Raw genomic sequence first — 137,623 nt, 5'->3', positions numbered from 1 at the left:
GTATACACTCCTGAGATCTAGCTTAGTGAAGAAGCGTACCCCATGCATTGACTCAATCACTGAAGGAATGAGGGGGAGAGGATAACTAAATCTAATTGTCTCCTTGTTCAGTGATCGATAATCAATGCACGGGCGCAGACCGCCGTCTTTCTTCTTCACAAAGAAGAAACTTGAGGAGGCGGGTGAAGTGGAGGGACGTATATACCCCTGGCCCAGGGACTCGGAGACGTATGTTTCCATAGCCTCTGTTTCAGCCTGCGACAGGGGGCTACTCCTGGGAGGTACAACGTCTACCCGAAGGTCTATCGCGCAATCCCCCGCCCAATGAGGTGGTAATTTAGTTGCACGCGTCTTGGAAAATGTGTGCGCCCAATCGAGGTATTCGGGGGGAATGCGCACGGTGGAGGTACCGTCTGGACTTTCCACCGTGGTTGCACCAACGGAAACATCTAGACACCTATCCTGACACTCTCGCGACCACCCCGTGAGAGCCCTCTGCGGCCATGAGAAGGTGGGGTTGTAGAGTGCTAGCCAAGGGATACCTAATACCACAGGGAAAGCAGGAGATCATGGTGACTGGTATAGTGGCTTCTGTAACAAACCCGGACCCTAATGGTCGACTATCGAGTGCTCTGATGGGAAGTGGAATGGATAGGGTAACCAATTAAATGCCTTGACGGCGTGCGAATGCCCTGTCCATAAAGTTCCCAGCTGCGCCTTAATCGACTAGCGCCTTACACTGGGGAACTACCATGTGATCGGGAAAGTGGATAGGTAGGGTACAGTGCACAGTAGAGGGCTCTGAACAAGTGTGGGTGTTCGATACCTGGAGTGATACGTGAGTGCCCTGCCTGCCGCCTCCCGGCCCAAAAGAACATTGACTACGACGTGTGGTGTACTGTCCCTTCGTGCCGCCAGACTGGCACTGTCGCTGTCCTCCTCCGCTCTCTCGGCCGGCGGCTCCACCCAGCTCCATCGGCTCGGGATCCGAGTCGTCTGGGGTGGAAACGGGAAGACCCCTACCAGGACGTCCTCTGGCTGCCAGCAGGTTGTCCAAACGAATGGCCATGTCCACCAGTTTGTTGAAGGACAACATGATGTGCCGGCAGGCTAGCTCCCGTCGGACGTCCTCCCGCAGACGGCACCGGAAATGGTCGATCAGGGCCCGCTCGTTCCACCCGGACCCCACTGCCAGCGTCCGAAACTCCCAACGCGAAGTCCTGCGCGGTCCTCGTCCCCTGCCTCAGGGCTTTCCCACAGAGGCAGGAAACGAGGACGGACACTTTCTCCCGCTCCGATAGCGCCGGCCTGATGCTGGAGAAATACAGCTCCATTTGGAGGAGGAATCCCTGGCACAGCGCGCCGTCCCATCAAACGCCCGTGGTCGGGATACCCCCCCACCCCATCCTTTTTACGCTGCTGCTACTCTGTTAAGTATTTATGCATAGTCACTTTAACTCTACCCACATGTACATATTACCTCAACTACCTCAACTAGCCGGTGCCCCCGCACATTGACTCTGCAACGGTACCCCCCTGTATATATAGCCTCCCTACTGTCACTTTATTTTACTTCTGCTCTTTTTTTCTCAACACTTTTTTTTGTTGTTGTTTTATTCTTACTTTTTTTTGTTTAAAATAAATGCACTGTTGGTTAAGGGCTGTAAGTAAGCATTTCACTGTAATGTCTGCACCTGTTGTATTCGGCGCATGTGACCAATAAAATTTGATTTGATTTGATTTGATTTGGATCCTACTGAGTGCTGGGGTGTAGGTGACTGGATCCAGTTGACCAGCTGGTCTCGACAGATCGGGTCCTCTCCTCTTCAGGCGTTGGACGACCTGAAGAACCCGATCCATCGCTTCCCCCAAGCTGGCCAGCATCGTGGAATGCTCCTGAACTCTTCTCCCGCTGACTCCATAGCGGGTGGGTGATTCTGTGATGAGTGTGATGGAAAGGAGTCAGGCGCAGGAGGGTAATCACCGAATACAGAGTTTATTCCTTCGTAGACACACAAATGCGCTCAAATAGCGATCAACAAAACAGGCACAGGGGAAACTATCATCCCTGGCAAATACACTGTAACGGATATCCAATAATACATAGGCACAGAGGAAAATCTACCCTGGCAACAAATAGTTACGAGTAGCTCCACCGAGCTACACTACTCTCACAAATAACAATCACCCACAAGGACAAGGGGGCAGAGGGAACACTTATCCACTGACTAATTAGGGGATAGGAACCAGGTGTGTGTGATTGACAAGACAAGACAATTGTGATGATGATTGGGGCGGCAGTGGTTAGTAAGCCGGTGACGACGAACACCGAAGCCTGCCCGAACAAGGCGGGGAGGCAGCCTCGGCCAAAGTCGTGACAGTGTCTTGTCTGGTGTCACTCTTCATCACCTATTCTTCTGTTGCTGTCTCTGTCTCTGTGTCTTGTCTGGTGTGTCTCTCTCCATCATATTCTACTCTTCTATTGCTGTCTCTGTGTCTTGTCTGGTGTGTCTCTTTAGTTATGCAAATCCAAAATGGTCAAGGGGATACTGGGGTAGCTTAACTTGTTTTGGGTCTGTGTCTGGGTCATCTAAATCATCAGCCCCGGGCTGCTGCTGTTCTAAGTGCTCCATTGTCCTGCTGTTCTCATCTGTCCGCCTCCTTGGCATGTCTGAAAGGTAGCAAGGTAGAGGTGCAACATGCCATTAGTTATTTTTAAAGGGTGACTGCACTTACTGATTTGGCCTCGTTTTAGATTTGGTTAATTAAGAAATGCTAGTGGCCATCATTGAATTTGAACGTGAGTTGGTTTTGGGGTGTGTTTTGATGTGGGTCTCACGCGTGTGTGTTCACAGGTGGGAAGGGTTAGCCAAATTATTTAGCCAATTAGCTTCAGCCAGCTGGTGTGCGACCTGACTTTGACTTTGGATAGCCTATCTCTGGGGCTAGTTAGGGACAGTCAGTAAATTACACAATGTAAATGAGAGAATATTTTCATGATGCACACCTTTTAGTTTTCTCATTAAATGCTTTCCATATTTGTATATGAATTTCTACAATTTATAGTTGTTTGGAGGTTTTTAAGTTATTTAAATGTGGATCTATTGGATTCTTTACATATTGTCCCATGTACATTGTGTAATTTACCGATGCTCCCTATCTAGCCCTATAGAGATATCCAAAGTCAACCCAAGTTTACCACAGGCATTACGATCGGGTCGCGTGCAGCTGCACTCCGAATTGATGATTACTTGTGTGCTACCAGCTGTGGGTATGTGGGCAGGATTGAAAGAAACCCAACCTTCATTTACATTGTGATGCAGTCACTACCACAAGTCTCACAAAACTCAGTTTTGCACGAGACTGACTTCATGACCAAAATTATTCTATTTACACTTTCTAGTCAATTATTACAGTAGAATAAATATGTCTGTCTCATATTGATGCCACATTGACTGTTTTCTAAATGAGAAGTAGTTTTTTAGGGGCAGTTGCTATTTGATGTTAGTTTAAAGTTACGACCAGGGCAACTCAACTGTAAAGACAAATTCAAGTGTAGGCATAACAGCGCAACACAACTCCAAACATGACAGATAAGAAGCTACATAGTCCCTAGGCCAGGGATGGGCAACTCCTGTACTCGGGGGGCCAGAGTGGTGTCACACTTTTTCCCAATCCCTCGCAAACACAGCTGATTAAACTAATTGCATTCTAAACTGAAGCTCATGATTAGTTGGTTATTGGAGTCAGGTTTGTTTGCTGGGGGCAAAAGTGTGACACCAATCACGCCCCAGGGGACTGGAGTTGCCCATCCCTGCCCTAGGCTATATGAATATAAAGAGACATGAGCCCCCAAAAAATTGCATGTAGAATTAAATAAATTATAAGACCTCTATGATTCATTTCATTTTGTCAGTTCTACCAGCTAATGTGAGATTTTTTAGATTACATAACAGGACATAACTTAAGGTCCTACAGTGCCTTCAGAAAGTATTCACACACCTTTCCTTTTCCACATTTTGTTGTGTAACAGCCTGAATTTAAAATAGATTAAATTGAGATTTTGTGTCACTGATCTACACAGAATACCCCATAATGTCAAAGTGGAATTTTGTTTGTTGAACATTTTAGAAATTAATAAAAATGAGATATCTGAAATGTCTTGAGTTAATATGTATTCAACCCCTTTGTTATGGCAAGCCTAAATAAGTTCATGAGTAGAATGTGCTTAACAAATCGCATAATAAGTTGCATGGACTCATTCCGTGTTCACTAACAGTGGTTAACATGATTTTTGAATAACTACCCCATCTCTGTTCCCCACACATACACTTATCTGTAAGGTCCCTCCATCGAGTAGTGAATTTCAAGCACAGATTCAACCATAAAGACCAGGGAGGTTTTTCAATGCCTCGCAAAGAAGGGCACCAATTGGTAGACATACCTTTGGGCATGGTGAAGTTATTAATTAGGCTTTGGATGGTGTATCAATACACCCAGTCACTACAAAGATACAGGCGTCCTTCCTAACTTAGTTGCCGTAGAGGAAGGAAACTGCTCAGTGATTGTCCAACAAGGGTTCTTCTAAGATCCTAAAAGTTCCTCAAAGAACCTTAGGGTTCTTGGCTCTGAAAAATGCCCCCAAAAGGTTATTCCAAGAACCTCAAAGGTGGTGGGGTTCATCAAGGAACCTCCTTAGTTGGTGGGGGTTCTTGCAGGAACCTAACTGCCCAACTGAAAGATTTGGATTTGAATTTGAGATGACAGCAGGTGCAGGCACTTAACTGAAAAATTGAAAGATTTCCTCAATCTAAGGTAAGGTTTCTCCCTTGTATGATCTACATTCATATTGTTTTATGATTATACCAACTATGTTTTAATATTTGTACAAATGGCAGTGTTGTTTGACACTTTCTCCCTTTTAAAATTATTTCTAAAACAGAAAATGGACACAATTCAATGGATATCAATCAACAGAGGTAAGAATATGTTAAAGGATATAGCTACATTGAGTGCAGATTACTGAACTGATCACTTTTGTGTGTGTCTGAGTCTGCAGGTATACTGACCAGGGGGCACACAAAGGTATGTACAATTGGTATTGGTATGTTGTGCAGATCAAATTTATTATTAATTTTGGTTTCTCTAAAACCTTATAGGACTCACAGCAGCCTCCCTTACCTCTTCAATGAAAATCCCAGAGGCCTCTACATTATGGACAAGGTATTTGTCAATAAACCATTATCAAAAGTGAACAGTTTTATTTCATTCACATTTACCACAAAAGCCAAGGTATGAATACTGCCATGTGTTTTTTTAAATCATCAATATAATTAAAAAAATTTGGATTCACACACTTCACCCTCCCTACATCTCTGATCAATATAACAGGAAACCTGTTCGATCACCATGCACTGCAAAATCATTCTGGCTATGGATACGGAGAACATCAACACATTAACACGACAGAGGATATACCTATTGGACTTGGGGCTTGGCTGGGAGTTTACCTCATCTTTGGATATTTAAATTCTGCTTTGCCACTAAAATCATAATAAACACTGACAACTGAAATATTGTGTTATTGTTGTTATTGTTAGGCGTATTATTATTAATAATAGGTGAGGGGGAGTTCAACAATATGCCCAAAAAGGTTATTCAAAAGGTTATTTGAGGATCCATTAAAAGGGGTTATTTGAAGAATCATTTTAAAGGGTTCTTCGAAGAACATAGAGGTTCCCCCAAAGTTTCAATTTGAAGAACCCCTAAAGGATACTCCAGGAACCTTTTCTTTTTAGAGTGTGAGGCCAATGGTGACTTTAAAACAGTTACAGAGTTTAATGGCTGTGATAGGAGAAAACTGTGGATGGATCAACAACATTGTAGTTACTCCACTATATTCCTTACTGTTATTGTGAAATAAAGATGTTATCTAAAAGACTGAATGGATTAATCTCTTTCATATAGATGTTTTAAAACTACCAATTTCTTGTTTATCACTGTCTAATATATATTTCTCGCAAGACTGCAGGTAACAAATGGAGTAAAGTTCAAACTAAGATGCCTCCAGTGTTTGTAATTGCATTCCTCCTTCTCCCCTTTCAATCCAGCATCCCAAAGGTTTCTCATGTAGTGTGTGACTCAGGAGTTGTGATGGTGAAAAATGATGTATTTGGGACGGCAGATAGCCTAGCGGTTAAGAGCGTTGAACCAGTAACCGCAAGGTCGTTGGTTCAAATCCACGAGATGACTAGGTGGAAAATCTGCCGATATGCCCTTGAGCAAGGCACTTAACCCTAATTGCTCTGGATAAGAGCGTCTGCTAAATTACGTATAGTATTTGTTTTTATATTCAAATATCAATCAAATATTTTTTAATGTGAGTACAATCAAGTTCTTTCTAAACGTTTATTGAGTATATTCAAATGTAGTGGTCAGCCTGCTGTATACCATGAGAATTGGGTAGTTTTGACCCATTCTCCTAAGATGTTTGGTGTGCTGTCATGATAATATGTCATATCAGCTTTAAAAGGGTTAATTAAGTCTTTGGGGTGTAATATGTTGGAAAAAGTGGTATTAGAGAGTCTGACATGAAATCTCAACCCTAACCCTATCCTGAGTTCTGTGTAATCAGCAATTCCCAGTGAGATTTGTTCCGTTTCAAGCCATTCAGCTATGGGTTTTAGTACCCTATTATAATAATACAAGTCATATCGTCTTAAAAAGGGTCAATTAACAATCTTTGTGGAGTAACATGTTGGGAAAAGAGGTATTGGAGAGTCTGACATGAAATGTCAACGCTAACCTAAGGGTTTTAGTACCCTAATGTTCGACCAATGCACCTTCCTACCATCAAGGTGCAGGACACGGTCTTTGCCAATGAGAACCAAGAAGGGCCTAGCTTTGTTCCTGCCTCCAGAAGGCTACTGAGTGAGAAGGGCTGCATTCTGTTCTACTAGGCCCATTTGCACCACCAACTCCCCTGATGTTCTTCCATCATATCCTACCCCCAATTCAGTGAGGTGCACTGCTGCAGGTTTCTGTCCTCCAGAAGATCCTACATACAGCTCATTAGATCAGAACAGGATGGATCAATAGTGATTCATATTACTGGTTTGCATCCCAACATACTGCATGTTTTCACAGTCCTTTAAGTAACGAGAATAAAGACAATGACCATACAATTAGAAGTCAAATAAATATGCATGTGTGGGCACCTATGCCTACTGCTTCCAGAATTTCATCTGCCAGAAAAATATACCAACATTTACAGTACATTTGATTCCATCTGGACTTTGGATGCAAGGAGAGACAATTTTAAACATACAGTATGGCTCAGTTGATACGATCAATACTAAGAATTACATTTAAAAAATAAAGATTTGGTTAATATACTCTAAAAAGTAAAGGTTCCTGGGGGATCCTTTAGGGGTTCTTCAAATTGAAACTGTGGGGGAACCCCTATAAGTTCTTAGAATAACTATTTAAAAGGGTTCTTCAAAGAACCCCTTTCAATGGATCCTCAAATAACCTTTTGAAGAACCTTTTAGGGTTAATTTTTGAACTACTCCCCACTCCCATATTATTATTATTAGTAGTAATACGCTTAACAATAACAACAATAACACAATATTTTAGTTTCCTGTTATATTCATCAGAGGTGTAGGGAGGGTGAAGTCTGTGAATCCAATTTTTTTTTAATTATACAGATGATTAACAAAACATGCACACGACAGTATTCATACCTTAGCTTTTGTGATGAATGTGGATGAATACAACTATTTTGATAATGGTTTTCATACACATACCTTGTCCATAATGTAGAGGCCTATGGGATTATCCTTGAAGAGGTAAGGGAGGGGGATTGTACATGTGATCTGCATAACATACCAATACCAATTGACATACCTTTGTATGCCTCCTCATCTGTAAACCTGCAGACACAGACACAAAAGTGAGCAGTTCAGTCATCTGCACCCAATACAGCTAGCCTTCAACATATTCTTATGCACTCTAAAAAGTAAAAGGTTCCTGGAGGATCCTTTGGAGGTTCTTCAAATTGAAACAGTGGGGGAACCCCTGTAAGTTCTTCGAATGAACTCTTTAAAAGGGTTCTTCAAATAACCCCTTTTAATGGATCCTCAAATAACCTTTTGGGGTTAATTTTTGAACTACGCCCCCCCTCCCCTATTAATAATATTATTAATAATACGCTTAACAATAACAACAATAGCACAATATTTTAGTTGTTAGTGTTTATTATGTTTTTAGTGGCAAAGCAGAATAAAAAAATCTAAATATGAGGTAAACTCCCAGCAGAGCCCCAAGTCCAATGGGTATATCCTCTGGCATGTTGATGTTCATGTGTTGATGTTCTCCATATCCATAGCTAGAATGATTTTGCAGTGCATGGTGATCGAGCAGGTTTCCTGTTATATTCATCAGAGGTGTAGGGAGGGTGAAGTCTGTGAATCCAAAAAATTGTAGTTGTACAGATGATTAACAAAACATGCACACAACAGTATTCATACCTTGGTTTTTGTGGTAAATGTGAATGAAAAAAAACTGTTTTAATAATGGTTTTCATACACATACCTTATCCATAATGTAGAGGCCTATGGGATATTCCTTGTAGAGGTAAGGGAGGAGGATGGTAAATCTGATCTGCATAACATACCAATACCAATTGACATACCTTTGTATGCCTCCTCATCTGTATACCTGCAGACACAGACACAACAGTGAGAAGTTCAGTCATCTTCACCCAACACAGCTAGCCTTCAACATATTCTTATAGCCTACAGTACATATTATTACCTCTTTGTTGGTTGATATCCATTGAATTGTGTCCATTTTCTGTTTTAGAAAGATTTGCACAAATATGAAAAGATGGATAGTGTCATCAGAAAACAATATCAATTTAGATCATACAAGGGACCAACCTTACCTTAAATTGGGGAGATCTTTACATTTTTCAGTTAAGTGCCTGCACCTGCTGTCCTTTCAAATTCAAATCCAAATGTTTCAGTTGGGCAGTTAGGTTCCTGCAAGAACCCCCACCAACTATGGGGTTCTTTGAAGAACCTTTTGGGTGCAATTTTCAGTGCCAAGAACCCTAAGGTTCTTCGAAGAACTTTGAGGATCTTAGAACCCTTGTTGAACCCCTAATTTTTAAAGTGTAGTTTTTATTTGGATTTATGATGGGGTAAGACAGTTGTACTAAGGACAGTAATCAAAAAAAATATATACAGTTGAAGTCGGAAGTTTACATACACTTAGGTTGGAGTCATTAAAACTCGTTTTTCAACCACTCCACAAATTTCTTGTTAACAAACTATAGTTTTGGCAAGTCGGTTAGGACATCTACTTTGTGCATGACACAATACATTTTTCCAACAATTGTTTACAGACAGATTATTTCACTTATAATTCACTGTATCACAATTCCAGTGGGTCAGAAGTTTACATACACTAAGTTGACTGTGCCTTTAAACAGCTTGGAAAATTCCAGAAAATGATGTCATGGCTTTAGAAGCTTCTTGACATCATTTGAGTCAATTGGAGGTGTATCTGTGGATGTATTTCAAGGCCTACCTTCAAACTCAGTGCCTCTTTGCTTGACATCATGGGAAAATCAAAATAAATCAGCCAAGACCTCAGAAAAATTATTGTAGACCTCCTCAAGTCTGGTTCATTCTTGGGAGCAATTTCCAAACGCCTGAAGGTACCAGGTTCATCTGTACAAACAATAGTACGCAAGTATAAACACCATGGGACCAGGCAGCCATCATACCGCTCAGGAAGGAGACGCGTTCTGTCTCCTAGAGATGAATGTACTTTGGTGCGAAAAGTGCAAATCAATCCCAGAACAACAGCAAAGGACCTTGTGAAGATGCTGGAGGAAACAGGTACAAAAGTATCTATATCCACAGTAAAACAAGTCCTATATCGACATAACCTGAAAGGCCGCTCAGCAAGGAAGAAGCCACTGCTCCAAAACCTCCATAAAAAAGCCAGACTACGGTTTGCAACTGCACATGGGGACAAAGATCGTATTTTTTTGAGAAATGTTCTCTGGTCTGATGAAACAAAAATAGAACTGTTTGGCCATAATGACCATCATTATGTTTGGAAGAAAAAGGGGGCTGCTTGCAAACCGAAGAACACCATCCCAACCGTGATGCACGGGGGTGGCAGCATTATGCTGTAGGTGTGCTTTGCTGCAGGAGGGACTGGTGCACTTCACAAAATAGATGGCATCATGAGGAAGGAAAATTATGTAGATATATTGAAGCAACATCTCAAGACATCAGTCAGGAAGTTAAAGCTTGGTCGCAAATGGGTCTTCTAAATGGACAATGACCCCAAGCATACTTCCAAAGTTGTGGCAAAATGGCTTAAGGACAACAAAGTCAAGGTATTGAAGTGGCCATCACAAAGCCCTGACCTCAATCCTATAGAACATTTGTGGGCTGAACTGAAAAAGCGTGTGCGAGCAAGTAGGCCTACAAACCTGACTCAGTTACACCAGCTCTGTCAGGAGGAATGGGCCAAAATTCACCCAACTTATTGTGGGAAGCTTGTGGAAGGCTACCCGAAACATTTGACCGAAGTTAAACAATTTAAAGGCAATGCTACCAAATACTAATTGAGTATATGTAAACTTCTGACCCACTGGGAATGTGATGAAATAAATAAAAGCTGAAATAAATCATTCTCTCTACTATTATTCTGACATTTCACATTCTTAAAATAAAGTGGTGATCCTAACTGACCTAAGACAGGGAATTTTTACTCTGATTAAATGTTAGGAAATGTGAAAAACTGAGTTTAAATGTATTTGGCTAAGGTGTATGTAAACTTCTGACTTCAACTGTATCATAATTAGGGGTAAACATAGAATCAATACATTAGTCTCAATTCAAACTGATCCCAAAAGTTGTGTGATATCCACTACTGGACTTATCACCAGCATCGCCTGTGCCAGAGTATCAGTTGGCTGGGATTGCAACATGTATACAGTTAACATACATTGAAAGGGGGAATCTCTAGGTCAGAAGGAGGATCTTGTATTCAATGCGGTGGGAGACAGGGTACCAGTGGAGTTCATGGAGGATGGGATGATGATGGCAGCAGGTAGCCTAGTGGTTAGGTCATTGGGCCAGTAAACAAAAGGTCACTAGTTCTAATCCCCGAGCCCACAAGGTGAAAAATCTGTCCACGTGCCCTTGAGCAAGACACTTATCCCTAATTGCTCCAAGGTCGCTGTTGATAATGGCAGTCCCTGGCTGTGACCCCACTGTCTCAGGGAGAGTTGGGTTATGCAAAAAAAATGTTTTACAATTCACACATGCATATTAATACACATTTGTATATGTGTGAAATAGGACAAATATAAGCACCCACCAAAATTATTATTATGTGCTGTCAGTATTTAGTGTGGGTGCAGAGATTTGGAGCTTATGGAGGCAGCTTGAGTTGATGCCGGAGAGTAATGCGTTGCAGTAGTCGGGAGGAGATGAGATTAATTCATTAAACTGTCTTTTCTTTCTAAAGTATGTCAGATGGTCCAGCACCATCCTCAGAATGCTTTCATTTTTGGTGTAATTCTCATTTCTAGATAAGGCTTAAAATACAGTCTTGCTATGTCACGATTGCACAAAACACAGGGCCCTAATTATAAACAACATCCATGGCAGATTGTCAGTGTGCTGCTGTAAAACTGAGGTTTTAGGTTTGTGATTTCTTCAGCCACATCTTGTCCGACTCACGTGTCACCGACTGGGTGCACTCGATGCACGCTATCCACAGCTGCTTGGCCAGGTCGTCCGACAGACGCTGCACTTGCCAAAGTAGTTTAAAATAAGGTTCATATTGTGCGTGTTCTTGCTGTCTATGCGGTACTGCTTGTACATGAGGTCATTCCATGAGCACTTCAGGTTCATCAGCTTGTGGTGGCCCTCCAGCAGCTCGGCTTGCTCTATCATTATGGAGTGTCTGCCACCATCTGAGGCATTACACAGGAAGGGAGGAGGAATATAAATACACAAAAACATTGTTACTGTACAGTAGGGCTCTCCAACCCTGTTCCAGGAGAGCTACCCTTCTGTAGGTTTTCACTCCAATCCCAGTGTTAATTTACCTGATTTAGCTTATCAACCAGCTAATAATCAGGTGAGATGAATTATGGTTGGAGCGAAAACCTACAGGACGGTAGCTCTCCAGGAACAGGGTTGGAGAGCCTTGCCGTACAGTGTCACATCAAATGCAATGCAAGCCAACAATAATAGTTCCCAATCAAGTGGCATCTTAGGTTGCAGCTGAGCATAACTGAAAATATATTCTACAGGTTCTCCACAGCTGAGGCAAGCTGACTGTGTTGCATCCCAGCATATTTTACGTCCTTCAGGATTCAATGATGTTGATGCTTTGCCTCCAGTCCTTGCTGATGTCTGCCAGGGAGTTCTGGATGTCCATCATGTCCCCCAGGGCATAGTGGAACTGACTGAGGCCTGTTCGTGCCCCGTCTAACTGGGAGTGGATGGCAGCCTGGAGAGTGGGGCCAACAATTGTAAATGGTTTAGATAGGGCTTTACAGCAAGCAGACTCCTTCAGTATACATACACAAACACGAGAGAGAGCGAGCGCGAGAGAGAACGACTTCCAGCAGTGGACATAACTTTATTCAAAATGTCTGGAAAATGACCTTAACGTTTCTGTCACTCTCCTGTCCATCTCCCTGATGTGTTGTTTTAGCAGGCCGGTGTTCCAGTCCATGAGTAAGTGTCTGGGCTGTTCCCCGTCTGCGCCCCTCTACTGGGACACTCAGGACCTCAGCCTCACATCTACAGGGAGAAGGAGAGGGCCACTGAATAAGCAATTCAACTCAACAGGCTTTTTAAAAGTATTATTATATTATTTAGGAAATGCTCCATTATTAAATTAAATACAAAAATTGCTCTATAAAGTAATCCAACAATGTGTACGTCGCCATCTTGTCTATTTCAAATCTTCTCTCATTGATGAGACAGGCAAGTGTCATTCAAAGCAACGCTTGATTTCTGAGACACGCTCATGACATGCAGGGTGGACACCTACATGTCTCGCTCAATGAGAGAAGATTTGAAATAGACAAGATGGCGGCATACACATTGTTGGATTACTTCATAGAGCAAAACAAATTACACTCCATCTCCACTGCCAGACAGTTTTCAATGAGATATGGTCTCGCCTCCCTCAGCCTTTCTGAAGATATTTGCTGTCTGGTAGTCCAGTCTGATGAGACTGAGCAGTGGTGGTGAGGCCTTATCGTGGACATAGGAACTATTCCAAGAGATCCTGGAGTTCTTGGAGTATGCCATCTGTCCAAGAAATAGCTGCAAGATTAAGAAAGCATTTAAAAGTGACAGATTTAGGTATTATGCACTAATTAAAAGCAAACAAAATAATCTACCATACAGCTGATATGCAAACAAATTAAAGAAAATGTGTTATGCACTACAAATTAAGTACTTTATAACTACAAATGTATTTATCTTGAGTTTTTTCATGAAGCAGCATCAGACAACTGTTGATATTGGAGAAACTACATAAAAAAACAGTATTTGAAAGTGAAAGTGCGAGGTAGCATTATTACATCCTTAGTAAAAAATTATTGTAGGCCCATATGCATGGTATACAGTATAGGCTATGCACAGCACTGGGAGAAAACTGCTCTTAAAGTGGCTGGTGATAGTAAAGCACTCATCCAATTCCACTTTTATTACATATACTGTATGATCATGAGTTGTTCCTGACTGCTGATGAACTCACAAATCAGTGTGTATGAGCACCCTACCCAACTATTATAATCTAAGTTTGTCAAGACAATTTGTAAAGACAGTAAATGTGATATAGTACATCCCAACTTTCTTGGGAACATTGGTCCAGTCGGTGGTGGTATTGCAAGGATCTGTAACTAAAACAAGACAAACACATTTTAATATATGTTCCAGAATTGAACCATATTAAAATCTCAAATTTAACTATTTTACTAGTGTGCATCCAGATTGTGTCGTAATTGGCTGAAAGTGAGTCTGTTCAAATGTACACTAGAGGACCAAAGTACTGCTGGCTCTCATTTTGGTGGTCCTCTGTAGCTCAATTGGTAGAGCATGGCGCTTGTAACGCCAGGGTAGTGGGTTCCTTCCCCGGGACCACCCATACGTAAAAATGTATGCACACATGACTGTATGTCGCTTTGGATAAAAGCATCTGCTAAATGGCATATTATTATTTTCTCTGTCTAATCAGGGAAATGAGACACCAGGTTTGTGGACTCAGGCCAATCAGTGAGCTTTACACCCAGGCAGATTTAATAGCTGGACTATGAGTTGTTCCTGGATCCGGCCCATCTCTAAAGCCTTGTTCACGAGGCAGACCTTAATGCTCAAATTATTTTTGTTTTTCAAATCCATTTTGGAATACTGATTGTCCAAACTGCAAGTTACAAGCGACCAAATCGGATTTTGTGTGTTCAGAAAGCAGTAATTTGTTGAAATGGCTACGCTAGTTGTCATAGTAACGACGGGTGTGCGCACAGTGTTGGGGTGGGGAGGAGGATTATTTAAGATAATGTTTGAAGAGGTAGGGTTTCAGATGCCCCCCCACCCCCCAAAGCCCGAGACAATAAGAAGACACAGTGGCAGAATACATTTATCAACTTTGTTTTATCACAAAACCGGATAGCAACCTCTATCCAGTGATTTCCACAAAGCACATTGCATGTACAGTAACAGACAGTTACATGACCTACAGCATGGTCAAGCAAGTTAATGTTTCCGACATTTTCTGACCCCTAAACAACTATTGATTTAGAACCACAGAGAGTTACCGCAAGTCGCAAAAAAACAGGAGCTGCCTCCACTATTCCAGACTCTAATAGTCTAATACAGTTACAACTAAAAGATAGCAAAAACACTTTAGTCCAATCAACATAAGCTAAATATGATGTGGCTGTCCATGCTTCTGATTTCTGTGTGCGCGTTCGTGCAAGTAGAAAAACATGTTGACTCACCCTACATGTAGAGAAACGCCGATGCCATCCTTGCTCTCATGTTGACGAAGCGGTCTATCATTCTGTCATACAATACACGCTTTAATTTTTTGTTGTCCTAGACTACCTGGCTTAAATGCATTTTTTTGGGAAGCCTGGCTTCCCTTGGCACCCATGAATACACGCCACTGCATGATTGAATGGTCTCTTGGGTCTCCAATAAAAGTGTAACATTTGCTATATGTAATTTAAGTTCAATTAAATAAATCAATGTGTGTTTAGTACAGGGGTGAAAGTATAATTCATTTCTTCCCGGTACGGGACCAACATTTTTTATGGGCCTAATCATAGAATTACATATATAATCCCTATTAATTCAATAGGATCTCTGTGGGCCTAGTCTTAAATATTTGTCATTTAACTTTTAAAATGTATTACCGTTTATTGTGGCATAAACACAAGCAGTCATGTTTTCATCTGTTGTCAAACAATCACTTCAAATGGCTCCTTTATCAGGCTACCCGCGCACGTTCATCCACTCGCAATATATCTCCAGCCTCCAAACAGTGGTGAATGGAAATAGACATCTGTTACACAAAACACCAAAAAGTGTAATGCTATTTGGCGATTGTCATTAGGCCAGAATGTATGCGTCCACTGCTGTCCCGCCACTCATCTCTACCTCAGCTCTCGTCGAACCACATCGCATTTTGGTGCGTAGGTATATTATCCGTTTTCAAGTCCATTCGCTCATTTTTCATGCCTCTGACCAGCGGTAATGATTACAAAAATAGTGCAATTGCCTACAGTTTTCTTTACATTCTGTTTTAATGAGGCTAGTGTGATAGGCTCATGTTTTACCGGTATGTACCCCCACCTTTTAATTTGTTGGGAGCCATACCGGACCGTACCGCCTTACTTTCACCCCTGGTTTAGGGGTGGCATATCTTTACCGTATGACTGCGGACGATTACCTGTTATTTTCATCTGTGTGTCAATCTGTTTGTAAAAACAACATTCATACAAAAAAACATAAAATAATCACAAACAACAAGTTATATGTTGTGGAAGACAGATATTTATGAAATAAATGTTTTACTTCTGTGACAAACCTTTTGTTTTGATGTTACTATGCATTTTCTAATTAGTGGTAGATTCAAATTAGGAAAACGATTTAGAATGTATAGTGTACACATTGTAGAATATGATTGGTTTGAAGAATGGAGTGAGAGGAAATTAAACCAATTACAGTGGCCAGTAGGAGGGATTTCCGCTCCGATAATCACAGTTAGCGGAAGCTATTCTTGTGAAGCTAACCGCCTCATCTTGCGCTATTGAGAAGCTAGCTTTCTAGTTAGCAAACTTCATCGTTTTGCAGGTTTAGTGTCGTCCTGAAAACGGTAAAGAAGCGATACACAAAGACATTCAGAGTTAGCTAAAGAAGAAAGAAAAGGCTGTACAGAAGAGCAGGTCAATGCCGCACAATTTCCAACCTGGAGACCTGGTCTTCGCCAAAATGAAGGGGTACCCCCACTGGCCAGCCAGGGTAAGCTAGTAGCAGCCGGAGTGAAGGGGGGTGTGCGGAGGGGACGCTGGAGTTTCGCTGTGCATCCTTGGCAATGACTGACATAGCTAATATTATATAGCCAGCTAGCCTTGCCTCGTGCTTGGAACTATATAACTGTTTTTTTGTCCTAGCAATCTATTTGCAAGATGTTTGAGGGACCATTTATGGAAAAGTATAACCAGGCTACTTTGTGAATGGCGTTCATGTTTGTCTTATGTGCACGTATTTTGTCCAACCAGGCAGCGCTAAGTAGCTACAGTACCTGTACTTTACTTTTGGTGTGTGTTGATTGAAGATGAAGCCTTCTTGATTTACAACTTTGCAGACTTGCTGCCCAATAAAAAAAATCCTAGTTATAGTAAATTAACCAGGTGAGTTTTTGGTACAGTAAACACACATTTTATTTTCTGGAAATGCATCTTTGATGTGACGTGTTCACTTCTGGCCAGGATTTTTTGGCAGTGATTAGACAATTCTACAGATTCTACCAATCAAGGTGTCTGTCGGATGTGAGGGGTCCAGACAATGCCACAATATTATTGCCTACTTATTTCCAGCCTTCCTTTCCTCAGTTGCCCAACCTGACTTGAGGATCAGACTAGAAAGCGCAGTGAATATATTATCTCCTGTACCTAATTTGGATGTCTCTCACAATGTGTTTTTGGTTGTGTGGGTCTCATTCTCCTAGATTGAGGATGTGGCAGACGGAGCAGTGAAACCCCCTCCAAATAAAATCCCCATCTTCTTCTTTGGGACCCATGAAACGTAAGTGCTGTGTCTCTTTGATTTAGAATAGCAGGAGGGGAATCTCTTTGGTTGGACTTGGTATACTACATCATCATCATCAAGGTCCTTTATTGCAGGGGTTGTCAAGCTTTTTGGGGCCGGGGGCCCCTTTTGTGATCGCAAATTAATCAGGGACTCCCTTATAATCAGAACATAGCTTGAGTGAGATAAAAATAGCATACAAGGAGTTCTACTATGACTTTGGCAGTGCATTTGCCTGGCTACCCAGACCCCTTGCTCTGGCCAAACGCTACGCCACCCCCACTGACTATAGTTTCTTCTCCGCAATGAAGAATGTAGCGAACGACAGAGCAACGGAATAATTTAGTGTGAGTCGTCAGGCTAGCAGTGCATGGCCGTATGAACCAAGTATCGAGCCCTGGGAAGGGACATTTTAAAGGCCCATCTCTTGACATCGGAGAGAATATCCTGCAGTTCTACACATTTTCTCATGGGGCAGAGATTTTTTGTTGTTGCAGCTTTAAAGCTAATATCGTGCAATTATACATGTTTTACCATGAGGCAGAGAGAACTTTGCAGTTTGAAAGCTTAAATTACAGTGCATTTATGTTAAAAATGTATATTTGTTGGGGGGGGATACAAGAAGTATTGAGTTGAAAAATGTATAGCTAGTGGAGTACTGTGAATATCAATATCCCTGTGAGCCTCCCAGGCCCATGTTGCCCAGGGTTAAGAACATAAATTGTAGATGAATAACATTGTATTGTATTACACCCTCTAAACTTTTCCCACCAATTCCTTGGGCAAAATCTGTTTAATCTGTTAGTAATATTAATTTAAAAAAATATTGAGGTCTGGCCGCGGACCTCCTGCAGTATCTCGGGTCTGCGGAGCCCACTTTGAGAACCCCTGCTTTATTGGATCAGTCGTTTTTTATATTTAGACGATGCAAACGGGAATGTTGTTGATTTGCATTTCTTTTCCAGTTGGTTCTGTTATTGTTGTTGTCCCCAGCTACCTAATGTGTTGTATGTTGTTTTTACTTGAAGTATCATAACTCATATTTCTGTGGAATGTATCCTCCATGTTTGTTGATGCACTGTATTTTCTTTAACTTATTTTAATCTTTTGAAACTCATTCATGTGTTTTTCATTACTGGTTTATGTCTGAAGTGATCTAGGTCAATTTGTGTGTGTAAAGTTCAGTCTTTTGTTTTGATCATACAGTGCTTATTCTGCAAAATGGCATATACACTATTCTTAAACCACCACTAGGTGGCAAAAGATCCCTGTCAGTATTGTAGATCATGGCATTTACATAATGCAGAAACCCAGTGTGTCATTTACCCTGAAAGCAGGGCGTTTGGCTGTGCTAAGTATCAGCTTTTTAATTCAGTGACTATTAGAATTACAGTCTCGTAAATACCATCACAATATATAGCATTGTCTTATCAAATCATGCTCTCTCTTCCTCAGCGCATTCCTTGCACCAAAGGACCTTTTTGCATATGAGAAGTACAGTGAGCGCTATGGGAAGCCTAATAAAAGGAAGGGCTTCAATGAGGGCTTGTGTGAAATCCAGAACAACCCTCACGCCTCATACAGTGCTCCTGCAGTAAGTACATCATATCCTCAGAAGTCCCACCCAATACCGTTTCTGTAATACTGACCAACTGCAACGGAGTGCTGTTATCAATGGTTTCTTTTTTTTCTGTGCACTTCGGATCCATTTAGATCAGAGACTCATTCCCTAAAAGGGATGTGATTGCCAAAGTTACAGTACTATACAGCTCCCTGTTGATGGTATTATCTGCTCGGTCAGCACTCTATCACATCTGTGTTTATCAACAAACACTTATGTTTGGGCATTATCTCTTCCTTGACTCCCCAGCCTGCCAGCTCGTCTGACAGTGAAGCCAATGACGGTGCAGCAGGAAGTGAGGCAGGAAGCGAGGAAGCAGTGGTGCCCAGGAAAGCATATTCAGGAAGTGAAGTAGATTCTGACTCTGGAAGTGAGGATCGAGGAGGAGGAGGAGGGGTGAAGAGGAAGGCCCCTGCTGCCAAGGTGATTGCGAAATTATAATTTCAGTGTTTTTGGATGTTAATTCCAACCAGACAACTGCTTTTGCTTAGATGTGTCTCTGTTATAATATTAAATCTCTGTTCTATCTCGCATTCAGCGGCCCCCTGTGAAGAAGGCCCGGGGTTCGTCCAGTGACAGGGATGGAGAGGAGAGTGGCTCACCCTCTGAGCCAGACCCATCCCCTTCTGACTCAGACTCTGGAAAGAACAGTGACCAGGTCAGTTGACACATACAAACATTATATTATACACTATGTTATACACTAGCATGATAACTTGGTGTTAATTTGATGGTTTCTTGTTTGTTTTCTCCTGTAGGACTTCACCCCAGAGAAGAAAGCAGCAGCAGGACGTGGCGGCGTTGGGAAGAAGGTTGGAGGTGGCAAAGGGAAGAAGGTGAGGGAAGGATGCCCTTCAGGTGTCAAACAGCCCTGGGAAGCTGAATAACTAAAGCACCGTTTGTGGTTTCACAGTGACTGCTGGCTCTCTCTCTCTCATTATGGTTTTCTCTCTCTCTGGGATGCTGTAGAAGGTGTCGTCAGACTCAGACTCTGACTCTGGGTCTCAGTCGGACAAGAAGAAAGGGGGCAGTGATTCAGAGGATGAGAAGCCACGGCCTGCTCTGTCTGGATCAGAATCCCAGTCTGGCTCCAAATCCGACTCTGACTCAGAGCCACAGCCACCTCCACGGAAGGCCCCTCAAGCGCGCAAGAAAGGTGAGGGCCATTCTGTCTGGTATCCCACACAGTGAATGATAACTGTATTTGTCACTGCATAATCCTGTTCTCCGCCATTTGTCCCACTCAGAGAAGCCTCCACCAAAGCCTCGGGGTGGACGGAAACCCAAAGCTGCCCCGGTCAGAGCACCGGCGTCTTCCTCTGACAGTGACAGGTCAGCACGGCTCTAGTCTATTCCACATTGGTTGTGCTCTAATACATTATAAATGACTTTTATGAATAAATAAGTACATTATGAATGGTCTCCTGTACTACAGCGACAGTGAGCCGGACCGCGTTAGCGACTGGAAAAAGAGAGATGAGGAGCGTCGGAAAGAGCTGGAGGAACGCCGGAAGAAGGAGCAGGCAGAGGAGATCCTCAAGTATCGGGAGAGGGAGAAGGAAGAAGATGAGCAGAGAAAGAAGGACAAGGAGAAGGGAAAGAGCAGTGGTGAAAGCAGCTCAGATGAGGGCGTAGATGATCACCCACTGAAGAAGTCCAAGAAACCCCCACCGCCCCCCATCCCCGCCCCCTCTGACTCTGACTCTGGACCTGAGGTAACTGGCATGGAAGACTGTAAAGAGGGGACATTTGCTTGTTTTTGTTTTAGTATCATCTAGAATAGATTTGTTAAATTGTATTTTTCCCCCATTCAGGTGAAAGCATCTGCAAAGCGTTCAGACAACCAGAAGAAAGGGAGAACAAAGAAAGAGAGGGATCATGGTAAAGGCAAAAAGGAGAAAGAAGTGAAGGAAAAGCGAGCCCAGCGGTCAGAGGAGAGGCCCAGAGTGAGGTAAATTGCACATGGCTGAACAAGACAAAAGACCAGAGCACAGATCTCATTAGATGTTATCTTCATTAAATATAAATGCACACAGATCACTGAGCTCTCTCCCTCAGATCCAAGCCTGACAAGCCCAAACGCAAACCAGAGAGACCTCCCGAGAGGAAAGTAGAAAAGAAAAAAGGTCAGAGCTCAACGTTACTCCCAGTTCACCAATCCACTGTTTGTCCATTTGGAAAGCCTGCATATGGAAAACTAATTTGCATAATCTCACATTGTGTGACAAATGGTTGGTCAGATACAGTGCCAGGTAATATCAACTTTTTCGGGTCCTCACTCCTTGTCTTTTTGTGTCTGTACACAGAGCCAACCCCAGACGAAAAGCTGCAGAAGCTCCACACTGACATCAAGTTTGCACTGAAAGTGGACAACCCAGTGAGTAACCATATAAGGGGCTCCATTCATTGTCAACAGAAAAGTTATTATCACATAGTTGGGATTTTACAAGCAGCATGAGGAACCACATTTTTTTTATTTGACCAATTAAGGGTTCCTTGCACATAGAATACTGCAATCATGTTGTCTGTTCTGCAGGACATAGAGCGCTGTTTACAGGCCCTGGCGGAGCTCGAGGCTGTGCCGGTCACCAGCCACATCCTGCAGAAGAACTCTGATGTTATTGCCACGCTTAAAAAGGTGCCTTTCCCTCTGAACCTCTTAATGAAAGTGAACCTTTTGCATACTGAACAAAAATATAAACGCAACATGCAACAATTTCAAAGATTTCACTGTGAGAGTTCATATAAGGAAATCAGTCAATTTAAATAAATTCATTAGGCCCTAATCTATGGATTTCACATGACTGGGAATACAGATATGCATCTGTTGGTCACAGATACCTTTAATAAAATGGGCCTCACAATCAGGATCTCGTCACGGTATCTCTGTGCATTCAAATTGCCATCGATAAAATGCAATTGTGTTCGTTGTCCGTAGCATATGCCTGCCCATACCATTACCCCACTGCCACTATGGGGCACTCTGTTCACAACGTTGACATCAGCAAACCGCTCGCCCACACAACGCCATACACGTGGTCTGTGGTTGTGAGGCCGGTTGGACGTACTGCCAAATTTTCTAAAACGATGTTGAAGTTGGCTTATGGTAGAGAAATGAACATTAAATTCTCTGGCAACAGCTCTGGTGGACATTCCTGCAGTCAGCATGCCAATTGTACGCTCCCTCAACTTGAGACATCTGTGGTGTTGTGTGACAACTGCACATTTTAGTGGCCTTTTATTGTCCCCAGCACAAGGTGCACCTGTGTAATGATCATGCTGTTTAATCAGCTTCTTGATATGCCACACCTGTCAGGTGGATGGATTATCTTGGCAATGAAGAAATACTCATTAACAGGGATGTAAGCAAATTTGTGCACACAATTTGAGATCTTTCTGGGATCTTTTATTTCAGGTCATGAAACATGGGACCAACACTACATGTTGCGTTTTATAGTTTTGTTCAGTGTAGATCCGCTGTGTATATCTCATCATCCCTTGTTTTATGGCCCCTTTGAACGCCACTGACGTTGTTCTGATTTGATGTTTGTCTTACTGTAGATCCGTCGATACAAAGCAAGCAGTGCCGTTATGGAAAAGGCCAGCCAGGTCTACAACAAATTAAAGGGGCAGTTTGTGGTCAAGTCTGAAATGCCAAGTAAACCCAAAGCTGAGGGAAAGGAGCAGGAAGAGAATGGGAAGGAGACACAAAACAAAGGTAATTCTCTCAGCCCAAACTTTTACCAACACTACTGATGGACTTAGTTACCGTTATCACATTTTCCTTATATTACCCCTCTTAAAGGAGAAGTTCACTATGGCTTTAATTCATAGACTTTTATTTTTCAATGTTTGTAACTAAAATAAAGGCCCTGCATTTGTAGCCAATCAATTTATTTAGCATAACTTGTCATCAGATGTAACGCCTGTGAATGGGGAATCAGAAGTCCAGAAAAAGGAATGCACTGAGCTGGAGGATACCCCAAAGTCACCGGTCCAGGAAGAGAATGATGAGCATGTGGCTTCAAGCCCCAACAGGTAAACGGTCTCCTCCTATGTCACATAATTGTGTACTTCCTTTATTTCTGCTAATATTTGTTCAAAGTATCCATGGTAATATATTGCTCTACTCATTGGTACTGTGCTACCATCACAACGGTATATGTGGCTCTAGTTCTGAAGTCTTGTCTCTTCTCCATGATAGGCCCAGTCCTGATAGTCCTTCTGAGCAGCAGACGCACACTGATGAAACACACCACGCTCTCTCTGCAGAGACAGAACTGACAGCGATAGAGAGCTGAAGAAAATGGAATACAATTGTTTACCACAGCTAAAAGGAAAGCTCACTAGTCTTGTCCCAGATACATGGCGCTGTGCTGACCCCTTTGTTGTTCGCCATTGTATTTTGCCTTTTATAGGACACCTTGGCCAGTCCCCAATTCCTCCCCCTCAAGCTACCTTGCTTTATTTTTCTCCCACATGAACTCTAACTTTGGTCTTTCATATTGTATTTATATTGAGAGATTCAATTTTTAGCACTTCTAACAGGAAATCGAAGGGGGAGAGTCTTGTCATGAATGTTCTGCTTTGAAATAACTGTACTGTCACGTGAGTCAAGGCATCTGTTGGCTTTGCTTTGAGATTGATATTGGAGCCTATAGAAAACCTAGAAAAGGCTAATGTCTGTTGGACAAGTATGAGTCTGGTACTTTTTGTGAGTGAGTTTTTTTTATCTGGTAATTTCCTATTAATCCAGTCACACCATATAAATATTAAGCCATTGAACGGAACCACATCACGTTTTCCAACTAAATTCCACTAACCTTTTTTATAAGTATGTTTTCTGATATTGCATCTGCTTTTGACTTACTGAATGCTGTGGAATTATTCGCCCTGTCATCTGGTCTTTCCCTCAATACCATCTGCTTTCAATAATTTGCATATTGAACAGGATAATATACATTGTGTACAGACTGAATGATATGATCTTGATCCAAGTTGTCCAGATCCCATGTAGCTGGAGCCCATTTGACATTTGCTTGTCATACATACTATGTAAGTGTTTTTAGTGCTATGTAAAATAATTTGTATCATTTAGTTGAGTTAAATCAAAATCTCAACATTGTGGTCCTAATCTGAACACTTCTGTTATTGAAGGCTCATTGTCATCACATGGTACTTCAAGGAAGTCCTATATTCCCATAAAAGTGTAGTTGGATTGGGGTGTGACTGGTGTAATAAATGTATACATACATTACAAGTTGTACAAGTTGTAATTTACAAACCTTGTAACCAATCTAGGGAAGCAGAATAGCTGCACACAGGGCCTATGCATGTGGTCAGCGGTGTTACATTTATACATTTATGCAAGTTACATCGCAGATTAATTGCCATCCTTTTACATGAAAATGTTAATTCAGTCAGTCATTAATGCTCATTGGGTTTGCTGTGGCAAAGAAAAATACAACTAAAAGGCTATCTACTGTGCACAATGTTGTGGACATTGACACTCACAGACATGGTGATTAATTGCATTCTGTATAGAGAATAAAACTGGAAAATGATCATGCATTCACAATGCAAACCGCGTACTAGGCATATCTTTAATTGCATTGATTCTCATAATGAGAATCCCACATATTAATACACCCAGTCAGCTGACGTTAGACGCCATTTTGTCAGCCATTTCCTATACGGATCCATTGCCAGTGTCTTTGCACAGTTATAGGACGCCCCATCTGGCTTCGCCTTCTCTGCCCGGGATTAGTAAACAATTACGAATCCCGCAAAAACGGTATCCGGGTGGATGAGAGACTGTCTAGCGGGCCGGTTAGCACCCAAAAGACCTCAACAGGCACTTTGTCCCCGAGGACAGAAGCGACAGAAGTCAGCAAGCAGCCATGGCTCTGAAGATTGTTAAAGGGAGCATCGATCGGATGTTCGATAAAAACCTTCAAGATTTAGTACGTGGAATTAGGAATCACAAGGAAGATGAGGTAAAACAATTAGCTGTGTTTTCGGAAATGTCCACTGTCAGTAAGTCAATGTTCGTAACATATCTCATTGCAAAAATATTCTAGTTAGCCAGCTACAGTAACTCACCTATTTGATAGCCATTCCAACCATATGCTAGCTGTCTGCTATCCACATAGATAACTAAGGAGTCTTGTCATGAAGTTAATCAGGACTGAGTAGGTAACCTAGATAGAAGCACTAGCTAATGTCAACTAGGTGGTAGCCATTTAGTCTACTCGATAACTGTCAATGTGTCATTGCTCGATAATAATCGTAATTTGGCTAGCTTTCAGGTGATTACTTTGACAGATATCTTTGGTGCAACCGTTCAAACTTTAGCTAGCTAGCCGCAAAGCTAATTAGCTAGCAAGTGACAGCTAAGAAGCTAACTAGCAGTAGCTAAGTGTATCCACCTCTGCTGATGTGATCAGGATGATGCGCGGAATAATAGTCTTCCTTCTTCAGCACTATTTTTCTCATTTATTTGCTAACTGACAGTATCTAGAAAAATATATAGTGAGTTCATTTTGTGTATATTCATCTCCTATTGCATTAATAAAAACAGAGACATGCAAACAAAGTCTAGACGATTTTATTTTGTAGGCCTCGCTCTACAGCGTCAGTCAGGTGACAACGTTGCATAGGTAGACGAAAGGACGCTTCATCCACAGCCTTCTGATAACCTGGACTGAAAAACAGAGGCCCTTTTATCCAAACTTCTACACTTCCTCCACCTTTTAATGAATTCTGTTTGTACACTTATAGAAAATAGGTGAAGTGATACTCCTGAAGAGACATACAGCAGATCATCAGATGCTAGGCTTATGCAAGTTCACTAAAGATTTCATAATCATGCTTTATTAATATGGTTGTAGAATATACTAGCTATGTATACTGAGTTAGCAACATCAGAGGGCATCCAATGTGGTGTGGAAAACATGAATATTTAGTATTGCCATAACAGGGTACAGCTTCATAACGGTTGATTATATTTCTCTGTGGTATATGACAGCTGTTATGGTAGGAAATGCTCCTGTCTTCATGGGTGTCGCACCAGTGTTTTCAGGATGATGCCAGTGATGCTGTGTTCTGCTAATTAGATCATCAAAGAATCAGCATCATCACAGAGGGGTGTGTGACATTGGGTTGGCCAATATTCTGTCCAATAGAGGGCACTGTTGTTTGGATGAGATATGGAGGAGGAAGTTGCTCCAGAATGAATTCCTTAGTTTTAAACCGATTTTAAATTTGGGAAATTATGTCACTTAGCAGAGACCATTATGCTGTTAGGTTGGATGTATTGCCACCATTCCAAAAAATGTATGCCAGTCAGTAACTAGCACATATAGGGAGTCTTTTATTGCTAAACTCTCTTGAGCAGCAGAGCGAGCCGGACCAGGCCTACTAAGAAATGTTGAATTGGGAATGGGATTTAGGCCTAAGTGTGAAATCGTGAGTTGACCTGTTCTACCATTTTAAGTCTTGGGTTATTTTATACACACCTTGATTGATAGCTGCTGCTGGTTTCCACAGAGCTGTGGTGGCCACTGAATAATAATTTCCCCTGTCAGTTATCTGGCAAAATAAAGTAAATGTTTTGTCATGTGCTTTTCCATTGCTTAGCTAGACCTACAAAGCATGATAGCTTTGACCGTATTTGACCATGGTCTTTTGATTCAGGTCCATATTGGGTCCCTTTTGTGTAACCTAACCCTGCTTACCTAGTGAAGGTGTTGGTTACCCAGCCAACAGTGGACAGCTCACTGAAGTATTAATGACTTGCGTGTGTTTGTGTGTGTTCTCTCCAGAGCTGCCCCTTGTTTGTCATGGACTCTATTTGCTTAATGCATATGTGCTGACGGATATAATACAGCTACACCTATTATACTTAGTCACTTCCTCATTTAAAAGGGAAGCAAATCTAAAAAGGTGTGAAGGCACACAATGCAATTGACATTAAATCCCAGATGGTAGAAGACAATAATATGTAACACTAACAGTGATGGTAGGTATTGTATTTGCTTATTCCTTTCCTGGAGGGAAAAACAGTGTCTGAGAAGGTCCCTCCACTGTCTCCCTGTACCTCCTGGAGAATCTGTTGTTCTGGCATAATGTAAGCCTTGGCTGTAGAACAACTATTCCAATTATTTCAATGGGATCTGAATTGGTAATTGAGTCAGAATGTGATAGAAAAGCACTCTGGTGATTCAGAGCATGGTCCTGTGTCTCCATCTCTGCCCTGCAGCCTGATTGCAAGTATAATGTGCAGAGTGCAAGCCCCCCTCCCTCTCCCCCATCACCGTGCTGTCTCATGACTGCAGACAGATGACCAGCACACTTGTATTATAGAGCTCTGTGTGTGTGTGTGTGTTCCACGTTTCTGTTTCACCAATGTTTTACTCTGCTCAATCAGAAAGTCTAACCAGGCTAAACAGTCTGTGTAGCAGATAAATGTAGCGGAAAACCTTGAATTAAAAGGTTACTCACTACTTATTCTTTAACTCCAAGTTCAGAATAAAACCCATTCAACCGTAGACTGAAAACCCTAACAAGCCTAAAACATTTCTGATCAGAAGCTTTGTTTGATTACCCTTTATTTTATAGATGTATAAAATGAATGACATTTCAAATGCCCTTAAGACTCCTCCCCTTACCTTAGACTATATGTTAACTGGTTCACGAGGTCAACCAGGAGATGAAAGTAAACTATCATGTGGAGGTTGTCATTGCTCTGTCTGATATTCCTCTGTCTCTCCTCAGGCTAAGTACATCTCCATCTGCATTGATGAGATCAAGCAGGAGCTCAAGCAGGACAACATTGCTGTCAAGGCCAATGCTGTGTGCAAGCTCACCTACGTAAGACCACAGACCAGCACCCCTCACTAAAACAGCCCTCACTGAAATTGCCCTCACTGAAACTGCCCATACTGAAACTACCCTCACAGTGAACAACACAGAGATGCACAAACAGTGATGCACAAACAAAAACACTTAAGTTATATATCCTAGGCCTACTATGTATACTTTTACACTAGATAGCAGCTACTTTGAACACTGCTGTACTCAGTAAAAGCTCTTTGATAATGCATTTAGGTCTCACTGCCACAGGGACAGCATAGTGGATGTTCAATGCCCTGACTCCATTTGTCTCTCCCCTGGTGTGTTAACAGTTACAGATGCTGGGCTATGACGTCAGCTGGGCTGCATTCAACATCGTGGAAGTCATGAGCTCCTCCAAATTCACATACAAGGTGAAAAAACTTGAATAATGTGCTTTATAATGTTGGTATTTGAGAATGTTCTATTGAAGATATAATTTGCCTTAGGTCAGAGGTTTAACATAGTGCTCTCTCCTACAGAGAATTGGTTACCTGGCAGCCTCCCAGTGCTTTCATGAGAGCACTGATGTCATCATGCTGACAACCAATCAGATCCGAAAGGTCAGTGTTGCTTTTTTCCTTCACACTTTTGGCCTGCCTGTCTCTGTTGATTTAAAGACCTGCTCTGATACCTGCTATTTCCTTTCTCTCCCTCTTTCTATCTTTTCCATATATTTTTTTCTCTCAGGATCTGAGCAGTCCTAACCAGTATGACACTGGCGTGGCTCTCACTGGTCTCTCCTGCTTCGTGACCCCTGACCTGGCTCGGGACCTGGCCAATGACATCATGACTCTGGTGAGTCACATTCTCAGCCACAAGAGTTCTTTCTGCACGTTTTTGTCTGTTTCATGCTTCTCTGACCTATCTCTGTCTGCCCTGCAGATGTCCCACACAAAGCCGTACATCAGGAAGAAGGCAGTCCTGATCATGTACAAGGTGTTCCTGAAGTATCCAGAGTCTCTGCGCCCTGCTTTCCCCAGGCTGAAGGAGAAACTGGAAGACCCTGACCCTGGTGAGCTAGACTACCTAGTACCTACCTGCTTCTCTGTTGGTTGGGGCCAGACAGATTTTTTGAGTGTCTTAACTGATGGAAGCTATTTTAAATAATTTGAATGCATTTTACCTCATTCGTATCCTAATGTCCTTAAGCATGGATTTTGTTGATCTAATCTCAACACTCTCCCTGTGTGATGCCTCTGTCCTGTAGGGGTCCAGTCAGCGGCTGTTAATGTCATCTGTGAGCTGGCCAGGAGAAACCCTAAGAACTACCTGTCTCTGGCTCCGCTCTTCTTCAAGCTCATGACCTCCTCCACCAACAACTGGGTCCTGATCAAGATTATCAAACTGGTGAGTGAACAGGGAGAGAGCTGTGGGAATCAATGTGTGTCAGTAACTGTGGAAGTAACAAATTATTGCCAAGTATCACATCATGGAGAGGTGTTGCTCCATTTTAGAGTGTGTGTGTGTGTGTTTCAGTTTGGTGCCCTCACACCCCTGGAGCCTCGCTTGGGGAAGAAGCTGATTGAGCCCCTAACAAACCTCATCCACAGGTAAAAAAAACACTCACAGAGATCCAACCAAGGGGGTTTTGTTCAATCCCTATAACGAAAAGTTGTCTGATGAAAGTAATGACCTTCTGTCTATCCCTACTGCTTTTCTTACCCTTTCTTCCTCTCTTACAGTACCTCTGCTATGTCACTTCTATATGAATGTGTCAACACTGTAATAGCAGGTCAGTATTCGTCTTCTCACTTGTTCTTTTTGTAGGTACATTTTCATTTAGTCTGTGTGCAGGGTGTAGGCATCTCTCTTTGTGAAGCTTGTGTATAAACTGAAGATGTGGGCAGTGGGAACATGCCCAGTTATTTCTGGCTCATAAACACTCATAATAAAAAGACAATATTCTCTTTGCCATGTCTATAATCTTCAGTGTGGGCAGTTGTTTTTTTGTATGCCTGTGACGTGCTACAGAGGAGGTTGTGTAGACTGTGGTTTGTTTTATGTTAAGTGAAAAGCATCACTGTGCTTTTAAGATTTGAAGCTGGTGATAAATTGTTTTTGACAAGTATGTAGAGTTGTTGTCACAGCAGGATCTGATTGTCGTTGTCTGTTGCAGTGTTGATTTCCCTGTCCTCTGGGATGCCAAATCACAGTGCTAGTATTCAGGTAAGTTTCAGCCTTCATTTTCACGTCTTCTCTTGTAGCTGATGATGTTAACCCTTTCCACTCCAATTTGATGAGAATGCATGTTTAAACCATGAATCTTTTTTAAATTCTTTGTTTTTACCATACAAGTCTTTTTCAAAAGATGAACACCAACAGATCAGACAGGCTAGTGCAACTGAATAAATTGTGTCTGATTTTTATAGCTCCTAAAATGTCTATATAAATGTATTTAATGTACAATGACATCAGCTGGGATCTACGGTCACTTTTGCCCCAATACAGTTGCTGAGCCCAAATGATAATGCTAACACTGGACCTGAACTGATAGTAATGTCACTTTCCCCTCTCTTCCTCCCTTCTTTCTCTCTATCCTCAGCTCTGTGTTCAGAAACTGCGAATCCTGATTGAAGACTCGGACCAGAACTGTGAGCCCTCTGTCAATGCCTGCAGTGTGTCATTCTCTCATTGTCTGCGTGTTTCTGAGTAGCCACCCATCTAGCTTACGACAACCTAGATCCCAAACTCTGGATAACTCGACATTTTGATCATGGTCCCACATTGGGGGCTGTTTTTACATTTCACTGCACATAGTTGCAGTTGTGACTGTATCAAAAGGTAGGGTTTTGTCTTCACATCCATTTATACATCTCTACTTCATCAGGCAATTTAGTTTTTAAATTGTCAGTATATTTGATAAGTAATTCATCGGTCTAACAGGTTACAGCTAACAGTAAGTTAAACCATCTACGATCATTATGTTGATGCAGCTGGTGATTCGAGTTATCTGGGCCCCTTAGTAGGTTGTGTGTAGATTAGATATACGTGGGCAGCTAGGTTTTGTTTTTAATTTGAGTTCTCTTGACCGTTTCGCAAGTTGGCCTCAACTTCAACAGGCTCTTGCCCTCCCTTGCTCACATTTGACACCACTTTAGTCTCAAACATCATAGTGTTTACAGGGCTTCTCCTGACCTGCTCTGATGAAACCGAACCTGTATCTGCAGCGACAGTACTTCACCTCAAGGTCACATTCACACATATTGATCCATAAACCTGATATGCAGCTATCTGTGTCTGAGGTATCAACAGCCCAGATAATAATTGGATGTTATCGAATGCCTGATTCAGCAAAAAAAAATAGTGTTTCTGTTATCGGGTTATTGCACTATGGCTACATCTACCTAGGACTCAAGTTGGTGGCAAAAAACGAAACGTCCATGTGTATATGTTGTCTCGTGTGAGTGTCTGTTCTCCATCGTTTTGTGTTTGTCTTTGTCTTTGTATTTTCCTTTCCTTTGTTTTAATGTAATGTTTTGTAGAGAAAGAATCATATACATCTGTGAAAATATCAGGAAGTCAGTCAGACAGCATGTTATGTATACTATACTGTGTAGACAGTCATATTATAAAGGCGTTCAGAATAGTGATAACGGCCTACAGTAATGAGTCTAATGTAATCGGTGAGGTTTCAGCAGGTGAGAGGGGCTAGTGAAGACAGCCAAAGAGACATAGATTGTTCAAGATATTTTGGGTGACCAATAGACCTCTTGTGCCCTAAGACAGGGAGGTAGGCTATAGCCATAAGATAATGTATACTGTGGAATGTAAAGGCATGCTGTATGGCTCGTAGTACAGTCTCCATAGTGCAGAACCTCTAGTCTAGTGCGTAGGGAAGTAGAGTAGAAGGCCCAGTGTATAGTGCCCTGGCCACTGAGTGTGTTGTCTCTGTTCATAGTGAAGTACCTGGGCCTGCTGGCCATGTCCAAGATACTGAAGACTCATCCCAAGTCTGTCCAGTCCCACAAGGACCTCATCTTGCAGTGTCTGGACGACAAGGACGAGTCCATCCGCCTGAGGGCTCTAGACCTGCTCTACGGCATGGTGCGGATAACTGTCATAGCACGTTGTCATCGAAAACACACTTACCCTAACCCCATGTCTTCACCACACCTCAGTAACCGAAAAGGTTGCTGGTTTGAATACCCGAGCTGACAAGTTGAACAAAATCTGTCTGTGCCCTTGAGCAAGGCACTAAACCCTAATTTGCTCCAGGGGCGCCAACCTATTAAGTCTGACCCTGTAAAACAATACATTTCACTGCACCTCTCCGGTCAATACAACATTTTTCGATCTACTCAAGGGGAAATGCCTTTAGCTTAAGAACCTCCCTGATTCTATTGATAGCCTAATGCCTCCCAGAGGGGTATACTACCTACCTGGTTTGAGGAGTTAGCGAGGTAACTTTGGACAACTCTGAGTTCAACTCGGGATAACCGCTAACATAAAATTGGCTCACCTTTTAGCTACAGTGCTATGAAAAAGTATTTGCCCCCTTTCTAATTTTCTCTACTTTTGCATATTTGTGATACTGAATTATCAGATCTTCAACCAAAACCTAATATTAGATAAAGGGAACATAAGTGAACAAATAACACAACAATTACATATTTATTTCATTTATTTCATAAACAAAGTTATGCAACACCCAATTCCCCTGTGTGAAAAAGTAATTGCCCCCTTACACTCAATAACTGGTTGTGCCACCTTTAGCTGCAATGACTCCAACCAAATGCTTCCTGTAGTTGTTGATCAGTCTCTCAAGTCGCTGTGGAGGAATTTTGGCCCACTCTTCCATGCAGAACTGCTTTAACTCAGTGACGTGTGGGTTTTCAAGCATGAACTGCTCGTTTCAAGTCCTGCCACAACATCTCAATTGGGAGTAGCTCTGGACTTTGACTAGGCAATTCGAAAATGTCCAATTTGTTGCTTTTTAGCAATTTTCATGTAGACTTGATTGTGTGTTTTGGATCATTGTCTTGCTGCATGACCCAGCTGCGCTTCAGCTTCAGCTCACAGACGGATGGTCTGACATTCTCCTGTAGAATTCTCTGATACAGAGCAGAATTCATGGTTCCTTCTATTAAGGCAAGTCGTCCAGGTCCTGAGGCAGCAAAGCATCCCCAAACCATCACACCACCACCACCATGCTTGACCTTTGGAATGATGTTCTTACTGTGGAATGTAGTGTTTGGTTTTCGCCAGGCATAATGGGACCCATCTCGTCCAGAAAGTTGACTAAAGTTTGCCAAAAAGCACCTGGATGATCATCAAGACTCTTGGAAGAACGTTCTATGGACCGATGATTCAAAAGTATAACTTTTTGGACGACATGGTTCCAGAAATGTCTGGCGAAAACCAAACTCTGCATTCCACAGTAAGAACATCATACCAAAGGTCAAGCATGGTGGTGATGGTTTGGGGATGCTTTGCTGCCTCAGGACCTGGACGACTTGCCTTAATAGAAGGAACCATGAATTCTGCTCTGTATCAGAGAATTCTACAGGAGAATGTCAGACCATCCGTCTGTGAGCTGAAGCTGACGCGCAGCTGGGTCATGCAGCAAGACAATGATCCAAAACACACAATCAAGTCTACATGAAAATTGCTAAAAAGCAACAAATTGGAAGTTTTGGAATGGCCTAGTCAAAGTCCAGACCTAATCCCAATTGAGATGTTGTGGCAGGACTTGAAACGAGCAGTTCATGCTTGAAAACCCACACGTCACTGAGTTAAAGCAGTTCTGCATGGAAGAGTGGGCCAAAATTCCTCCACAGCGACGTGAGAGACTGATCAACAACTACAGGAAGCATTTGGTTGGAGTCATTGCAGCTAAAGGTGGCACAACCAGTTATTGAGTGTAAGGGGGCAATTACTTTTCACACAGGAGAATTGGGTGTTGCATAACTTTGTTTATGAAATAAATATGTAATTGTTGTTATTTGTTCACTTATGTTCCCTTTATCTGATATTAGGTTTTGGTTGAAGATCTGGTAACATTCAGTATCACAAATATGCAAAAGTAGAGAAAATTAGAAAGGGGGCAAATACTTTTTCATAGCACTGTAGGTGAATTTCTATGGCAACGAATGCTTTAGAACTAACCTGCTCCGGTGAAGGCTAACTCAGGTCTAACTCAATTTATCCTGAATAAATCTAGTTAGTCTGAGCCGTAAATTGAGGATCAGTGAAATCAGATTCTCTCGCAAACATCATCATCTTGCCCTTCATTTGAGGAAGATGACCGATTTAAAAAAAAAAAAAAAAAAAAATTGGTAAAAAATATATATTTTATTTTTGTTAAATTGTCATATTAAAATACCTATCACATTACATATTTAGTAATGACAGGATGTATTTGAAAGTACACGCAGAGTAAAACGTCTGACATTCAAAAATTATTTGGATAGGAATGGGTAAAAAGGTGCTGTGTGCATTGATAAGCACAAAGATGGTATTAACTATATGTAATAAAAGAAAGACGTTACTTCTAAAAGCCTATTTCACATCATAGCCTGCTCTTATTTCATGTAATGTGGCACTGACTCGCCCGTGGATTAATGTTTCAGCATTGTCACAATGAAGAGTTTGGGGTTCAACTAGCCACGTGCGACATGTACACACAGTTACAAGCCTGCTAGAGTTAGCGGTTAACGGTTCACCAAACCCACGGTTCGGTACGTATTGCGGTTTTGGGGTCACGGTTAAATTAATTACATTAAATGCCATTCACAATGTAGAGCATTCACAATGTTCCTGGCATTATCTGTTGTGCCAGGATTGTTATGTTGGGCCTCAAGTTTCCACTGATGCTGCGTTTGTAACCATGTGGGTGGTGGGAATTTACCAGTTGTGAAATCGTAAATACCAATGCATTCATGTGATTTGAACTTGTTGAGAAATGCTGATTGACTGATGGCCAACAAGCTGCGTCAATCATAAACTAAAAGGACAGCTATCATGCTTGTCAGTGGTCGAAAAAGTACCCATTTGTCATACTTCAGTAGAAGTAAATATACCTTAATAGAAAATGACTCGAGTAAAAGTGAGTCACCCAGTAAAATACCACTTGAGTAAAAGTCTAAAAGTATTTGGTTTTAAATATACTTAAGTATCAAAAGTAAAAGTATAAATCATTTCACATTCCTTATATTAAGCAAACCAGATGGCACAATTTTCTTGTATTTTATTTATTTACGGATAGCCAGGGGCACACTCCAACACTCAGACATAATTTACAAACAAAGCATTTATTTTTTGTGAGTCCGCCAGATCAATAGGGATGTTCTCGTGATAAGTGTGTGAATTTGGACCATTTTCCTGTCCTGCTTAAGCATTCGAAATGTTATTAGAATTTTTTTTTTTTTGTGGTACTTTTACCCCTTTTTCTCCCTAATTTCATGATATCCAATTGGTCATGTCCCATCGCTGCAAATCCCCTACGGACTCGGGAGAGGTGAAGGTCGAGAGCCAATTCATAGAAAATGTAAACTTTTTGTCTTGCTTATGAGAGCGGGTAATACCTGCTTGCTGAAGTGGGTGCAAGACTGCAAGACGGAAGTTCGTAACGTGGCTCGGGCACTTTCACGATGTGCTGAAACCCCCTATTCTCAACCACCGAGAATGGGCGCATATCCGACTGTAAAAAATATAGAAAGCCTACTTATCGCGCTTGTAATTTCTTTGGCCTGGTCAGAATCAGCTGCCAAGGGCTGCTTTAATGCAGAGGGGGGACGATGTTGTGTTTCTTTTGAGTTTCCGTCTTGCTCAGGTATACTAGGGTGATGTCGGCGTAAATGTGTAACATATTTGAGATTTCTGCAGGCTGCTGCATAGGCTATTCTCATTGAGTGTGGCGACATACTGTTAACGTTTGATCCCAGACTCTGTCCATCGCCGTTGTAATCTAATATTCCCAAACTGGAGACGAGGATTGAGGATCCTCCAATTCTGGTTTATCGACCCGTAACACTCGCCATAGTTCAGAACTAGTTTCCGGCTGCGCCTCACAAAAGGACAGTTTTGAAATGTGCCAATTAAGATTTAAATGTCGTTTACAACGTGCGCATAGGCTCCAGTTGTTTTTAACAGAATAGCCTGAAATATTTTTTCAGATCAGATTTACTCGAGGCATAGGCCTACAATGCGGTGTAGGCATAGCCTATAGACCTAGTGTTTTTATTTATTTAATTTAATTTTTATGTATTCATTCGGGTTCACATTGCGGACTGAATCGAGGTCCCTGCACTGAACGGTTTGGTACGAATATGTGTACCGTTACACCCCTAGTTAGCGGCAGGCGGACAAGCAATATCCACCGTCATAGTATGTACTGGTCACAGTACAGTTTCTGATGCCCCCATGGCTCTGTTTCTCATTGACTATTTGTGTCCTCCCAGGTGTCCAAGAAGAACTTGATGGAGATAGTGAAGAAGCTGATGCTGCACGTGGACAAGGCTGAGGGAACCACTTACCGAGATGAGCTGCTCACCAAGATCATCGACATCTGCAGCCAGAGCAATTACCAGTACATCACTAACTTTGAATGGTCAGTACAACTTACTGGCGGGGCCTATAATTGTCTCGGATTCTTTTAGATGCGTACTTTCATTACACACTTTTAAACTCATACTTTCTGTGATCATGAGTCTCTCTGTGTGTCTCAAGTAGCGTTGAAAGACTGAGTCAATTCGTTGAAGTAATGTGTCTTGGTGTATTGTACTCTATAGGCTGATCTGCTCTTACTTATATGTATTTTTGTAAGTTATTTGTAAATAGTTCACAAAGGTTTTTTTGGGATGACCTACCATTTAGGGGCCTACCTTCCACTCACCTCATCTCACCTGTTCTGAGGTACATCGGTCTGACTGTCTCTGTCCTGTGTCCATCTCTCAGGTACATCAGTATCCTGGTGGAGCTGACCCGTCTGGAGGGCACGCGGCACGGCCACCTCATTGCCTCCCAGATGCTGGACGTGGCCATTCGGGTCAAGGCCATCCGAGCCTTTGCTGTGGCCCAGATGGCTACTCTGCTGGACAACGCCCACCTGCTTACCGGCAACACACAGCGCAACGGCATCTGTGAGGTGCTCTATGCTGCCGCCTGGATCTGTGGAGAGTTCTCAGAGTATGTATTCATATTTATTCCTTTTCTGCAAGAGTACACACACACACACCACACTTTTTTGCGAGACTGTTTTCCACTAAATCAAACTAGCTAACATCAGGCCAGTTCAGCCCTATATTGTTGGCTTATCTCTCATCCAGTACCATCCTCCATCTTCCCCCAGACACCTGGAGGATCCCATGGCGACCCTGGAGGCCATGCTGCGGCCCAAGGTGGCCACCCTGCCGGGCCACATCCAGGCCGTGTACGTGCAGAACGCTGCCAAGCTGTTTGCCACGGTGCTGCGCGGCCAGGAGGGGGTGCCAGCGGACAGCACGGTGGCCCAGGAGACCAGCCAGCTGCTCATCGACAGGCTGCCTCTGTTTGTCCAGAGTTCCAACCTGGAGGTGCAAGAGAGGGTGAGTCACACAGGGCCTCACACAGCTAACCTTAGTTAACCTCTGGGGGCTATTGGCCGTTTGAAAGGAAAATACCCTTTTCACTATGCATCTCTCTTTGACCGCCCCCCTCACTCCCCACCCTCTCCCCTCCCCAGGCTTCATGCATCTTGCAGTTGGTGAAGTATATCCAGAAGCTGCAGCAGAAGGACGTGGAGGTGGCTGAGGAGGTGACGGCTCTGTTTGCTGGGGAGCTCAACCCTGTGGCCCCCAAGGCACAGAAGAAAGTGCCTGTTCCTGAAGGGTCAGTCTGCCTGCTGCTCTCTTCTACTCACAGTGCTGTTAAATGAAGCTTATAGTGATACACAACATTACATCTTTTTTTTTATAGGACTACTTTATACAGCCCATTACACAATTTTAGATATTGCAAAGTAGCTTTGTTTTTTTACAGTCTGTCTTGCAGACTACTGAATGTCAGTCTATGATGAGTCATATATAAAGTGCATACACAACATCAACAGAGACTTAGTGATAATAATAAAGCACTAAACACATCCCTATTGAACAGTACAGCTGGTGAGAATGTGTTATCTTTGTTTTGCCTCCAGTCTGGACCTGGATGCGTGGATCAACGAGCCTCCGTCTGGGAGTGAGTCTGAAGATGAGGGCAGGAAGTCCAAGGGCAAAGCTGTGTTTGCCAAGGAGGAGTCCAGACACACCAAGCCACGCTACACTGAGGTGGACGAGAAGGAACTGGCCAAGGTAAGAGGGAAATGTAGAAGACGACAATCACTGCTGTATACATATTGATATACAAGCTCATCAATTCTTTCATCAGTTGATCTTTTGCTGGTGTTAAATGTTTGGTGATGCTAAAACAATCAGACACCGAAGAGGTACACTGGTACACACCACTCAACCATAATATAAACACACTATAATTTTCATATGACTGAATTGATGCTGTTTCTCTCTCCAGAGGAGAGAGGTAAGGAAGGCAGAGCAGGCCAACAACCCCTTCTACATCAAGGCCTCCCCCTCCTCTCAGAAGGTACGCAGAGCATCATTACCCAATCAGCAGCTAGTCTTATGTATTATCCTGACTCTTGCAGAAATGTAATTAATTACACATTTGAATATACTTCCATCTAAATATGATAATTTTAATGGACTAGGAGCCTTTGTGGTATATGCCATTCACATCCCTGTGTTATAGTTCCTGTGTGTAAGACGTGTGTGTGTGTGTGTGTGTGTGCAGGTGTACCAGGATGGTGTTGGTGTGGAACACATTCCAGTGGTGCAGATTGACCTCAGTGTGCCTCTTAAGGTCCCAGGTCAGTTCCTCTGGCCACTAGATTATAAACTACCGATTTCAATGTACAGTGTCTGTCAGTGGTCCTGTAGACAGGACTCTGTATCCAAACCTAACCCATCTCCCTCTTTCTCTCTTCGCCTCTGTGTCATAACTTAACCCCTCTACTGTACCACTTTCTCTCTCATCTCTCTCTGTAACAAAACTTAACCACTCTTTCTCCTTCCTTCTCTCTCGCTTTCTCTCTTCCTTTCTCCCTCCCGTTTGGTTTAGGGATGCCAATGTCAGATCAGTATGTGAAGCTGGAAGAGGAGCGTCGGGAGAAAAACAAGGCAGACAAGAAGAAGAAGGACAAGAAGCAGAGGAGGGAGAAGGGCGAGAAGGGCCGCCGGAGGAGGGGGGACTCTGTCCCAGAGAGCGAGGAGGACATCACCCCTGCACACATGGTGGACATCGTCACTGAGGAGATGCCAGAGGTAGGGGCTTACACATGGTGTTCAGAGTAGAGGTCTTCGCGGATCCAAAAGTTGACCTGTTCCGAAATGGACCTTGGGCCTTCCTACCCGGACTCGAAAAGCATAAATTAATTTGTTTAATATAGAGACCCGTTCCGTATAGATCTGGTCAGACCCGGTCCGATCCGAGTGATGGAAGCAGCAGAAAAGTAGTTTTTTAAAGCTACTTTATTAACCAAAGCTGATAAAGCGGGAGAGGAGGGAGAGCGAGGTGCCGCTTTAGCAGGTGGGGGAGTGAGCGACTGACACGGGGAGCAGGGAGGGAGAGACAAGAGACAGAAACCAACCAACATGCCCACTCGCACTATAGTAGACTAATAGCTGCCATAGCTAGGTTATTTATCATCAAATATGAGTACATAGTACCTGTCTTGACTGATCAAACCGGAAGAAGCTAGTTATGCTAGCTAACGTTAGCTAGTTATGCTAGCTAACGTTAGCTAGCTAGGCTAATTGAGACTGCAGTGCATGCGCTTTCTCATTCTACAGTTACAAATAACAACTCCATTCAGAATATTAAGTAGCAGCCTACCTGTTAGCTCTTGGTTGTTGTAGCCTATCCTTCTCCTTTCTCTTTTAATTCCATCCTTTTAATTCCATCTTCCAATGATTATTTATCTCCTAACTTCTGCCACACACGGAGGCTCTATGACTGTAGCCTATTGCCACTTTGATGACTTATAATTGGCCAGCAACAACAACAAGCTACATGCTCCACTCTGGTGAAAAGTAAAGGGCAGCAGCATAAATTATAACATTTCTCTCTCTCTACTGCAGCAGTCACGTTCGGATCTGTACGGGCCCTTCTGGACAAGTCAGTTAAGATTACACCTACAGAGACCCGTGACAATCATATAAGATCTGACCCAGACCCGTGATATTATTTAGAATTCCGGATCGGGTCTCGGATATTCGGATACAGGTGGATCCGTGAAGACCTCTAGTTCAGAGCGTTTCATATAGGAATGTAAGGTAAAAGAGAGCCCAAAACCTCATGAAAGGGGCTCAGGTCAAGAAGCCATAATACGTTTGTGGTTATATTGAGTGGTAATTCACATTAATTTCATATTAAATGCAAGGATATTATTTTGCACTGTCACTAACTCTACTCTCTTCCTGTCTCAGAATGCCTTACCCAGTGATGACGACGACAAAGATCCCAACGATCCCCACAAAGCTCTGAACATCGACCTGGACAAGTGAGTTCACTCATCACTGACCTCTCTGTATTACAGATGTCCGCTAATGGATTAGTATGAAACAGCAGGCTATATAACCAGGCTGTGCTATTATATACTCTGTGGGGGTGTATAATATCTCCCTGGCACCACTGATGAGAGATTGGTGCTAGTGCTGCCCTGGCCCTCTCCATCCTCACACACTCCCGCTCACTGTGCTGTGCTCTGCTCTGTGGTTATCACCCTCTGTCTCTCTCTCTCTCATGCGCACACACACCTCTCTGTCCCCTTGCCCGGGCAGTTTGCTGGCAGCATCTCGCAGGTGAGTACATTCTCAGTGTCAGGAGAGGCCCCGTCTGGGCCTGCATACTAAACTGACTGATCTGCTGTTCTCTCTCTCTCTCTCTCGCCTGCCCCCTCCCACTAACAGCATTACTCTCTCTCTTCATCTGATTATTTCTCTCTCTCTCCGTTTGGGCATGACGTGACTTTACAGTTTGAAGTTTGATCCCAGTGTTCAACAACACTATTTTCTCCCACTCACCCCTACTCCATTTGAAACCTTCTACAAGCTCACTTCAGAATATCAGCATTCCCTCCATACAAAACTCTGTTATTGTGGCAGGAGCTGAAGAAATGCGCTCTTCTCACCAAATAAACAGATTGATGTGATGAGAGTTTATAGATAGTTAATAGATTTCTCAGTGGAGCTACTGATTTTCTGAAGTCATAACTCAATCACCAGTACTACTCCTGGATGACTACTGTGCTGCTCTTTTTATTTCAAATCCTCACCCAATTCATTGGTCTTCTTCAACATAATGTTAATCGCTAGTTATTGGATAAACCTGTTAATGGGGGTGTCCCTCCTGACCCACCAACTGTGCCTGAGGAATGGCTTTGAAGGTTTGTGTTTGAGATGTCGTGCACCTGAGTGGAGTGGATGACTTTGTCTCAACTAGCTTCCTTTCCTAATCTCCTTTCTGTCACTGGCATTGATAAGTGAAAGGACTGGATAGGTGTCCACCATGCTGCTTTTAACCTGTCCTTTCCAGCCAGATTAGTGGTCATGGAGGAAAGGAGACAAGGAAAGGAGACTAGTTAAGACTATTGAGATGCAGCCAATGGCTCTGGTTTGACCAGAATCCCCATGCACACCCAGGGCTGTGGTTTTATCAGTGTGTCTCCTTCTCTCTGTGCTCTCAGGCCCCTGGCAGACAGCGAGAAGAAGCTGCCGGTCAGGTCACACCGTCCCGACGAGGTCCTCAAGAGCCCCATGGAGGACGGGCAGGGGGTGGAGGTTGCTCCAGAGCCCAAGAAGAAGACCGGAAAGGAGAAGAAGGAGAAGAAGAAGACAAAGGATAAGGACAGGAAGGTTCGGCTCCATCTTTATTTATTTAAAAAATATTTTATATATTTTTGACATCTGTTTCCCTAGTATTTGAGACATTATTGACTTGAGGATTGTGTTTTTTGTCATTGTAGAAGAGTAAAGAGGAGAAGAAGAAGAAAAAACACAAACAAGAGGAAGGGGAGGATCTTATGGGCGCTGGGTCAGAGGAGCCTATCCAACCAGAAGAGACCAAGGGGGTGGCAGCCCCGCCTCCTGCCTCCACACCAGAGGTATGATGTCACAAAGGGAGGGACTACCTTTTATACAGGGACAATATATTTTTGGGCGACCCGACCAAATTCACATAGAAAGCAAGTCTAAGAAGAGTTAGATCTGTTCTATGTACACTATTTCTATGCTTCCCGTTTGTAAGTTTCACTTTTGCGTCTTTTACTTTCGGTTTTGTACACCAGCATCATACAGCTGAAAATACAATACTTTTGCAGAAAGAAACAAGGTCATAAAAATCAAACACATTCATCAGTAATAAGGCCCTCAATCAGCTTTCTGAATTGCCCTAGAGGCACCAAAACATCAAATTTAAGAAAATGTTGGAGATTGTTCCACAAATAAGGTGCAAGAAAACTAAAAGCTGATTTACCTAAGAAGCTGAGAATAAAAATGGGCTTCTTCTATAGAACTAGGTCATGCCTCTCGCTAAATAGTAGAAAGCAGGTTATTCAGTCGACGTTCCTAACGGTCATAGACTGTGGCGACATCATCTATATGAATGCAGCTGCCATTTCATTAATGCCATTAGATGTAACAGCACTTACAGTTGACCGGGGCAGCTCTAGCAGGGCAGAAATTTGACGAAATAACTTGTTGGAAAGGTGGCATCCTATGACGGTGCCACGTTGAAAGTCACTGAGCTCTTCATTGAGGCCATTCTACAGCCAATGTTTGTCTATGGAGATTGCATGGCGGTGTGCTCGATTTTATACACCTGTCAGCAATGGGTGTGGCTGAGTTAGCCGAAGGGGTGTCCACATACTTTTGTATATATAGTGTACTTATAAGCAGGGACACTATCAATATGGGCACCATCCAAAGTACATATGCTTAAATCATCAGTTACTTTTATGCATTCTATAGAACAACATACAGTGCCTTCAGAAAGTATTCATACCCCTTGACTTATTCCACATTTTGTTACATCCTGAATTCAAAATGGATTAAATAGATTTTCTTTCTCACCCATCTACACACAATACCCCATAATGACAAAGTGAACACGTTTTTAGAAATGTTTGCAAATGTATTGAAAATGAAATACAGAAATATCTAATTTACATAAGTATTCACACCCCTGTCAATAATTTGTAGAAACACCTTTGGCAGCGATTACAGCTTAGAGCCTTTTTGCGTAAATCTCTAAGAGCTTTGCACAACTGGATTGTACAACATTTGGCCATTTATTATTTTCAAAATTCTTAAAACTCTGTCAAATTGGTTGTTGATCACTGCTAGACAACCATTTTCAGGTCTTGCCATAGATTTTCAAGTAGATTTAAGTCAAAACTGTAACTTGGCCACTCGGGAACATTCACTGTCTTCTTGGTAAGCAACTCCAGTGTAGATTAGGCCTTGTGTTTTAGGTTATTGTCCTGCTGAAGGGTGAATTCATCTCCCAGTGTCTGGTGGAAAGCAGACTGAACCAGGTTTTCCTCTAGGATTTTGCCTGTGCTTAGCTCCATTCTGTTAATTTTTTTATCCTGAAAACTCCCCAGTCCTTAACGATTACAAGCTTACCCATAACAGGAGGCAGCCACCACTATGCTTTAAAAAATGGAGTGGTACTCAGTAATGTGTTGTATTGGATTTGCCGGAAACATAACACTTTGTATTCAGGACAAAAAGTTAATTGCTTTGCCACATTTTTTGCAGTATTACTTTAGTGCCTTGTTGCAAACAGGATGCATGTTTTGCAATATTTATATTCTCCTTTTCACTCTTGTCAATTCTGTTAGCATTGTAGAGTAATTACAATGTTGTTGATACAGTTGAAGTCGGAAGTTTACATACACCTTAGCCAAATACATTTAAACTCAGTTTTTCACAATTCCTGACATTTAATCCTAGTAAAAATTCCCTGTTTTAGGTCAGTTAGGATCACCACTTTATTTTAAGAATGTGAAATGTAATTGTAGAGAATTATTTATTTCAGCTTTTATTTCTTTCATCACATTCCCAGTGGGTCAGAAGTTTACATACACTCAATTATTATTTGGTAGCATTGCCTTTAAATTGTTGGGTCAAACGTTTCGGGTAGCCTTCCACAAGCTTCCGACAATAAGTTGGGTGAATTTTGGCCCGTTCCTCCTGACAGAGCTGGTGTAACTGAGTCAGGTTTGTAGGCCTCCTTGCTCGCACACGCTTTTTCAGTTCTGCCCACAAATGTTCTATAGGATTGAGGTCAGGGCTTTGTGATGGCCACTCCAATACCTTGACTTTGTTGTCCTTAAGCCATTTTGCCACAACTTTGGAAGTATGCTTGGGGTCATTGTCCATTTGGAAGACCCATTTGCGACCAAGCTTTAACTTCCTGACTGATGTCTTGAGATGTTGCTTCAATATATCCACATCATTTTCCTTCCTCATGATGCCATCTATTTTGTGAAGTGCACCAGTCCCTCCTGCAGCAAAGCACCCCCACAGCAGGATGCTACCACACCCGTGCTTCACGGTTGGGATGGTGTTCTTCGGCTTGCAAGTACCCCCTTTTTCCTCCAAACATAACGATGGTCATTATGGCCAAACAGTTCTATTTTTGTTTCATCAGGACATTTCTCCAAAAAGTATGATCTTTTTCCCCATGTGCAGTTGCAAACCGTAGTCTGGCTTTTATATGGCGGTTTTGGAGCAGTGGCTTCTTCCTTGCTGAGCGGCCTTTCAGGTTATGTCGATATAGGACTGATTTTACTGTGGATATAGATACTTTTGTACCTGTTTCCTCCAGCATCTTCACAAGGTCCTTTGCTTTTGTTCTGGGATTGATTTGCACTTTTCGCACCAAAGTACGTTAATCTCTAGGAGACAGAACGAGTCTCCTTCCTGAGCGGTATGATGGCTGCGTGGTCCCATGGTGTTTATACTTGCGTACTATTGTTTGTACAGATGAACGTGGTATCTTCAGGCGTTTGGAAATTGCTCCCAAGGATGAACCAGACTTGTGGAGGTCTACACATTTTTTTTCTGAGGTCTTGGCTGATTTCTTTTGATTTTCCCATGATGTCAAGCAAAGAGGCACTGAGTTTGAAGGTAGGACTTGAAATACATCCACAGGTACACCTCCAATTGACTCAAATGATGTCAATTAGCCTATCAGAAGCTTCTAAAGCCATGACATTTTCTGTAATTTTCCAAGCTGTTTAAAGGCACAGTCAACTTAGTGTATGTACACTTTTGACCCACTGTAATTGTGATACAGTAAATTATGTGAAATAATCTGTCTGTAAACAATTGTTGGAAAAATTACTTGTCATGCACAAAGTAGATGTCCTAACCGACTTGCCAAAACGATAGTTTGTTAACAAGAAATTTGTGGAGTGGTTGAAAAACGAGTTTTAATGACTCCAACCTAAGTGTATGTAAACTTCCGACTTCAACTGTACATCCTCAGTTTTGTCTTATCACAGCCATTAAACTCTGTAATTGTTTTAAATCCTTGAGAGGTTTCCTTCCTCTACTATTTTATTTTTATTTTTTATCTACCAATAGCAACCCTTCTTTGCGAGGCATTGGAAAACCTCCCTGGTCTTTGTGGTTGAATCTGTGTTTGAAATTCACTGCTCGAATGAGGGACCTTACAGATCATTGTATGTGTGGGGTACAGAGATGAGGTAGTCATTCAAAAATCATGTTAAACACTATAAAATATATATTGAGTATTAAAACATACAATCTACCTGCTTTGAAGCTGCTCAACTTTTACATTACGTTCAGTCATCTAGCAGACTCTCATCCAGAGCGACCCACAGGAGCAACCAGGGTCAAGCGCCTCGCCCAAGGGCACGACGACAGATCTTTTTCTGTAATACAATGAAGGCAGACTGTAGGTCAGATAGAGCCTGGTCAACCGTGGTGGCAATAGCATACACAACAGTATCATTGGCATGGTGCAGGTTAATTTTTGTCAATATTGTTAATGTAAACAATAAAAAGTACAGGACCCAGAATCGACCCCTGCAGGACACCTTTCGTTATGCTCAGAAAACCTGATTTAACACCATCAGTAGATACACATTGAGTTTTATCTGTCAAGTAATTTTGAAACCATTTACATGCAGCCTGGTGTAGGCCAATTGAGGAAAGCAGTGAGTGATCAACAGTATCGAAGGCCTTTGACCGGGAGAGGGCAGCACAATGTTGCCTTTTATCCATACAGTTAACCACATCATTTATAACTAGGGATGCAGCAGAGATAGTGCTATGACCTGGTCTAAAACCCGACTGATGTACATTTAGAATACATTTCAAAGATAAGAAAGATCTTAGCTGAGAATGAATAAAGGATTCTAATATTTTAGCTAGGCAAGAAAGTTTAGGAATAGGCCGATCATTAATTATTTAGTTCGTAAGGATAACCACCTTTGAAGGGGGAGTACATGGGCCACCTTCCAAACCTTGGGGATAGTACCACATATAATCGTCAGGTAAAAAATATGGGTTAATGATTCCACATTTGGGGGGCAGAGAGATCAAATAAAATAAAATTGTATTGGTCACATGCGCCAAATACAACAGGTGCAGACATTACAGTGAAATGCTTACTTACAGCCCTTAACCAACAGTGCATTTATTTTTAACAAAAAAAGTAAAAATAAAACAACAAAAAGTGTTGAGAAAAAAAAAAGAGCAGAAGTAAAATAAAGTAACAGTAGGGAGGCTATATATACAGGGGGGTGCCGTTGCAGAGTCAATGTGCGGGGGCACCGGCTAGTTGAGGTAGTTGAGGTAATATGTACATGTGGGTAGAGTTAAAGTGACTATGCATAAATAATTAACAGAGTAGCAGCAGCGTAAAAAGGATGGGGTGGGGGGGCAGTGCAAATAGTCCGGGTAGCTATGATTAGCTGTTCAGGAGTCTTATGGCTTGGGGGTAGAAGCTGTTGAGAAGTCTTTTGGACCTAGACTTGGCACTCCGGTACCGCTTGCCGTGCGGTAGCAGAGAGAACAGTCTATGACTAGGGTGGCTGTAGTCTTTGACAATTTTGAGGGCCTTCCTCTGACACCGCCTGGTATAGAGGTCCTGGATGGCAGGAAGCTTGGCCCCAGTGATGTACTGGGCCGTACGCACTACCCTCTGTAGTGCCTTGCGGTCGGAGGCCAAGCAGTTGCCATACCAGGCGGTGATGCAACCAGTCAGGATGCTCTCGATGGTGCAGCTGTATAACTTTTTGAGGATCTGAGGACCCATGCCAAATATTTTCAGTCTCCTGAGGGGGAATAAGCTTTGTCGTGCCCTCTTCACGACTGTCTTGGTGTGTTTGGACCATGATAGTTTGTTGGTGATGTGGACACCAAGGAACTTGAAGTTCTCAACCTGTTCCACTACAGCCCCGTCGATGAGAATGGGGGCGTGCTCAGTCCTCTTTTTTTTCCTGTAGTCCACAATCATCTCCTTTGTCTTGGTCACGTTGAGGGAGAGGTTGTTGTCCTGGCACCACACGGCCAGGTCTCTGACCTCCTCCCTATAGGCTGTCTCATCGTTGTCGGTGATCAGGCCTACCACTGTTGTGTCGTCGGCAAACTTAATGATGGTGTTGGAGTCGTGCCTGGCCATGCAGTCATGGGTGAACAGAGAGTGCAGGAGGGGACTGAGCACGCACCCCTGAGGGGCCCCCGTGTTGAGGATCAGTGTGGCAGATGTGTTGTTACCTACCCTTACCACCTGGGGGCGGCCCGTCAGGAAGTCCAGGATCCAGTTGCAGAGGGAGGTGTTTAGTCCCAGGATCCTTAGCTTAGTGATGAGCTTTGAGGGCGCTATGGTGTTGAATGCCGAGTTGTAGTCAATGAATAGCATTCTCACGTAGATGCAGCAAAAATCAGCCCCAGTATTTTTTCTTTAACATCAATCTTAAGCAAGGCATCTAGCACATCACAGGTAGTAAATTGTTGAAATGAAAACAAAGATTCACTAGAAGTTGACGGGTTATCCGTCAAGTCAGCTAGAGGCTGGCAGAGGGAAGAGCAGTTGATTGACTGACCAGGTTCAATTAAACCACAGTTTCTCTCAAATAAAAAGCTTGTCAAGATAAAATGATGATTAAAAGCATCACTTATCCCATTGTTCTCAGTTATGATGCCAGAGTCCGACAGAACTTGCTTAGGCAGGGAAGAAAATGAATTTGTACGCTTCAGTGCATTTACTGTTTTCCAAAATGTAGAAGGATTACTAGCAGGCTCAGAGATGGAGCTTTAATAATTAGCTTGATTTAGCTTTCTTAATCAATATAGTACATCTGTTTCTCAGTTGTCTGAAAGATTGCCAGTCCACTACAGAGTCAGTTTTCCTTGTTTTGGCCCAGGCCTGATTTCTCATCTGAATGAGCTCTGATCGCCCTGAAGAAAACCAAGGGTTAGATCTATCTTTGACTCTGAATTGTTTAAAAGGGGTGTGTTTATCGGCCAGAGGAATGAATATGGAGGATACATTTTCTAGAGTGAACTCTGGGATAGGAATACAGGAGGTAGTGGCTTAATCAGAGTAGAACATTTAATGTAAAAACCCTTGAGGATAACATTAGAATGAGTATTTTGCTGTCCGGTATCTCTAATACATACTATGGGAAAATGATCACTGAGATCATATTTAAATATGCCTCTAGACAAATATTTATGGGGGTTATTAGTAAGAATTAAATAAATCAATGAGGAGTTAATCAATGCACAATTACATTCTGTGTAGGGTATTTTGTCAATCCTGTTATTCATCTACATCTATTGTAGAATGAGGACTGACACTAAATAATTTGAAACTAAACTAAGAATTTGATTTGAATTAAAGAGGTCAGATAATTAGTCAAGCAAACACATTTCTTTGATCATTTTCATTCATCAAACATTGTCATTGCTGCTTTCAAGCCCCCTCCCATCCTATCAGCAATAAAGATTAAATCAAGTATCGGTATGTGTGCTAAGATTTCAGTGCGCGTAGTCTCTCTTGAAATACTTGATTTATTCATGAAAAGAACAGTGTAATCTCTGTATCCATTTTCATGAAGAGGTAGCGCTAAAATGTTTAACCTGTCTGCCCCCAACCCCCTCGCCCCTCCCTCCCTCCCTCCCTGTTCTAGGCTTCGGATCTGGATTTCTGGCTCTCAAATGCTCCAGTGCCCTCTAACCCTCAGGTTGAGTTCCTCTCTCTCTCTTAGTCATTCCTTGTCCTTGTTGTCATTTGTGTTCTAACATCACCTCTTCATGCATCCTCTGCTCTCGTCTGATCCTCCTCACCATGCGTGGTTCTTTCTTTCCTTTCTTTCTTCCATTCACTCTTCTCTTCTTTCACACTTACATTACTTCCTCTCTTTCACAGGTCACATAACCCTACTCATTCTTGGGCTGTGGTTTTCTGTTCTTTGTAATTGTGTTTCTTAGTGTTGGTTCTCTCTGTTTTTGTTTTCCTCACTGTGTGTCTGTTTCCTGTCAGTGGTGGTCACAGTTGTTGTCAAGTTCAGGGGCCTCAGAGTGTCTGGAATCTTGCTGACAGTTCCTGTTGATCAAGTCAAACCACAGCAACAGTAGCACAGCTCTTCGTGTGTATGACTACATATAGACAGTGTTTTTGACTACTGACTGAGTGTTTGTGACTACATACCCTGTGCGTGTGACTGCACATGGACGTGTGTGTGTGCAGACGACCTCTCTAGCCCAGAGCAGCTGTTAGACCAGGCGGGAGACTAAAGAGAACAGTACAGTATTCAGTTTGAGCTCAGACTAGGTCATAAAGTTACTTTAAAGTCTCTGTGACCCCACACTCTCTGTCCTGTGTTCAGCCCCTGCTGTATGTGACTGTTTAAAGCAGAATCTGATCATTGGCCTGTACGTTTATTTGGGGGCTCTGCATGTTGAGAAAATGTATAAGGAACATCACACCAACCGTCTGCCCTCAGGAAATAGGCTGTACGTCTATCAGTCACCCAAACGTCCTGTTTGAACATGTTTCTGTTCTTCTGTTTTTTTTGTGTGTGTTTTGAGTCTATCGTTCCTCTAAAGCACAGATATCTATCTATCTATCTCTTGCTGATTTTGTATCTTTGCCCACTGACAAAGGCAAAGGTTTATTTGAACAGTGAGCGACAGAATAACAACAAAAAAATCCAGAAAAACGCATGTCAAAAATGTTATAAATTAATTAGCATTTTAATGAAGGAAATAAGTATTTGACCCCTCTGCAAAATATGACTTAGTACTTGGTGGCAAAACCCTTGTTGCCAATCACAGAGGTCAGACGTTTCTTGTAGTTGGCCACCAGGTTTGCACACATCTCAGGAGGGATTTTGTCCCACTCCTCTTTGCAGATCTTCTCCAAGTCATTAAGGTTTCGAGGCTGACGTTTGGCAACTCAAACCTTCAGCTCCCTCCACAGATTTTCTATGGGATTAAGGTCTGGAGACTGGCTAGGCCACTCCAGGACCTTAATGTGCTTCTTCTTGAGCCACTCCTTTGTTGTCTTGGCCGTGTGTTTTGGGTCATTGTCATGCTGGAATACCCATCCACGACCCATTTTCAATGCCCTGGCTGAGGGAAGGAGGTTCTCACACAAGATTTGATGGTACATGGCCCCGTCCATCGTTCTTTGATGCGATGAAGTTGTCCTGTCCCCTTAGCAGAAAAACACCCCCAAAGCATAATGTTTCCACCTCCGTGTTTGACGGTGGGGATGGTGTTCTTGAGGTCATAGGCAGCATTCCTCCTCCTCCAAACACGGCGAGTTGAGTTGATGCCAAAGAGCTTCATTTTGGTCTCATCTGACCACAACACTTTCACCCAGTTCTCCTCTGAATCATTCAGATGTTCATTGGCAAACTTCAGACGGGCATGTATATGTGCTTTCTTGAGCAGGGGGACCTTGCGGGCGCTGCAGGATTTCAGTCCTTCACGGCGTAGTGTGTTACCAATTGTTTTCTTGGTGACTATGGTCCCAGCTGCCTTGAGATCATTGACAAGATCATCCCGTGTAGTTCTGGGCTGATTCCTCACCGTTCTCATGATCATTGCAACTCCACAAGGTGAGATCTTGCATGGAGCCCCAGGCTGAGGGAGATTGACAGTTATTTTGTGTTTCTTCCATTTGCGAATAATCGCACCAACTGTTGTCACCTTCTCACCAAGCTGCTTGGCGATGGTCTTGTAGCCCATTCCAGCCTTGTGTAGGTCTAAAATCTTGTCCCAGACATCCTTGGAGAGCTCTTTGGTCTTGGCCATGGTGGAGAGTTTGGAATCTGATTGATTGATTGCTTCTGTGGACAGGTGTCTTTTATACAGGTAACGAGCTGAGATTGGGAGCACACTTAATCTCAGCTCGTTACCTGTATAAAAGACACCTGGGAGCCGGGAAATCTTTCTGATTGAGAGGGGGTCAAATACTTATTTCCCTAATTAAAATGCAAATCAATTTCTAACATTTTTGACATGCGTTTTTCAGTTTTTTGTTGTTGTTATTCTGTCTCTCACTGTTCAAATAAACCTACCATGCAATTATAGACTGATCATTTCTTTGTCAGTGGGCAAACGTACAAAATCAGCAGGGGATCAAATACTTTTTTCCCTCACTGTATGTGTGTATATATATATATATATATATATATACAGTGGGGAGAACAAGTATTTGATACACTGCCGATTTTGTAGGTTTTCCTACTTACAAAGCATGTAGAGGTCTGTAATTTTTATCATAGGTACACTTCAACTGTGAGAGACGGAATCTAAAACAAAAATCCAGAAAATCACATTGTATGATTTTTAAGTAATTAATTTGCATTTTATTGCATGACATAAGTATTTGATCACCTACCAACCAGTAAGAATTCCGGCTCTCACAGACCTGTTAGTTTTTCTTTAAGAAGCCCTCCTGTTCTCCACTCATTACCTGTATTAACTGCACCTGTTTGAACTCGTTACCTGTATAAAAGACACCTGTCCACACACTCAATCAAACAGACTCCGACCTCTCCACAATGGCCAAGACCAGAGAGCTGTGTAAGGACATCAGGGATAAAATTGTAGACCTGCACAAGGCTGGGATGGGCTACTGGACAATAGGCAAGCAGCTTGGTGAGAAGGCAACAACTGTTGGCGCAATTATTAGAAAATGGAAGAAGTTCAAGATGATGGTCAATCATCCTCGGTCTGGGGCTCCATGCAAGATCTCACCACGTGGGGCATCAATGATCATGAGGAAGGTGAGGGATCAGCCCAGAACTACACGGCAGGACCTGGTCAATGACCTGAAGAGAGCTGGGACCACAGTCTCAAAGAAAACCATTAGTAACACACTACGCCGTCATGGATTAAAATCCTGCAGCGCATGCAAGGTCCCCCTGCTCAAGCCAGCGCATGTCCAGGCCTGTCTGAAGTTTGCCAATGACCATCTGGATGATCCAGAGGAGGAATGGGAGAAGGTTATGTGGTCTGATGAGATAAAAATATAGCTTTTTGGTCTAAACTCCACTCGCCGTGTTTGGAGGAAGAAGAAGGAGGAGTACAACCCCAAGAACACCATCCCTACCGTGAAGCATGGAGGTGGAAACATCATTCTTTGGGGATGCTTTTCTGCAAAGGGGACAGGACGACTGCACCGTATTGAGGGGAGGATGGATGGGGCCATGTATCGTGAGATCTTGGCCAACAACCTCCTTCCCTCAGTAAGAGCATTGAAGATGGGTCGTGGCTGGGTCTTCCAGCATGACAACGACCCGAAACACACAGCCAGGGCAACTAAGGAGTGGCTCCGTAAGAAGCATCTCAAGGTCCTGGAGTGGCCTAGCCAGTCTCCAGACCTGAACCCAATAGAAAATCTTTGGAGGGAGCTGAAAGTCCGTATTGCCCAGCGACAGCCCCGAAACCTGAAGGATCTGGAGAAGGTCTGTATGGAGGAGTGGGCCAAAATCCCTGCTGCAGTGTGTGCAAACCTGGTCAAGACCTACAGGAAATGTATGATCTCTGTAATTGCAAAGAAAGGTTTCTGTACCAAATATTAAGTTCTGCTTTTCTGATGTATCAAATACTTATGTCATGCAATAAAATGCAAATTAATTACTTAAAAATCATACAATGTGATTTTCTGGATTTTTGTTTTAGATTCCGTCTCTCACAGTTTAAGTGTACCTATGATAAAAATGACAGACCTCTACATGCTTTGTAAGTAGGAAAACCTGCAAAATCGGCAGTGTATCAAATACTCCCCACTGTACATACACACACACACACACACACAGGACCAGTCAAAAGTTTGGACACACCTACTCATTCCAGGGTTTTTCTTTTCTTTTTACTATTTTCTACATTGTAGAATAATAGTGGACATGTGTGTATATGTTGTACGAGATCTTCAGTTTCTTGGCAATTTCTCACATGGAATAGCCTTCATTTCTCAGAACAAGAATAGACTGACGAGTTTCTGGCCATTTTGAGCCTGTAATCGAATCCACGATTGCTGATGCTCCAGATACTCAACTTGTCTCAAGAAGGCCAGTTTTATTGCTTCTTTAATCAGCACAACCGTTTTCAGCTGTGCTAACATAATTGCAAAAGGGTTTTCTAATGGTCAATTATGCCTTTTCAAATGATACACTTGGATTAGCAAACACAATGTGCCATTGGAACACAGGAATGATGGTTGCTGATAATGGGCCTCTGTACGCCTATGTAGATATGCCATTAAAAATCAGCCATTTCCAGCTACAATAGCCATTTCCAACATCAACAATGTCTACATTGTATTTCTGATCAATTTGATGTTATTTTAATGGTCAAAAAAATTGCTTTTCTTTCAAAAACAAGGACATTTCTAAGTGACCCCAAACTTTTGAACAGGAGTATGTATATATGTGTGTATGTATATACAGTTTGAAGTCGAAAGTTAACATACACTTAGGTTGGAGTCATTAAAACTCGTTTTTCAACCACTCCACAAATTTCTTGTTAACAAACTATCGTTTTGGCAAGTCGGTTAGGACATCTACTTTATGCATGACACAAGTAAGTTTTCCAACAATTGTTTACAGACAGATTATTTCACTTATAATTCACTGTATCACAATTCCAGTGGGTCAGAAGTTTACATACACTAAGTTGACTGTGCCTTTTAAACAGCTTGGAAATTCCAGAAAATGATGTCATGGCTTTAGAAGCTTCTGATAGGCTAATTGACATAATTTGAGTCCATTGGAGGTGTACCTGTGGATGTATTTCAAGGCCTACCTTCAAACTCAGTGCCTCTTTGCTTGACATCATGGTAAAATTAAAAAAAATCAGCCAAGTCCTCAGAAAAACAATTGTAGACCTCCACAAGTCTGGTTCATCCTTGGGAGCAATTTCCAAATGCCTGAAGGTACCACATTCATCTGTACAAACAATAGTACGCAAGTATAAACACCATGGGACCACGCAGCCATCATACCCCTCAGGAAGGAGACTCATTCGGTCTCCTAGAGATGAATGTACTTTGGTGCGAAAAGTGCAAATCAATCCCAGAACAACAGCAAAGGACCTTGTGAAGATGCTGGAGGAAACTGGTACAAAAGTATCTATATCCACAGCAAAACGAGTCCTATATCGACATAACCTGAAAGGCCGCTCAGCAAGGAAGAAGCCACTGCTCTAAAACCGCCATAAAAAAGCCAGACTACGGTTTGGCGTAGTCTGGCTTTTTGGAGAAGTGTCCTCTGGTCTGATGAAACAAAAATAGAACTGTTTGGCCATAATGACCATCGCTATGTTTGGAGGAAAAAGGGGGACCTTGCAAGCCGAAGAACACCATCCCAACCGTGAAGCACAGGGTTGGCAGCATCATGCTGTGGGGGTGCTTTGCTGCAGGAGGGACTGGTGCACTTCACAAAATAGATGGCATCATGAGGAAGGGAAAACTATGTGGATATATTGAAGCAACATCTCAAGACATCAGTCAGGAAGTTAAAGCTTGGTTGCAAATGGGTCTTCCAAATGGACCATAACCCCAAGCATACTTCCAAAGTTGTGGCAAAATGGCTTAAGGACAACAAAGTCAAGGTATTGGAGTGGCCATCACAAAGCCCTGACCTCAATCCTATAGAACATTTGTGGGCTCAACTGAAAAAGCGTGTGCGAGCAAGGAGGCCTACAAACCTGACTCAGTTACACCAGCTCTGTCAGGAGGAATGGGCCAAAATTCACCCAACTTATTGTGGGAAGCTTGTGGAAGGCTACCCGACACGTTTGACCCAAGTTAAACAATTTAAAGGCAATGCTACCAAATACTAATTGAGTGTATGTAAACTTCTGACCCACTGGGAATGTGATGAAAGAAATAAAAGCTGAAATAAATCATTCTCTCTACTATTATTCTGACATTTCACATTCTTAAAATAAAGTCGTGATCCTAACTGCCCTAAGACAGGGAATTTTTACTAGGATTAAATGTCAGGAATTGTGAAAAACTGAGTTTAAATGTATTTGGCTAAGGTGTATGTAAACTTCCGACTTCAACTGTATATGTATATATGGTCCATTGGAACAATGTCAGCATTAAAGAACTTCTTAACAACAAACAAATTACTACAACTTACCCAAGCTGCTACTACTACCTGTACTTGTATATGATCAATAAATGACAATGCGTGTTGTATATAAATTATCCTCCTAAATATGTCCAAACTAACTTTATTGGTGTGTGTTGACAGGCAGCAGCAGAAGCAGAGGATCCCACTGCCTCCACCCCTAAGATGGTATCTGGTGTGGCTGCCGTGGCACCAGACTCTGAGCCTGAAGAGGCCAAAGACACTGAGCCGGAGGAGACTGTGAGTCACTCCACTCTACTGATGATGCCATAATCACAAGACAGAAATCTTAGCTGTTACTAAGGATTCTACATTACAGACCACTACAACAGGATACTGTATTTTTGACAGATCTTGTCTGAGCACTTCCCCATTGGACATTTTCACTCCCTCTTTCTGAATCGACTGCCCTTCACTTCATCCCCTGCTTGTTTCCCTCTTAGAAGTCCTCCAAGCACAAGAAGAAGAAGAAGCAGAAAAAGGAGGAGAAGAAAAAGAAGCACCATCATCATCATAATCATAGCGATGGGGCCGGAGACGAGTCTGTGCAGAACGGCACTGTGGAGGAGGAGGAGCCTCTGCCGGTCAGTAACCAATCACCTTTCACGCTGTCAATTCTCTGACCAATCCCTGTCCATTATGTAAAATCCCTGTCCACTGGATGTTTAATTCATAGATAAGCTCTCGTTTTCATTGTATGGTTTTGGTCTGTTGACACATCCCCACCTTCACCCTTTGATTGGCACAGTCAAGTGTGCATTGTGTATACGCTGGCTGTCTCAAATAGCATATACATAATCCACACGTCGGTCTGGTTGCCTTGTTTGCATATTGAGTGACGGGCAATAACTGACCAGACGCTTCTCTTGTTACAGCCCATGTCCAATTACGCCCTGCTGGCTGAGAACTCCTACATCAAGATGGTGAGCGTGATTGAGAGAGAAGCTTGGCTGAACTAAATAAAAATACTATTGTATATTATATGTGGATGGCTGATGATATGGGAACTGGGAAGGGTCATTTTAACATAAAATATAAATACTATATGTGGACCTCCTTTTCTCTCTTTCAAGATGAAGCAGGATGCTGATAAGGTATTGGCTGAGGTTCTGTGAACTGCAGGCTATGGGTTTTACAGGATAATATTATATATGTGCTGTATGGTTGTGACTTAGACTGTGCCCCCTGGCTTAATTACCCTGTGATAACCAAGCTGTTATGCAGAGACATGCATATATTGGAAAACGTGTTATTCAGAACACCGTAAGCCAGGGGCATCCTCTTGTGTTTGACGTTATGGTTCTTTACTATCCTATTAGTGCTTCCAGATTGCTTATGAAAAATCACATGGGATTCATGTTGGGATTGGAATGGTTGAATCGATTTGCTGGTTTGCTGTGGTTTTGCATGCAAGTCAATCTGCCGGGCTCCTTGTGTGAAGACTGCTGGCTACGGAGTGGATCAACCTCTGCTTTATCTCTCCCTTCATCCCTCTCCTCCAGGTGTGTGACATCCAGGGGAACCTGCAGGACGGTAGCCAGGTGGTGGTCTCTATCATCTTTGAGAATAAGTGCGACAGCTTTATCAAGTCAATGGAGTTCAATGTGCTGGACTCTCTCAACTCCAAGCTGCAGCGGCCTGATGGAGCTGGCCCACATGACGGCCTCAACGTGCCCTTCCAACTACCCCCCGGTGAGGAGAGAGCGGGATGGAGACTATTATTGAGAACTACATTCACTTCCAAATATTAAAATTCCTGTTTTACATCCAGACTAATCTGTTTGATCTCCTCTTGTTCCTCAGGGATCTCAAACGAGGCACGCTTCATCTTCTCAGTGCAGAGCATCGTGATGCCCCAGAAACTGAAGGGAACCCTCACATTCATAGTCAAGGTGAGTTAGTCTAGCCCACGCTTTGTGGTGGGCTAGACATCGCCCCCACTAGCCCTCTTTGTGAGTCTGTCTGCGACTTTGTCTCTGGATACAGTCTCTTTTACTGCTCAAGGTTTGGCTGATTTATTTCTCATCCGTAAAAGCGTATTATTAATCTTCTGCTGTTATAATGTTCTCTCACAGACTGATGATTCCTCCACTCATGAGAAACTGGACTTTAAACTGCACTTTACCTGCACCTCATACCTGATCACCACTCCCTGCTACAGGTCAGTGCAACTAGCTGCCCTCAAAGAACCTCATTCTGCTGTTCAATAATAATGAATGTTACCTAACTGTATATTTGGAGCGATTGGCTTAGTGTGTTGTGCCCTGATCTGAACTCATGATTAAACTGCTATGTGATGTGTAGTAAATGTGATTGTTGCTGTTGTTGTTTGCAGTGATGCTTATTCTAAGCTGTTGGAGTCAGGGGACCTGAAGGGGAGCTCTCTGAAGCTGGAGGGAGTTAATCAGCCCTTCCACCATCTACTGGCCAGGATCTGCTTCCACCACCACTTCTCTGGTGGGTACACTGGGACTGGAGGAAACCGGTGGAAGGCAAAAGGGAGAGAGAGAGGGTGGGGGATAGGATAGGATAGGGACTGGGATACAGGGGAAAGGTTGAGGCATGGGAGAGGTATTCAGGGGAGAATGGACCCAACCATTTTTGGGGGTGTTTTTTCTAGTTTGCCTCGTGCACAAATATATCTCTTTGAGTAAACATGTCCACTTTAAGAGGATAATGTGGTAGATAAAGACCTTCGATGTTGAGATTACATCTGTTCACAGATTAGTGTCAGTAATTCAAAGTGTTTGCAAATGGACTGAATGGTATAACAAGCTTATGGTTGTGTTCTTGTCTCTTTACCAGTTGTGGAGAGGATCGATTCCTGTGCCTCTATGTACAGCAGGTCAGTCCAGGGTCACCACGTGTGTCTGCTCGTCAAAACTGTGAGTAGCTCTACTCCTCAGTCACGTGTCCAGAGATCCACATGTTCAGACAACTCAAATGAGATAGAAGGCTGTGAGTCATCATTGTAACCTTTGCCCTCTGTCTGTCTGTGTCCCTGTCCGTCTCAGGCTGATCAGACCGTGTCCATCGACGCTAAATGTGACGAGCCGGGCCTGCTTGGGAATGTGCTGGATGAGATCAAGCTCACCTTCTCTCAGTGCTGATTGTGTCTGACAGCCACTTGGTGCCCCCCTACCCCCTGTTCAACCCCTCGCTCGCTGAAACACACACTTGTATAATCCCATTACAAACACTGCGGCTGGCACTCCTAGTTTCACCCTATTTATTAATCGTCAGATTCACAACTCTCCTTCTTTCACTTCCCCACTCCCCCATTCACTGATTTTCTCTATGCACACTCCCTCAGTGCACTTATAGTTCCACTTCCTCGTTTCAAATCTCTTTTCCTCTTCCAGCCTCTCCACTGTCAGAATGCTGGTTTCCCCTGCTCCCCCCTCCCTCCCTCTGACTGAACCTGTACCAATTCTCTCTCTCACTCTCACTCACTCATCTGCATTACAGTCTGTGACGGTCATGTAATGTAATCTGACAACTAGACTTTTTTTGTTGTTGGTTGAATTGTGTTTTTACTTTTTCAAGTTGTTTCTTTGTTTGTTGCTGTTTTTGTTGATTTCTGATGTCCGTCTGACCCCCCCCCCCCCCCCCCCCGCATTAAACATCAGTGTGTTACTACTACTCTCTATAGTCCTTGTAGAATGCGTGACTCCCTCTGACTGGCCCTAGTTGGAAACATCATGTAAACTCCTCCCTCCATCCTGACCTGACCTCCTGAGACCCACCTCCAACCTCCCCCTGGTGTCCATGCTCCAGCTGTGCTAAGCTTCAGTTTGACCCGTGTCGCTGTAACATATCAATCCCTGTAAGAATTTAAAATGCCTGAGCTGGAAAGTTACACTAAGAGTGAATTGGAATCAGCTCAAAGTGTAGCCATACTGGAAAATAATGTTTCTGCATCTGTCTTGCTCTCAGTCTCCTATTCTAGACATGGGTAGAATGGTATCTTTTTACAATTGTCTGATTTATCGCTTTGCTTATGCTGTAACGGTTGAAGGATATTTTACTGCTCATCTGCTGTGCTGATCTAGACCTCTCTTTCTTGCCTCAGGCATGTCTACCACAGTATATGTAGTGAGTGACCGAATAATATAGAACCTCTCATTGCTCTGCCTCGGTTTCTCTTTATTCACTTGTGACCAATTAAGTGAAGGCTAGCTATCACATATTGCAGCTAGAGCCTCTCACGTAGCTTTGCTATAATAGCAGGCTTCGCATATCAATTTGTTGTAGGTCTCCCATATGTGTTGATATACTTAGTTTGGGATCACCTATGGGAATGGAAGGCTATTGTAGTTGTCATACAGGCACATTTTATTCTGGGAGATCAATGGTACTTGGTTTCATATTTTATTTTCAATCAGTATTAGTCAAGGTGGCTTCTTGTTTGCTACTCCCTCCTGTCTTGAGAAAGCAAAACATTCAGTCAGTCTTTCAAATCATCCAAACCTCTTGCGCCTCTGCCACTTTTACTCTTACAATACATCATATATGTCACTGATATACAGTCATAAACCGATCTTACTCCAGTGTTATATTCTCTCAGAACTGCCTTGCCACATCCTGTGCATTGACAATATGACGAACATTAATGTTCATCATTTCAAATGGCTTCTTCCTTTCATGACTTGCTCAGAGGTTATAAGTTTGCTGTGTAGTTACTCTCAACATGTCTCACTGCCTGGTCCAGCACGACGTAGTAGCAACTGATCCCATCGTTTTTTGTTTGTATCCCGACTAACCCTCATTCATGTCTTGCAAGCGTAGATGATGTTGGTCTCCTGTTGGACAATGGGTCTCCTGTCCCTTGTTGGTCTCCTGTTGGACAATGGGTCTTCTGTCCCATGTTGGTCTCCTGTTGGACAATGGGTCTTCTGTCCCATGTTGGTATGAGCACAGAGTAAATAACTGTTTTCCAGAATGTTATCCAAAGAAAATATCGTTCCTGAAAAATTATTTGATTTGCATTACAGAATGGAAATGAAACAATTACTTGTAAATCATACATTGTACTAATTATGAACATTTCTGTGCAGAGCATTTCATTAAAATGTGTATCTTGCATGAGTAGGAATGTATACTTTTATTATTTTCCCTATCCAAGGACACACTCGCACACAAACTCCCTTGTCATTCCTTGATTGTCTTTATTTTCTATTATAGTTTTTTTTAATGAAGTGAAAGTAAGTTGACTTCATCATTCTACAGTTTGATGGTGTTGTATTTTTAAGTCCATACAATTAAAAAATGATATCTTTGAATGTTTTAAATTATTTAACATTGGGGAAGGGGGCTCTATTTGGTGTCATGGCGCTGAGAGGAAGAGGCTCCAATCAGTAGAGAGGAAAGGTCTTGTAATGCTATTCAGAGAAGATACCCACTTTGTCTTAATTCTTTCTCTGGTAAATTGTAGTGATTGTCTTGCTGAGTTTGGCTTGTGACATTAAAATATACTCTCATTGCTCTTTGTTTGAAGGGCCTGTCCAACTCCTTCATTCGCAATTCTCTAGCTGTAATATGTTTTAAGAGGGGACTACATGAGCAAGACGATATTAGTCGTCTGGCATATCAACATTCCCTTTAAAGAACGGATAAGTCTACCCAAATTGAAATAAAGGCTGAGCTGCTTTCACATCATTTTTAAAAATATATTTCCTTTATTGACTGATTCATTAGAATTCCTGTTTTGTGTAGGTGTATTTGTATATTCAGTGAAACAGCATGTACTTTTCTTTGTGTGCAAGTCCGATTAAATTATGGATGTATACTGAACAAAAATATAAATGCTAAGATTTTACAAGTTACAGTTCATAGAAGGAAATCTGTCAATTGAAATAAATTGATTAGGACATAATCTGTGGATTTCACGACTGGGCAAGGGCGCAGCCATGGGTGTGCATAGGCCCACCCTCTAGGAAGCCAGGCCCACCCACTGGGGAGCTAGGCCCAGCCAATCATAATGAGTTTCCCCCACATAAAAGGGCTTTATTACAGACAGAAATACTCCTCAGCACCCCCCTCCCTCTCCTCAGATGATCCCACAGGTGAAGAAGCCGGATGTGGAGGTCCTGGGCTGGCGTGGTTACACGTGGTCTGCGTTTGTGAGGCCGGTTGGACATACTGCAAAATTCTCTAAAATGATGTTGGTAGAGAAATTAACATTCAATTCTCTGGTGGACATTCCTGCAGTCAGCATGCCAATTGCACGCACCCTCAAAACTTGAGACATCTGTGGCATTGTGTTGTGTGACAAAACTGCACATTTTAGAGTGGCCTTTTATTGTCCCCAGCACAAGGTACACCTGTGTAATGATCATGCTGTTTAATCCGTTTTTTGATATGCCACACCTGTCAAGTGTATGGATTATTTTGGCAAAGGAGAAATGCTCACTAACATGGATGTAAACAAATTTGTGCACAACATTTTAGAGAAATAAGCTTTTTGTGCGTATGGAACATTTCTGGGATCTTTTAGTTCAGCTCATGAAACATGGGACCAACACTTTACATGTTGCGTTTTTATTTTTCTTCAGTATAAATTGGAGGCTCTGTGTCCTAACTTCAATTCCCAGAAAGCTTTGCTAGCACTGCTCAGGGCTTCAAGCTTTGTGGGACCAGCTTGAGCGACTTTAGTTGCGACACGGTGAAGCAGCTGCTGTAGTGAATTAAGACTGAGGAGGGGAGATATTTCCCTACTCTGTCGGACAGTCGTTCGTTTGTTTGTGATTTCTGGTTTACTTTGACTATTAAAATTTCCGTCGCTCAAATCTGTCTTCGAGTCAATGAGGACAAGTCCCGTTGGCTGCCAGGGGTAGATCAACAACAGATTCGCGAGAAGTGCTAGCAAGCTAGGTTTGGGTTGGTTGGTTGTAATCGAGAGATTTACGGGTTTGTTCGATCACAGTGGAAGAGAACCGAACGCAAACGTAATAACAGCGGAGAATTGTAGAGTTTTTGTGAGGGGGAAACGAGTGAACAATCAAAAGGTTTCTGGGAGGGTGGTTAAAGTAGCTAGCTAGCTAGCTAGCTAGCTACCTTTTATCTAAAAAGCTCTAGATAGGTATTTTAAACAGATCGTCGCGGAATATGGCTCAGCATGGACATCATCATGTAGCCAGTTCCCAAAAAGCACTCATGCTAGAAATGAAAAGTCTTCAAGAGGAGCCAGTTGAAGGGTTCAGGATAACTTTAGTGGACGAATCGGACTTGTACAACTGGGAAGTTGCAATATTTGGACCCCCAAATACTCACTACGAGGGAGGTTATTTTAAGGTGAGTATTCTGAATATTTAACAAGATAGCTAGCCAGCCATCAAATCACTCACTGTCGCAGTGTTTTTTTCTCCTCGTAGCACGAATGTGCTTGGGTCTCCAGACTGATTATATATGTGCCTGGTCAGTGTTCACTCTTGTCCAAAACTAGAAATTCATGTCTACAGTATTACTTCTGTAAATGTTATGGCGGTAACAATTGTGCTATATTTTGTCACTATTGTTTGTGACGTACCTAACTATTGAAAACTGTCTGACAACCTCGAACCTGGCCTAGTTTCCTGACTTGAGTTGACCAGTTGAACACAGGTGGCTGGTGGCACCTTAATTGGGGAGGATGGGCTCATAGTAATGGCTGGAATGGAATCAATGGAATGGTATCTAACACATGGATTCCATGTGATTCCATTCACACCATTCCGGACATTTGAGCCGTCCTACCCTCAGCAGCCTCCTGTGCAGCTGAACTACATCTGACAACCATGTTCAGATGTTAACAGATAATTTTTGAGGAAATAAAATTGCCAAATGATCTCACTGTAGCCAGTGAGCCAGTCAGGCAGAATTAACTGCATTGTTCGTTTTGTGTCAAGTCTGAATGTTGCCATTGCTTTTTTGTTCATAGATTGGTCCTGTTTGTCAATGTATGTCCATATTTTAACCCTAAAGACCTCCCAATAACGTGACAAGATTTCTTTCTGATTGGAATTTCGTCAATCATTGCCCAGCACATGTTGTTACAATGTATCGCAATGTATTACATCCAAAGCCACATTGTTACTTTCCATGGTTGTTTGAAATGTATCTCAAATCAAATCAATTTTTATGTCACATGCGCCGAATACAACAGGTGTAGACATTACAGTGAAACGCTTACTTAAAAGCCCATAACCAACGACGCAGTTTTAAGAAAAATAAGTGTTAAGTAAAAAATAGATGTAAAAAAATAAAAAAACAAATAATTAAAGAGCAGCAGTAAAATAACATTAGTGAGGCTATATACAGGGGGTACCGGTACAGAGTCATTGTGCGGGGGCACAGGTTAGTTGAGATAATTGAGGTAATATTTACATGTAGGTAGAGTTAAAGTGACTTGGTAACACACGTTATTGATATACAGCTGCTGATAATGATAAAGACTAATTAAGCAGACCTCATTTATAATGTATTGTAGGTTCCTATCACAGGAGGTTGGTGGCACCTTAATTGGGCAGGACGGGCTCCTGGTAATGCTGGAGTGGAATGGTATCAAATGCATCAAACACATGGTTTCCAAGTTGGACAATGCTCGCCGCTGCTATCGCTTAGCTATGAAAACAAAAGGAACTGGGTTAAGTTTGATGCATTATACGAACCAGTGGAGGCTGCTGAGGGGAGGACGGCTCATAATAATGCCTGGAATAGATAAAGACCAATTAAACAGACCTAATTCATAATATATTGTAGATTCATTGTTATGAGCCGTCCTCCCCTCAGCAGCCTCCACTGGTCCCTATAATGCATCAAACTTAACCCCGTTCCTTTTGTTTTCATAGCTAAGCAATAGCAGCGGAGAGCATTGTCCAACTTGACTCTAAGCACCCAGTATTATAGCCTAGTGTCAGTATCTATCTATATTGTTTGTCATTGATATTTGGGTTGTAAACACTCAATGTTTATCTTTTTTCTTCTGGTTTTGACTAGGTAGTATACAGCTACGACGAGAAGTGACTTTTTTTGTAGCAGGTTAGGAGAACTTAGGCAGCAGGCTAGGAGAATTAGGTTAAGGATAACATTTTTACATTTTAGTCATTTAGCAGACGCTCTTATCCAGAGCGACTTAGAGTTAGTGAATACATATTTTTTTATACTGGCCCCCAGTGGGAATCGAACCCACAACCCTGGCGTTGCAAACGCCATGCTCTATCAACTGAGCTACATCCCTGCCGGCCATTCCCTCCCCTACCCTGGACGACGCTGGGCCAATTGTGCGCCGCCCATGAGTCTCCCGGTCGCGGCCGGCTGCGACAGAGCCTGGATTCGAACCAGGATCTCTAGTGGCACAGTTAGCACTGCGATGCAGTGCCTTAGACCACTGCGCCACTCAGGAGTACGGGATAAAATGGTGAGGGTTAGCTAAAATACCAAAAAAATACCAACCACGGTATTTTTTTACCATGTCGTGATATGACTCAGATGAAACATCATAAAGACATTCCTGCTCATGCCATAATTTAACTGAGGATTTTTTCAGACCAGTTGTAAACCAAGGTTTCCAGAATTGAAAGATGTAAGAAAAGTCTGGTAAGCAGACTCCACATCGGCCTGATTATAAACATTTTCCCATGAAATATCATCAATCAACATCTTAACGTGCTCACAATTACTTTTGTTAAATATCCTACCTTTAATGTCACTAATCATTCCCATCTGTTCATTTCCAGCTGCCAAAGAGAAGTGAAAAATATTGGAAAGTGGTCAGAAATGTCAGTAGAAAGTATACCTGTATTAGCCACATTATTCAAAGAATTTGTAAAAATATTATCAATAAGGATGGCAGATGAACTGGTCACTCTTGTGGGCTTATAGATGAGGGGATACAGATAGCTGGAGTATAAAGAATTCAAAAAGGCAGATGTCAGTGAGTGCTTCTCACATTTAAATAAGTTTATGTTGTAATCACCCAATAGAAAACACATTTTATCTTCATTAATTAAAAAAATTCTAGGTTGATGCAAGGATATCAATGAAACTACCAATGTCAGAATCGGGTGGCCTACTAATTGTCTGCTAATTGGTTGATGTCATTGGAAACACTTAGAGGAAGCTATCTTTTTATTCAGAAACCTGCTTCCAGTCTTTTCTGAGCGGTGCAGTAGGCTAAGCTTGCACTGTGCTAGCTAGGAACATGTGTATTGTGGGTGCTGTGTACGGGATTCAATTGTTGGGCCAGGAATGCAATGCTTGGCTGTGAAATACACAGCAGACCTGTGACTCATTGGTTTGTTGGAAAAGTTCAAGGAAACCAGTTTCCACGTTCTGACTAAGAGCCTCCTTATCTACACAGGTTAGACAAACCCTCTGTGACATGTTGCTTTTACTTATTTATTGAAAAGAGTGAGTCAAACAATGACGTATGCCTATTCAATCCCAGAGCAGCACATTTTGCGTCAGGGTGCAACTCCTCTGTGTCACCAGACCAAACAAAATATGAATGATAGATGGGCAAACAACACTAAATTACAATACAGTAATAATATTTCCAAATAGGCTACTCAACACTTGACATTGTTAGGGGGGAACTCCTCTCATTCATTGCCAATGTGTAGCTCTGTCTTCATTTATATATTTGCCATGGCCAAACACTCTTTGCTGGATCACACAACTACCCTGTGGGAAGGAAACTCTAGACCACCTTTACTCCACGCACAGAGACTCGTACAAAGCTCTCCCTCACCCTCCTTTTGGCAAATCTGACCATAATTCTATCCTCCTGATCCCTGCTTACAAGCTAAAACTAAAGCAGGAAGTACCAGTGACTCGCTCAATATGGAAGTGGTCAGGTAGCTTAGTGGGTAAGAGCGTTGTGCCAGTAACCGAAAGGTCGCTGGTTCTAGTCCCCGAGCCGACTAGGTGAAAAATCTGTCTGTGCCCTTAAGCAAGGCACTTAACCCTAATTGCTCCTGTAAGTCGCTCTGGATAAGAGCGTCTGCTAAATGAATAAAATGTCAGATGATGCAGATGCTAAGCTACAGGACTGTTTTACTAGCACAGACTGGAATATGTTCCGGGATTCATCCGATGGCATTGAGGAGTATACCACATCAGTCACCGGATTCATCAATAAGTGCGTTGATGACGTCGTCCCCACAGTGACCGTACGTACATACCCCAACCAGAAGCCATGGATTACAGGCAATATCCGCACCGAGCTAAAGGGTAGAGCTGCCACTTTTAAGGTGCTCATCACTAAGCTAAGGACCCTGGGACTAAACACCTCCCTCTGCAACTGGATCCTGGACTTCCTGATGGGCCGCCCCCAGGTGGTAAGGGTAGGCAACATCTGCCACGTTGATCCTCAACACGGGGGCCCCTTGGGTGCGTGCTTAGTCCCCTCCTGTACTCCCTGTTCAACCACAACTGCGTGGCCAAGCACGACTCCAACACCATTGTTTTCCGACGACACAACGGTGGTAGGCCTGATCACCGACAACAATGAGACAGCCTATAGGGAAGAGGTTAGAGACCTGACAGTGTGGTGCCAGGACAACAACCTCTCCCTCAACGTGATCAAGCCAAAGGAGATGATTGTAGACTACAGGAAAAGGAGGGCCGAGCACGCCCCCATTCACATCGACGGGTCTGTTGTCGAGCAGGTCTAGAGCTTCAAGTTCCTTGGTGTCCATATCACCAACAAACTATCATGGTCCTGTCTCCCGAGTGGCACAGCGGTCTAAGACACTGCATCGCAGTGCTTGAGACATCACTACAGCCCCGGGTTCGATCACAGGCTGTGTCACAGCCGGCCGTGACCAGGAGACCCATGAGGCGGTGCACAATTGGCCCAGTATCGTCCGGGTTACGGGAGGGTTTGGCCGGCCTTGATTTCCTTGTCCCATCGCGCTCTAATGACTCCTTGTGGTGGGCCGGGCGCCTGCAAGCTGACTTCGGTCGCGTGTTGGACAGTGTTTCCTCCAACACATTGGTGCCGCTGGCTTCCGGGTTAAGCGAGCAGTGTGTCGAGAAGCAGTGCGGCTTGGCAGTGTCTACCAATTGGTAGACTGTAACTACCAATTGGATGTCACGAAATTGGGGAGCAAAACGATCATGGTCCAAACACACCAAGACAGTCGTGAAGAGGGCACGACAATGCCTATTCCCCCTCAGGAGACTGAAAATATTTGGCATGGGTCCTCAGATCCTCAAAAAGTTATACAGCTGCACCATCGAGAGCATCCTGATGTGTTGCATCACTGCCTGGTATGGCAACTGCTCGGCATCCAACTGCAAGGCGCTAGAGAGGGTAGTGCGTACGGCCCAGTACATCACTGGGGCCAAGCTTTCTGCCATCCAGGACCTCTATACCAGGCGGTGTCAGAGGAAGGCCCTAAAAATTGTCAAAGACTCCAGCCACCCTAGTCATAGACTGTTCTCTCTGCTATCGCACGGCAAGCGGTACCAGAGCGCCAAGTCTAGGTCCAAAAGGCTCCTTAACAGCTTCTACCCCCAAGCCATAAGACTGCTGAACAGTTAATCAAATGGCTACCCAGACTATTTGCATTGAACCCCCCCTCGCTGTTTTATTATCTGTGCATAGTCCCTTTCCCTCTACCAACATATTACCTCAATTACCTCGGCTAATCTGTACCCCCGCACATTGACTCGGTACCCCCTGTATATAGCCTTGTTATTGTTAACTTTTTTTTATATATATTTTTTACTTTTGTTTATTTAGTAAATATTTTCTTAACTCTTATTTTTCTTAACTGCATTGTTGGTTAAGGGCTTGTAAGTAAGCATTTCACGGTCAGGTCTACAGCTGTTGTATTCGGCGCATGTGACAAATAAAATTAGATTTGTTTTCAGCAGTGCTAGGGCCTGCAGCCTGATGCCTAGTGACACGGTGGCAGCAGCACTGCAGCCTGGTCTGGGGTGACCCTGGGACACGGACGAGGAGCCAAGTCACCTGGCCAGAGAATTTGTCCTGGCAGGGCCAGAGGGCAGAATGACCGCTGCCTGGGCTGGAAGCTCAGGGCTCAGGGGAGATCTGCTCTCTCCATCAAGACCCAGTATTTTATACATAATCACTTTGTCACCTCCCTCCCTCCCTCTTCATATTCTCTCTTCTTCTTGGGGACTACATTGTCCTCCCCAACCCTTCATTAACACACCAGCAATCCTATTAGCTTAGCTGTCCCTGGCAACCTTCCACTACGACACCCAGCCAGCCAGCCCTTCACTCTCATAGTCAACAACACATCCCTCAAGCAGAGTAGGCCAAAGACAGCCCCCTTATTTCTTTTAACAACAGAGCTTTTCAGCTTTGAGATGTGCATTATGTTTTGCTTGGAGTTCAAAGGCTGTCATGACGAGGAATAGCTCTAGCTCAGCTACTTCCTTTTGAGTGACATCATACATACACTTCCTCAACCATGAGGTCATCTACATGTTGAAGCGTGAGATTTCCGCCACGAGTTACACTAGCTAGAAAATATCTTAGAAGTAAGCGAAGCTTAAGCCTATGCCACGACAGTGTTAAGAGCCTGGGGTCAGTGGAATGTCAGCACTGATGAGGGTGACGGGAACCACACTTGGTATGGTTGAGAAATGCAAACCCTGCTTCACAAAGTGGAGAGCACACTAGTTTCGTTCAACGTAACATGACGTGATGTAATGTAACATTGACAGTCAATTGAGACACTCCGTATTCAGAACCTGGCTGTTAATGTGGTGCCGGTCTCCTGGCCTCAGGCTGGTGACTGGAGGGGAGGAGGAGGAGGCCTGCACAGGGCTGGGCTGTCCTTCCTGGGCTGCTGGAGTCATGTTTCCCCCTCTGGCTGCCTGGCTCTGTCACACAGAAATAAGAGCTGGGAGTAGGAGCGAGAAAAATAGATAAAGGGAGAGCGAGGCAGTGCCATTCCTGGCCCCGCTCGGGCTGGGCCCCTGGGGGCCCTGTGAAAAGCGAGAATGCCATGAAGTGAATGGGGGCCCATTTAGAGGTAGAGTCAGACAGTACACCTTCCAACAGTCAGCCTAATCATGATCGTGTGCTTACACGTCCCTAGCCTGGGCTGATGTCCTACTAAGAGAACTGGGCGCCATTGATAGGCAGCCTGTTTCAGCTTTTGCTTTTTTCAGAAATAGGCCAACATTGGGCTAGTTTAGCGTATTTCCAGAGATTGCTGGACTGAATCAGGTTGCAAATCCAATGTTTCCCCTACATGGATAAATCACTAATTTTGCCTACTTCCATGGGAATTAGGCCTACCAGTAATGCTTTGAATCAGAAAAGGTTGAATAATGCTTGGTGCCTTGGTCCACAGTAAATTTAGTTCACTCTTTTCTCAGTGAGCCTAATAGTAGAATATTTGTGCAGCACAGCTGCATTGTCTTTTTCCAATACTAAAGGTCTGGGTTTTGGCAGGCCCTCCTCATTGTGTCAAGTTTGTTGGCAGCCTCTAATTAGGCAAATTGTGTTTGAAGTGGACCGCCGTTCAGTCTTGACAGTGGTTCTGGTGTAGTGTACTGGGCCTGTACTTCTTTCTCCTCCTCCCCTCCCCCGCACTGAAAAGGTTCTGTTAATGAGGCAGGACCCTGGTGGGTCTGGGCAGGATAATCTACAGCACCTCTCTCACATTCTAGTCTACAACACGTGCATATATGTATGTGTGCGGCGCACTGCTGTTCTCAAGGACACATTCCTCTTTTCATTCACACTCTGTAGAGCAGCCAGGAGAGAGGGAATGAGAGAGAGAATCCAAGGGAGAATAGAGAGAAAGAGAGCGCCTGGGGACTGGTAGAAGGGGGTCGGCAGACAGGGGAAGGTGGTGCGTTGGGAGAAGAACATAATGATTAGTTCTGTTAGGGTTTAGGCTGTTTTAGCTGACCTGGTTTACTTTGCCTTGATTCCAGCCTCCCTCCACAAGGTGTGTTTGTTCTCCCTGACTGGCTTCGCCACACAAGTGTTCAGGTCATCATCCAAGAAAGAGATTTTAAAAGAGTAGAATATGTATCTGGCTTATTCTTCATTGCCATAAATTGTTTCACCTTTTAACCACGTAAACTCTTAACGATGCAGTCTGGGATCTTAAGCATTTACAAATGGAATTCGTAACGTATCATCATACGAATTGCACACAAAAAATAAGGATGTGTGTGTCATACAAAATGGATGACGGAGTGTGTCATCCGAAACGGGGACCCATTTTGGCTCATCAGCACTACTTTCAAAACTACTGGCTGAAATGATACCAAAGCTGTGGAGCATCACTTTAACTCTGTTCAGATCCTATTACAAGGAGAGTGTTGCAAGAGAGCAGGGGATAGCATGTTCAAACAAACATGGGCTCGGTAGGTTACTAGGTAGATGCTGAGCCTAGAAGTTCTGTCTAGAAATCCTGTTTTCCCTGTTCTAGCTGCTTCTCCTTCTGCCTGGCTGACTAAAGCAGCAACACATCCTCCCAGTTCTGTACCTGTTACTGGGTGATACTTAAAAGCAGCTGCCGCTTGTTTCCACAGGGCTCTCAGGAGAGCCTCACTTCAAAGAGACATGGAGCTGAGCAGCCAGGAGAGGGGAGGAGAGGCTGGGTGTGCACTGAGGAGCTATGGGTTAGGGTGTGTCGCTGTGTGGCATGGCTATGTGATATGAGAGACAGTTGAGGCTTGCAGGCATGCAGGGGATATTTATAGAAGAGAGAGGGAGTGTGCGTGTGTAGAGTTAAGAATTAGGGAGGGAAATGGAGCTAATGTCCGTATTCTGAGCCTCCTCTTGTTTGTTTGGCTCCTCCTTGAGATGCTCTTAATGAGGTAGGCAGTAGGCACAGTGCAGCAGCGGGCATGAGCAAGGCCAGCTTTTTAAGCCCAGTCACATTCCACTGCGCTCTCTCTCTCTCGCTCTGTCTCTTGGTCTGTGTGTGTGTCGCTCCGTCACTGGGCTTGGTGTCAGTTTTGCATGCAATTCAGTGGTTTCAGCTCTCTCTGCTGCCATGGAAAGTTTCCCCCCTCCCTCCCTGCCTGTGAGTGCAGCCTGCCTGCCATGGGCTGTGTGAGTGGCATGCAGGGTGGCAGTGCCAAGTCAGTGCTCTCTGGAGGACAGACCCTCCTTTCCACCGCTCCCTTTCCTGTTTTCCTTATCTTTCGCTCTTTCAAACTAAGCCTGGATCAGCCATTTTCTATGTTTTATTTAACTCATGCAAATAAATAAAGCCCTTTAGTTATGTTGGTTTGGTGTGTCTTTGTGCTATTTTGGGCAGAGTATGACCAAAGACAGTACAGTATGAAGATGGGGTAAAACTGCTTATCCAATAACAATCACACTTCTAGGTGACGTAATGGCGACGTTGGCTAGCTAAGCTCGTACAGAAACATGTCATCGGGTCTAACCGTTGTCTCGCACCAAACTGCGTATGTGCAGGCTGTTAAATCAAAGGCACTGCTAAAGTTATTTTTGACCAATAAAAAATTGTCACTTTCACGAGGTTGGTGTAATAACATGTTCAACTACTTAAGACATTGGCTCGAATCTAGGTTGTGCCTTTTTAGATTTCAATAAAATGAACAACTAAGGAATCATTTTTCACTTCTCACACTGGTCTGGTCTGCTTGGTCTGTTTCGCCAGCATTCCAAGAAGTCTTGCGATGTTGCGCCTCTGGGTTTAGAAGCTCTGTGGTATGAGGTTTTATTATTATTATTATTATTATTATTATTATTATTATTGAGATCCATGTTGTGGCTCTATGTGGGCAGAGAAAGTGTTAAAGGCCCTCTATAAGCCACGTGGTGAAATGCAATACCTTCTTTTAATAAGCTGATTGCTTGAATATTGCACTCCGCTCACCTTACGGAGCTTAAATATCCCTCTGCGTTACACCTGGTCCTCACTGACTACTATGCTAGCTGGAGCTCGTATGTAAGCTACAAGGCTGTTGTTGCCTGTCTCTCTCGCTGTCTGTATGTGGAGTGTTGGCGTCCAGTCATTCTGGACCCGAGCCAGTTTGGAGGCATGGCCCCAGACTTGAAAAGCAATCAGGGTTCTATTATGCCTGTCAGGTTTTCCACTCTGGGCTTGTTGTTGTATGGAACTGGTAGATATGGCAACGTCTTCCTGTTCAATTTACTAGTCACTACTGCCTTGTACAATGCACTCAGCATTAGGCCTAAATAACAGTGTAATGTTAGGGAAGGCATTGCCTCGTGTGGAGTTTGTGCACAACCCCCCCACCCCCCACCCCTAGTACATGTTTCCTCCCTCCCCAACACACACAGACACACACCCAGCCCCCACCCGCTTCCCCTCGTGGCAGTTGGCTCAGCATGGTGTGCGCCAGCTGACCGTGCCGAATCAGCAAATGTGGGAGAGTGTGGGCAGGGTGTGGCAGAGGGGGGATCAGCAGGATCTGTGAGTGGTGTGTGTTTCTGCCTTTTGTCATTAGTTTATGTGTGTGAGAGGTAAAGAACGACCCCCACTGGCGAACCCTGAGCCTCGGAGGAATGGGAGGGGTACCATGCTCTACTCGGCACTGGGATTTATGGTGTGTGTGTGTGTGTCAAAACCACGATCTGTATTTAATGTTGTGTTGGCTAGATGATCCTTACTACTTACTACAGCGCAGACACAGTATCACCACATATCAGCTTTGGATTACATTTATAATAGAGGTTAGAATATCCTCAGCTTTTCAGCTTGTCTGTCTGTTTGCTGTTAAACACCAAGCTCTGGAGTCAATTAACCAGGAGATTCCATATCCGTCAGTCGGTCCGTGGTAAAAGAGATGGAGAACTCTAACTAGGCCTATTCACCCGTTTTTATTAAGCTGGTTATCATTGTGAGAGAGCTGTTCTCAACGACATAAGTGAGAGTAGGTAGAAAGGTAGCCTCCACTCCAATGTCTATGGCATGACAACATAGGGGAGTTGGCTAAAGCACGTACTGGTCTGGTACCAAGCTAAGACGGGCCTAAATAAAGTAGTCATGACTAGGCATTTGACCAGAGGTATATTCTTTTACACCAAGAGGCCTCTGCCTCTTGCATCACTAATTGGTGTGCACTTCTTCCTCTTCTCTCAGGCTCGGATCAAGTTCCCCATCGACTATCCCTACTCTCCTCCGGCCTTCCGCTTCCTCACCAAGATGTGGCACCCTAACATCTATGAGGTAAGAGGCAGAACAACACTGTCATTGTTACTCAATCACCTCTTTTGTTTAGGCTTTTCCCCTACATAATAGTCCAATGTCCCTTTTGTCTCTTGATAGCTTTAATTTGTCATCTTCTATTAGAATGTTTTCAGACTCTGCTGCTATCATATGATTTAGCGATGGCCTAGGTAGTGCGTTTTTCTAGATGGTTAATGTATTGTTGGTAACTGACGTGCGTGTTTCTGTAGAACGGGGACGTATGTATCTCCATCCTGCACCCCCCTGTGGACGACCCCCAGAGTGGAGAACTGGCTTCTGAGAGATGGAACCCCACACAGAACGTCAGGTACCCCATACACACCACCTCTTTCTCTCCCTCACACCATGATCATTCTCTCACTACACCCCTTTTCCTCATCTTTGAAATGTGGTTGACTGTTAGTATAAATGTGGAATTTATCAATCACTTATTTTTTTTACACGCATTGATTTCATTCCATTTACTTGTTTCCGTTGTCTCCTATTTATTTTCTTTCTATTTCTCGCTCACTCACATATATTACTACACACAGACACACTGTCACAGACATAGCAGGATATATAATTACTACATTGGATCTCCTCGGCAGCGCGGCAACTACAGTCAATTAAAAATAGCCTCACGTGTCTTTGCCCAGAGAGACACTACGGGTGTGAAAAAGTTGGAGTGGAGCGAGAATGCTGTGTACACAGTCATATCACACGTTTTGACTACCTTCGTCTCCGCTATGTTGAGTTCTGAGGTGACATTTTCCTAAGCTACAACACAGCACACCATTTTATCAGTGGACCTGTCTTCTCTAGTTTATTAGCCAGGTTTAGACTTCCCCTGAGCACGACAACAAACTAAGGATGCGACAAATGTGCAATTGTTCTTATTGTTTAAACTGACATTCTTTTTAACGTTTAAGCAATAAGAAAAAATCATAAAATGACAAATTCACAATTCAAATATTATACTGCTTATGACCGCTAGGGTGCAATGCAGTTCAATCTACCACAGTCTGGCTACTTACTAGATGGCGCTCATCTCACTGCTGTCTCCCACTCAGCAATGATTGTAGTTAATGCTATTTTAGGTTCTCTGGGGCCCTCTCCTCCATGACCTCAGTAGACGGGACTTAATGTTCCACTTCTCATCAATGTGATGGCTCGTTGCAGTGATGTATGACAACGTGTTCATAGATGTCCAACAATCTGTTGTTAACGCCATGTATGGTGTTTGAGAGCTCACGCTTTGTACTTGCGGAGCAAGGCCATCATCATCCAGGCCGTCACCGCTTTTTGACACGGCGTCTTGTTCTAGATATGCAGTCACGGCAGTGAAGCCGACATCCTCTACCATTGACAATGGCTGCATATCAACTGTAATCAGCGGTGTGATTTTCTCACTCTGTCCCTTTTCATATGGTTAAGCATTGCACATGTACTGCCACTGCAGCTCAACTCACCTCCTTCTCATTTTAACTTCTCAGTATTGTCATACAATACTTTGCTGCTGTCACTTCCCTGTCTCACTCTGCCATTTTTCCAACGACGTTGACGTGCGGAGCACTTTATATCTGTGGTAAATCATTTGAAAGATGCTTATCTCCTCCTAATGTTACAGCATTGTTGCATTAGGTATTTGTTACATTTAAATGTGTCACTTTATGATGATGATCAGGACCTGTTAGTAGTAGTTATGTGATAACTGCCCTGTGTGAAAACGTTTTTCGGTTAGGGATTTTGTCTAAACGTTAACGATCCCAATGTCATTTATCCGTTTAAACGTTCACACCCCTACAACAAACAATAGTGTCTGTTGTGTCCATCCATCCCAGTGTGTCAGATTAGCTGCTGTCAGAACTGTCTGAGATCAATCAGCCACCGCAGGAGCAAATTGACTTAGCTGATTGGTTGCCTTGCCTCTAATAACCCTGGTGTTGACTCCTTTCCATCTCTCCCTCGCTCTTTCTGTTCCTTCACTGTCTCTCTCCCTCTCCCTCTCGCCCCCCCCTCTCTCTCTTCCTCTTAGGACGATCCTGCTGAGTGTGATCTCTCTGCTCAACGAGCCCAACACCTTCTCCCCAGCCAACGTGGACGCCTCCGTCATGTACCGCAAGTGGAGAGACAGCAAGGGCAAGGACAGAGAGTACGCAGAGATCATCAGGTGGGTGCTCGCGCACACACACACACACACAGGGACAGTGTGCACAGATGGATCATATGGTCCACACAAAGAGCAAGGCCAGGCACAGAGAGAGCGACATGATCATTATGTAGGCACACACATGCGCAGACACATATTAAGGGTGAGAACAGAGATTATACTCAATCCATCAGATACACACTTTACCACCTCCACAGTTAACTGATGTCCCTGTTATCCAGCTCTCACCATGTCTCTTCCCTGTCTCTTAACAGGAAGCAGGTCCACGCCACCAAAGCAGACGCTGAGCGCGACGGCGTGAAGGTGCCCACTACCCTGGCAGAGTATTGTGTCCGCACACGCGCCCCGCCCCCCGACGAGGGCTCCAACCTCTTCTACGACGATTACTATGACGACGAGGACCTGGAGGACGAAGACGAGAATGATGACGAGGACTGCTGCTACGACGAAGACGACTCGGGAACCGAGGAGTCCTGACGACCCACCATCGCCTCACTACCCCTTCCTCTCCCCCATCACCACACCCCCCTTAAACTGAACTCATACTCCACCCCCCCCCACAGTGCAGCCACACCTGCACGTTAAACCCAGATGCGTTTCGAAAGAAAGCTACAGATTTAGTTTGTCCATTTGTTTCTGGTGTTTTTATTTTCCTTTCTGCGGAGTGTTACAGAGCTAATGTTAGCTCTACAAATGATTCCCATGGTTTGCTCTTCATGGCGGCTCTCAATTACCGCTTGCTTTTTAACGTTTTGGGTAAGGGCTGTCTCCTGTAGAGTGTGTGTATCCAGACAGAGGCAGTGTGGAGAGAGAGAGAGGCGTGAGCTAGTAGTGTTCATCTGAGCTTAGTGACCTCTCACCTAGTTGACAGCCGTGTGAAGCCCGCCTTCCTGTCACACGAGGCTAACAGAATAAGGGGACCCCTGACATTTCACTCTTGGGTCTGGGGTTGCTCATAACTGTCTGCCACGGTCTACCTAGCTCTAGAGCCACGTTTTACTGTATGAATTGGTGGCTTGTAATGATAAGGGCGAATTGCAGACAGTTGATGTTCTGATGCTGATGTACTCTTTTGGAGACCTATGCAGTCTCTCATACATTTTACATTTTAGTCATTTAGCAGACGCTCTTATCCAGAGCGACTTAGTTAGTGCGTTCATCTTAAGATAGCTAGGTGGCACCACCACATCTCAGTCATAGTAAGTACATTTTTCTCCAATAAAGTAGCTATCAGCAAAGTCGGTGTTAGTTCACGAACGTCAATTATTTTGTAATATATATTTTTTGGGGTGAGGAGTATGGGCAGGGACTCTGCTGTCCTAGCTTCAGGGGGAAGCTGGTTCCAGCGTCGGGGTGCCAGGACAGAGAAGAGCTTTGACTGGCCCTCCTGTAGGGGTGGGAGGGCCAAGAAACCAGAGGTGGCGTAACTGAGTACTCTGGTTGAGGTGTAGGGTTTGAGCATAGCCTGAAGGTAGGGAGGGGCAGTTCCTCTTGCTGCTCCGTAGGAAAGTACAGAAAGGCAGTGGTCTCAGCTGGGTTTTTTTTTTACCCATGGCCTGAACAACTGTGTTAAATACAGAGCTCCTAACTCTGATCACTACCTCATGCTTTTTCATAAGTCCAACACCACATGCTTGCAGTCCTCATGTAATTCCTCACCAGCCACATCCACTGCTCATTTAAAGATGGAAGTGAGGGATAATTGTCTCAATGTGTGTCTATATGCATGTTTGGGTGGTGGGTCATTATGTCATTCAAATGTAGTGCAGGAATGCTTCGCAATTGAGAAAATGTTTGCATTAACTCAACGTCAGTTTGAGTTAGACAACTCCCTATGCCAAGTCTGTGAAATAGTGATGTCTCGCACATCAGCCATTTTGAATTAGCTGATTTGTTTAAACTCCTCAGTCACTTGACCAAACATATGTCTGTAGAGGTGTAACACAAGTGGCTTCATCACACAGGATTTGACACACTAAATACAAACTATTTAACAGTATTTACACAACCCCATGTTTCTGTTGCTTCAGTAGTGTGTAAATGCTCATTCATCGTTACGCATTGACTATTTGATGGGAAGTGTGAGAGATGAGAAGGGCATTTCCCATCGAATGCTAGGGACGTGGATAGGGAGGGTTGAGTATTAGGTCATACAGCTATCCCACTAGCATGATGGTGTCCGGCTCGGTACAGGGCTGTAGGAAAACACTTTCGATTCCCATACTCCATTATAACTAAGTTGAGAATGGGCTTCTTTTGATGCAGTATGTTACTTCAGAATTAATAAGGTGTGAGCAAACATTTTTTTTCTTTACATGTACTTAGTGCTCAGATTCTTGACCTTTTGTTTTAAACACCATGTCATGCGGATATTCATTTGACTTAGTAGTACATTTACCACCATTTTAATTTTTTCCAATACAGAAATATTCAGGTATTTTTCCAATTGATGAAAATGGGTGATTACTGGAAACTCATGTACTCTTTGTCGTGTTAACATCTTGAGTATTAAGCATGTATACATCAATTCTTAACTGTTTTACATTCTCCATATGGCTGTTGCGTCACTTGAATAACCCCCGTTTTGTTTTAAGGAAGTGGGATTTAATTTTGTGAATCTGCCGTTTTTATAATCTACTGTATATTCCCTCCCAATGTGCAACCTTCCTTCCTTCCCATCCATACAGACTTTCTTTTTGGTGATGCCATCACCGAGGGACCCCCGGTGTTACTAAGGAAAACAAAACCACAAACTTTCCCCCAACCTATCACCTCTACTTCAAAGACTGTATACAATCTGGATATTTTGACGATCACTTGATGTATTTCTTTCCTTGTTTGTATTTTTTTTATGGGTTGTAAATCAATTTAAAGCCTAAATAAAGATCTTTCTTAGACGTTTGAGCTGTTTCTTATAGCAGGAGTGAATGGATATATTCTAATAGATATTATAATAGACTGTTTATGGTCTAATATTTTCATTGACTAATTATAATTGAATACGATTCTTAACTCACTATTATTCATTAAATTCATTTCTGTTTTGTGTTCTTTTTATAGATACTGTGGGGATGTATGACTGAAGGATAACTATGAGGTAAGACTGTTCTTCCTCTACTCACACTTCTTATCTGGAGTGTTGAATGTAGATTAAGTGAAAATAAGTCACTGTTAATGTAACAAGGAAAGTTGATGATGAGATCTGTACTCTGTAGTCACCCTAACACCCAGTTGGGGTGGTGGCGACCTAAAGGATTTCCTGATGCTTTCCTTGGCTAAAAGGAGCACATACTGAATAGTACTGTTATAGCGTCTTTATTTATTCCATTCTCTGTTTGTGTTCTCTTCTAGACACTGTGGGAACGTATGACTTGGGGCTAACTCTGAGGTAAGACTGTTATTCCTCTACTTACTCTTCTTATCCTGAGTGTTGAATGTAGAGAATGAATCCACTTAACTTTAGATTAACACCACAGTCTAAGGGTCTTGATCCAAATGGTTTTAGCCCTTTTTTGAGGACAGAGGTCAGATGTCGAGGATAGTTTATGATGATTTGTACCCTGCAGTCACCCTAAGAGCTGGGGTGGTGGCGACCTAAAGGATTTCCTGATGCGTTCCTCGACTAAATCATTACCAAAAACACATACTGTACGTTTGCTTCTTTATTTATTCTGTTCTCTGTTATGTGTTCGCTTACAGACACTTGGGAATGTACAGTTGAAGTCGGAAGTTTACATACACCTTAGCCAAATACATTTTAAACTCAGTTTTTCACAATTCCTGACTTTTAATCCTAGTAAACATTCCCTGTCTTAGGTCAATTAGGATCACCACTTAATTTTAAGAATGTGAAATGTCAGAATAATAGTAGAGAATGATTTATTTCAGCTTTTATTTCTTTCTTCACATTCCCAGTGGGTCAGAAGTTTACATACTCAATTAGTATTTGGTAGCATTGCCTTTAAATTGTTTAACTTGGGTCAAACGTTTCGGGTAGCCTTCCACAAGCTTCCGACAATAATTTGGGTGAATTTTGGCCCATTCCTCCTGACAGAGCTGGTGTAACTGAGTCAGGTTTGTAGGCCTCCTTGCTCGCACACGCTTTTTCATTTGAGCCCACAAATGTTCTATAGGATTGAGGTCAGGGCTTTGTGATGGCCACTCCAATACCTTGACTTTGTGGTCCTTAAGCCATTTTGCCACAACTTTGGAAGTATGCTTGGGGTCATTGTCCATTTGGAAGACCCATTTGCAACCAAGCTTTAACTTCCTGACTGATGTCTTGAGATGTTGCTTCAATATATCCACGTAATTTCCCTTCCTCATGATGCCATCTATTTTGTGAAGTGCACCAGTCCCTCCTTGCAGCAAAGCACCCCCACAGCATGATGCTGCCACCCCCGTGCTTCCTCCAAACATAACGATGGTCATTATGGCTAAACAGTTCTATTTTTGTTTCATCAGACCAGAGGACATTTCTCCAAAAAGTACGATCTTTGTCCCCATGTGCAGTTGCAAACCGTAGTCTGGCTTTTTTAATGGCGGTTTTGGAGCAGTGGCTTCTTCCTTGCTGAGCGGCCTTTCAGGTTATGTCAATATAGGACTCGTTTTACTGTGGATATAGATACTTTTGTACCTGTTTCCTCCAGCATCTTCACAAGGTCCTTTGCTTTTGTTCTGGGATTGATTTGCATTTTTCGCACCAAAGTATGTTCATCTCTAGGAGACAGAACGCGTCTCCTTCCTGAGTGGTATGACGGCTGCGTGGTCCCATGGTGTTTATATTTGCGTACTATTGTTTGTACAGATGAACGTGGTACCTTCAGGCGTTTGGAAATTGCTCCCAAGGATGAACCAGACTCTACAATTCTTTTTCTGAGGTCTTGGCTGATTTTCTTTTGATTTTTCCATGATGTCAAGCAAAGAGGCACTGAGTTTGAAGGTAGGCCTTGAAATACATCCACAGGTACATCTCCAATTGACTCAAATTATGTCAATTAGCCTATCAGAAGTTTCTAAAGCCATGACATCATTTTCTGGAATTTTCCAAGCTGTTTAAAGGCACAGTCAACTTAGTGTATGTAAACTTCTGACCCACTGGAATTGTGATACAGTGAAATAATCTGTCTGTAAACAATTGTTGGAAAAAGAAAACCTGTCATGCACAAAGTAGATGTCCTAACCGACTTGCCAAAACTATAGTTTGTTAACAAGACATTTGTGGAGTGGTTGAAAAACGAGTTTTAATGATTCCAACCTAAAGTGTATGTAAACTTCCGACTTCAACTGTATCACTCAGGGATATCGCTGAGGTAAGACTGTTGTGTACTATTCTCATCCTGAGTGTTGGTCAAAAGAAGCCACTTAACTTTAGATTAACCACAACACACTCAGGTTGTTGACCTTTTGGCCCTACTGGTTCTGGCACCCTTGTGATGTTAGGGGGTCAGGCGACAAGGAAAGTTGTTGATGAGATCTGTACCCTGCAGTCACCCTGAAAGATGGGGTGGTGGCGACCTAAAGGATTTCCTGATGCTCTCTTAGCTAAGCTATTTAAACATGTCATTATGCTGAAAATGGTTGAAAGATAAACTAACATGGTTATTCAAATAATAGCCTTGTGAGAAGAGATTTATATTGGCCTGTAAAGGACTCTTATGTATTTTTTTACCTCTAGGGGGCAACATTACATTACCTTTCACTAGAGTCTAGAGTAGATAATAGTGGGGCTGTTGTTATCAGCTATAGTGTCGGTTTACACATGGTTTCAATCTGCTGACCAACTGAAACCGCATTAGATTCAACAGTAAATGTTACACATACAGACAACTGAACTTTCCACCACAGTTCCATCATAACTGTTAGCAGGTGGTTCTCTTTCACTTACAAAATGGCTCCTCTTGCAGTAGTGTGGGCAACAACACCAAAATAATGTGTACACCACCCTTAACAAATAGCACACAGTAAAGTGAAACATCAAACAGTTTCAGTTTGATTATCTGATGGTGTTCTATGTCATTGCCCAGGCTACCTCACCTGTTGGGCATCGAGGGAGAAGACCCCATCCTTGTCTGATAAGAGAGGACATGGGCCAACTGCTCCATTTTATATCTTCAGAACACACACCAAGAGGGAGAGTCACATGACTCACAGAAACACTTCTAGCATTTTGAGGATTAGGAACAGATCAAAATTTACTGGGTGGGGGGTGGGGGGGGGGGGGGGGGGGGTTATAAAAAAGTAATGCACTCCCCTCCCAAAGTATATATATTTTTTCTCACATGAACCTTCCCTTGTACTGTAAAATAAATTCAACCCCCTCCCCCCTCATAGAGTTAACTAAAAATAATGTTTACGATCACAAATAATAACTGTAGCGACCCTGTGTTTTATAAACGTGGATATCTACTTCGCTATTGTAGCACAGTCGATGCCATGCAGGGCTACGTTTCTGAAGGTTGAGGGTTCGCCGACCACCACAGAGGAGCTCGCTGTCCCTGCCTGTTTCATTACTTCATGATCAGAGCTGTTGTCAGACAATGATCAGCTTGGGGTTTTTCAACATTTTGATGCCGTATTTATAATTGTATAAAAGATAGGTAATTTATGGAACTGTATGTTGTCTGTATGCCTCTGGGACCAATTCTTAAGCCCGAAGGATAGCTGCTTTAACATTGTCCTAATCTGAACGCGTACACGTTCTGAACTTTTCCCACAAGAACACTTTGGAGGAGCAGTGACCAAATTCACTATATGGCCAAAAGTTTAGGCCTAGCTCGCAGTCGGTGTTCCAATTCATCCCAAAGGTGTTCGATGGGGTTGAGGTCAGGGCTCTGTGCAGGCCAGTCAAGTTGTTCCACACTGATCTCGACAAACCATTTCTGTATGGACCTCGCTTTGTGCACGGGGGCATTGTCATGCTGAAACAGGAAAGGGCCTTCCCAAAACTGTTGCCACAAAAGTTGGAAGCACAGAATTTTCTAGAATATCATTGTATGCTGTAGCGTTAAGATTTCCCTTCACTGGAACTAAGGGGCCTAGCCCAAACCATGAAAAACAGCCCCAGACCATTATTCCACATCCACCAAACTTTACAGTGGGCACTATGCATTCGGGCAGGTAGCGTTCTCCTGGCATCTGCCAAACCCAGATTCGACCATCGGATTGCCAGATGGTGAAGCGTGATTCATCACTGCTCCAGAGTCCAATGGCGGCGAGCTTTACACCACTCCAGCCGAAGCTTGGCATTGTGCATGGTGATCTTAGGCTTGTGTGCGGCTGCTCGGCCGTGGAAACCAATTCCATGAAGCTCCCGACGAGCAGTTCTTGTGCTGAGGTTGCTTCCAGAGGCAGTTTGGAACTCGGTAGTGAGAGTTTTTACGCGCTACGCGCTTCAGCACTCGGCGGTCCAGTTCTGTGAGCTTGTCTGGCCTACTACTTCGCGGCTGAGCCGTTGTTGCTCCTAGAAGTTTCCACTTCACAATAACAGCACTTACAGTTGACCAAGGCAGTTCTAGCAGGGCAGACATTTCACGAACTGAGTTGTTGGAAAGGTGGTATCCTATCACGGTGCCACGTTGAAAGTCACTGAGCTCTTCAACACGGGCCATTCTACTGCCAAAGTTTGTCTATGGCGATTGCATGGCTGTGTGCTCAATTGTATACACCTGTCAGCAACAGGTGTGGCTGAAATAGCCAAATCCACTAATTTGAAGGGGTGTCCACATACTTCTGGCCATGTAGTGTATCTCGCAGCCATTTTAGGGATGTAGCAATCCGCTCAAACAGAGTAAAATATACATCCACCTCCTTTTTGTTGAAAGGTGGTATAAACCGGCTGTTCTTACCAAGATCAAACTCTGTTGAGGATGAAGGATGGCCTGACTTTATTCTGAGTACTTCCAGATATATCTCCCTTTGTCGTGCTTCCAGCTCCATCTCTTTCAATTGAATGGCATGTGCACATTCTTGTTCTAGTCTGGCTGCATGTTCTCTTTCCCTTTCCTTGTGCTTAAACTCTGATTTCTGTTCCAATCTCTCCTCACATTCTCTTTCCTTTGTTCCCATTTTGCCTTTAGTGCTACGTCTCCCAGTTGCATGTCTATGGTGTGCACTCTACCACCCGTAGGACCCTTTTCATCATCCTCCCTCACCGGAAGAGTTTCCCCCTCCACCAAAGCAGTATAGACTAACTCTTTGACTACTGCTTTCGAATCGGCATGTGCAACTTTGATGTCATAATGCTTTGCAATGACGAGCAGATTCACCTTTGTACATTTATCTAGCATCTCCCATGTAGGGTTTTCCACAAATGCTTCGAACTTTATGCAACTTTCAAAATTATTCCACCAATCTTATAACCCTTCAGAGTGGATGTCAGTGACCGGAATTCTACCACAAAAGTGTATTTTGAATACTCAAATATCTGGGCACAGCAGAGCTTCAGAGTAGGTGATTAGACCGACTACCATACTCATGGGAAACAAGATTCCGGACGAGCCCCCATTTTTTGTTATATTCCCCAGCAAGAAAACATTTTTTTGCTGTTGCTCAAACAGAAAGGGGAACTAACAGAGTCACTGACAACAACCAAAATGAAACGGGTGGGGTTTTAGGATGGGTTCGGAAAGACACTCGTGGGTTTCCACTGAAAGTTGACTAGCAACAACAACTTGGACATAAGACACCCACCATGAGTGCACACCAAATTTGCCCAAGAAGAGACAAACAAAATAAAAACCCACACCAAACTTAAACACAGGAAGCAAACCAAAAAGTGGAGCAAAACAAAAACAGGGAAGATCAGATAAAGGATTGTTTGTCTAGAAATCAAGTAGGGAGTGCCAGCTAAAGGTGTTAACCCTCCTTCTCTCAAGACAACTGGAGCACTGGGCCAGCTACTCTTAAATAGCACCTAGGCCAGCACAGGTGAAACACCTTCCCTCTAATGAGATGACCAAACAGCACAGGTGTAATACAGAATGACTAACGAGGTGACACCGATCAGTGCGCCCTGTGTGCTAACGTCCCACCCCCGCCGGCCAAATAGGTAGGTCCCGCCAGCCAGATAGGTTGGTCCGGCCGGCCACATAGGTAGGTCCATAAAGGTAGGTCCAGATAGCTAGGTCCTGTTGGCCAGCCAGATAGCTAGGTCCGGCCAGCCATGTGGGTAGGTCAGGCCGGCCAGATAGGTCAGGCCGGCCACATAGGTAGGTACAGCCGGCCGGCCACATAGTTTTGCCCAGCCAGATATCCATCCCTACCTTGCTGAGCGGCCTTTCAGGTTATGTCGATATAGGACTCATTTTACTGTGGATATAGATACTTGTGTACCTGTTTCCACCAGCATCTTCACAGGGTCCTTTGCTGTTGTTCTGGGATTGATTTGCACTTTTCACACAAAAGTACGTTCATTTCTAGGAGACCGAACGAGTCTCCTTCCTGAGCGGTATGACGGCTGAGTGGTCCCATGGTGTTTATACTTGCGTACTATTGTTTGTACAGATGAACGTGGTACCTTCAGGCGTTTGGAAATTGCTCCCAAGGTGGATCCAGGCTTGTGGAGGTCTACAATGTTTTTTCTGAGGTCTTGGCTGATTTCTTTTGATTTCCCCATGATGTCAAGCAAAGAGGCACTGAGTTTGAAGGTAGGTCTTGAAATACATCCACAGGTACACCTCCAATTGACTCAAATGATGTCAATTAGCCTATCAGAAGCTTCTAAAGCCATGACATCATTTTCTGGAATTTTCCAAGCTGTTTAAAGGCATAGTCAACTTAGTGTATGTAAACTTCTGACCCACTGGAATTGTGATGCAGTGAATTATAAGTGAAATAATCTGTCTGTAAACAATTGTTGGAAAAATGTATTGTGTCATGCACAAAGTAGATGTCCTAACCAACTTGCCAAAACTATAGTTTGTTAACAAGAAATTTGTTGAGTGGTTGAAAAACGAGTTTGAATGACGCCAACCTAAGTGTATGTAAACTTCCGACTTCAAATGTGTGTGTGTGTGTGTGTGTGTGTATATATATATATATATATATATACACAAACAATAGTACGCAAGTATAAAGACCATGGGACCACGCAGCCGTCATACCGCTCAGGAAGGAGACTCGTTCTGTCTCCTAGAGATGAACATACTTTGGTGCGAAAAGTGCAAATCAATCCCAGAACAACACCTTGTGAAGATGCTGGAGGAAACGGATACAAAAGTATCTATATCCACAGTAAAACAAGTCCTATATCGACATAACCTGAATGGCCGCTCAGCAAGGAAGAAGCCACTGCTCCAAAACCGCCATAAAAAAGCCAGACTACGGTTTGCAACTGCACATGGGGACAAAGATCGTACTTTTTGGAGAAATGTCCTCTGGTCTGATGAAACAAAAATAGAACTGTTTGGCCATAATGACCATCGTTATGTTTGGAGGAAAAAGGGGAATGCTTGCAAGCTGAAGAACACCATTCCAACCGGGAAGCACAGGGGTGGCAGCACCATGCTGTGGGGTTGCTTTGCTGCAGGAGGGACTGGTGCACTTCACAAAATAGATGGCATCATGAGGAAGGGAAATTATGTGGATATATTGAAGCAACATCTCAAGACATCAGTCAGGAAGTTAAAGCTTGGTCGCAAATGGGTCTTCCAAATGGACAATGACCCCAAGCATACTTCCAAAGTTGTGGAAAAATGGCTTAAGGACAACAAAGTCAAGGTATTGGAGTGGCCATCACAAAGCCCTGACCTCAATCTTATAGAAAATGTGTGGGCAGAACTGAAAAAGTGTGTGCGAGCAAGGAGGCCTACAAACCTGACTCAGTTACACCAGCTCTGTCAGGAGGAATGGGCCAAAATTCACCCAACTTATTGTGGAAAGCTTGTGGAAGGCTACCTGAAACGTTTGACCCAAGTTAAACAATTTAAAGGCAATGCTACCAAATACTAATTGAGTGTATGTAAACTTCTGACCCACTGGGAATGTGATGAAAGAAATAAAAGTTGAAATAAATCGTTCTCTACTATTATTCTGACATTTCACATTCTTAAAATAAAGTGGTGATCCTAACTGACCTAAGACAGGGAATTTTTACTGGGATTAAATGTCAGGAATTGTGAAAAACTGAGTTTAAATGTATTTGGCTAAGGTGTACGTAAACTGACTTCAACTGTGTGTATATATGTGTATATATACTCTTTTTCCTCTACATTTTGTTTTAGTTCAATGAAAAGGTCTCCATCTTCGCAATCAACAGTAGCCAGGCGTATGTGCGCGCAAGGGGTGAGAGAATGGTGCTGAAGCGCAAATTGTAGGCTATGATAGACAGCCTCTCCTGGACAATTTGGCCCAATACAAATGTATTTATCGGCTTTTCATTATTTTTATCGGCCAAATGCCAGTGATTACCAGCTAAGGGAAACCCTGGCGCATTTTCCCATCAGTTGTATTTTCATCAAATTGACTTGTCGAAGATAAATCCCTGCGGGAATACGTAGTGCTCATAAAAATACATTTTGAGGTTATTAAATTCCCATGTACCGAATATAAAATACAAGTTAAATGGGTTTCCCATCACATTTAAACTCTAAGCCTACTGATGGGTTTTCCACTAAAAATGTTGCTTTGGTGTTGCGAATGTGCCCATTCTGGTATTGGCAGGTGCGCTCTAACCAACAGCTTGCATATACAGTGCTACAACATGAAGAGATTATTATGGATAAAAGTGTGAGATTATTTTTTATTTGTCAAATGGCAGCCAAGCATCGATCATCATGTCACCAGAATATTTATTGAAAGGACCATCAACCTCATCACTGTGCACTGTCACCACCGTGTTAAATTCATCATAATTTATTTCATCTGTAGCCTAAAACTGCATACTTTCCTATAATGTGGTGATCTTTTTTGATCAGACGTGTAGGCTACTTTACTCACATAAAGAGGTTGGATGGGAACCTGGTTTATGTCAAGTCATTTTGAGGATGCTGGGTTTATATTTTGGATGAACGTGCGCATGCCTACAGGATACTTTTTAAGTAGCCTAATCAGATTAAAACGTTGTGACTGGTTGTGTTTATGCCACATATAAAAGGTAATACATTAAAAAAATAATTTAATGATAAATATTTAGGCTATATTGAAGGATTTCTAGGTGCGCAAGGAATAGCCGCTCAGATTGGAAAGGAGGCAGAGCTTGTGTTAAGCTTTCCTGAATAACTGGGCCTGCCGGGAGCATACGTGGCCACATTAATATAGGACAAGTTTGGAGAATGGTGGTCTGCAATCATAGCATCCTATTTCCCAAGCTAGAGGCTCTGGGGTTGGGCAGTACTACTCTTGAATGGGGTAAGTCCTACTTGTCGGGAAGGGAACAAGTGGTTGAGGTAAATGGTTTGCCCTCAGAGGCTAAACCCGTAAGCTGTGGCGTGCCACAGGGGAGCGTGCTAGGGCCTCTGTTATTCCTGCTGTGCATAAATTATATGAAGTATGCTTGCTCATGTCATGTCACCTGTTTCTTTATGTGATGACCAAACCACACTAGCAAGTATACTGCGTGCAGAGCTCACTAACATCAATGCATGGCTCAAAGACAACAAGCTATCTCTGCACCTCGGCAATTCTGTTCGGGCCCAAAATGAAACTAAGCAAGTCCTCAGACATCAGGGTACAGCTAGCAGGGTATGTGTGGCAATTAAGTAACTAGGTAAGGTCACTGCCACAAACAAGTTATTGGCTAAGAAGTCTAAGATGTTGAACAAATATAGCAAATGTTCTCATCTAATGGCATTTTGAAAATGTTAGCACCTCCTGGTTCGAATGCTTAACTAATCTACTAAAAAGCAAGCTTCAGGTAGCCCAGAACAAGTTGATTCGGGTTGTGTTGAGTCTGAGCCCACATACTCATATTGGTAGGAGACAATTTCAGGAGCTCAACTGGCTACCCGCTGAATCAAGGGTCACAGACCAAGCTTAGTCTGGTACATAGGATCCAGCTCCTAGGTATTTGTCTGACTACTTTCCCCATGTTAGAGATTCACACAACCGCAACAGTAGAGCTAGGATAGCTAACGTGTGTGTGTGTGTATAGATTCAGAAGCCTGACAGGGAAAGGTACTTTTTTATATTCAGGAGCTTCTGAGTGCAAAAGTCTGCCTCTGTCTGTTAAAACTATTCCCACTCTGAGTAGCTTTAAAAGGAAGGTGAAATCCTGGTTAATGGATAGTGTGCCTCTGAGCAATCCCTCCTATCCCATTGATGATGACCAAATAGCATTCCTTTGTATATAGTATGTATATGTTGTTTTTATATGACTAAATAACCAAATTGACTTCCATTTTAGCTTCTGTTCTTTTTTACCTTCCACATATGCCAAACTTGCCAAATGCTATCATGAAAGAGGACTACAATGGAAATAAGTCGTATACTTTTTTTGTTTATCCTCAATGATTCTTAATCAAGTGCATAACTTTGTATGTGTACCTTGTTTTAAATTATGAAATAAACCAAACTTATCATAACAGTGTCACATTCTTCTCAAGTCCTCCCTATTCTGCAGTGACACACTCCACCCTGCATTGTCCCCCGCTCACCCACCCACACCTGACTAGAGGACTCTCAGACCATGAGAAACAAGATTCTCTGGTCTGATGAAACCAAGATTGAACTCTTTGGCCTGAATGCCAAGCGTCACGTCTGGAGGAAACCTGGTACCATCCCTACGGTGAAGCATGGTGGTGGCAGCATCATGCTGTGGGGATGTTTTTTCAGCGGAAGGGACTGGGAGACTAGTCAGGATCGAGGGGAAAGTTGAACGGCGCAAAGTACAGAGAGATCCTTGATGAAATAATGCTCCGGAACGCTCAGGACCTCAGACTGGGGCGAAAGCTTACCTTCCAACAGGACAACGACCCTAAGCACACAGCCAACACAATGCAGGAGGGGCTTCGGGACAAGTTTTTGAATGGCCTTGGGTGGCCCAGCCAGATTCCGGACTTGAACCCGATCTAACATCTCTGGAGAGACCTGAAAATAGCTGTGCAGCGACGCTCCCCATCCAACCTGACAGAGCTTGAGAGGATCTGCAGAGAAGAATGGGAGAAACTCCCCAAATACAGGTGTGCCAAGCTTGTAGCGTCATACCCAGGAAAACTCGAGGCTGTAATCGCTGCCAAAGGTGCTTCAACAAGGTACTGAGTAAAGGGTCTATGTGATATTTCAGTTTTGGGTTTTTAATAAATTTGCAAAAAAATCGAAAAACCAGTTTTTGCTTTGTCATTATGGGGTATTGTGTGTAGATTCATGAGGAAAAAAACTATTGAATCCATTTTAGAATAAAGCTGTAACGTAACAATGTGGGAAAAGTCAAGGGGTCTGAATACTTTCCGAATGCACTGTATATGATATAGGCTACTGCACATTTCGCATGACAGAAAAATATAAAAGCACATAGATGTAGCTAGCTATATGCTCTCTTTGGTAAATAAATGAAACTAGCTTCAGTAGGCTAATCTTTTTGAGTGTGAACTGTATTACTGTACTGTATTATATTATGCTGTATTATATAGACTGGAATTACGCACATCGTTCAAACCATGATAAAGCAGAAGTGAATGTGATTTTGGTGCAACACATGCGGCCTACCAATGTACAAGTATAGGCTAATATATATATGGGCTAGCGAGTTTGATTTACATTTTGAAATATACTAGGGCCTATAATTAGTAGGCTGACGCATATATAGGCTACTTTTCATAGTATTTCCCGTAATGTTATTAGCCTACCTCCTCTTTCTCTCTATTGTTGCTTCATTCCTTCCTTGCTTTCAACTGTTAAATGAAATAAGTTTAGTTGTCTTATCTTCATCATTCTAATGACATCCTTGATTAATATAGGACTAGAATTAGATGCAGAAGGCTTTCACTTCTCTTCACGAAGCCTACCGCCATCTCGCGTTCGCTCTTCTTTCAAACTACCCGTGAGTTCTATTGGCTGCTGTATTTAACATTCATCAAAAAAGAGCTTGCGTCCCTCTTCGAATAGTCTATTGCTATAGGAAATGCAAAAAAAGTCATGTCCAGCAAGCTATTCTAGTTTATCTTTCTCTGCATGGGACTCCAAGAGCTAAGGTTTTTTAAGGAGAGGCTAGAGGAGCGTAGTTGCGTGCGTATTGCGCAAGAGATAGTGACTATAAATTAGAAGCATATTATGCATAATCCATCATTAATTAGCTAAATATAAGGGTAATACTGCATTGAATGTATTACCTGAAAGAGGTAGGCTAGGACATCTATATATAGGGCTATATCTAGAACAGGATTATCTATTTTGGATGCAATTTGAATGAAGTTGATGGAGAGAGAGAGAGACTGCAAGAGAGTGCTTGGGTGCACTGATTTAAAGCAACAATACGAGTGATATGCTGTTTTAAAACTCTGCTGCTGCAATAATGAAATTAAAATCTTAACAATTAAACAAGGTGACCCCTGAAAGCCAGATGGAGATGGGTAAATTAGACGGCATTCGCTCTTTATATTACTGTAACATAGGTTATGCTGCAGCAAATGTAGGCCTACCTGTCACAAGAAAAAAAGTTACCATGATGAGATGATAGGTCTATATGCATTGTGAACTGCACACCATACTGAGATGGGCTGTTTTTCCCCACCCTGAGCGTTGATTCATCAGGCAGAGGCCGTAGAGAAGCCAGATTTAGACATCGCATGTAATTTAACAGTTCCATTTCACGCCAGCTGTTCATATAAATAATTTATTATAATTGACTGGTTTCTCACAGTTATTTATCCTGGGAAAAGGACGTTGTTTTGGGCGGTTAATCACGGTAAATCTCGGTATCTGGGTTCCCGCCATTCAACCCTACACCTGACCTGCCCTCTGCCCTGTATGTGACTGAGTGGTGGACGGAGGAGGTCTGGTTCTTGTGAGTCACATGTTCCCCCTTCCATAGGCTGACTGCTACAGAGCTCCATATGAGAGGCCTTGAACTGAACCGTCACAGATTGGAGAGGTGAAAAGTGCTCCTCCCAGTGTGTGTGTGTGTGAATTATATACAGTACCAGTCAAAAGTTTGGACACACCTACTCAGTCCATCATTACTTTAAGACATGAAGGTCAGTCAATCTGGAAAAAAACAAAAACCATCAAGCGCTATGATGAAACTGGCTCTCATGAGGACCGCCACAGGAATGGAAGACCAGAGTTACCTCTGCTGCAGAGGATAAGTTCATTAGAGTTACCAGCCTGTGATATTGCAGCCCAAATAAATGCTTCACAGAGTTCAAGTAACAGACACATCTCAACATCAACTTTTCAGAGGAGACTGTGTAAATCAGGCCTTCATGGTCGAATTGCTGCAAAGAAACCACTACTAAAGGACACCAATAAGAAGAGACCTGCTTGTGCCAAGAAACACGAGCAATGGACATTAGACCGGTGGACATTTGTCCTTTGGTCTGGAGTCCAAATTTGAGATTTTTGGTTCCAACCGCTGTGTCTTTGTGAGACGCGGTGTGGGTGAACGGATGATCTCTGCATGTATATTTCCCACCGTAAAGCATGGAGGAGGAGGTGTTATGGTTTGGGGGTGCTTTGCTGGTGACACTGTCTGTGATTTATTTAAAATTCAAGGCACACTTAACCAGCATGGCTACCACAGCCTTCTGCAGCGATACGCCATCCCATCTGGTTTGGGCTTAGTGGGACTATCATTTGTTTTTCAACAGGACAATGACCCAAAACACACCTCCAGGCTGTGTAAGGGCTATTTTACCAAGAAGGAGAGTGATGGAGTGCTGCATCAGATGACCTGGCCTCCACAATCCCCCGACCTCAACCCAATTGAGATGGTTTGAGATGAGTCGGACCGCAGCGTGAAGGAAAAGCGGCCAACAAGTGCTCAGCATATGTGGGAACTCCTTCAAGACTGTTGGAAAAGCACTCCAGGTGAAGCTGGTTGAGAGAATGCCAAGAGTGTGCAAAGCTGTCAAGGCAAAGGATGGCTATTCGAAGAATGTCATATAAAATATATTTTGATTTGTTTAACACTTTTTTGTTTACTACATGATTCCATATGTGTTATTTCATAGTTTTGATGTCTTCACTATTATTCTACAATGTAAAAATATAGAAGAACCCTTGAATGAGTAGTTGTGTCCAAACTTTTGACTGGTAGTGTGAGTCTATGGTGTGTGTGTGTGTGCCTGTGTATTGTGGGGGGAGCAGGGGGGAAACTTCTTGGCTTACTGTTTGTCAGGATATGTGAGGCTTGGTCTCCAAGGCAACTAAGGGGGATGGGGGAAGATGGAGAGAGACGGATGGTAACAACAATGGATTTTTTTTTTAATGTGCTGTGGACATGTAATGCCTCTGACTCCCCAGCCATTGTGTCCGTATGTGAGGGGGAATGGAGCCCCCCTCCTCCATGCAGCACACAAACTGCTGGAACAACAAATGCTGTGCTGCGGCCTCCTGGCATGTTAGCTCTCCCACTGAGCCTTTGTACACTTCTGTTGGGTCAGAGGGTTTTATCTGTTATTTCTGCTCTCCCCCGCTCTGCTTTCGTCTCACTTCCTGTTCTTCCAGGGGTCCAACAGACTTGTTTGCGGCTGTGACACAGAGAATTAAAGGACTTGGTCTCAGGACATACAGTCATGGTTTGACTCCCTATGGTCTGAAGGATAATTGGCCATTTTCCAGCGCTCTGATTTACATGTCCTCCCTGGGAAGAACAAGGAAGGTGCACCATTGAAATTGTTTCTGTGTCATTCACAGGTATGACCGAGGGCATGAGCTTGTTTCCTCTGGTTTAATTGGAAGACTTCAGTGTTTTTTAAATTCTCAAATGGATAGTGTGATGCTGGCTGTGGCCATTAATGAGCACAGAACAGCCACACTTTTCTCTCTGTATCTGTTATCTGTCTCTAGGTCCCTGTCTCAGCCTAGATCTGAAGAACCCTTGTAGGCTGTCTATGGCCTTAATTTGGAAATGAATTGGCTTACCTACTAATATAAAGTATGTGTGTGTGTACACCACTGTACCAAATAGACTCAGGGAGTGTAGCTAATATTACAGCCTTGCTAGCCCTGCACTGGTGGATCTAAACTGCTGTCTCAGACTGCTGTAGACAAGACTGTGACCCTCTCAATTACCTTAATCAGGGTGTTTTACCAACAGTGACTGGGTAAGAGGTTAAACGGTAATCTGCAATCCATAATAAATGGTATTGGTTATGTCGTGAGAAAATGACACTAGCAGTGGACTGTTATGGGTTGACCTGGTTGCAAAGTGTACAATTGAGTATTTATTAGGATCTCCATTAGCTCTTCCTGGGGTCCAAACAGGGTTAAAACAGTTACAACAAAACACAACGGCCTACATCATAAATAGAACAAAACATCATACAAGATATTATTACTTTATTACACATACAAAATACAAAATCCACAATACCTAACATTACAGTGTGTGTGTGTGTTTCCGCGTTGTGTCAGGAGGTGTTGTTTTATAAGATTTTACTGCTCGCTTGAGTTACTTGATGTGGAAGAGTTCCATGTAGTCATGGCTCTATGTAGTACTGTGCATTTTACAGAGTCTGTTCTGGACTTGATGACAGTGAAGAGACCCCTGGCGTCATGTCTTGTGGGGTATGTATGGGTGTCTGAGATGTGTGTTAGCTGTTTGAACAGACAGTTCGGTACTTTCAACACGTCAATACCTCTCACAAATTTCTAGTTTTATTAGTCGTATGTACGGGATACACATGGTATACGCCGTCCAATGAAATGCTTACTTGCAGGTTCCTTCTCGACAATGCAACAACAATAAGAAATAAGAAAAGATAAGAATACGAACATAAAGTAAATGTCTCAGTAGAATATAACTAGATGATAACTTTACATGAAGTAAAGTTGTGGGGCTTGCTTTAGCTTTTTTAAAGTATTTTTGTGGTAGTGGTCGATGTAAAAATTTTTTGTACTTGACTATTTAACCTTTTCACATGTACAGTAGGGAGAACAAGTATTTGATACACTGCCGATTTTGCAGGTTTTCCTACTTACAAAGCATGTAGAGGTCTGTAATTTGTATCATAGGTACACTTCAACTGTAAAACAAAAATCCAGAAAATCACATTGTATGATTTTTAAGTAATTAATTTGCATTTTATTGCATGACCACCAAGCTTTCTCTCACAGTTGAAGTGAACCTATGATAAAAATTACAGACCTCTACATGCTTTGTAAGTAGGAAAACCTGCAAAATCAGCAGTGTATCAAATACTTGTTCTCCCCACTGTATTAACAAACGGTGTGATCATTCTACAGTGGTCCCTGCAGCGTACGCTCAAACCGGTGTGATTAGAACGCTTATTTAGAGCATCCAGTTTCGATTGACGCAACAGTCAGCGTTTGAGCTGGCCACACTGTTTTTTCATAGAAACGTTTTGCACAAACGCAGTCCTTACAAAGTTATGTCCTTAATGTGACCAGTTTATTTTTGGATGCAATATTCAGACATTCACAGAAGTCATGACAGCATAACACAATCATTCAAACCAGAAAATGTAGGCTACATTACTCCTAGCGCTAACTGAGAAAAGATTGACATAACACAAGGTCATATTTAGCTAACTCTCAGCTGACAGAAACCACTATGAATTAGCTAAGCAATTACTATTTACAATTCATCACATCACCGGTGAGCTCACCATTGATCGAAATAATTGAGTAAAATACTTTATACAAATCAAAAGTAATCGACGATGGGTAGTTTGTGCGTGCCACCATGTTAGTTTTTTCACGTCAACCAAAGATAAGAAGAGAAGACAAGATGAGTTTGGTTTGTTTGCAGTATGCATGTTGAAGGGGGTGTGTCGTCTACGATCATTCACTTCCCTTCATTCACTTCCGGAAGTTTACTTGAAAAATGAGTGAACCATTCCTTCACCTCATTATAACATCATTGGTCTGACAGACTTTTACGTGACACCCAGAATGCATTGTATAACATCAACAAACATGGCGTCACACATAGCTGGCAAATAGCTTAGCATTAGCTCATTATAATCAATACAACCTTCAAAAAAGTATTTTACACACATCATAGGTGTCCATTACAATCTATGCAATAATCGGAATGCATTATTTGTCACCAGTACTTGAAAACATGAATAAACTGTAAATACATTATGCTACATACATACATACATACATACATACATACATACATACATACATACATACATACATACATACAGTGAGGGAAAAAAGTATTTGATCCCCTGCTGATTTTATAGGTTTGCCCACTGACAAAGAAATTATCACTCTATAATTTTAATGGTAGGTTTATTTGAACAGTGAGAGATAGAATAACAACAACAAAATCCAGAAAAACATATGTCAAAAATGTTATAAATTGATTTGCATTTTAATGAGGGAAATAAGTATTTGACCCCTCTCAATCAGAAAGATTTCTGGCTCCCAGGTGTCTTTTATACAGGTAACGAGCTGAGATTAGGAGCACACTCTTAAAGGGAGTGCTCCTAATCTCAGTTTGTTACCTGTATAAAATAAACCTGTCCACAGATGCAATCAATCAATCAGATTCCAAACTCTCCACCATGGCCAAGACCAAAGAGCTCTCCAAGGATGTCAGGGACAAGATTGTAGACCTACACAAGACTGGAATGGGCTACAAGACCACCGCCAAGCAGCTTGGTGAGAAGGTGACAACAGTTGGTGCGATTATTCACAAATGGAAGAAACACAAAATAACTGTCAATCTCACTCGGCCTAGGGCTCCATGCAAGATCTCACCTCGTGGAGTTGCAATGATCATGAGAACGGTGAGAAATCAGCCCAGAACTACACGGGAGGATCTTGTCAATGATCTCAAGGCAGCTGGGACCATAGTCACCAAGAAAACAATTGGTAACACACTACGCCGTGAAGGACTGAAATCCTGCAGTGCCCGCAAGGTCCCCCTGCTCAAGAAAGCACATATACAGGGCCGTCTGAAGTTTGCCAATGAACATCTGAATGATTCAGAGGAGAACTGGGTGAAAGTGTTGTGGTCAGATGAGACCAAACTCGAGCTCTTTGGCCTCAACTCGCCGTGTTTGGAGGAGGAGGAATGCTGCCTATGACCGCAAGAACACCATCCCCACCGTCAAACATGGAGGTGGAAACATTATGCTTTGGGGGTGTTTTTCTGCTAAGGGGACAGGACAACTTCACCGCATCAAAGGGACGATGGACGGGGCCATATACCGTCAAATCTTGGGTGAGAACCTCCTTCCCTCAGCCAGGGCATTGAAAATTGGTCGTGGATGGGTATTCCAGCATGACAAAGACCCAAAACACACGGCCAAGGCAACAAAGGACTGGCTCAAGAAGAAGCACATTAAGGTCCTGGAGTGGCCTAGCCAGTCTCCAGACCTTAATCCCATAGAAAATCTGTGGAGGGAGCTGAAGGTTCGAGTGGCCAAACGAGTGGGACAAAATCCCTCCTGACATGTGTGCAAACCTGGTGGCCAACTACAAGAAACGTCTGACCTCTGTGATTGCCAACAAGGGTTTTGCCACCAAGTACTAAGTCATGTTTTGCAGAGGGGTCAAATACTTATTTCCCTCATTAAAATGCAAATCAATTTATAACATTTTTGACGTACGTTTTTGTGGATTTTTTTGTTGTTATTCTGTCTCTCACTGTTCAAATTAACCTACCATTAAAATTATAGACTTATAATTTCTTTGTCAGTGGGCAAACATACAAAATCAGCACGGGATCAAATACTTTTTTCCTTCACTGTACATATACTCTATGCTACAGTAGAAACGACAACACGATATACAGAAAATAAGGCACTTACTTTGAAAGGAACGCACACATGTGCAAAGTTGTTATTTGTAACAAATTGTCCGCAACAGTGAAATGGGCTACTTCTATCTGAATTAATGAGGAGGCGGAACACGCCTCAATTCAAACTGTTCTTAGAAAATGTGTTTGTTAGAAAATAATTTGAAATTGACAAATTGAAACACAGCCTATAGATAACACGCACTGCTTGCTAATTAACTGTCCTGTTGCATAACAATTACATTTTGGAACAGTGAGTGCATTCAGTGAGTGCATTCTAACTCCAAAAAGTTTTGGGACACTGTAAAGTCCGTGGAGAATAAGAGCACTTCGTCCCAGCTGCCCACTGCACTGAGGCTAGGAAACACTATCACCACCGATAAATCTACAATAATCGAGAATTTCAACAAGCATTTTGCTACGGCTGGCCATGCTTTCCACCTGGCTACCACTACCCCGGCCACCAACTCTGCACCCTCCGCTGCAACTTGCCCATGCCCCCCCGCTTCTCCTTCACACAAATTCAGACAGCTGATGTTCTGAAAGCTGCAAAATCTGGACCCCTACAAATCAGCTGGGCTAGACAATCTGGACCCTTTCTTTCTAAAACTAGCCGCCGAAATTGTCGCAACCCCTATTACTAGCCTGTTCAACCTCTCTTTTGTAACGTCTGAGATCCCCAGAGATTGGAAAGCTGCCGCGGTCGTCCCCCTCTTCAAAGGGGGTGACACTCTAGATCCAAACTGTTACAGACCTATATCCATCCTGCCCTGCCTTTCGAAAGTATTTGAAAGCCAAGTTAACAAACAGATCACCGACCATTTCAAATCCCACCGTACCTTCTCCGCTATGCAATCCGGTTTCCGAGCTGGTTATGGGTGCACTTCAGCCACGCTCAAGGTCCTAAACGATATTATAACCGCGATCGATAATAGACAGTACTGTGCAGCCGTCTTCATCGACCTGGCCAAGGCTTTCGACTGTCAACCACCGCATTCTTATTGGCAGACTAAATAGCCTTGGTTTCTCAAATGACTGCCTCGCCTGGTTCACCAACTACTTCTCAGATAGAGTTCAATGTACAGTGGGGAAAAAAAGTATTTAGTCAGCCACCAATTGTGCAAGTTCTCCCACTTAAAAAGATGAGAGAGGCCTGTAATTTTCATCATAGGTACACGTCAACTATGACAGACAAAATGAGAAGAAAAAAATCCAGAAAATCACATTGTAGGATTTTTTATGAATTTATTTGCAAATTATGGTGGAAAATAAGTATTTGGTCAATGACAAAAGTTTCTCAATACTTTGTTATTTACCCTTTGATGGCAATGACACAGGTCAAACGTTTTCTGTAAGTCTTCACAAGGTTTTCACACACTGTTGCTGGTATTTTGGCCCATTCCTCCATGCAGATCTCCTCTAGAGCAGTGATGTTTTGGGGCTGTCGCTGGGCAATATGGACTTTCAACTCCCTCCAAAGATTTTCTATGGGGTTGAGATCTGGAGACTGGCTAGGCTACTCCAGGACCTTGAAATGCTTCTTACGAAGCCACTCCTTCATTGCCCGGGCGGTGTGTTTGGGATCATTGTCATGCTGAAGGACCCAGCCACGTTTCATCTTCAATGCCCTTACTGATGGAAGGAGGTTTTCACTCAAAATCTCACGATACATGGCCCCATTCATTCTTTCCTTTACACGGATCAGTCGTCCTGGTCCCTTTGCAGAAAAACAGCCCCAAAGCATGATGTTTCCACCCCCATGCTTCACAGTAGGTATGGTGTTCTTTGGATGCAACTCAGCATTCTTTGTCCTCCAAACACGACGAGTTGAGTTTTTACCAAAAAGTTCTATTTTGGTTTCATCTGACCATATGACATTCTCCCAATCCTCTTCTGGATCATCCAAATGCACTCTAGCAAACTTCAGACGGACCTGGACATAAGCAGGGGGACGTCTGGCACTGCAGGATTTGAGTCCCTGGCGGCGTAGTGTGTTACTGATGGTAGGCTTTGTTACTTTGGTCCCAGCTCTCTGCAGGTCATTCACTAGGTCCCCCCGTGTGGTTCTGGGATTTTTGCTCACCGTTCTTGTGATCATTTTGACCCCACGGGGTGAGATCTTGCGTGGAGCCCCAGATTGAGGGAGATTATCAGTGGTCTTGTATGTCTTCCGTTTCCTAATAATTGCTCCCACAGTTGATTTCTTCAAACCAAGCTGCTTACCTATTGCAGATTCAGTCTTCCCAGCCTGGTGCAGGTCTACAATTTTGTTTCTGGTGTCCTTTGACAGCTCTTTGGTCTTGGCCATAGTGGAGTTTCGAGTGTGACTGTTTGAGATTGTGGACAGGTGTCTTTTATACTGATAACAAGTTCAAACAGATGCCATTAATACAGGTAACGAGTGGAGGACAGAGGAGCCTCTTAAAGAAGAAGTTACAGGTCTGTGAGAGCCAGAAATCTTGCTTGTTTGTAGGTGACCAAATACTTATTTTCCACCATAATTTGCAAATAAATTCATAAAAAATCCTACAATGTGATTTTCTGGAGAAAAAAATTCTCTATTTGTCTGTCATAGTTGACGTGTACCTATGATGAAAATTACAGGCCTCTCTCATCCTTTTAAGTGGGTGAACTTGCACAATTGGTGGCTGACTAAATACTTTTTTTCCCCACTGTATCAAATCGGAGGGCCTGTTGTCTGGACCTATGGCAGTCTCTATGGGGGTGCCACAGGGTTCAATTCTTGGGCCAACTCTTTTCTCCGTGTATATCAATGATGTCGCTCTTGCTGCTGGTGACTCTCAGATCCACCTCTACGCAGACGACACCATTTTGTATACATCTGGCCCTTCATTGGACACTGTGTTAACAAACCTCCAAACGAGCTTCAATGCCATACAACACTCCTTCAGTAGCCTCCAACTGCTCTTAAACACTAGTAAAACTAAATGCATGCTCTTCAATCGAACGCTGCTGGCACCCGCCCACCCGACTAGAATCACTACTCTCGACGGGTCTGACCTAGAGTATGTGGACAACTACAAATACCTAGGTGTCTGGTTAGACTGTAAACTCTCCTTCCAGACTCACATTAAGAATCTCCAATCCAAAGTTAAATCTAGAATCGGCTTCCTATTTCGCAACAAAGCCTCCTTCACTCATGCTGCCAAACATGCCCTCGTAAAACTGACTATCCTACCGATCCTTGACTTCGGCGATGTCATTTACAAAATAGCCTCCAACACTCTACTCAGCAAATTGGATGTAGTCTATCACAGTGCCATCTGTTTTGTCTCCAAAGCCCCATACACTACCCACCACTGTGACCTGTACGCTCTTGTTGGCTGGTCCTCACTACATGTTCGTTGTCAAACCCACTGGCTCCAGGCCATCTATAAATCACTGCTAGGCAAATCCCCGCCTTATCTTAGCTCATTGGTCACCATAGCAGCACCTACCCGTAGTCTGCGCTCCAGCAGGTATATCTCACTGGTCATCCCCAAAGCCAACACCTCCTTTGGCAGCCATTCCTTCCAGTTCTCTGCTGCCAATGACTGGAACGAATTGCAAAAATCTCTGAAGCTGGAGACTCTTATCTCCCTCACTAACTTTAAGCATCAGTTGTCAGAGCACCTTACCGATCACTGCACCTGTACACAGCCCATCTGAAATTAGCCCACCCAACAACCTCATCCCTATATTGTTATTTATTTTGCTCTTTTGCACCCCAGTATCTCTACTTGCACATAATCTCTTGCACATCTAGCATTCCAGTGTTAATACTAATTGTAATTATTTTGCACTATAGCCTATTTATTGCCTTACCTCCATAACTTGCTACATTTGCACACACTGTATATATATTTTCTGTTGTATTTTTTGACTTTATGTATTTTTTTACCCCATATGTAACTATGTGTTGTTGTTTTTATCGCACTGCTTTGCTTTATCTTGGCCAGGTCGCAGTTGTAAATGAGAACTTGTTCTCAACTGGCTTACCTGGTTAAATAAAGGTTAAATAAAAAATAAAATTAATAAAAAATAATGTGCATAAAACAACTCACGCTGGGGTGACCGTTAGAGATGTTTAGAAACCCACGTTTGAGAAGGTTAAAGCAAAGCAGTTACACATAGTCAAAGTTAAATTAAGAAAAATACTTGGTCTGATTACTTTGATATACTACTATATCAACCTTATGACTTTGGATTATGGGGCAGTTAGATCACACATTTCATCAGAAAGAACTGCACTCGGACTACTAAACTTTTATACACTTTCCTACTAGAATAGCACAGTAACTGTAATAATAGAGCACCGAAGACAATGAAACATTGTTGAAGTTTTAAATAAATGAAAAAGGTTATTATTTCACAACGTTGAGACCAAGATAGCATACCCTTTAAGTTTTTGTCTAAAGTGTAGTGAGAGTTGTAAAAATGTCAGCTGTTTTTGAAAAAGTTGGGATCAATCGTTAATGCGGTTACTAAAACAGCTGTATCGTTTGATTGGTAGAATATGTTTTTGTTCCGATGTCATGTTTGAATAGCAGAGAAGTAGAGGAAGATTTCGTATGCTCTAACTTTGTCTAAATTGTTTGCAATGTATTGAAAGTAGCTGATTTGTGTCACATTTTGCATTGTTGCATTTACAGTGAATGGAATGTTTGAAGTGATGATGTCACAATGGGGCCTTTAGAATGTTGAGGAAATCCCATGAAAGTGGATAGATGACAAAGAGAACAAAAAGCTTAATATACTGAACAAAAATATAAATGCAACATATAAAGTGTTTGTCCCAGAAATGTTCCATACGCACAAAAAGCGTATATTATTTCTCTCAAATGTTGTGCACAAATTTGTTTACATCCCTGTTAGTGAGCATTTCTCCTTTGCCAAGATAATCCATCCACCTGACAGGTGTGGCATATCAAGAAGCTGATTAAACAGCATGATCATTACACAGGTGCACCTTGTTCTGGGGACATTAAAAGGCCACTCTAAAATGTGCGGTTTTGTCACACTACACAATGCCACATGTCTCAAGTTATGAGGGAGTGTGCAATTGGCATGCTGACTGCATGAATGTCCATCAGAGCTTTTGCCAGAGAATATATTGTTAATTTCTCTACCATAAGCCGCCTCCAACGTCGTTTTAGAGAATTTGGCAGTACGTCCAACCAGCCTCACAATGGCAGACCATGTGTATGGCGTCGTGTGGGCGAGCGGTTTGCTGATGTCAACGTTTTGAACAGTGTGCCCCATGGTGGGGTTATGGTATGGGCAGGCATAAGCTACGGACAACAAACAAAATTGCATTTTATTGGTTGGCAATTTGAATGCACAAAAATACCGTGAAGAGATCCTGAGGCCCATTGTGAGGCCAATTTATTTTAAGGTATCTGTGACCAACAGAGGCATATCTGTATTCCCAGTCATGTGAAATCCATAGATTAGGGCCTAATGAATTTATTTCAATTGACTGATTTCCTCATATGAACTGTAACTCTGTAAAATCTTTGAAATTGTTGCATGTTACGTTTATTTTTGTTAGGTGTATATTCTACCAATCAAAAGTTACAGCTGTTTGTCGGAGTTTAGAATGACTAAAAGTAGCTATCTAACGTCACCTAACAACTCTCATGTCTCGTTATTGAGCAGCCCAAACGGAGCTGTTGCTATGGATGCCAACGCATTTCAATGGCAAAAAAAAGGGTCATAGACTAGAATGGTAAAAAGAAAAAGAAAAAGTATTCACACACAATACCCCATAATAACAAAGCGAAAATAGGTTTACATTTTTTTATAAATAAAATAAAAACAGAAACACCTGTTGTGGAAATTCTACACCGGGACATTCAAAGTCAATCTTATATGCATCATTGTTTATTAACAGCAAGCTGGAGAGGTCACAGTCAAACTTAGATGCATAAAGTACCGGTCTGAAGTGAGCTCCACCGGGGCAGTCCTGTTAGATCTCTTACAGTGGGGAGAACAAGTATTTGATACACTGCCGATTTTGCAGGTTTTCCTACTTACAAAGCATGTAGAGGTCTGTAATTTTTTATCATAGGTACACTTCAACTGTGAGAGACGGAATCAAAAAAAACATCCAGAAAATCACATTGTATTGTATTAATTTGCATTTTATTGCATGACATAAGTATTTGATCACCTACCAACCAGTAAGAATTCCGGCTCTCACAGACCTGTTCGTTTTTCTTTAAGAAGCCCTCCTGTTCTCCACTCATTACCTGTATTAACGGCACCTGTTTGAACTCGTTACCTGTATAAAAGACACCTGTCCACACACTCAATCAAACAGACTCCAACCTCTCCACAATGGCCAAGACCAGAGAGCTGTGTAAGGACATCAGGGATACAATTGTAGACCTGCACAAGGCTGGGATGGGCTACAGGACAATAGGCAAGCAGCTTGGTGAGAAGGCAACAACTGTTGGCGCAATTATTAGAAAATGGAAGAAGTTCAAGATGACGGTCAATCACCCTCGGTCTGGGGCTCCATGCAAGATCTCACCTCGTGGGGCATCAATGATCATGAGGAAGGTGAGGGATCAGCCCAGAACTACACGGCAGGACCTGGTCAATGACCTGAAGAGAGCTGGGACCACAGTCTAAAAAAAAAACATTAGTAACACACTACGCCTTCATGGATTAAAATCCTGCAGCGCACGCAAGGTCCCCCTGTTCAAGCCAGCGCATGTCCAGGCCCGTCTGAAGTTTGCCAATGACCATCTGGATGATCCAGAGGAGGAATGGGAGAAGGTCATGTGGTCTGATGAGACAAAAATAGAGCTTTTTGGTCTAAACTCCATTCGCCATGTTTGGAGGAAGAAGAAGGATGAGTACAACCCCAAGAACACCATCCCAACCGTGAAGCATGGAAGTGGAAACATCATTCTTTGGGGATGCTTTTCTGCAAAGGGGACAGGACGACTGCACCGTATTGAGGGGAGGATGGATGGGGCCATGTATCGCGAGATCTTGTCCTTCCCTCAGTAAGAGCATTGAAGATGGGTCGTGGCTGGGTCTTTGAGCATGACAACGACCCGAAACACACAGCCAGGGCAACTAAGGAGTGGCTCCGTTAGAAGCATCTCAAGGTCCTGGAGTGGCCTAGCCAGTCTCCAGACCTGAACCCAATAGAAAATCTTTGGAGGGAGCTGAAAGTCCGTATTGCCCAGCAACAGCCCCGAAACCTGAAGGATCTGGAGAAGGTCTGTATGGAGGAGTGGGCCAAAATCCCTGCTGCAGTGTGTGCAAACCTGGTCAAGACCTACAGGAAACGTATGATCTCTGTAATTGCAAACAAAAGTTTCTCTACCAAATATTAAGTTCTGCTTTTCTGATGTATCAAATACTTATGTCATGCAATAAAATGCAAATTAATTACTTAAAAATCATACAATCTGATTTTTCTGGATTTTTGTTTTAGATTCCGTCTCTCACAGTTGAAGTGTACCTATGATAAAAATTACAGACCTCTACATGTTTTGTAAGTAGGAAAACCTGCAAAATCGGCAGTGTATCAAATACTTGTTCTCCCCAATGTATTATATACTGCTTACACAGACAAGTTACATAGGCATGATTTAGTTTATTCATTATTCATAATTAATTCATCATTAACGTTTGTTTCATGCATGTGACCGACCAATACTTCACAAGGCTTTTTCTCTCCAAGCTGAGACCTTGAAACTGAAATATCCCTTTCGTTCTCAAAACAAGGTTCTGGGCATACTGCCAAATTGCAGATGCTGATAGTGAGGATTCCTCCCAGGCACGTTCAATCAGTCACTTGCATGAACACACAAATTGGTTATTAGAAAAGCACGAACATAGAACACAGAAATTGGTTATTAGAAAAGCATGAACATTTTCCATCACATTCCCTCCTCTTATCACTCATTCTGTGATAATTATATTAACATTTTATTCATTTGGTTATTACTTAAACTATCAAATGAGTAAGTAAACAAAATCAACGCATAAATCCAGACACTCCAAGTGTCTCCGGAAGGTGGTGAGTGACTCCGCTGTCCTGGCGTCGTGAGGTAGCTTGTTCCACCATTGGGGTGCCAGAGCAGCGAACAGTTTTGACTGGGCTGAGCGGGAACTGTGCTTCCGCAGAGGTAGGGGGGCCAGCAGGCCAGAGGTGGATGAACGCAATGCCCTCGTTTGGGTGTAGGGACTGATCAGAGCCTGAAGGTACGGAGGTGCCGTTCCCCTCACAGCTCCGTAGGCAAGCACCATGGTCTTGTAGCAGATGCGAGCTTCAACTGGAAGCCAGTGGAGTGTGCGGAGGAGCGGGGTGATGTGAGAGAACTTGGGAAGGTTGAACACCAGATGGGCTGCGGCGTTCTGGATGAGTTGTAGGGGTTTAATGGCACAGGCAGGGAGCCCATCAACAGCGAGTTGCAGTAATCCAGACGGGAGATGACAAGTGCCTGGATTAGGACCTGTGTCCTGTGTAAGGCAGGGTCGTACTCTGCAAATGTTGTAGAGCATGAACCTGCAGGATCGGGTCACCGCCTTGATGTTAGCGGAGAACGACAGGGTGTTGTCCAGGGTCACTCCAAGGCTCTTTGCACTCTGGGAGGAGGACACGACGGAGTTGTCAACTGTGATGGCGAGATCATGGAACAGGCAGTCCTTCCCCGGGAGGAAGAGCAGCTCCGTCTTGCAGAGGTTCAGCTTGAGGTGGTGATCCGTCATCCACACTGATATGTCTGCCAGACATGCAGAGATGCGATTCGCCACCTGGTTATCAGAAGGGGGAAAGGAGAAGATTAATTGTGTGTTGTCTGTGTAGCAATGATAGGAGAGGCCATGTGAGGATATGACAGAGCCAAGTGACTTGGTGTATAGCGAGAATAGGAGAGGGCCTAGAACTGAGCCCTGGGGGACACCAGTGGTGAGAGCACGTGGTGCGGAGACAGATTCTCGCCACGCCACCTGGTAGGAGCGACCTGTCAGGTAGGACGCAATCCAAGAGTGAGCCGCGCCGGAGATGCCCAACTCGGAGAGGGTGGAGAGGAGGATCTGATGGTTCACAGTATCAAAGGCAGCAGATAGGTCTAGAAGGACGAGAGCAGAGGAGAGAGAGTTAGCTTTAGCAGTGCGGAGAGCCTCCGTGACACAGAGAAGAGCAGTCTCAGTTGAATGACCAGTCTTGAAACCTGACTGGTTTGGATCAAGAAGGTCATTCTGACAGTTTCACACCAACCTTGATAAGAATGAGATTGGGGCAAGGTTAGCCCAAGCTACAATCTAGCGTCTCTAATCACATTTTAGGGGCATCGCTCTGTCTCTAGAAGCCTCGCCTTTCCAAATCATAATTAGACCTATTGATAAATTATTAACTTATACCTAATTATCAGTGTTTACTTATTATATTTAAATCTCACCCAATGTCTCTAGCCTTTCTAGTGAGGGTGACCTGTACCTCAGACATTATTTAAAGACATTTCTTATCAAGAGAATTTACTTGTGTGCAACCAAAACTCGGACAAAAGATACTTCAGAAAATGTCATTTATGTGCCCTTTTAAGGTGCATCCTTTCTAACCTGTGAAAAACCCACTTAAACAAAAATAAAAAGAACCAACACAATTAATCAAACACGGTATTAACACCACTAACAAATATTCATAACAGGTGGGTTGTGTGTGGGTGCTGGCATTTGTGGTAAAACGTAGGGTAAAAACAAACAAAATGGCCAGGCCTTACTTAACTTGGGAGCTCCTTTTAACAGCCTGTTCCGGGTACCTTTATACTAACTGTTCTCCCAAGGCACCTGCCTCAGAAAGCATTTCAAAGGGAGAGATACAGAATCATTCGTAAACTCATCAGAAAACTTGGTAGTGGACATTCCACAAGTCCTGGAAGAAAGAAAATAAACATGTAGTTAGTTTGCACATCTTAATCAGTCCTAAAAATTCTTAATCTTAATCGAGTTTACTGCATCTTGGGCAGGAAGTCTTGATAAAACCATACGTAAACATAATTATACTTCAGACACATCAGATGATACAGTGTCCCGTTAAGCGGAAGAGGCACCTTCTAAAGGAAACAATCCCAGAGCCCCTCTTGTAATCTTATTATTTTTACCTGTTGCATTGATATATGTCCTGTACTGACTGTCCCATCAACTAGTCAAAATATGAAACCTGTTATTTAAAAGTTGGTGCTGGCTTATCAGCTCAATATTTGGTACTAAAAACATTTACTTGGATATAATTCAATTATGGACACAGTTCAACGTAATGGAAACAGATTATTGTTTTAGATTGCATTACTTCTTACTTAAATCACTGGTGCTACCCAAACTATAGAACTGAGTAATAATAATTGGAAATTGTCAAAAATGTCTCTTATTCAATTATTCATACCTCTTTCCCAAATTTTCCCACTGGGTCCCTTACAGCCTGTTTGAGTTCAGTGAGTACTGGTGGCTATCTATTTGTCCACAGGAAGCTTACCTCTAACCCAAACAACAGATGGCGGCCTCTAATTTAATGTAATATCAGTCCCAATGCTCAATCCCTCTGTTCGTCATGTGACCTTGTATTGAAACATTTACTTCTTCAAATTACTAAGATATTGCATTATTAAAGTGCTATCTGAAAGCACTAATGTTACCATTCACTTTGTTAATTTCACTAGTCTCCATTTCTGTTTACTTCAACTAGGACTCTCAAGACCCTCCCAATCACTACTGCTAATACACACGGATCACTCAAACAATGTTCTGCTTTTCCCTCTATTGCAAGGTTTAAAAACAAAACAAATATGATAACTTTCTCCATATTGGAAGGCATTGTTTTAATTTTAGTCTACCCAAACAATGTTACTCTATATATTTATTACCAATTTCTGTTGGATATTCACTTTCTGCTTCACACTTATTAAATGTCTATTATTTTAAGATTAACATGTATTGCGCCAAATTTCTAAAATACATCGGCCAATTCAGAAGGGAAGAGAAAAACTTTGGAGAGAGCTTCCTTTTTTAAGTTAGCTCTCGAGACTAGAGTCTCTTTCTGGGATCAACTTTCACTATAACTGGGCTGGCACTGTCTATCAGTCCACATACATTGTTACTTTATCAAATCTAGTAACCCATTATACTATTAATTTATCTTAATACTTTTTACACCACTTACGTACAGTTGAAGTCGGAAGCTTACATACACCTTAGCCAAATACATTTAAACTCAGTTTTTCACAATTCCTGACATTTAATCCTAGTATCAAGTCCCTGTCTTAGGTCAGTTAGGATCACCACTTTATTTTAAGAATGTGAAATGTCAGAATAATAGTAGAGAGTGATTTATTTCAGCTTTTATTTCTTTCATCACATTCCCAGTGGGTCAGAAGTTTACATACTCAATTAGTATTTGGTAGCATTGCCTTTAAATTGTTTAACTTGGGTGAAACGTTTCGGGTAGCCTTCCACAAGCTTCCCACAATAAAGCTGGGTGAATTTTGGCCCATTCCTCCTGACAGTGCTGGTGTAACTGAGTCAGGTTTGTAGGCCTCCTTGCTCGCACACGCTTTTTCAGTTCTGCCCACAAATTGTCTATAGGATTGGCTTTGTGATGGCCACTCCAATACCTTGACTTTGTTGTCCTTAAGCCATTTTGCCACAAATTTGGAAGTATGCTTGGGGTCATTGTCCATTTGGAAGACCCATTTGCGACCAAGTTTTAACTTCCTGACTGATGTCTTGAGATGTTGCTTCAATATATCCACATAATTTTCCTTCCTCATGATGCCATCTATTTTGTGAAGTGCACCAGTCCCTCCTGCTGCAAAGCACCTCCACAGTATGATGCTGCCACCCCGAGCTTCACGGTTGGGATGGTGTTCTTCGGCTTGCAAGCAACCCCCTTTTTCCTCCAAACATAACAATAGTCATTATGGCCAAACAGTTCTATTTTTGTTTCATCAGACCAGAGGACATTTCTCCAAAAAGTACGATCTTTGTCCCCATGTGCAGTTGCAAACCGTAGTCTGGCTTTTTTATGGCGGTTTTGGAGCAGTCGCTTCTTCCTTGCTGAGCAGACTTTCAGGTTATGTCGATATAGGACTCGTTTTACTGTGGATATATAGATACTTTTGTACCTGTTTCCTCCAGCATCTTCACAAGGTCCTTTGCTGTTGTTCTGGGATTGATTTGCAAGTACGTTAATCTCTAGGAGACAGAACGCGTCTCCTTCCTGAGCGGTATGACGGCTGCGTGGTCCCATGGTGTTTATACTTGCGTACTATTGTTTGTGTACAGATGAACGTGGTACCTTCAGGCGTTTGGAAATTGCTCCCAATGATGAACCAGACTTGTGGAGGTCAACAATTTTTTTTCTGACGTCTTGGCTGATTTCTTCTAATTTCCCCATGATGTCAAGCAAAGAGACACTGAGTTTGAAGGTAGGCCTTGAAATACATCCACAGGTACACCTCCAATTGACTCAAATTATGTCAGTTAGCCTATCAGAAGCTTCTAAAGCCATGACATAATTTTCTGGAATTTTCCAAGCTGTTTAAAGGCACAGTCAACTTAGTAATGTAAACTTCTGACCCACTGGAATTGTGATACAGTGAATTATAAGTTAAATAATCTGTCTGTAAACAGTTGTTGGAAAAATGTATTGTGTCATGCACAAAGTAGATGTCCTAACAGACTATAGTTTGTTAACAAGAAATGTGTGGATTGGTTGAAAAATGAGTTTTAATGACTCCAACCAAAGTGTATGTAAACTTCCGATTTCAACTGTACGTCTACATGTGGGTGTGCAAGTTGTGTATTATTATACATTTTTCCATTGTTACTTCATCAAATCTCTAGTAATCCATTATACTCTTCTTCACAAATTTCTCCTTTACAATAGTGTTCTATTCATACAGGGGTTTAAATATTTACTCTAGTGTTCTATTTAACAGCATATTCGGTAATAGTACTCTTTCCTTTCACCTCTTCATATACACAGATTCCCTATATAACGTTATATCAACTTAGGTATTCACATCTACACCATCAGCAACGATCACAGCACAGCCAGCCCGAGAGGTACACATATCATGTTCTCGAGGAACTCTGTGTCCGGGGGCATCAATGAACTCTAGCCTTCATTGTTACAGCCCTTACCCATCTCAGCTGTTACCCTTTCAAACTTTTCAATGGCTTCTCCTGTCAGTGCTCACTACCTGTAGATTGACGGGCGATGGTGGACAGAACCCCAAGATAACGTTATAGATTGAAAAACTCAGCTCACACAGAACTGGTTGGGGTATTCATTCAGACGCACTCAGTAATCTCCCATATTATCTCTTTCACATCAGAGCTAGTCCCCTGACAGCTCTCATTCACTCAATACTTAATAGTAATAATATCTCTTATCTAAATTTCAAGCCTCTTGTTATCCAAATTTCAATCAGCTTAATATCCACATTTCAATCAGCTTAGACATGTCCTTTCCACACTCACACAACTCTCACATCCACATTCACTTAGCGCTATTCCCAAACACACTCGGTAATCTCCCATATTACCCCATGTGCATCTTCAACGATTCTCTTGTCATTACTTCCTATGCACCATATGTATCTTCAACGGTTCTGTTGCCGCTACTTCCTATACATATAAAATAACACCCCGTGCTTAATAACACCTTGTGCTTTTTGTAGTGGCTGCAGACCATGTAGACACTTATTCAATAAATGCCTACAGACAGCTGTCAGCGGGGCTTTCCATGGTACCGTTACTTGCCCTTGCTCTAGCCTTCACTCTCATATGTATCTTCAATGGTTCCTCTATAGTCTCTACAGTATTTATACTCTCTACACTATCTATAGGCTTGCGTATCTATAGTCTCAGTGTCTGTAGTCTCAGTAGTCTATGTAGTCATACATGCCATAGTCTCTATAGACTCTATAGTCTTGCTGCCATACATATAGAATAGCACCTTGTGCTATTACTTAAGACTAGTGTTACCTTTTTATGTTTAATTTGATTGGTTTTATAATTTATTTTTATACAAAATCATTTAAATTTACTTACTGAAATCAGTTGCCGTGTCCCTTAATTGTTCTTGGATGATGTGTCTCCTCCTGGACAGCTCACAGTAAGGGTCTGGTCTGGGTGGGTCTTCGTCGTCTTTTGGTCAGACGGGAATTTCCCTCACGCTTCATAAAATGCGCCACTGGTTTTCCTCACAGACCCTCACTGGAAAGCTCCGCAGGCAGAATCAATAATCGTGTTCACCAAATTGTCGTGGAAATTCAACACCGGGACACTCAAAGGCTGGAGAGGTCACAGTCAAACTTAGATGCATAAAGTACCGGTCTGAAGTGAGCTCCACCGGGGCAGTCCCGTTAGATCTCTTATATACTGCTTACACAGACAAGTTACATAGGCATGATATAGCTTATTCATTATTCATAATTAATTCATCAATAACATTTGGTTCATGCATGTGACTAGGGCTGTTGCGGTGACCGTATTACCGCCACACCAGCGGTCAAGAGTCATGAAGGCAGTCAAATTCCATTTAGTCACGGTAATTATGCTTCTCCAAGCTCTGATGCTGCTGCTGGTCGTTAGTAGACTACCAAACTTGCTAACTGCCTAGTACTCAGCACTCTATTGTCCCTCTAATCACTCTGACATCAATGCAAATGTAATCGAAAATCTAATCAAACACTTCATGATAGCCCATGAGCTCATGTTGCACAACATTTCTATAGGCTAGGCAAATGCACGAGAAAACAGTTACTGTATATATTAAGCACATTGCTTATATTTACAACAGGAGTATAGCCTACCTGGCTGGCATGAAAATGAATCACGGGAAAAGTGTCCTCCATTCGCTATTTAAGTGCATAGATTACATTTATTTTTTCCCGCTGCCCCTGTTTCGATACAGGTGCATGATAATGGTTCATTCTAAATCAAAACAAATTTCATACATATATTATTTAGTATATGTAAAGACAAGATTAAATCAAGAATATGGGTGACAATATTAGCCTATCACTTGTGAATTATATATTATCACTTGTGAATGATGCCCAGCATAAGAAACAATGCCTTTGTGTGACTTTTCTAATCATAGTCGCACACCTCATGGAGCCTATTCCATAGGCCTATATGTTTTGATAAGGTTTGTATCACAACTAAAGTGGCTAAATAACTTCTTAAAATTAAGCACTTTAATCCGCTTTACAAGGGGTGTAGAGCCTAACTGGCATACATAAGCAGCGCGTGAGTTTTTCAGTTTGGGGAAGTTAATTTTCACCATAACAATGCACCTTTATAATAAAAGCATTACATGCATAATTGCATTTGTGGTCACTTTTGATAATGGTGTTTTCCGCTAACGGAACATTTGCGCTTATAGCCTACGACCATGTGATCATTGCTGCGCTTATAATGTGAAGAAATAGCCTAATGGTTTATCAACATTTTAAGCTAAAAGTTCTGATCTGTTGCATCAGCCACATTGCGTAAAAATGTTTTTTTGATGGTAGTGGTTGTACTAATTTGGGATCTATCGCATCCCACAACTGTCCCAGACTATGTTTGGAATATGTATTTCTTGCATATAATAGGTCGACTTTTGTACTATGAGGGATAGTAGATTGACATAGGTTAGTGCTTTTGCTGTTCGTTAGGCCTACTCAGCTTGTTGGCTGACGAAAAGTAAATGTGGACACTTCTTCCAATATCTTCAATATGCACCTCGGAATTGGATAAGGACGCGCACAGTTGCGTCCCCGATGTGTCTGTCTTCACTTGTAGCCTATGAGAAATACCCGATCACGTGATGGAGAGCCTTGTGAGTGAGAGGTGATTCGGAGCGTGCAGCACTCAGGGAGAAGGGCACAACGGCCACTGGCCGCAAAAGGCATGGATTTTCTTAGGGTGCATTAAGGCCACATGAAGGGGATGCCGCCGTGAAATTCTAGGCATTATCAAGTGCTTGTCAAATTGTGAATGAGTGAATGATGTAGTGTGTACAGCCTGCGCAAAAAACAAAGCAGAGCTCATGCCTTTTCAAGTGACTTTTTTCAAATCATAATTTGTCGCAGCCTTACAATGTATTAAACATCTAAACATATAGCCCAACGTTTGTAGTTCAACTAAAGTTACATGAATAACTCTAAATTAATACCTATTTCTTTGATAACCGCTCAACACAGAATAGCCGCATGTGCGCACTCCCTCAAATCATTTGGAGAAAATATCCTTTCTATTTTATTCAGCTTTGTTCAATTGTATTCTTCATACTATAAAATAATGCCACGGAATTCTAAGCAAATCTTGTCTGCTAAATGAACTAGTGTAGCCCCAGCCATTTGGCATAGCCAGATCAGGACCTAACATAAGGACAACTCAGAGTATGCTATTCTGTACTTCTGAAATATACATTTTCTTCATATCATGCTTCTTTACGACCTGTCTAAAATAAATAATGCATTTATTGTGAAGGTGTAGGCTATATTACATGGATTTATTAGACTTTTTAAAATGTAGATGTTCTAAAGGTCTGCATCAGTGGCTTGAAGGCTATATGTGGAAGCCAGGAGATGCTAAATGTGTTTATGTTAATTAACGGTCAATTGCCGTGAAACCAACGTGACCTCCACTGCCCTACATGTGACCGACCAATACTTTACAAGGCTTCTTCTCTCTAAGCTGAGACCTTGAAACGGACATATCCCTTTCATTCTCAAAACAAGGTTCTGGGCATACTGCCAAATTGCAGGAACTGATAGTTAGGATTCCTACCAGGCACATTCAATCAGTCACTTGCGTGTACACAGAAATTGGTTATTAGAAAAGCATGAAAATAGAACACATAAATTGGTTATTAGAAAAGCACAAACATTACATTTTCCATCACACACCTTAATTACATAAGTATTCAGACTCCTTTGCTATGAGACTTGAAATTGAGCTCAGGTGCATCCTGTTTCCATTGATCATCCTTGAGATGTTTCTACAACTTGATTGGAGTCCACCTGTTGTAAATTCAATTGATTGGACATGACTTGGAAAGGCACACACCTGTCTAAATAAGGTCCCACAGTTGACAGTGCATGTCAGAGCAAAAACCAAGCCATGAGGTCGAAGGAATTGTCCGTAGAGCTCAGAGACAGGGTTGTGTCGAGGCACAGATCTGGGGAACTGTGTCGAGGCACAGATCTGGGGAACTGTACCAAAACATTTCTGCAGCATTGAAGGTCCCCAAGAACACAATGGCCTCCATCATTCTTAAATGGAAGAAGTTTGGAACCACCAAGACTCTTCCTAGAGTTGGCCGCCCGGCCATACTGAGCAATCGGGGGAGAAGTGCCTTGGTCAGGGAGGTGACCAAGAATCCGATGGTCACTCTGACAGAGTTCCTCTGTGGAGGTGGGAGAACCTTCCAGAAGGACAACCATCTCTGCAGCACTCCATCAATCAGGCCTTTATGGTAGAGTGGCCAGACGGAAGCCGCTCCTCAGTAAAAGGCACATGACAGCCGGCTTGGAGTTTGCCAAAAGGCACCTAAAGGACTCTCAGACCATGAGAAACAAGATTCTCTGGTCTGATGAAACCAAGATTGAACTCTTAGGCCTTAATGCCAAGGGTCACGTCTAGAGGAAACCTGGCACCATCCATACGGTGAAGCATGGTGGTTGCAGCATCATGGTGTGGGGATGTTTTTCAGCGGCAGGGACTAGGAGACTTGTCAGGATCGAGGGAAATATGAATGGAGCAAAGTACAGAGAGATCCTTGATGAAAACCTGCTCAGGACCTCAGACTGGGGCGAAGGTTCACCTTCCAACAGGACAATGACCCTAAGAATACTGTACCAAGTTGCTAGCTGAATAAACTAAGTTAGTCTATTCCTAGAAACATTGAACCGCTGTAGTTTACAACAATTATCATTTCTAAAGTGGAAGTTGGGAGAGTTATATTTGAGTGTTTCAGTGAAACGCTTTCCAAGATGTTTAGTTTGTTTCATTCCGATCTCCTTTGCATTATTGTAGCCTTTTTCTGTAGCCTGTCAACTATGTGTCTGTCTTCCCTGTTCTCTCCTCTCTGCACAGGCCATACAAATGCTTCACACCACGTGGCTGTTGCCACTCTAATCTGGTGGTCCGTACGCATACGACCCACGTGGAGTTCCAGGTCTCTGGCAGCCTCTGGAACTGCCGTTCTGCGGCCAACAAGGCAGAGTTCATCTCAGCCCATGCTACCCTCCAGTCCCTCGACTTCTTGGCGCTGACAGAAACATGGATTACCACAGAAAACACTGCTACTCCTACTGCTCTTTCCTCGTCTAACCATGTGTTCTCGCATACCCCGAGAGCATCTGGTCAGCGCGGTGGTGGCACAGGAATCCTCATCTCTCCAAAGTGGACATTCTTTTTCCCCTGACCCATCTGTCTATCTCCTCATTTGAATTCCATGCTGTCACAGTCACTAGCCCATTCAAGCTTAACATCCTTGTCATTTATTGCCCTCCAGGTTCCCTTGGAGAGTTCATCAATGAGCTTGACGCCTTGATAAGTTCCTTTCCTGAGGATGGCTCACCCCTCACAGTTCTGGGTGACTTTAACCTCCCTACGTCTGCCTTTGACTCATGTCTCTCTGCCTCCTTCTTTCCACTCCTTTCCTCTTTTGACCTCACCCTCTCACCGTCCCCCCCTACTCACAAGGCAGGCAATACGCTTGACCTCATCTTTACTAGATGCTGTTCTTCTACTAATCTCACTGCAACTCCCCTCCAAGTCTCCGACCACTACTTTGTATCCTTTTCTCTCTCGCTCTCCTCCAACACTACTCACTCTGCCCCTACTCAGAAGGTAATGTGCCGTCGCAACCTTCGCTCTCTAGCTCCCGCTACTCTCTCCTCTTCCATCCTATCATCTCTTCCTTCTGCTAAATCCTTCTCCCTCCGATCTCCTGATTCTGCCTCCTCAACCCTCCTCCCTTTCTGCATCTTTTGACTCTCTATGTCCCCTATCCTCCCGGCCGGCTCGGTCCTCCCCTCCTGCTCCGTGGCTTGACGACTCATTGCGAGCTCACAGAAGAGGGCTCCGGGCAGCCGAGCGGAAATGGAGGAAAACTAGACTCCCTGCGGACCTGTCATCTTTTCACTCCCTCCTCTCTACATTCTCTTCCTCTGTTTCCGCTGCTAAAGCCACTTTCTACCACTCTAAATTTCAAGTCTCTGCCTCTAACCCTAGGAAGCTCTTTGCTACCTTCTCCTCCCTGCTGAATCCTCCTCCTCCTCCCCCTCCCTCCTCCCTCTCTGTGGATGACTTCGTCAACCATTTTGAAAAGAAGGTTGACGACATCCGATCCTCATTTATTAAGTCAAATGACACCGCTGGCCCTGCTCACACTGCCCTACCCTATGCTTTGACTTCTTTCTCCCCTCTCTCTCCAGTTGAAATCATGCGCCCAACAACCTGCCCGCTTGACCCTATCCCCTCCTCTCTTCTCCAGACATTTTTACATTTACATTTTAGTCATTTAGCAGACGCTCTTATCCAGAGCGACTTACAGGAGCAATTAGGGTTAAGTGCCTTGCTCAAGGGCACATTTACGTCATTTAGCAGACGCTCTTATCCAGAGCGACTTACAAATTGGTGCATTCACCCTATAGCCAGTGGGATAACCACTTTACAATATTTATTGGTTTTTTATCCTACTTTATCCTATCCCAGGTATTCCTTAAAGAGGTGGGGTTTCAAATGTCTCCGGAAGGTGGTGAGTGACTCCGCTGTCCTGGCGTCGTGAGGGAGCTTGTTCCACCATTGGGGTGCCAGAGCAGCGAACAGTTTTGACTGGGCTGAGCGGGAACTATGCTTCCGCAGAGGAAGGGGAGCCAGCAGGCCAGAGGTGGATGAACGCAATGCCCTCGTTTGGGTGTAGGGACTGATCAGAGCCTGAAGGTACGGAGGTGCCGTTCCCCTCACTGCTCCATAGGCAAGCACCATGGTCTTGTAACGGATGCGAGCTTCAACTGGAAGCCAGTGGAGTGTCACCGCTAACATCAAAGCGGTGACCCGATCCTGCAGGTTCATGCTCTACAACATTCGCAGAGTACGACCCTACCTTACACAGAAAGCGGCACAGGTCCTAATCCAGGCACTTGTCATCTCCCGTCTGGATTACTGCAACTCGCTGTTGGCTGGGCTCCCTGCCTGTGCCATTAAACCCCTACAACTTATCCAGAACGCCGCAGCCCGTCTGGTGTTCGACCTTCCCAAGTTCTCTCATGTCACCCCGCTCCTCTGCACACTCCACTGGCTTCCAGTTGAGGCTCGCATCTACTACAAGACCATGGTGCTTGCCTACGGAGCTGTGAGGGGAACGGCACCTCCTTACCTTCAGGCTCTGATCAGACCCTACACCCAAACGAGGGCACTACGTTCATCCACCTCTGGCCTACTAGCTCAGCCCAGTCAAAGCTATTTTCTGCTCTGTTACCCCAATGGTGGAACAAGCTCCCCCACGACGCCAGGACAGCGGAGTCACAGACCACCTTCCAGAGACACTTGAAACCCTACCTCTTTAAGGAATACCTGGAATAGTATAAAGTAATCCTTCCTTCTAGGCACAGTTCATCGCCCTTCTAACACCATCCCTACTCTGAAGCATGGTGGTGGCAGCGTCAGGGACTGGGATACTGGTGAGGATAGAGGGAACAATGAATGTAGCCAAATACAGGCAAATACTTGATGAGAACCTGCAAATAACCTTAGACTGGGGGGCGAAGATTTACGTTCCAACAGGACAATGACCCCAAGCATACAACCAAAGCAATTCTGGAAAGGCTTCAGAACAAGAATGTGAAAATCCTTCAGTGGCCCAGCCAAAACTCAGACTTGAATCCTATTGAAAATCTGTGGGAAAACTTTACTGTTCACTGCCGCTCCCAATCTAACTTAATTGAGCTTGAGAAAATCTGCAAGGAAGAATGGGAGAAAATCCCTAAATCCAGATGTGCAAAGCTGATACAGACATACCCAAGACGATTCAAACTGTATTCGCTGCCAATGGTTCTTCTACAAAGTATTGACTCAGGGATATTTCTGTATTTCTTCTTCAATAAATGTGCAACAATTTCTAAAAACATGTTTTCACTTTGTCATTATGGGGTATTGTGTATTTGGTGAGAATTATATATTTAATCCATTTTGAATTCAGGCTATAACACAACAAAATGTGGAATAAGTCAAGGGGTATTAATACTTTTTAACTCTTGGTCCACAATATGGCAGAGGATATAAAGCCATAATACATGTTTTTTCAGCAGCAGACTATGATCGATGATGTCAAAAGAAGCACTCAAGTCTAACAAAACAGCTCCCACAATCTTCTTATAATCCATTCTTTCAGACAATCATCAGTCATTTGTCTTAGTGCTGTCCATGTTGAGTGCCATTTCATAAAAGCGTGCTCAAAGTCTGTTGTTAATTTGTTTACTGTGAAATAGTATTGTATCTGGTAAAACACAATTTTTTCCAAAGGTTTACTAAGTGTTGGTAGCAGGCTGAATGATCGGCTGTTTGAACCAGTAAAGGGAACTTTGCTATTCTTGGGTAAAGGTATGACTTTTGCTTCTCTCCAGGTCTGAGGGCACACTTTCCTGTAGGCTTAGATTTGTATTTGTATTTATTATGGATCCCCATTAGCTGCTGCCAAGGTAGCAGCTATTCTTCCTTAAGACAGCTATTTTAAAAACATTTAAATACATTTACAACAGATTTCACAACATATTAAGTGTGTGCCCTCAGGACCCTACTCTACTACCACATACTGTATCTACAACACAAAATCCATCAAATCAAATCACGTTTTATTTGTCACATACACGTGTTTAGCAGATGTTATAGCGGGTGTAGCGAAATGCTTGTGCTTCTAGCTCTGACAGTGCAGTAATAACTAACAATTTCACAACATATGCCCAATACACACAAAAAAGTAAGGAATGGGATTTAAGAATATAGACCTATATGGACATGCAATGACAGAGCGGCATGGACTAAGATACAGTAGAATATTATAGAATAGAATACAGTATATACATATGAGATGAGTAGTGCAAGATATGTAAACATTATTAAAGTGACTAGTGTTCCATTTCTTAAAGTGGCCAGTGATTTCAATAGGCAGCAGCAGCCTCTAATGTGCTAGTGATGGCTATTTAACAGTCTGATGGCCTTGAGATAGAAGCTGTTTTTCATTCTCTCGATCCCAGCTTTCATGCACCTGTACTGACCTCACCTTCTGGATGATAGCGGGGGGAACAGGGAGTGGCTCGGATGGTTGATGTCCTTGATCTTTTTGGCCTTCCTGTGACATCGGGTGCTGTAGGTGTCTTGGAGGGCGGGTAGTTTGCCCCCTGTAATGCGTTCGGCAGACCGCACCACCCTCTGGAGAGCCCTGCGGTTGTGGGTGGTGCAGTTGCCGTACCAGGCGGTGATACAGCCCGACAGGATGCTCTCAATTGTGCATCTGTAAAAGGTTGTGAGGGTTTTAGGTGATAAGCCACATTTCTTCAGCCTCCTGAGTTTGAAGAGGCTCTGTTGCACCTTCTTCACCACACTTTCTGCGTGGGTGGATCATTTCAGTTTGTCGGTGATGTGTACGCCAAGGAACTTGAAGCTTTCCACCTTCTCCACTGCGGTCCCGTCGATGTGGATAGGGGGGTGTACCCTCTGCTGTTTCCTGAAGTCCACAATCATCTCCTTTGTTTTGTTGACGTTGAGGGAGAGGTTATTTTCCTGGCACCACACTCCCAGAGCCTTACCTCCTCCCTGTAGGTGGTCTCGTCATTGTTGGTAATCAAGCCTACTACTGTTGTATCGTCTGCAAACTTGATGATTGAGTTGGAGGCATGCTTGGCCACGCAGTCATGGGTGAACAGGGAGTACAGGAGGGGGCTGAACACGCACCCTTGTGGGGCCCCAGTGTTGAGGATCAGCGAAGTGGAGATGTTGTTTCCTACCTTCACCACCTGGGTGCGGCCCGTCAGGAAGTCCAGGACCCAGTTGCACAGGGCGGGGTTCAGACCCAGGGCCTCGAGCTTACTGATGAGCTTGGAGGGTACTATGGTGTTGAATGCTGAGCTATAGTCAATGAACAGCATTCTTACATAGGTATTCCTCTTGTTCAGATGGGATAGGGCAGTGTGCAGTGTGATGGCAATTGCATCGTCTGTGGATCTATTGGGGCGGTAAGCAAATTGAAGTGGGTCTAGGGTGACAGGTAAGGTAGAGGTGATATGATCCTTGACTAGTCTCTCAAAGCACTTCATGATGACAGAGGTGAGTGCTACAGGGCGATAGTCATTTAGTTCAGTTACCTTTGCTTTCTTGGGTACAGGAACAATGTTGGCCCTCTTGAAGCATGTGGGAACAGCAGACTGGGAAAGGGAGAGATTGAATATGTCCATGAACACACCAGCCAGCTGGTCTGCGCATGCTCTGAGGACGTGGCTAGGGATGCCGTCTGGGCCGGCAGCCTTGCGGGGGTTAACATGCTTAAATGTCTTAATCACATCGGCCATGGAGAAGGAGAGGCCACAGTCCTTGGTAGTGGGCCTCGTCAGTGGCACTGTGTTATCCTCAAAGCGGGTGAAGAAGGTGTTTAGCTTGTCTGGAAGCGAGACGTCGGTGTCGGCGACGTGGCAGGTTTTCTTTTTGTAGTCCGTGATTGTCTGTAGACCCTGCCACATACGTCTCGTGTCTGAGCCGTTGAATTGCGACTCCACTTTGTCTCTATACTGATGTTTTACCAGTTTAATTGCCTTGCGGAGTGAGTACCTACACTGTTTGTATTCTGCCATATTCCCAGTCACCTTGCCATGGTTGAATGCGGTGGATTGCGCTTTCAGATTTGCGGAAATGCTGCCGTCTATCCACGGGTTCTGGTTAGGGTAGGTTTTAATAGTCACAGTGGGCACAACATCACCTATACACTTCCTGATAAACTCAGTCACTGTTTCAGTGGATATGTCTAAATTATTTTCGGAAGCTACCCGGAACATATCCCAGTCCGCGTGATCAAAACAATCTTGAAGCGTGGATTCCGATTGGTCAGACCAGCGTTGAATAGTCCTTAGCACGGGTACTTCCTGTTTGAGTTTCTGCCTATAGGAAGGGAGAAGCAAAATGGAGTCGTGGTCAGATTTGCCGAAAGGAAGGCGGGGGTGGGCCTTATAACCATCCTGGAAGTTTGAATAGCAATGGTCGAGGATTTTAGCAGCGCGAGTACAACAGTTGCTTTGTTAAAATCCCCGGCTACAATAAATGCAGCCTCAGGATATGTGGTTTCCAGTTTGCATAAGGTCCAGTGAAGTTATTTGAGGGCCGTCGTGGTATCGGCTTGAGGGGGGATATACACGGCCGTGACCATAACCGAAGAAAATTATCTTGGGAGATAATACGGTCGGCATTTCATTGTGAGATATTCTAGGTTGGGTGAACAGAAGGACTCGAGTTCCTCTATGTTACTACAATTACACCACGAGTCGTTAATCATGAAACACACACCTCCGCCCTTCTGCTTCCCGGAGAGATATTTATTCCTGTCTGCGCGATGAACTGAGAAAATGGGGCTGGACCGATTCCAACAGAATATCCCAAGAGAGCCATGTTTCCGTGAAACAGAGTATGTTACAGGCCTTGATGTCTCTCTGGAAAGAAATCCTTGCCCGTAGTTCGTTGACTTTGTTAACCAAAGATTGAACATTAGCGAGTAGAATACTTGGAAGCGGTGGGTGGTGTGCGCGCCTCCTAAGTCGGACCAGCAGGCCGCTCCGAGTGCCTCTCCTCCGTTGGCGATGTTTTGGGTCAGCCGCTGGAATCAGTTCAGTTGCCCTGGGGAGAGCAAACAAAGGATCTGCTTCGGGAAAGTCGTATTCCTGGTCGTAATGCTGGTGAGTTACCGCTGCTCTGATATCCAATAGTTGTTCCCGGCTGTATTTAATGATGCAAAACACTTTCTGAGCTAATAATTAAAAAAATAATACATAAAAAAAACAAAATACTGCAAAGTTTCCTAAGAGCTAGTCGCGAGGCTGCCATCTTCGTCGGCGCCAGGATCCTGGAGTGACCATCACCATGTGTACGTGTGTGTGTGTGTGTGTGTGTGTGTGTGTGTGTGTGTGTGTGTAGTGCGTATGTTTTCGTGTGTTTGTATGCATATGTCTGTGCCTATGTTTGTGTTGCTTCACAGTCCCTGCTGTTCCATAAGGTATATTTTTTATCTGTTTTTTAAATCAAATTTTACTGCTTGCATGAGTTACTTGATGTGGAATAGAGTTCCATGTAGTCATGGCTCTATGTAGTCTGTTCTGGACTTGGGTACTGTGAAGAGACCTCTGGTGGCATGTCTTGTGGGGTATGCATGGGTGTCCGAGCTGTGTGCCATTAGTTCAAACAGACAGCTTGGTGCATTCAACATGTCAATACTTCTCACAAACACAAGTAGTGATGAAGTCAATCTCTCCTCCACTTTGAGCCAGGAGAGATTGACATGCATATTATTAATGTTAGCTCTCTGTGTACATCAAGGGCCAGCCGTGCTGCCCTGTTCTGAGCCAATTGCAATTTTCCAAAGTCCCTTTTTGTGGCACCTGACCACACGACTGAACAGTAGTCCAGGTGTGACAAAACTAGGCCCTGTAGGACCTGCCTTGTTGATAATGCTGTTAAGAATGCAGAACAGCGATTTATTATGGACAGACTTCTCCCCTTCCTAGCTACTGTTGTATCAATATGTTTTGACCATGACAGTTTACAATCCAGGGTTACTCCAAGCAGTTTAGTCTCCTCAACTTGCTTGTATAGTTTAGTCACATGATTTCTCAATTTACAGTACGTTTGCCAATCACCAGACTTATTTTCCATTCCCTTTGCCTCTCAACCATACAATTTTTCAATTCCTCATCAATCCATGGGGATTTAGCAGTTTTTACAGTCAGTTTCTTAATGGGTGCATGCTGGTTGCTCCACAACAGACTTCAACATAGGAATCACTACAGAACCACTTGTATGATCTCTTATACACATTTTTAGGCCCAGCCTTTAGAACTTTGGTTTTTCTAGATATGGCTACTATATTATGATCACTACATCCGATCGGTGTGGATACTGCTTTAGAGCAGATTTCTTCCGCATTAGTAAAGATGTGATTAATACACGTTAATTTCTTTCCTGTGCTGTTTGCATATACCCTGGTAGGTTGACTAATTACCTGAACCAGATTGTAGGCACTGGTTACAGTTTGAAGCTTTTTCTTGAGTGGACAGCTTGATAGAAACCAGTCAATATTTTGGTCACCCAGAAAATATACCTTGGTTAATATCACATACACCATCAAGCATTTCACACAAGCACTACATGACCAAAAGTATGTGGACACCTGCTCGTCGAACATCTCATTCCAAAATCATGGAATTTGGTCCCCCCTTTGCTGCTATAACATTCTCCACTCTTCTGGGAAGGCTTTCCACTAGATGTTGGAACATTGCTGCGGTGACTTGCTTCCATTCAACCACAAAAGCATTAGTGAGGTTGGGCAATAAGGCCTGGCTCTCAGTCAGCGTTCCAATTCATCCCAAAGGTGTTAGATGTGGTTGAGGTCAGGGCTCTGTGCAGGCCATTCATGTTCTTTCACTACAATCTCGACAAACCATTTCTGTATGAACCTCGCTTTGTGCACGGGAAACAGGAAAGGGCCTTTCCCCAAACTGTTGCCACAAATTTGGAAGCACAGAATCATCTAGAATGTCATTGTATGCTGTAGCGTTAAGATTTCCCTTCACTGAAAAACAGCCCCAGACTATTATTCCTCCTCCACCAAACTTTACAGTTGGCACTATGCATTCGGCAGGTAGAATTCTCCTGGCATCCGTCAAACCCAGATTCGTCCGTCGGACTGTCAGATGGTGAAGTGTGATTCCTCACTCCAGAGAACGCGTTTCCACTGCTCCAGACTCCAATAGCGGCGAGCTTTACACCACTCCAGCCGATGCTTGGCATTGCGCATGGTAATCTTAGGCTTGTTTGCGGCTGCTCGGCCATGGAAACCCATTTCATGAAGCTCCTGACTAACAGTTATTTTGCTGACCTTGCTTCCAGAGGCAGTTTGGAACTCGGTAGTAAGTGTTGCAACCGAGGACCGACGATTTTTACGCACTTCAGCACTCGGCAGTCCCGTTCTGTGAGCTTCTGTGGCCTACCACTTCGCGGCTGAGCCGTTGTTTCTCCTAGACATTTCCACTTCACAATAACAGCACTTTCAGTTGACCGGGGCAGCTCTAGCAGGGCATAAATTTGATGAACTAACTTCTTGGAAAGATGGCATCCTAAGACGGTGCCACGTTGAAAGTCACTGAGCTCTTCAGTAAGGCCATTCTACTGCCAATGTTTGTCTATGGAGATTGCATGGCTGTGTGTTCAATTTTATACACCTGTCAGCAACATGTGTGGCTGAAATAGCCGAATCCACTAATTTGAAGGGGTGTCCACATGCTTTTGTATATATAGTGTATTATCCAGATACTGACTGTTAGCACTTGGTGGTCTATAGCAACTTCCCACAATAATAGGATTTAGGTGAGGCAGGTGAACCTGTAGCCATATCACTTCAACAGCATTTGACAAAGTCAATAACTGTTTGTCATGCCATACTTGAGCTCTCCTTTGTTTACCTCTTCAGAACAGGTTGTGTCAGGGTTGATACAGTATTTGCCAATCACTGAAGAATGTCATAAAGAAAGTGTACCTACCTACAGCCGTAAGTTCTGTCTGTCTCTTCAGTGTCTCTGTTAAAGTGTCAGGTGTGTTATGGTTAAAGAGGCTGACAATTCTAATTAAAGTCTAATCCAAGTGTTCATTTACTCTTGGGCCTCCTGTTTGTGTCAGCTCCCAATTCTATTAGGTGTCTGACAGAAAAAGGGCATTGTCTGCCCCAGGAGCAATGAGGTGCCTGCAGTTTTCCATAGTTGTCTGTGTGTCTGGCTATACCTCTCACAAACCGGTAATGAAGAATAGAAGCACCAATTATATTTTTGGGCAATCAATTAGATGCCGATTACATGTTCATTGTGTTTCACAATCAACATGTAATCGGGTGCTGTAGAATTATTTAAGATACTCTTTGAAGAGGTAGGGTTTCAGATGTTTTTGGAAGTTTGGCAGGGACTCTGCTGTCCTAGTTTCAGGAGGAAGCTGGTTCCACCATTGGGGTGTCAGGACAGAGAAGAGCTTTGACTGGGCAGAGCGGGAGCTGCCCTCTCATAGTGGTGGGAGAGCCAAGAGACCAGAGGTGGCAGAATGGATTGTAGGATTGTAACTACATGTGAACCATTTTATGTTATTCTGCTATTGTTTTTTGTTGTAGTTTTTTTCTCTTTCCACCAGTATGTCATCTTTTTATTTTAAAGCCTATAGTTTTGACTGATGCTGGAAATGAGTGCAAGCCATTGAACAAAAATATAAATGCAACATGCAACATTTTCAAAGATTTTACTGAGTTACAGTTCATATAAGGAAATCAGTCAATTGAAATAAATACATTAGGCCATAATCTATGGATTTCACTTGACTGGGCAGGGGTGCAGCCATTGGTGGGCCTTGGAGGGCGTAGACCCAGCCAATCAGAATGAGTTTTCCCCACAAAAGGGCTTTATTACAGACAGAAATACTCCTCAGCACTTGCCCGTTCATGTCACCGGCCATAGACCAGTGCGCCGCGGTTCAGCTTAATCGAATGCTGTCACTGGCTCTCTTGAGGATCTCATAGTTTTCTCTTATTGGTCGGCTCCAGCGTCGCCACCGGGAGTGTGTATAAAAGGCATCATAATCTCTCATGAAGTGCAAATCCATCTCTGGTCTCTGGGGTGCAGAGCAGCCAGCCAGCCTAGGTCTTCAAACAGTGTGAGATCCAGAGGAGGCGGGAGAAAACACCTGTTACGGAAGAATCAAGTCGACAAAGCAGCCTCCACGTCTTCAGTAAGTGTATTAAGCTGAATTCAACAGGTATCTAAAATTGTATATTTGTCTCACTCAAGGGCGAGTACTGAAATATATTCGGTCACGGGAGAGCATAGGCTACGCCTATGGTAGCCTACGAACTTATTATTTTCACTTGTTGCACTTTATTTTCGTATTATGATAGGCTAATATAAACTTCTACATTATTGACTTCTTTAATAAAGTGACGTTCTTACGATGGTAGCCTACACCAAGTTTTGCTAAAATCTAAGGAAATCCGTCTTCATTCTCAAAGTTATTATAAATTCAAGATTGTGCAAATTCATCACAGACCAGACCTGCTATCATTTTGTCTGTATCTTCCATCTCTTATCAACATGAACTGACCACAAAATTCAACAACTCTAGCCAAAACATCATATAGGATTCCAGTAGAAAATATCATATTATAATCCCCCCAAAAATCCTATCAGATTTTGGAACCTACCCTATAGGATTGTATAGGATCCTATAGGAATCCAATAGGGCTGGTTTCAAAATCTGATAGGTTTTTCTTTTGGGTTACATTTTTTCAAATTGTATTTTAAAGGAGATCTGAGTTATTTAATTGTATTTTTTTTTTGACAGGACAGATGTAAGTACAGATAGGGAGACGGATATAGAAGTGGTTAAGGGCGCAGACAGTTGGCCGAGCCGGGGCTCAAACCTCTGTCGCCGAGGGGGCAAATGTGGTCCGGAGCTTAGACCGCTACACCAGACTCCAGCACACTGATAGGATTTTTCTATTAGATTCTTGTATATAAAATCCTATAGGATAGAATCTTATAGGAGTCCAATAGGACTGGTTCCAAAATCTGCTAGGATTTTTCTATTGGATTCTAATTGGATCCTTGTATTGGAATCCTATTCATTTTGTTGATGGGAATTGTATAGATATTTACATTACAATCTAAAGGATTTATCCTCAACTTGGCTATACACTATAGTTACCTGGCTGCTTAACATATGGAGCACCCACCCTCCAAACATCTTAGACAATTAGGGCGGGAGCCTAGTGGTTAAGAGTGTTGGCCAGTAACCGAAAGGTCGCTGGTTTGAATCCCTGAGGCGACTAGGTGAAAAATCTGTTGATGTTCCCTAGTCGCTCTGGATAAGAGCGTCTGCTAAATGACTTAAATGTAATTACCTATTAAGGTGGACACGAACTATATTAACTTCATAAGCAGCCAATATTGCCACCTGAGATGGTGACCCTATAGTGGGGAACCGCTGGCAATTTCCCCTCTACCCAGTAGCTATCTCATGCAGCCCCATTCGCCCATGTTCCAAGTAAACATCTGCGTCACACATTTAAGTTATTGTGCCAACTGCAACAACAATAGCTGTGAAACCTACTTTGATTGTCTGCAAGATTGTTTACATTTGTGTCAAAAAGGTGTGCTATTTGGCGTTACAGCCAAACAGCATAGAGCTAGATTAACAATTTGATATAATCTAAATGTGACACAAGTCGTCTTTTTTTTTTTTCAATACATATTTCAGGTGTGCCAAGAGTTCACTAGCTGCGCATTGGTAATTACATCCAGGAGGGAGATAGGGAAGATGGGGAGGGAGCACCGTCTAGGGATGGAGGGAGAGTGGGGGGGAGGGGGTACGACCCTGGAGGGGAGGGACAGGTAGGGAGGGCGAGGGGGTGGTACAACCCTGGGAGGGAAGGAGTTGGGAGGGTGGGGGTCTCTATCTTTTTATTTTCCTCTCCCTATCCCAACATAAAGAGGGTAAAAGGAACATTCTCTTTTTTGTATGCATAGCTGACTATTATATATTAAATGAAGGAAATGCTCATATCTTTGTGTTACTGTACCAAATGTTTTATTTAGCTTCTGTAAAGATGCTGTGCATTCTAAGGGGAACCCCCCCCCCCAAATATTGTGTTGTAACATTGTATATATACTGAACAAAAATATAAACGCAACATGTAAAGTGTTGGTCTCATGGGCTGAAATAAAAGATCCCCAAAATTTTCCATATGCACAGAAAGCTTATTTCTCTCAAATTTTGTGCACAAATTTGTTTACATCCCTGTTAGTGAGCATTTCTCCTTTGCCAAGATCATCCATCCACCTGACAGGTGTGGCATATCAAGAAGCTGATTAAACAGCATGATCATTACACAGGTGCATCTTGTGCTGGGGACAATAAAAGGCCACTCTAAAATGTGCAGTTTTGTCACACACTACAATGCCACAGATGTCTCAAGTTTTTAGGGAATGTGCAATTGGCATGCTGACTGCAGGAATGTCCACCAGAGCTGTTGCCAGAGAATTGAATGTTTATTTCTCTACCATAAGCCCCCCAGGCCCACCCATGGCTGCGCCCCTGCCCAGTCATGTGAAATCCATAGATTAGGGCCTAATTAATTGATTTCAATTGACTGATTTTCTTATAAGAACTGTAACTCAGAATTGTTGTATGTTGCGTTTATATTTTTGTTCACTATAGTATTGTGTGTCATATTGTAATGTCTAATTCAAAGACAAGAAGTTGTATAAATAAGAATCAAATCAAATAACCCAAGTGCTTTGTTGAAAAAGGTGAACTGTACTGGTGGTCATACTGCAAATTAACTTGCAACCTTGGCTCATTCCCATATTGTGGTGGTGAATAAAACTGAAATGAATATAGAACTTGTTGTTTCCAAACAATGAAAATGTTGTAATTGATGTTGTATTGTAATTACTAATCCTATAGGATTTTTTGACTAAGGAATTGAAGTTAACCGAATAAATAGAATATAATACCCTATGGCTGTTGAAGTGGATCTCAATTGTGTGCTAGTGTTTATTTTGGTGTCACATTTTTAAACAAACCAAATGAAATCAAAACAAAATTAACTGTGGTTCTAAGATGAGTCAATGTAATCTAGGCTACATTTGTTATTCTGACTAATGTAGACTTTATTATTCCACAGTAGCAATTTGCTACAGCATGTTGGCATAATATAGGTTACTTACTGCAACCTAGACAACATGTGAATGTACTGTATGAGTAAATGTACAGTAAGTGTTTTCTTTGCCTTTGTAAATCAATCATGTCCTACGTACCTCTTATTTGGGCTGCACAAATTATTTCTTTATTCAACAGCTCTATCATAAATAATTATAAACTGGGTGGTTCGAGCCCTGAATGCTGATTGGCTGAAAGCCGTGGTATATCAGACCGTATACCACATTTATTTTTACTCATCTAATTATGTTGGTAACCAGTTTATAATAGCATTAAGGCACCTCTGGGATTTATTGGACATATACCACACCCCATCGGTCCTTATTGCTTAAATATAAACTTGACACATTGGGGTCCATTTACTTGTTTTTCTAGTTTTTAGATTCAGTAAACCATTTCTGGCACAGATATAGTAACAGTTGCAATGTGATTTTTTCAGTGTATTAATTAATGTATTTCACACCAATATCTGCTGCCTTGTTTGTGCTTTTGCCTGCAGACAGAGAAACACCCCCGTATCCCACCTAGTGAAGCCAAGTGGGACCATGTGGGTTCTGGACAAGATCCGTGGGTCGGTAGAGACCACTGTGCTCCGGCGGGGGGAGAACGGGGACAAGGAGGGCAATACTCCAGCCTACAGCAACGTCCTCACCCCTGATAAGATCCCTGACTTCTTCATTCCCCCCAAGCTGGTCTCCTGCCCCCCAGAGCCTGAGACCCTGGACGTCGTCAAGCCCAAGGAGGGACTTTGGCCCTCGGCCTCTGAGCAGACCATTGGCAGTAAGAAGATCAGCAGCCCTCGAAGTCCTCGTCTGGTCGTCAAGCTGGCTGGGGACACCAAGAACCTGCTGATGGCCGCCAACCGTCACATCATCCAGATCGAGAGCGCTGATGATGTGGTGGCAGGGGACACCAATGCTGACCCTCAGTCTCAGACCGCTATGTCACTGCCCTACGTCCCCAAGACCCAGACCTCCTATGGTTTTGCCACTCTGATGGAGAGCCCCCACACCCGCCGCAAGGAGTCCCTGTTCCACTGTGACCAGACCAGCCCCCTGACCTCCCCCAACTGCCAGAGAAAGGGGAAGAGCAGCGTCAGCGAGGGCAACCACCTCAACCCCCCTGACTTCAACGCCTCTCACAACCCGTACCGCTACTTTAGCGGAGGGGAGAGTGACACCTGTTCCTCGGCTGAGTCCTCTCCCTTCAACTCCCCGCTGCTCTCTCGCTCTGCCTCGCTGCTCAAGATCTTCACACATGAGACACAGGCCAAGGTGGTGAAGGCCAAGAGGAAGTTTGCCCGCCACAGCTCCTTGTCCACAGACGAGTGCAGCTCGGCAGAGCCCAGTCCCAACGTGCCGCGGCGTCTCCACTCCCCTTCCCTCCACGGCAGTGGGCCGTCGGACCGGGAGCACCGGGAGCACACCATTAACCTGCACAATGGCGGCAGGGTGAGGCTAAGCGCTGACTACGATGCCGGCACGGCCCGCCTGCGCATCCGTGTTCTGGCTGCCGAAGAGCTCTACGACAAGATGTACGACATCAAGAGCATCAACTGCTGCGTGTCACTGTACCTGAACCCTGGCAAGCTGCAGAAACAGAGGAGCACTATCATCAAGAACAGCCGAAATCCTGTGTTCAATGAGGACTTCTTCTTTGACTCTGTGACCTCAGTGCAGGTGAAGAACCTGGCAGTGAAGATCAAGGTGGTGAATAAGGGCACCAGCCTGAAGAGAGACACTCTGCTAGGGGAGAGAGAGATTCCTCTGGGGAAGCTGATCCATGACCTCTAGATTTGTCCTGGAGATATAGAACAGAACTCTGACTGACACTGAATGAGACTAATGGAAGAGATATAACTGGGGTTAGATGTTTGCTTGGTGCTCCACAGAGAACTGTCTGAAAGGAGCAGTTCATTTACAGGTCACTGACTGTTTGGTCTGGTCTAGCAGCTCATCTCTTAGCTGGTCACCTCCCCAACATTCTGTTCCCTGAGCCTGCAGCCCAACTTCCAGATCATGTGGTGGACAATCAAATATGGCACAGGTCAAAAGACACCTGCACATTTGAGTGACTCACTTTTTGTACTCTCATGATCTCGACGTTGTATGTTGCATGGTTGTAACTTAATGTGACTCATCCGCAGACGATTCAGTGTTTATTCAGTTCAGCACTACAACGCTTTTATGGATCAGTAGGTCTACTATAACCTGATGTGCAAATTATCCTTTGATCCTGATTGTTGTTGACATCTACAGTACTACTGGAGGGAGGGCCAATCTGTGATGTGACCACAATGTCCCAAACCTGGAGGATAGAGATCAGACATCACTGTATGAATCCTCTTCCGCTTTGCATGAATATGTAAATGCAGTGATACATTATCAGTTTGTACTTCAGTTTCGTAACACCCACAAACCATAGAGAGAGAGAGAATGCATGTCATTTTAAAGAGTGTTTACCAAGTGGTTGAACATGATTTTCTACATAAATGTGGTATTTGTATGAGACATATGACAGTATGGTGTATGTGTGAATTTGTTATCAAGATACAACATTATGACTTGTTAATTGTCAATTATGTACTGCTCTCTGCTGGAGAGTGAATGATTGGCAGCCCACTGTTTGAACCTCGACCATACAAAATAGCTCTCTACAAAACCATTGCTTTTCCCCAAGCTTATACTTTATATAACTAATTGCTGTATGTGTGATAATGTTGTTATTGTGAAAAATCAGTATGATACTATAAAATTATTAGTTTGTGCATGTTCATGCTATCTATACCTGCTGTATATGGGAGTGTGCTCACTGAGTTGTAACCAATCCCTTTTTTGGCTTACATCAGCATAACTAAGAAACATAAATATTGTCAGTAGATTTGATAAAACTTCATTGTAGTAGACAGGGTCAAAATGTAAGTGCTTTTATGATGAAAATTCAATTAAGTCAAAAAGTGGGTAGTGTATTTTGGGGATTGCCGAACAAGGCCTATTTTTTGTAATTGATTGTCTTTTCTAGTTTCTCATATACACTACCTGTCAAAAGTTTTAGAACACCTACTCATTCAAGGGTTTTTCTTAATTTTTTACTATTTTCTACATTGAAGAATAATAGTGAAGACATCAAAACTATGAAATAACACATGGAATCATGTAGTAACCAAAAAAGTGTTAAACAAATCAAAATATATTTTTTATTTGAGATTCTTTAAATAGCCACCCTTTGCCTTGCTGACAGCTTTGCACACTCTTGGCATTCTCTCAACCAGCTTCACCTGTAATGCTTTTCCAACAGTCTTGAAGGAGTTCCCACATATGCTGAGCACTTGTTGGCTGCGTTTCCTTCACTCTGCGGTCCGACTCATCCCAAACGGGTTGAGGTCGGGGGATTGTGGAGGCCAGGTCATCTGATGCAGCACTCCAAAGGGTGGCTATTTGGTTACTACATGATTCCATATGTGTTATTTCATAGTTTTAATGTCTTCACTATTATTCTACAATGTAAAAAATAGTAAAAATAAAGAAAAACCCTTGAATGAGTAGGTGTGTCCAAACATTTGACTTGTAGTGTATATGCACCAGAAAAGTGCAGGTGATTCTGATTGGCAATGTCACACAGTTACACAGTATGAAATGAATATAGCATTTTTAGATCTGAGCACCTTGTCCATATTAAACTGATTTCTAAAAGTGGAACAATACCCACTTGTGGGCCCTGTGTAGCTCAGTTGGTAGAGCATGGCGCTTGCAACGGCAGGGTTGTGGGTTCGTTTCCCACGGGGGGCCAGTATGAAAAAAGTATGAAAATGTATGCACTCACTAACTGTAAGTCGCTCTGGATAAGAGCGTCTGCTAAATTACTAAAATGTATCTTCTAGTCCAGGGGTGTGAAACTCATTCCATGGAAGATCTAGTGTCAGCGGGTTTTTGTTTTTTCCTTTCAATTAAGACCTAGACAAGTGTTTATGAACTGATACGCAAAACGAAGCCGGATTTAAAACTTAGAATTGTTCAATTGAAATTATTATACAAAATTCTTGCTACCAATAGAATGTTATTTATATGGGGGATACAATATTCCCAGCTCTGTAGATTTTGCTGTGAAGAGACAGAATCATTATATCATTTGTTTTGGTCCTGTCCATTTGTAGCTTGTTTTTGGTCACAGGTCCAGGAATGGCAGAAAGATTGCAATATTTACCTGGAGCTAACCCTGCAGAAAGCACTACTGGGTGATCTGAAAAGTCATATTCAATCGATCAATAATATAATAATACTTTTAGCAAAAATGTTTATTTTCAATTTACAATCTGTAGAAACAATGAGAATAGAAGGATTCAGAAATGTTGTGAAACATCACAGTACAGTTGAAAAATATATGGCAAATAGAAATCCAATATGGATGGTGTTAAAAGATAGATGGGAGGTGTTGAATGGAGCTGAAGGATGGGACTAATAACAACTAATAACAACAAGGTAACTAATGTAAACCATACTGTGTCCATAATTAGTATATAGGTTATAGGTTGAGAGCTTTTGTGAAAGAGTACAGTTAGAAAGATATAGCATATAGAAGCAAACCGGATGGACATCATGAAAATGATCGGAGAGGTTGAGGGTAGAGGAAGTTCAGGAGTAAAAACAAACAAAATATAATTATTGTAAAATGTACTGTGTCCATAAAATTTATATAGTATGTATAAGCTGGAAGTAGAGGCCTAAGCGTTGTTGTTCACTAGTTTACTCCAATTAGGGAAGGGGTCGTGGGGCTGGAAAGTAATAAAGGGAAATATATTTTATAAAAGGATATGTATATACACTACCGTTCAAAAGTTTGGGGTCACTTACAAATTTCCTTGTTTTCTATGAAAACATACATGAAATGAGTTTGAGTAGGAAATATAGCAAAATGAATAGGAAATGTAGTCATTGACGAGGTTAGAAATAATGATTTTTAATTGAAATAATAATTGTGTCCTTCAAACCTCCATTTGCAGCAGGCCTTGCAGACCTTTGGCATTCTAGTTGTCAATTTGTTGAGGTAATCTGAAGAGATTTCACCCCATGCTTCCTGAAGCACCTCCCACAAGTTGGATTGGCTTGATGGGCACTTCTTACGTACCATACGGTCAAGCTGCTTCCACAACAGCTCAATAGGGTTGAGATCCGGTGACCGTAATGGCCACTCCATTATAGACAGAATACCAGCTGACTGCTTCTTCCCTAAATAGTTATTGCATAGTTTGGAGCTGTGCTTTGGGTCATTTTCCTGTTGTAGGAGGAAATTGGCTCCAATCAAGCGCCGTCCACAGGGTATGGCATGGCGTTGCAAAATGGAGTGATAGCCTTCCTTCTTCAAGATCCCTTTTACCCTGTACAAATCTCCCACTTTACCACCACCAAAGCAACCCCAGACCATCACATTGCCTCCACCATGCTTGACAGATGGCATCAAGCACTCCTCCAGCATCTTTTCATTTGGTCTGCGTCTCACAAATGTTCTTCTATGTGAACCGAACACCTCAAACTTCGATTCGTCTTTCCATAACACTTTCTTCCAATCTTCCTCTGTCCAGTGTCTGTGTTCTTTTGCCCATCTTAATCTTATCTTTTTATTGGCCAGTCTGAGATAGGGCTTTTTCTTTGCAACTCTACCTAGAAGGTCAGCATCCCGGAGTCGCCTCTTCACTGTTGACATTGAGACTGGTGTTTTACAGGTACTATTTAATGAAGCTGCCAGTTGAGGACCTGTGAGGCATCTGTTTCTCAAACTAGACACTAATGTATTTGTCCTCTTGCTCAGTTGTGCACCGGGTCCTCCCACTCCTCTTTCTATTCTGGTTAGAGCCAGTTTGCTCTGTTCTGTGAAGGGAGTAGTACACAGCGTTGTACGAGATCTTCAGTTTCTTGGCAATTTCTCGCATGGAATAGCCTTCATTTCTCAGAACAAGAATAGACGGACGAGTTTCAAAAGAAAGTTATTTGTTTCTGACCATTTTGAGCTTGTAATCGAACCCACAATTGCTAATGCTCCAGATTCTCAACTAGTCTCAAGAAGGCCAGTTTTATTGCTTCTTTATAAATACATAAATAATTAGTCATTTAGCAGACGCTCTTATCCAGAGCAATTATGGTTAAGTGCCTTGCTCAAGGGCACATCGACAGATTTTTCACCTAGTCGGCTCGGGGATTAGAACCAGCAATCTTTCGGTTACTGGCACAACGCTCTTAACCACTAAGCTACCTACCTGACACCTTTAATCAGCACAACCGTTTTCAGCTGTGCTAACATAATTGCAAAAGGATTTTCTAATGATCAATTAGCCTTTTAAAAAGATAAACTTGGATTAGCAAACACAACGTGCCATTGGAACACAGGACTGATGGTTGCTGATAATGGGCCTCTGTACGCCTATGTAGATATTCCATAAAAAATCAGCCATTTCCAGCTACAATAGCCATTTACAACATTAACAATGTCTACAATGTATTTCTGATCAATTTGATGTTATTTTAATGGACAAAATAATTGCTTTTCTTTCGAAAACAAGGACATTTCTAAGTGACCCCAAACTTTTGAACGGTAGTGTATATGTACAGTGAGGGGGAAAAAAGTATTTGATCCCCTGCTGATTTTGTACATTTGCCCACTGACAAAGAAATGATCAGTCTATAATTTTAATGGTAGGTTTATTTGAACAGTGAGAGACAGAATAACAACAACAAAAATCTAGAAAAATGCATGTAAAAAATGTTATAAATTGATTTGCATTTTCAAATCAAATCAAATTGTATTGGCCACAAGCGCCGAATACAACAGGTGCAGACATTACAGTGAAATGCTTACTTACAGCCCTTAACCAACAGTGCATTTATTTTTTTTATAAAAAAAGTAAAATAAAACAACAACAAAAAAGTGTTGAGAAAAAAAGAGCAGAAGTAAAATAAAATAACAGTAGGGAGGCTATATATATAGGGGGGTACCGGTGCAGAGTCAATGTGCGGGGGCACCGGCTAGTTGAGGTAGTTGAAGTAATATGTACATGTGGGTAGAGTTAAAGTGACTATGCATAAATAATTAACAGAGTTGCAGCAGCGTAAAAAGATGGGGTGGGGGTCAGTGCAAATAGTCCGGGTAGCCATGATTAGCTGTTCAGGAGTCTTATGGCTTGGGGGTAGAAGCTGTTGAGAAGTCTTTCGGACCTAGACTTGGCATTCCGGTACCGCTTGCCGTGCGGTAGCAGAGAGAACAGTCTATGACTAGGGTGGCTGGAGTCTTTGTCAATTTTGAGGGCCTTCCTCTGACACCGCCTGGTATAGAGGTCCTGGATGGCAGGAAGCTTGGCCCCAGTGATATACTGGGCCGTACGCACTACCCTCTGTAGTGCCTTCCGGTCGGAGGCCAAGCAGTTGCCATACCAGGCGGTGATGCAACCAGTCAGGATGCTCTCGATGGTGCAACTGTAGAATTTTTTGAGGATCTGAGGCCAAATCTTTTCAGTCTCCTGAGGGGGAATAGGCTTTGTCGTGCCCTCTTCACGACTGTCTTGGTGTGTTTGGACCATGATAGTTCGTTGGTGATGTGGACACCAAGGAACTTGAAGCTCTCAACCTGTTCCACTACAGCCCCGTCGATGAGAAAGGGGGCGTGCTCAGTCCTTTTTCCTGTAGTCCACAATCATCTCCTTTGTCTTGGTCACGTTGAGGGAGAGTTTGTTATCCTGGCACCACACGGCCAGGTCTCTGACCTCCTCCCTATAGGCTGTCTCATCGTTGTCGGTGATCAGGCCTACCACTGTTGTGTCGTCGGCAAACTTAATGATGGTGTTGGAGTCGTGCCTTGCCATG

The 137,623-nt window shown here is 43.0% G+C and overlaps 4 protein-coding genes across 7 annotated transcripts; all 4 read left to right on the top strand.

Moving 5' to 3' along the window:
• The first annotated feature begins 16,318 nt into the window (after positions 1 to 16,318).
• LOC311131455 (hepatoma-derived growth factor-related protein 2-like) lies at positions 16,319 to 24,571 on the top strand. The gene is made up of 16 exons (XM_084164464.1): positions 16,319 to 16,580; positions 17,290 to 17,366; positions 18,825 to 18,963; positions 19,240 to 19,413; positions 19,529 to 19,648; positions 19,749 to 19,826; positions 19,960 to 20,146; positions 20,238 to 20,322; positions 20,426 to 20,705; positions 20,805 to 20,941; positions 21,049 to 21,116; positions 21,297 to 21,367; positions 21,527 to 21,628; positions 22,552 to 22,708; positions 22,908 to 23,028; positions 23,195 to 24,571. Exons 1-16 carry the CDS (start codon positions 16,509 to 16,511, stop codon positions 23,289 to 23,291), a joined length of 1,965 nt encoding a protein of 654 aa, XP_084020590.1. The 5' UTR covers positions 16,319 to 16,508; the 3' UTR covers positions 23,292 to 24,571.
• A 120-nt stretch (positions 24,572 to 24,691) lies between these two features.
• Positions 24,692 to 59,677, top strand: LOC311131452 (AP-3 complex subunit delta-1-like). 4 transcript variants are annotated; one of them, XM_084164458.1, is made up of 33 exons: positions 24,692 to 24,986; positions 27,766 to 27,861; positions 28,176 to 28,256; positions 28,365 to 28,445; positions 28,573 to 28,680; positions 28,768 to 28,897; positions 29,093 to 29,232; positions 29,362 to 29,435; positions 29,568 to 29,617; positions 30,002 to 30,051; positions 30,428 to 30,476; positions 31,784 to 31,929; positions 36,285 to 36,433; positions 36,781 to 37,011; positions 37,175 to 37,409; positions 37,547 to 37,692; positions 38,000 to 38,153; positions 38,371 to 38,442; positions 38,650 to 38,725; positions 38,992 to 39,179; positions 40,344 to 40,417; positions 41,603 to 41,771; positions 41,882 to 42,019; positions 49,088 to 49,141; positions 55,673 to 55,789; positions 55,993 to 56,133; positions 56,425 to 56,472; positions 57,052 to 57,241; positions 57,353 to 57,441; positions 57,625 to 57,710; positions 57,885 to 58,006; positions 58,355 to 58,434; positions 58,564 to 59,677. In XM_084164458.1, the coding sequence occupies exons 1-33, from the start codon at positions 24,891 to 24,893 to the stop codon at positions 58,657 to 58,659; spliced, it is 3,756 nt and encodes a 1,251-aa protein (XP_084020584.1). In that variant the 5' UTR covers positions 24,692 to 24,890; the 3' UTR covers positions 58,660 to 59,677. The 4 variants fall into 4 exon arrangements, with proteins under 4 accessions (XP_084020584.1, XP_084020583.1, XP_084020586.1 ...); XM_084164457.1 differs by having other exon boundaries at positions 38,977 to 39,179; XM_084164460.1 differs by lacking the exon at positions 49,088 to 49,141.
• A 2,524-nt stretch (positions 59,678 to 62,201) lies between these two features.
• Positions 62,202 to 78,765, top strand: LOC311131462 (ubiquitin-conjugating enzyme E2 R1-like). The gene is made up of 5 exons (XM_084164476.1): positions 62,202 to 62,842; positions 73,609 to 73,695; positions 73,926 to 74,023; positions 75,734 to 75,868; positions 76,123 to 78,765. The coding sequence occupies exons 1-5, from the start codon at positions 62,657 to 62,659 to the stop codon at positions 76,343 to 76,345; spliced, it is 729 nt and encodes a 242-aa protein (XP_084020602.1). The 5' UTR covers positions 62,202 to 62,656; the 3' UTR covers positions 76,346 to 78,765.
• Positions 78,766 to 130,318: 51,553 nt separating this feature from the next.
• On the top strand, positions 130,319 to 131,566 carry LOC311131459 (C2 calcium-dependent domain-containing protein 4C-like; the record flags this gene model as incomplete). The annotated part of the gene is made up of 1 exon (XM_084164472.1): positions 130,319 to 131,566. The coding sequence occupies one exon, from the start codon at positions 130,319 to 130,321 to the stop codon at positions 131,564 to 131,566; it is 1,248 nt and encodes a 415-aa protein (XP_084020598.1).
• Positions 131,567 to 137,623: the final 6,057 nt, after the last annotated feature.

The sequence above is a fragment of the Coregonus lavaretus genome (assembly GCF_964263955.1).
Source record: "Coregonus lavaretus genome assembly, chromosome: 6".
NCBI lineage: Eukaryota > Metazoa > Chordata > Actinopteri > Salmoniformes > Salmonidae > Coregonus > Coregonus lavaretus.
The sequence above is the reverse complement of the archived record's forward strand: the minus strand, read 5'-3'. Positions and strand labels throughout refer to the sequence as shown.

Excerpts from the sequence above, each read along its gene's own strand:
- LOC311131455 (XM_084164464.1), top strand. The coding sequence starts at position 16,509 with ATGCCGCACAATTTCCAACCTGGAGACCTGGTCTTCGCCAAAATGAAG. Across the intron at positions 17,367-18,824 it reads TTCTTTGGGACCCATGAAAC|CGCATTCCTTGCACCAAAGG; the intron begins GTAAGTGCTGTG and ends TCTCTTCCTCAG. Across the intron at positions 20,942-21,048 it reads GAGGAGAGGCCCAGAGTGAG|ATCCAAGCCTGACAAGCCCA; the intron begins GTAAATTGCACA and ends TCTCTCCCTCAG.
- LOC311131452 (XM_084164457.1), top strand. The coding sequence starts at position 24,891 with ATGGCTCTGAAGATTGTTAAAGGGAGCATCGATCGGATGTTCGATAAA. Across the intron at positions 28,257-28,364 it reads CCTCCAAATTCACATACAAG|AGAATTGGTTACCTGGCAGC; the intron begins GTGAAAAAACTT and ends TCTCTCCTACAG. Across the intron at positions 29,233-29,361 it reads TGATCAAGATTATCAAACTG|TTTGGTGCCCTCACACCCCT; the intron begins GTGAGTGAACAG and ends TGTGTGTTTCAG.
- LOC311131462 (XM_084164476.1), top strand. The coding sequence starts at position 62,657 with ATGGCTCAGCATGGACATCATCATGTAGCCAGTTCCCAAAAAGCACTC. Across the intron at positions 74,024-75,733 it reads AACCCCACACAGAACGTCAG|GACGATCCTGCTGAGTGTGA; the intron begins GTACCCCATACA and ends TCTTCCTCTTAG. Across the intron at positions 75,869-76,122 it reads GAGTACGCAGAGATCATCAG|GAAGCAGGTCCACGCCACCA; the intron begins GTGGGTGCTCGC and ends GTCTCTTAACAG.